The sequence below is a fragment of the Balaenoptera ricei genome, chromosome 6 (assembly GCF_028023285.1).
Source record: "Balaenoptera ricei isolate mBalRic1 chromosome 6, mBalRic1.hap2, whole genome shotgun sequence".
Lineage (NCBI taxonomy): Eukaryota > Metazoa > Chordata > Mammalia > Artiodactyla > Balaenopteridae > Balaenoptera > Balaenoptera ricei.
The window spans coordinates 21,194,731-21,338,909 of NC_082644.1; the positions used below are offsets into that span (position 1 = coordinate 21,194,731).

Sequence of the window (144,179 nt, forward strand, 5' to 3'; positions counted from 1 at the left end):
TGAATGGTTTTCTCTCTCTTTCTTGCTCCATTCTCCCAGCTACATTGTTCTCTCTTTCTTCTTATTTGCTGGCTGCATTCCCTCCTACTTCAGAGAGGCTGTCTCAGTGAGCCAAGAAATTATGACTCTGGAAGCTCCAGGGGCATATCCTTGCAGTACGCAATCCAACAGAAGGACAAACCCACCCTTATCCATGATTCCTATGTCAAATCTCAAGGAAGCAGTCTAGGTGGGCCCTAATTGAGTTACATGCCCACCATTTGTCCAGTCACTAGGCTTACAGGCATGGGGTACCCTGACTGGCTCTAGAAAAAGAAGAACAAACTAAGCCCAGAGTTAGGAGGAGGGAGGAAATAATAAAATTAAGAGCAGAAACAAACGAAATGGAGAATAGAAAAAAATGAACAATACTAAGGGCTAGTTTTTTTTTTAATCAGCTACTTTGACAAACCTTTAGCTACAAGAAGAAAAGAGAAAAAAGACATATAAATAAAATCAGAAATTACAACTGATGCCACAGAAATAAAAAAAGAATTATAAGAGACTACTATAAACAATTATATGCCAACAAATTGGATAACCTAGAAGAAGTGGATAAACTCCTAGAAACATACAACTTACCCAAATTGAATCATGAAGAAATAAAAAATCTGAACAGACCAATGAGTAAAAAGATTGAACCAGTAATAAAAAACCTCCCAGCAAAGAAAAGCCCAGGAAGAGATACCTTCACTGGTGAATTTTACCAAACTTTCAAAGAAGAATTAACGCCATTCCTTCTCAAACTCTTCCAAAAAATTGAAGAGGAAAAACACTTCCTAACTCATTTTACAAGGCCTTCATTACCCTGATACCAAAACTAGAAAAATGCACTACAAGCAAAGAAAACGACAGACCAGTATCCCTGATGACTCTAGATGCAAAAATCCTCAATAAAATACTGGCAGACTGAATTCAACAGCACATAAGAGGATCATACACCATGATCAAGTGAGATTTATCTCTGGGATACAAGGATGGTTCAACATAGGCAAATCAATAGATGTGATACACCACATTACCAAACTGAAGAATAAAAAAAAAAATCACATAATAATCTTAACAAATGCAGAAAAAGCATCTGACAAGATTTAACATCCTTTCATGATCAAAATAAACTACAAACAGAAGGAAGTGATCTCAACAAAGGCCATGTATGAAAAGCCCACAGCCAACATAATAATCAACAGTAAAAACAACAATGTTTTTCCCCTGCAAGTTAAATACCAGGAAGACACTCTCATTATTTCTATTCAACACAGTACTGGAAGTTCTAGTTAGAGAAACCCAGTCTATGCTCTTGAATATACTGCTATATTTGTGACAGCTGTCTCTAAACTAGACTGCTGTGACAATAGAGGATTAAGTCTCAGCTCCAGAAGGTAGCCTTAACACCAAAGGAGAGATGTCTTAGGATGTAAAAGTGTTGATCAATATGAGAAAGAACTTCATAAAAATTGGGTTCTCCAAAAACGGAACAGAGATTCTAGGACTGTTCTGATCCTACACGCAGACCCTGGGAACAAAATGGCTGGAGGCACCTATGCCTTTATGGATGCATCAAACAGGCTCCAGAACAGAGCCGAGTTTCCAAGGGGGTCCCACATGCACCGGTGTGGGCACACATGCTCATATGCAGAGTTCCTGCCACTGGAAGGAGCTCAGAGGGGATCCTTGCCTAAGTAGAAGCACAAATCCCCCTGTACACAAGCCTGCTCTTGGTGGGCTGGGCTGTCTGAATCCCCCAGGGAAGGGATGTCTCCAGCCAAGCCAAGGCTGGCTCTGGGAGAACCGTGTGGAGGCAGAGACGGGGCTGTCTTTCCTTCTCCTGACCTGGCACGCTGGCCATTTTCCCGGAAGCAGAACCAACATCCTGACAGAGTGTGAGTGAATTCAACTGCCTCTCCCCAAGGTCATTGATAGAATGTTCTCTGGAAACATGAGAACATGTGGTTTCTTTAAAGCAAGATAAAGGGAAACAATTTTAAATACAGAAGCACATGCTCAATGTGAAGGCTCAGCTGGCAGGAGGAAGCTGATACACTCCCTGTGGTATAACTGCCACTTTTTCTCAGAGGTGTTTTGGGGGTTTTTTGGCAAGTTTTTAGGTGTTTTGCTCCAGACTTTGTTTTCCAGTCATCTGCAACTAAACAAACCCTGATAAAACTATGCACCCACCGGAGACTGTTCTGAAGTAGAAATGCTGACAGCTATGACAAGAGGCTCATCGAACCTGGGGGGCCACCAGCCTCCAGGGTCTCACCCCACACTCACCTGGTGAAAAGAAGGGGTGTCTTGACAAAGCCAGCAGCCCTGCCCGAGGGTGCTCTCCTGGCTCTCCTGCCACAGCCCAGAAAATGTTCGCCTATGGTTCTCGACTTTGCCTTTTCTCTGACGGCCACCAAACTCCCCACCAGAACCTTGATTCTCAGGATGAGTTAAACCAAACAACCATTGATTCTATTTTTAATTATTACATTCATAAACTCTTTGTTGTTTCTGCTGAATTAGATTGCCACAGAAAGAATTTAATTTGTAATTTAGGAAGAACTTTCTAATTATGAGAGTTTTGAGTTTCCAAGAAAAATTACTAAGGGTTTCTTTCTGTCATTATGGACTTGGCATCTATCCAAAGATCTTTGGTTATTTAAAAGCACTTAAACAAAGTCAGGGGAATTTTTTATTTCTTTCTCTCATTGGTTTTTACATTATAGAATCAAAGAAAATCAGATCTCAAAGGAACCTTCAAAAGTAGAAGGTCCAGTCTTCTTGTTAAAAACGTAAGTGTGAATGTGATTTTGTCTTACTGTCGGTAGTGAAGTTTAAACAAGAAAGGGCACTGAATGCAGCTTGGAATCCTGAACTGGATCCTAAAACAGGAAAAGGACATTAGTAGAAAAGCTGATGAAGTCAGAATAAAGTCTGCAGTTTAGCTAACAGTATTGTGCCAATGGTAATTATTCAGTTTTGATGAATGTTCCGTGGTTATATAAGATGTTAACGTCAGGGAATTTGGCAGAAGGGTACCTGACTGCTCTCTATAGCATTTTTCCAATAGCATTTTTCTGTAAATCTAAAACTATTCCAAAATTTAAAGTTTTTTTTAAAAAAATGGAAGACAGATTTCCATTTATTAATATATTTCTGAGTCAAATTTGTTTTCTGTATTGAGTAATAATACATTTTTTAATCCTTTAACGTGTGTTTAAATCAGGATCTCTATTCAAGATCCCCAAAGGTTAAACAAATCAACACTGCCTTCTCATTGTCATTCATGAGATAAAATGAAAATTTTCCGAACAGTTAAAACCTTTATAAATATTAAAAAGAACTTAGAGTGAGCACCACACATGGATACAAAAAAAGTTTGACCCTGATACTCCTAGGAAAATCAGCATGCGCCATAATTTTTTGAACAGAATCGTTCTTTTAAAAAGTTTGCATAGTAGTAATACCTTCAATGAAAGAAAACAGAACTTTTTTTCCTTTTATATTTTTGTATTTTCTTCCTTTCATTACTATATATAAAAGAGCAAGAGTGGGAAAGCTTATGACAAATATTTCATATTTAATATAAGATTTAGTATAAGCCAAGACATAACCTCTGGCTTCTGGAGGGTGGCGGGTAGGTTGGGTGGTGTTGGGGGTGATCAGGTCCCTGCAAAAGTCACATAGAATGAGGCAGGAGTTGGAAATCTTGCCTCAGTGGGCTCTGAGGGTAATGAGACCCTTTTTTCTTTTTCCTGACTATGACCAGGGTAACCCAGCTCAGAATAGTTATTCAGTCCCAAGTGACTTGAATGTGCTTTTCAAAGTAGAACCTAACTTCCGGTTAAATAGTTTCTGTCTCTTAAACTTACTTAATGTGTTATCTCCAACGCTGCACTATGCCACCTGTCTCTGACTTTGGGCAAGGAATCCATGCACTGTACAGAAGGACCATAATACTCTCTAGATAAGCCTTGAATAATCTAGATTATTTATGTCAGAGGTCCGCACACCTGTTCCGGGAGCCAGATAGTAAAAATGTTAGGTTTTGTGGGCCATGTGGAATCGCTGGAGCACAGTCAATAGCGTTTAGTTTTTATGTGCGTTTTTAAATAGCCCTTTAAAAATATAAAAACCATCCTTGGTTTGGGGGGCATAGAAAAGAGGCCACTGGCCAAATTTGGCCAGTCGTTGTAGTTTGCCAATGCCTGATCGCTGCTGACAACTTCTTTAATTTTTACTTTTAATAAAATGTCTCAAAGGAAAAAAAGAATGAAAAGGCCTGTTAAAAACCTTTCCCTAAGATGACAAAATCTTCCTAGATTAACAGGGCCATTTCCCAGGTCATGGTTTGCTCAGACATCAGCTTCTGCAGGTTCCAGGCAGGAGGGCTGTGGATTTGTGGGGGGGAGTGTGCCAGTAGCCAGAGGCTCACACTACCTCTGGTCAAGGACTTCCTCCTGGGTGCAGGGCGCAGAGGATCCTGAGGGCTCTCCAGGATCTGAGGGTCTGGTCCCAGGAGCCCAGAGGACCAGCCAGCAGCCTCCAATCTCGGGTGTGGCTATGAGTCTTCCTGATACCTGCTCACCTGATGCCCACTCACCTGAGCTCAGTGGCCAGCTGCATTCCCCGCTTCCCCTCCCCTGCATTTCACGCCCACTCCCCTCCGCAGCCTGCTCAGACAGCACATCCAGGAAGCTCTAGTCCTGCTTCTCCACTGAGATGCCCCTGGACTACAAAGACACTGAGACCAGGTGGACAGCAGAGGATGGTCCAGTCCTGATGGAGCCATCATTGGCTTCTCATCTATCATGAGTTATTCTAATGCTCTGGTTGCTCAAGGTGTTTTCAGCCCTCAGTGCAGCCTCTGACAAGGAGGAAGGATGCAGAATGGGGGACCTATTTTGGATCACTGCAAGCCACACCTTCCATGTTACCGTGGTTGATGCCCTCCATGGCTGAGAGCTCCACGCAGGAGCTCCCTTCCCATCATGTGGCAGGAATGTAGGACACTGACAGGTCCCCTGCTTCCTGCCGCTTCAAGCTGTCCATCCTCTGAGTGTGACCACAGACACTGTTCCTTCTAAATCCTCAAGGGTGCCAGCCATGTTCTAACATTTACCTTCTCTAATACAGAAGGTTAGAGTAGGGAACGTGTCTATATATTGCCTTGCAAACTATAGTCCTCTTAACTGTAGGAGAAATAAATAGCAGAAGTCTTTAAGTACTTAGGTTCTATGTAGTTTGTGTGTCTGTATTTAACAGAAAGGTTACCCCAATGTATACTTCCTATTAAGGAGTCTCTTCATAATATCAAACATATACTGAAAGTGGAAAATCTAGTTACATCAGTTATTCAAAAAAAAAAAACTGTTGACAACAAACACAGCCTCTGAATTTGAACTAACATAAACACATTCTATAGCATAAATTATAGTTTAACAAATTTATATTAAATACAAATATGTCCAACAGCATTTGTGAAAAGGCAACGCAGTGTACAGTGATCCACACTTGTTTTTTAGTAGCTCACTCTGCTGCAGGTCACCAGAAATATCAGAAAAATTTAACATTCAATGTAGATCACTGTAGGAGAATTGTGGGATATCACTATACCAAACTCACTTTTCCACCTGATAACCATGAATTGGAGAAAAATTTCCCTTTGTTTTCCTCCTTTATCTCCTCAGAACTGAATCAGAGAGTCTGTGATCTAAGAATTCACATGCATATGCATTTTCTCAGTCTACTAATGATGAAACTAAACAGCCTATCATGTTGGGGGAGGGGCTTTTGCTATCAAAGAAGACTTTTCAAATCCTGAGAAAGAATTATAATGAAGCAAAATTACGGAGCTATAGCAATTAAAGCAGTAATGTCCTAGCATAATAGACAGATAAATGAAACAGAACAGAAAGGCCAGAAATAGACCCAAGTGTTTAGCAATTCAGTATTTGATAAAACATAATTATCAATCTGTGAAAAGATGGACTGTTGAATGAACTGACTAACCATTTGGGGAAAGAGTCTGAATATCTATTTCACTCCTTATGGCCAAATAAATGCCAAATGGATTATAAACATTTAAATGAAAAAAGGTGTGAGTATTTTTATATATTTGAAGATAACAAAGGCATTAAAGCTAGAAATGATAGGTAATTTTTTATATAAAAAATTGAAATATTATTTTTGGCATAAATACATAAACAAATGAAATAGAGGAAACTGAAAGACAAGAACAAATGGGAGGAAATATTTACAACATAACTGGTGAACATAGATAGAAATGAGGTTTCTAATCTACAAAATCTTTTTATAAATCAATACAGAAAAATTAGCATCGGGTGAAAATACTGGGAAATGTAATGAATAGGCATTTCACAAAAGAAGTAAATATTAATAATCAATGAACCTATAAAATGATATTCAATCTCTCTAGTTAAAATGATACAAATTGGAAATAAAAATGAGATATCTTTCACCTCTCACACTACATGACATAAAGGCATCAATGGAGCTTGGAATAAAATACAACAGGTAGCAAACTCGCAAACTGCTGGCTGGCTCAAGGGCTTTGCTTGCCCCAGTGACACCTGTGTAACATGAAGAATCAGCACCCTTCCTCCGGGCAGATGCTGGTCAAGCAGAGTAAGGGCTAGACTTCAGCCCCACCTGATCCTGTGCTGAGCACCACCTGTGCAAGGTGGAAGTATAAATCAGACTCACATCTTTCCAGAGTGCAATTCAGCAACAAGCATCACAAATAAAACTGCACGCTTTCAACAAAATTCAACACCAATTTATGATAAAAACCCTGCAGAAAGTAGGCATAGAGGGAACTTTCCTCAACATAATAAAGGCCATATATGACAAACCCACAGCCAACATCATCCTCAATGGTGAAAAACTGAAACCATTTCCACTAAGATCAGGAACAAGACAAGGTTGCCCACTCTCACCACTATTATTCAACATAGATTTGGAAGTTTTAGCCACAGCAATCAGAGAAGAAAAAGAAATAAAAGGAATCCAAATCGAAAAAGAAGAAGTAAAGCTGTCACTGTCTGCAGATGACATGATACTATACATAGAGAATCCTAAAGGTGCTACCACAAAACTACTAGAACTAATCAATGAATTTGGTAAAGTAGCAGGATAGAAAATTAATGCACAGAAATCTCTTGCATCCCTATACACTAATGATGAAAAATCTGAAAGTGAAATTAAGAAAACACTCCCATTTACCACTGCAACAAAAAGAATAAAATATCTAGGAATAAACCTACCTAAGGAGACAAAAGACCTGTATGCAGAAAATTATAAGACACTGATGAAAGAAATTAAAGATGATACAAATAGATGGAGAGATATACCATGTTCTTGGATTGGAAGAATCAACATTGTGAAAATGACCCTACTACGCAAAGCAATCTACAGATTCAATGCAATCCCTATCAAACTACCACTGGCATTTTTCACAGTACTAGAACAAAACACTTCACAATTTGTATGGAAACATGAAAGACCCCAAATAGCCAAAGCAATTTTGAGAATGAAAAATGGAGCTGGAGTAATCATGCTCCCTGACTTCCGACTATACTACAAAGCTACAGTAATCAAGACAGTATGGTACTGGCCCAAAAACAGAAATGTAGATCAATGGAACAGGATAGAAAGCCCAGAGATAAACCCACGCACATATGGTCACCTTATCTTTGATAAAGGAGGCAAGAATATACAGTGGAGAAAAGACAGCCTCTTCAATAAGTGGTGTTGGGAAAACTGGACAGGTACATGTAAAAGTATGAAATTAGAACACTCCCTAACACCATACACAAAAATAAACTCAAAATGGATTAAAGACCTAAATGTAAGGCCAGACACTATCAAACTCTTAGAGGAAAATAAAGACAGAACGCTCTATGACATAAATCACAGCAAGATCCTTTTTGACCCATCTCCTAGAGAAATGGAAATAAAAACAAAAATAAACAAATGGGACCTAATGAAACTTAAAAGTTTTTGCACAGCAAAGGAAAACATAAACAAGACGAAAAGACAACCCTCAGAATGGGAGAAAATATTTGCAAATGAGGCAACTGACAAAGGATTAATCTTCAAAATTTACAAGCAGCTCATGCAGCTCAATATCAAAAAAACAAACAACCCCATCCAAAAATGGGCAGAAGACCTAAATAGACATTTCTCCAAAGAAGATATACAGATTGCCAACAAACACATGAAAGAATGCTCAACATCATTAATCATTAGAGAAATGCACATCAAAACTACAATGAGATATCATTTCACACTGGTCAGAATGGCCATCATCAAAATATCTACAAATAATAAATGCTGGAGAGGGTGTGGAGGAAAGGGAACTCTCTTGCACTGTTGGTGGGAATGTAAATTGATACAGACACTATGGAGAACAGTATGGAGGTTCCTTAAAAAACTAAAAATAGAACTACCATACGACCCAGCAATCCCACTACTGGGAATATACCCTGGGAAAACCATAATTCAAAAAGAGTCATGTACCAAAATGTTCATTGCAGCTCTATTTACAATAGCCAGGACATGGAAGCAATCTAAGCGTCCATCAACAAATGAATGGATAAAGAAGATGTGGCACATATATACAATGGAATATTACTCAGCCATAAAAAGAAACGAAATTGAGTTATTTGTAGTGAGGTGGATGGACCTAGAGTCTGTCATACAGAGTGAAGTAAGTCAGAAGGAGAAAAACAAATACCGTATGCTAACACATATATATGGAATCTAAAAAAAATAAAAAAATAGAAAGAGAGAGAAATAGTCATGAAGAACTTAGGGGCAAGACGGGAATAAAGACGCAGACCTATTAGAGAATGGACTTGAGGATACGGGGAGGGGGAAGGGTAAGCTGTGACAAAGTGAGAGAGTGTCATGGACATATATATATACACTACCAATCGTAAAATAGATATGTAGTGGGAACAGGGAGATCGGCTCAGTGCTTTGTGACCACCTAGAGTGATGGCATAGGGAGGGTGGGAGGGAGGGAGACACAAGAGGGAAGAGATACGGGGACATAAGTATATGTATAACTGATTCACTTTGTTATAAAGCAGAAACTAACACACCATTGTAAAGCAATTATACTCCAATAAAGATGTTAAAAATATGTATTTCCATAACATGCTATCTAATCCTATAACTGAGTGATAAAACAACATATATAATCACACATTTATATGTCTCTGTATGCAGAGAAATGACTAAAACTACATCAAGAAAAGTTTGAGTAGTTGCCTCTGGGGTTGTGACTTGGGATGACTTTTATATTTTACCCCTTTTATTAGATATATATTTTCTCTGGAGAGCCAGAGTTCTTTCTTGAGTCATTTCTGTGTATAAATTCTGTCTTCATTTAACCCCACCTGTCTAGTAGCCCCCTGACATTCCTTGCCATCTATTTTGTCTTTGCCTCAAATCAAAGAGCCCCCATTTGGAGAGGAGGGAGACTTGAGGTCCACAGACTCAAAAGTCAAAGTATGTATTGACAGATAACTTCACTTCAGTCACTCCTTTCTTCAATTTCTATATGGCAACAAATTTCACAACAAACTGTGTTAATAATTATAAAAGATACATTAATTTGAAAATAATTATAAAAGATACATTAATTTGAAAGCTTTTCATTTTTAATTTCAAAAATAAAAACAATTTTTTTAAACAAAGAAAGACAAAAACAGTTCACCCATTTCTCCTATCCCCCACCTCCTCTGGCAACCACCAGTCTGTTCTCTGTACCTATGGGCTTCTATATATATATATATATATATATATATATTAGATTCCATGTTTAAGTGAGGTCACAGGGTATTTGTCTTTGTCTGACTTATTTCTCTTAGCATTATGCCCTCGAGGTCCATCCATGTTTTCACAAATGGCACAATTTCATTCTTTTTTATGGCTGAATAATATTCCACTGTGTCTATACACCACATTTTCTTTATCCATTCATCCACCAATGGACACTTAGGTTGTTTCTATATCTTAGCTATTATAAATAATGCTGCAATGAACATGGGGTTCATGGGGTTCATGTTCATGAACATGGGGTTTTCGAGTTCATGCTTTTATTTTCTTCAGACAAATACCAAGAAGTGGAATTCCTGGATGATATGGTAGCTCTATTTTCAATGTTTTGAGGAACCTCCCTACTGTTTCCCATAGTGGTTGCACCAATTTACATCCCCACTAACAGAACAAGGGATCCCTTTTCTCTACATTCTCACCAACATTTGTTATTTCTAGTCTTTTTGATGATAGCCATTCTAACAGGTGTGGGGTGGCATCTCATTGTGGTTTTGATTTGCATTTCCCTGATGATTAGTGATGTAGAACATCTTTTCATGTACCTGTTGGCCATTTGTATGAATGAAAAGAATGACAAGTTTTCATTCTTAATTGAGTTTCAAGGTGGCAACTGCAACCCCAGATCAAACCTGAAAATTCAAATCAGTCAAGTTTTTCAAACATTATTAAGGGAAGAGATATATGGGAAATGCAAGCAGGAAATGCCCATTCATGGAACTGCAACATATTTTGCATCAGAATATGTTTCTTTGTTTCTAGGCATATTTTTTCTAGGTACACTTGAAATAGATTATGATTCCCAGGGTACTAATATTTAATAGAATTTCATACCAATACGCTTAATGCTTTACATTAGAAGACTTTCTTAAAATAATATTTTCTCATCAAGTTATTTACTTTATATTTAACTTAATTTCTTCCACAAATTATTCACCATCTCCCTAAGACCACATATAGACTTAAAGAAACAAAATTCATTTGAGTACTACTGAACTAAAAGAAAAATACCAGTCATTTTTTACAAAGTGTCAGTTTTATAAGTTTAATATTCTACTGTCTGAGATAGGCATGTACAATCTCTAGCATGCATGCCAAGGAGGGCACAACAATTGTTTGTCTGGGTCAGGGATGAGTAGGTCCATAGGGACTAATGTTAGTTAATGGGAATAGAACATAAGGAAGTTCACATCTAAAAGTGTTGTTAAAAACAATAGACGTTCTGGAGGTGAGCAATTAAAAGGAAGATAGTAACTTAATAATACTAGTAGCAATAAGCAAAACAGACCAGCTGGAAGATTAACAGAACCAGAACAAGAGGTAGCTAAAAAGAACCTTCCTGGGTAGGAGCAAGCCTCAAAGCCTGGTAACATCTGTCCCTGCAAAGAGAACTGACTTTAATTGGATCAGACAGTTGAGCAATTTATACCCAGGGCATTGCTGAAAACAACAAAGAAATCAGCAGGCAATTAAAAGAGGTTAAAATCTTGGTGTGACACCAACAGCAAACCAGTCAGAAGCTCGTCAGGGAGCTCAGGGAAAGACAAAGTCAGAGAGACCCCATTAAGACCACAGTCACTCCCCATGGTCAGAGATATTGCCCCACACCCAAGGCTGTGCCCTCAGAGGAGTGACATCACAGGCTTCCCACAGCCAGGAAAATAGTCCAGCCAATACCAGACAAATGCACCAGCAAACAGGCAAACATCAACGAGCCCTGGTGGAGAGATCAGTCTCCAAACTTGCCATATATAACCTAAAGTGTTCAGTTTTCAGCCAAAAAAGAAAATGAGACATGCATAGAATCAGGGAATCATCACTTATACACAGGAATAGAAAGCAGGCAACAGAAACAGCCTTTGTAGGCCCAGACGGTGGGCCTAGTGGACAAAGACTTCAGAGGAGTTATTATAAGTATGATCAAAGAAGTAGAGGAACCATAAAAAAGAAAGAAAAAAAAGAAAGAAATTGAAGAAGACCTAAAAAAGTGGACCATGTTCACGGATAAGAATATTTAATGTTGTTAAGATGGAAATGCTCCCAAACTGATCTACAGAGTCGACACAATCCCTATCAAACTCCAGCTTCTGTTTTTGCATAAATTGACAAGTTGATCCTAAAATTCATATAAAAAATGCAAAGGAACCATAACAGCCAAAACAATCTTGAAAAAGAACAAAGCTCGAGAGGATTAACCAAGATGGCGGAGTAGAAGGACGTGCTCTCACTCCCTCTTGCGAGAGCACCAGAATCACAACTGGCTGCTGGACAATCATTGACAGGAAGACCCTGGACTTCACCAAGGAGGATACCCCACGTCCAAGGACAGAGGAGAAGCCACAGTGAGACGGTAGGAGGGGCGCAATCAGAGTAAAATCAAACCCCATAACTGCTGGGTGGGTGACTCACAGACTGGCGAACACTTATACCACAGAAGTCCACCCACTGGAGTAAAGGTTCTGAGCCCCACGTCAGGCTTCCCAACCTGGGGGTCAGGCAACGGGAGGAGGAATTCCTAGAGAATCAGACTTTGAAGCCTAGTGGGAATTGGATTGCAGGACTTTGACGGGACTGGGGGAAACAGAGACCACACTCTTGGAGGGCACACACAAAGTAATGTGTGCATCGGGAACCAGGGGAAGGAGCAGCGAGCCTGGGGGAGACTGAACCAGACCTACCTGCTGGTGTTGGGGGGTCTCCTGCAGAGGCGAGTGGTGGCTCTGTTTCACCGTGGGGATAAGGACACTGGCAGCAGAGGTTCTGGGAAGTTCTCCTTGGCGTGAGCCCTCCCAGAGTCTGCCATTAACCCCACCAAAGAGCACGGGTAGGCTCCAGTGTTGGGTTGCCTCAGGCAAAACAGCCAACAGGGAGGGAACCCAGCCCCACCCATCAACAGTCAAGTGGATTAAGGTTTTACTGAGCTCTGACCAGCCACAGCAACAGGGAGGGAACCCAGCCCCACCCATCAACAGTCAAGTGGATTAAGGTTTTACTGAGCTCTGACCGCCACAGCAACAGTCAGCTCTACCCACCACCAGAGCCTCCCATCAAGCCTCTTAGATAGCCTCAACCACCAGAGGGCAGACAACAGAAGCAAGAAAAACTATAATCCTGCAACCTGTGGACCAAAAACCACAGTTACAGAAAGATAGAGAAGATGAAAAGACAGAGGGCTATGTACCAGATGAAGGAACAAGAAAAAACCCCAGAAAAACAACTAAATGAAGTGGAGATAGGCAACCTTCCAGAAAAAGAATTCAGAATAATGATAGTGAAGATGATCCAGGACCTTGGAATAAGAATGGAGGCAAAGATTGAGAAGATGCAAGAAATGATTAACAAAGACCTAGAAGAATTAAAGAACAAACAAACAGAGATGACCAATACAATAACTGAAATGAAAACTACACTAGAAGGAATCAATAGCAGAATAACTGAGGCAGAAGAACGGATAAGTGACCTGGAAGACAGAATGATGGAATTCACTGCTGCGGAACAGACTAAAGAAAAAAGAATGAAAAGAAATGAAGACAGCCTAAGAGACCTCTGGGACAACATAAAACGCAACAACATTCGCATTATAGGGGTCCCAGAAGGAGAAGAGAGAGAGAAAGGACCAGAGAAAATATTTGAAGAGATTATAGTCGAAAACTTCCCTAACATGGGAAAGGAAATAGCCACCCAAGTCCAGGAAGCGCAGAGAGTCCCATACAGGATAAACCCAAGGAGAAACACGCCGAGACACATAGTAATCAAAGTGGCAAAAATTAAAGACAAAGAAAAATTATTGAAAGCAGCAAGGGAAAAACGACAAATAACATACAAGGGAACTCCCATAAGGTTAACAGCTGATTTCTCAGCAGAAACTCTGCAAGCCAGAAGGGAGTGGCATGATATACTTAAAGTGATGAAAGGGAAGAACCTACAACCAAGATTACTCTACCCGGCAAGGATCTCATTTAGATTTGATGGAGAAATCAAAAGCTTTACAGACAAGCAAAAGCTAAGAGAATTCAGCACCACCAAACCAGCTCTACAACAAATGCTAAAGGAACTTCTCTAAGTGGGAAACACAAGAGAAGAAAAGGACCTACAAAAACAAACCCAAAACAATTAAGAAAATGGTCATAGGAACATACATATCGATTATTACCTTAAACGTGAATGGATTAAATGCCCCAACCAAAAGACATAGACTGGCTGAATGGATACAAAAACAAGACCCATATATATGCTGTCTACAAGAGACCCACTTTAGACCTAGGGACACATACAGACTGAAAGTGAGGGGATGGAAAAAGATATTCCATGCAAATGGAAATCAAAAGAAAGCTGGAGTAGCTATACTCATATCAGATAAAATAGACTTTAAAATAAAGAATGTTACAAGAGACAAGGAAGGACACTACATAATGATCCAGGGATCAATCCAAGAAGAAGATATAACAATTATAAATATATATGCACCCAACATAGGAGCACCTCAATACATAAGGCAACTGCTAACAGCTATAAAAGAGGAAATCGACAGTAACACAATAATAGTGGGGGACTTTAACACCTCACTTACACCAATGGACAGATCATCCAAAATGAAAATAAATAAGGAAACAGAAGCTTTAAATGACACAATAGACCAGATAGATTTAATTGATATATATCGGACATTCCATCCAAAAACAGCAGATTACACGTTCTTCTCAAGTGCGCACGGAACATTCTCCAAGATAGATCACATCTTGGGTCACAAATCAAGCCTCAGTAAATTTAAGAAAATTGAAATCATATCAAGCATCTTTTCTGACCACAACGCTATGAGATTAGAAATGAATTACAGGGAAAAAAACGTAAAAAGGACAAACACATGGAGGCTAAACAATACGTTACTAAATAACCAAGAGATCACTGAAGAAATCAAAGAGGAAATCAAAAAATACCTAGAGACAAATGACAATGAAAACATGACGACCCAAAACCTATGGGATGCAGCAAAAGCAGTTCTAAGAGGGAAGTTTATAGCTATACAAGCCTACCTAAAGAAACAAGAAAAAGCTCAAGTAAACAATCTAACCTTACACCTAAAGAAACTAGAGAAAGAAGAACAAACAAAACCCAAAGTTAGCAGAAGGAAAGAAATCATAAAGATCAGAGCAGAAATAAATGAAATAGAAACAAAGAAAACAATAGCAAAGATCAATAAAACTAAAAGTTGGTTCTTTGAGAAGATAAACAAAATTGATAAGCCATTAGCCAGACTCATCAAGAAAAAGAGGGAGAGGACTCAAATCAATAAAATCAGAAATGAAAAAGGAGAAGTTACAACAGACACTGCAGAAATACAAAGCATCCTAAGAGACTACTACAAGCAACTTTATGCCAATAAAATGGACAACCTGGAAGAAATGGACAAATTCTTAGAAAGGTATAACCTTCCAAGACTGAACCAGGAAGAAATAGAAAATATGAACAGACCAATCACAAGTAATGAAATTGAAATTGTGATTAAAAATCTTCCAACAAACAAAAGTCCAGGACCAGATGGCTTCACAGGTGAATTCTATCAGACATTTAGAGAAGAGCTAACACCCATCCTTCTCAAACTCTTCCAAAAAATTGCAGAGGAAGGAACACTCCCAAACTCATTCTATGAGGCCACCATCACCCTGATACCAAAACCAGACAAAGACACTACAAAAAAAGAAAATTACAGACCAATATCACTGATGAATATAGATGCAAAAATCCTCAACAAAATACTAGCAAACAGAATCCAACAACACATTAAAAGGATCATACACCACGATCAAGTGGGATTTATCCCAGGGATGCAAGGATTCTTCAATATACGCAAATCAATCAATGTGATACACCATATTAACAAATTGAAGAATAAAAATCATATGATCATCTCAATAGATGCAGAAAAAGCTTTTGACAAAATTCAACACCAATTTCTGATAAAAACTCTCCAGAAAGTGGGCATAGAGGGAACCTACCTCAACATAATAAAGGCCATATATGACAAACCCACAGCAAACATCATTCTCAATGGTGAAAAACTGAAAGCATTTCCTCTAAGATCAGGAACGAGACAAGGATGTCCACTCTCACCACTATTATTCAACATAGTTTTGGAAGTCCTAGCCACGGCAATCAGAGAAGAAAAAGAAATAAAAGGAATACAAATTGGAAAAGAAGAAGTAAAACTGTCACTGTTTGCGGATGACATGATACTATACATAGAGAATCCTAAAACTGCCACCAGAAAACTGCTAGAGCTAATTAATGAATATGGTAAAGTTGCAGGATACAAAATTAATGCACAGAAATCTCTTGCATTCCTATACACTAATGATGAAAAATCTGAAAGAGAAATTATGGAAACACTCCCATTTACCATTGCAACAAAAAGAATAAAATACCTAGGAATAAACCTACCTAGGGAGACAAAAGACCTGTATGCAGAAAACTATAAGACACTGATGAAAGAAATTAAAGATGATACCAACAGATGGAGAGATATACCATGTTCTTGGATTGGAAGAATCAACATTGTGAAAATGAGTATACTACCCAAAGCAATCTACAGATTCAATGCAATCCCTATCAAATTACCAATGGCATTTTTTACGGAGCTAGAACAAATCATCTTAAAATTTGTATGGAGACACAAAAGACCCCGAATAGGCAAAGCAGTCTTGAGGCAAAAAAATGGAGCTGGAGGAATCAGACTCCCTGACTTCAGACTATACTACAAAGCTACAGTAATCAAGACAATATGGTACTGGCACAAAAACAGAAACATAGATCAATGGAACAAGATAGAAAGCCCAGAGATTAACCCACGCACCTATGGTCAACTAATCTATGACAAAGGAGGCAAAGATATACAATGGAGAAAAGACAGTCTCTTCAATAAGTGGTGCTGGGAAAACTGGACAGCTACATGTAAAAGAATGAAATTAGAATACTCCCTAACACCATACACAAAAATAAACTCAAAATGGATTAGAGACCTAAATATAAGACTGGACACTATAAAACTGTTAGAGGAAAACATAGGAAGAACACTCTTTGACATAAATCACAGCAAGATCTTTTTTGATCCACCTCCTAGAGTAATGGAAATAAAAACAAAAATAAACAAGTGGGACCTAATGAAACTTCAAAGCTTTTGCACAGCAAAGGAAACATAAACAAGACGAAAAGACAACCCTCAGAATGGGAGAAAATATTTGCAAATGAATCAACGGACAAAGGATTAATCTCCAAAATATATAAACAGCTCATTCAGCTCAATATCAAAGAAACAAACACCCCAATCCACAAATGGGCAGAAGACCTAAATAGACATTTCTCCAAAGAAGACATACAGACGGCCACGAAGCACATGAAAAGATGCTCAACATCACTAATTATTAGAGAAATGCAAATCAAAACTACAATGAGGTATCACCTCACTCCTGTTAGAATGGGCATCATCAGAAAATCTACAAACAACAAATGCTGGAGAGGGTGTGGTGAAAAGGGAACCCTCTTGCACTGTTGGTGGGAATGTAAATTGATACAGCCACTATGGAGAACAATATGGAGGTTCCTTAAAAAACTAAAAATAGAATTACCATATGACCCAGCAATCCCACTACTGGGCATATACCCAGAGAAAACCGTAATTCAAAAAGACACATGCACCCGAATGTTCATTGCAGCACTATTTACAATAGCCAGGTCATGGAAGCAACCTAAATGCCCATCAACAGACAAATGGATAAAGAAGATGTGGTACATATATACAATGGAATGTTACTCAGCCATAAAAAGGAACGAAATTGAGTCATTTGTTGAGACGTGGATGGATCTAGAGACTGTCATACAGAGTGAAGTAAGTCAGAAAGAGAAAAACAAATATCGTATATTAATGCATGTATGCGGAACCTAGAAAAATGGTACAGATGAGCCAGTTTGCAGGGCAGAAGTTGAGACACAGATGTAGAGAATGGACATATGGACACCAAGGGGGGAAAACTGCGGTGGGGTGGGGATGGTTGTGTGCTGAATTGGGCGATTGGGATTGACATGTATACACTGATGTGTATAAAACTGATGCCTAATAAGAACCTGCAGTATAAAAAAACAAACAAAACAACTAATACTAAACTTTCATTGGGTTATTTGTATGGAAATATGTTAATATAAATGTTTCAGACATTACATGAAATTTCTAAAAATCTTATATTTGTATTTGTATGGAAATATGTATGGAAATATGTTAATATAAATGTTTCAGACATTACATGAAATTTCTAAAAATCATATTTGTATTTGTATGGAAATATGTATGGAAATATGTTAATATAAATGTTTCAGACATTACATGAAATTTCTAAAAATCTTATATGTTCTGGTATAATGTTATAAGTAATAATCCTAGTTATTACTTTAAAATGTATATCTCAGAAATAACTAATTTTCTTGTCAACTGCATTATTATGAACTGTCATCAAATCTTTAACCGTGGTCATTTTTAAGTCTTTTGTCATTTACAGACAGTTCTGGGTGTACTCTGATGATTTTGCAAATATGTTCCTATAAAAGGGTTTCATCTTCAAGAAATACATGGAAAAGACTCTGACAAGTACAGGTTTCTGGTAATGGACTGTACTGCTGAACTGAATGAATAAGCATTTTCAGAACTCTAATGAAAAACTGATGAACTCATAAAAGTGCTAACAAAAGATCAAGATGAAAAAAAAAAATTAATTACATGGGACTGAGTGAACTGATGAGGATGAGTATAATTTTTGTGACTTTCTGTCTGAATTTAAAAAAAAAAAAAATTCCACAAGGACTCAGAGGCAAAGAATATACAAATCAATTTTCACTGCAAAGTAAAGGAGCTGTTACAGTGGAGGATTACTGGACTGAATGTCAATATTATGACGTAGTATGAGTGTGTTTTATGTTTCGTAATTGCAATCATTGTTGCTTTTGTTGTGGTCATCCATGTACAATGCTTGGTGTCAGTCGATTTATCTCTTGTAAAAATAAAATACAGTGTGTGTGTGTGAAAAAAAAAAAAAAAAAAAAAAAAGAACAAAGCTCGATGACTCAAACTTCCCAATTTCCAAGTTTACTACAAAACTACAGTAATTAAGATTCTGTAGTTCTGGTGTAAGGACAGATACATAGATCAATGAGATGGAATGGAGAGTCCAGAAATAAACCTTTATGTTGATCTTCAACAGGGTGTTGAGATAATTGTGGACAGAATAGTTGTTTCAACACCTACTGTTGGGAAAACTGGATATGTGCCTGAAAAAAAGCTGAAACTGGACCTTTGCCCCAAACTATATATAAAAATTAACTCAAAATGGATCTGAGACATAAAGGTATGAGTTACAACTATAAAAATATGAGTGAAAAACATAGGAGTAAATCTTCAAGATCTTGGGTTAGACAATGGCTTCTTATATATAATACAAAACTACAAGCAAAAAAAAGAAAAACTGGGAAAATTGAACTTCATCAAAATTAAAGACTTTTGTTTGGTATATGATACCATCAAAAAAAGGAAAAGACAACCCTCAAAGTGGGATAAAATATTTGCAAATCTTATATGAAATAAGGGACTTGTATCCAAAATACGTAAAGAACTCTTAGAACTCAATAATAAAAATGAGTCAACTGAAAAGTGGGCAAAGGATCTGAATAAACATTTCTCCAAAGAAGATATACAAATGGCTATAAAGCACATCAAAAGATTCTTAGCACTATGACATAAAGGAATGCAAATCAAAGTCACAGTAAGATACCACTTCACATGCACTAAGGTGGCTATAATCAAAATGACAATAACATGAGCTGATAAGGATGGAGAGAAATTGGAACCCTCCCACATTGCTGGTGGAAATCTAAAAATGGTAAAGCCACTTTGTTGGGTTTTTTTTAATTGAAGTATAATTGATTTACAATGTTGTATTGGTTTCTGGTGTATAGCAAAGTGATTCAGTTATACATATATATATTGATTTTCATATTCTGTTCCATTATGATTTAGTACAGGATATTGAATATAGTTCCCTGTGCTATACAGTAGGACCTTGTTGTTTATTTATTTTATATATAGTAGCTTGTATCTGCTAATCCCATACTCCTACTTTGTCCCTCCCCCACCCCCTTTCCCTTTTGGTAACCATAAGTTTGCTTTCTATGTCCGTGAGTCTGTTTCTGTTTCATAAGTAAGTTCACTTGTGTCATATTTTAGATTCCACCTATAAGTGATATCCTGTAGTATTTGTCTTTTTCTGTCTGACTTACTTTACTTAGTATGATAATCTCTAGGTCCATCCATGTTGCTGCAAATGACATTATTTCCTTCTTTTTTATGGCTGAGCAGTATCCCATTGTGTATATATACCACATCTTCTTTATCCATTCATCTGTTGATGTACATTTAGGTTGCCACCATGTCTTGACTATTGTGAATAGTGCTGCCATGAACATTGGGGTGCATGTATCTTTTCAAATTATAGTTTTCTCTAGGTATATGCTCAGGAGTGGAATTGCTGGATCATATGGCAACTCTATTTTTAGTTTTTAAGGAACCTCCATACTGTTTTCCATAGTGGGTGTACCAATTTACATTCCCACCAACAGTGTAGGAGGGTTCCCTTTTTTTCTGCCCCCTCTCTAGCATTTGTTATTTCTAGACTTTTTGATAATAGCCATTCTGACCAGTGTGAGGTGGTACCTCATTGTAGTATTGATTTGCATTTCTCTAATAATTAGTGATGCTGAACATCTTTTCATGTGCCTATTGGCCATCTTTATGTGGTAAAGCCACTTTGGGAAACAGTCTGGTAGTTCTTCAAAGTGTTAAACATAGAGTTACCATATAACCGAGCAATTCCACTCCTAGCTTTATATCCAAGAAAAAAATAAAACATATATCCACACGAAAACTTGTATACAGATGTTCATGGCAGGATTATTCATAAGAGCCAAAGAATATCTACTATCTAGAAAAAAATAAAGAACCATTCCTCCTCTTTCACCCACACCTCCCTTCTACCCCTCCCCAGTAAAAAAAGGAAGGGGGAGAAATAAAAATGTAAGTTACCAATAGTAACCAAACAAGAAAAGGAGAAGCGCTTAACTGGATGAGTTTAGAAAAGTGCTGGCTCATCTACAAAACAGAAGTTTGAGAGTATCACAATGAGGTCATGTCCCCACCTCCCAAAAACTACATCTTGTGAGTCTACAAAATCCTGACAATTCTCTCTCAAATCTTGAGAGAAGAAAAAGGTGTAATTACAATCTAAACCATCAATCAAATGTGAAGGTAGAAACTTTTGGGATAGGGAAGGTCTTTAAAATATCTACTTCCGCTTCCCTTATCTGGGATTCACATCCCAGTTAGTGGTCAGCTAGAATTCTAACCACATTGGAGGTCACCGCTACATGGCTTCTCTTATCAGTGGCAACATAGCCACCCCAGGTATTGATAATTAACATAGGGATGTTAAATATGGACTCTCATTGGGGGTATTAGGGCCATTAGAAATATATGATTGCCTAAAGTATTTTAAAGACACGCTTCACCTTGTGGAGTCATATGAACTGTAACGTATCTACTTGTTAATACTTTTTAAAAAAATAAATATCTGTGTACAGGAAAAAAAATACCTACTTCTGCTTCTCAGGAAACTCCTGAAGATTGTGTTCCACCAAAATGATGGAGTGAACTAAGGGAGAGAAAGCATGGAATACAAAAAACACGGACTCAAAGATTAAAAGAAATGTGAATGGAAGCACAGAGCAGAGCACAGAGCATAAGAAGTGAATCCTTGAGAAACAGTAACCACCAGTTGACCAAAATTGTGCCCAAATTTCCAGCCCAGATTCATATCACCTAGGTGGTCCCAAAACACATAAGCTGAGAATTTACCTTAAATTGTCCAAACACCAGTTGCACCCTAGGCTTCTGACAGAAGCAAAGGCAAATTCTCTCTGAAAGAAAGTACCTTCTCCCTAGTCCTCAATTAATCTCCACAAATAATTTTTCAAGGACAATGAGTGGCTCACATCCAACGTAACCAAATACACAAGGAAGCCAGGCACCATGAGCAAGAACCAATGGTAACACTCAGACAACATAAGTATACATTAAAGACTTCATAAGGTGAAATTAACACAGCAAAACCACATATAAAAATATATTTACTATTTTCAAAGAAATATAAAAATAAAGGACCTCCAGGTAACAGGAGACTTTAAAAAGTAAAGGTGTCAGGAGTCCCTGAGACCCTCTGGGTGCAGGGCTTTGTTAGGAAGGCTTCCAGGACTCGGCATATAATCACAGCTAAGATTTATTTCAATGAAAGATAAAAAGCAAAGTCAGCAAAAGGAAATGGCACATGGGGTGACGGAAGAAAAGTTGGGAGAAATGTGTTGACTTTTAGGAGTATTCTTTTTCTAGGCATTTGTGTGATGATTTTAACATTTAAAAAAATCATTAAAAGCATACTACTTAACTTTCAAGATGACTCAAAGGTGGGAAGGACTGCAGCAATGCTAAAGGGTGGCTTAGAGATGGATCCAAAACTTCATCTCTTCTCCCACTAGCATTCCCTAAGGAAACATTGTAATCTTAGTAAAAGCAAGACAGATCACCCTCCTGCCCATTTCCAACAATATTGCCAGGGGATCTGCAGCCTCTGTTTAGACAACAATGGATATTTCGTTGGTTATCTGCAGTAAAATTAAGTCCAGTGGTTAACAAATATAACCATAATAAAAATCTTTCACTTGGAATAAAAATTTAGTGGGAAAAATAAATGGAAGAGAATGTCCCAGTGGAAAATGCTGAGGGGCTCCAACCGAGTGTAAACGCTTCCTATCACCTTATTTTTCTCCATGGCAATTATAATCTAACACACTATATATTTTATTTTATGGATTGTATTTCGGTTCAGGTACAGCTTTTTAAAACAGGCACTGTTAGCCACTGTTACCAAGAATGTGAGGGGCTTGAAACTGTTTTATGGGAAAATTTCAAAGAGGGTTAACAGAAAAAAGGGGGGAGGGGAACAACTTAGGTGTTTTAAAACTATTTTAAAGACTACGGAGAAGGATGAAACTTTAATTAGGATGAAATAGAACCGTTCGTGGGTAAGAAGGAAGCAAGTTTAACTCACTGTCAAGAACCTTGCAATAATTAAAGCCCTCAGAAAACTGCCTTGTTGGACAGGCTGGTCTCACCCAAAGGTGCCCTATAAAATCTGATGTTCACCTAAGGCAGAAGCCACCTGGCGGGATGACAGGGGCCTTCTGATCACCAGTCAGCAGAAGCGTCTTGGGTTGGTGACTGGGAATACCCGCACAGTGAACAAGATTCTCTTCCCAAGCAATGGCACCGCAAATGAGCGTGCCCCTGAGTGCCTGTCGGTCCTTGGAAGGATCAGGCAGCACGCAGGCCAGGTGGCAAGAGGCTCCTGTTGTTGGCCGCGCGCCCTGTTTTGGTATGAAGCCCCCTTGTCCGGGCCGTCTGCGCCCGGGAATTGGCAAGGAGCGCCCACCCGGCTCCTCTTTCTTGTCCCCTCCGGCCTCCCGCCTCGCAGGCCAACCCCGCGGGCTGGGTTCCCGCGCGCTCCGGCCGCCGCTGCCCTGCCCTGGGCGCTGGGGGCGCATGCGGCACACTGGGCGCTCGCGGCGCACGGCGGCGGGGCGGTCCCGGGGCGGTGGAGCGCGGCGGCCGGGAGGAAGTGCGGGGCCTGTCCGGGAGCGTTAAGGAAGTTGCCCAAAATGAGGAAGCGTCGTGCACTGGGCGACTGAGGCGACTCCGGCGGCGGGAGCAGCGAGGAGGAGGGGGCTGCTCGGCGCTGCGCCCAGAGCTGCCGCCTGGATCGCGCCAGTCCGGTCCCCGGAGACCCGCACCCCGCCCTAGCCTCACCTGACCCAGGTAGGTGTGGCCGCGCGCTCTCTCCGCTGGGGCCGTCGGGACGCTCCTTTAGGCTTGGGAAGGCGGCGTGGAAGGGGAGAAGGCGCCGAGAGAGTGGAGGATGCAGCCCTTCCTCCTTGGCCGGCACAAGGTCTGTGCGCCTATGCAAACCCAGACGGGTACGCTCAGGGCCTTCCTGCTTTGAAAATCGGAGGGAACATTTGATAAAATTTTCGATTGAAAACTAGTCAGTTGTGCCAGCTTTTCTCCTAAAACTAGCTAGTGCCTCTTGGGCTCCAGCTTTTGTACGGGGAGCCGGGCCCGTGGGTGGGGGCCTGTGCCGAGACGGCAATACTTCAGGTGCTGCCGCGAGCGCAGGAAGTGCGGAAGCGGCTGGGTCCTGGGAGACTTAGCTGGAGTCCGCAGGCACAAGAAACTCCGTGTCGGGTCTCGGAAAGGACACATTTTCGTTTGGCCATTTACAGAATCCACTGGAAAATTCCACTGTATTTATCGAAGTGACTCAGTGTAGGGATGTTCATATGCCTGCAAAGGTTTTATTCATACTTTTACTACAGAAAGAAAGAGCAGTTGCATAAAAACATGAAACTTTCTGAACCACTACGAAAATGTAGTATGATTGCCTTTTTTGTTTTTCACATTTTAATGGTAAAATAACTTCATCAGCCAGTAAATGACTTGGAAGAGCAGGGAAGTTTTGTGTAGTAAAATGTGAATTTAAGTTAAAGATATTTTTGGCCGTATGGCTTCAAAACCTTAAACCCACCTAAATAACGATACAAAGGCGATTTTTTTTTTTTTTTTTTTTTTTTTTGGTTTGAATATCAAGAACTAGCAAGACAATCACTGGAGAAGTTAGAGTTTCAATCTTTTGGCTGTTCGAGGTGCAGTTGCTTGGGAAAGAGAATCTCATTCACGGTGCAGAGTCTCCCCAGTCATTAAGCCAAGACGTTCCCGACTGGTGATCAAAAGGCCCATGCCATCCTGCCAGGTGGCCTTTGGAAACAGGATTGCAGGTTATTTTAATGAGTTTGCCTGACTTGCCAAAGATTCCCTTTTAACCCAAGTAAAACTGTTGACTGGAGTTGTTCATTTTCTTAAACCCTGGAGGCATTTCAGTGTGTAATTAAAAGACTTGGAGATGTAGTTAAAAGACTTGGAGATACAAATTGTCACATCTGAATCTTCACGTTAAAAAAGAAAAATCATGGAATGATGGAGAATTCCTGAAAGAAATGGAATAGATTCTAGTATTTGTTTTGTTTTAGTAAGAACAAATTCATCGCTATTACACAGGTGGCATTTTACTTAAATGCAATTTAATTCACTGATGTGCATACCACGCCTCCCTCTCCCTGCAAAAAAAAAAAAAAAAAAGGCCAAACAGTACATGGATATGTTTGTCTTTGAGGTAAAAGGTTTAAATACTTGTAAAGTATTAGCTATTTTAAGTGAGAAATCTTGTCTACTAAAAATATTTTATCAAATTATTTTGTTCTGTCTACATCGAACTTTTGATCTGTTTAGGGAAATTTTGCAGTAAAATAGAAACATTTATATTCTTTGTATTTGGAGTGCTTCAATATGTAGGATTTTATAAATCATCTTAATAACCAGAATGTTTTTAATGTTTTAAGCCAAGGATAAAAGTGAGGTGTATATTTTAGCTCTTTACCTTTCCTGAGGGATGAAATTGTCAGAAAGATCGTTTTATCGCTAGAGTTGCATTTCAGAAATAACTTACCTTAGCCTTCTTTAGGTTCATATTTAGTATTCTAAGTGCAGGTCTGATTTCTCTGTTATTAAACCAAAGACTTCTTAGTAGGGCATCACTTAGCACATAGCATATCCGTAAATCATTATCCAAAACCCTTGTGCCAAGATATGTTTTGGAATTCAGGATTTTTGAGAATTTAGAATTCAAATTTAGAATCTGAATTTCAGCCTTGAGAAAGACATTTCTCAGAATTTAGAAAGGTCTGCATACATACTGATGCCATATGTTACACACCACTCCAACACAGCCTGGGCAGCGTCCTATAATCCCACACGTTAATATTTCTGCACAAACAGTGTGAAAAGTCTCACTAAGTGGAATAAAGAGAGGCTACAAATAGCTGTGTGTCAATGTCACTAAATGAGGTTCCCTATAAAACTCACCAAAAAACCTTGTTTTTCAGCAGTTTTTGGAGTTAGGGCTATGGGACTGATTCTGTATTAGATTCTGTCAAGCTACTGTTTGCTTCTGAAAGCAAATTACATTTCTACTGCCCAACAACTCACACTTTCCAGTAATTAGATGGGTAATTCCCGCCTTTCCAGGAAGCCTGAAATAGCAAGAGTTCCCTGAATTTTCAGTGATAACAATCAAAATACAGATCCTCCAAGTGAGAATAGGATGTTTCATCCTTACTGAGAGACTTTCCAACAGCAAAGTTTCTGACAGTCTGATTCTAGAGAAAGAAGGCAGTAGTTACTTAAAGAAGGGCTATTACCACCCTTCACAGCTACAGCATGGCCTTGGAAGAAATACTGTTTCCTGTTCACTTTGCAGCTCGTTCTATCTCTGTCTGTTATCTGTACCTAAGGAATGGCCGGGTACTTTGTACAATCTGAGCTAATTTTTGCTTTCTCAGCTTTTCACCAAATAGATTTTTTTTCCAACGATCCCCTAACTCACCACCACCCTGCCCCCCAACACTTTCTTCCACTTCTGGATTGATTTAGCTGCAAATGAGTGGAGAGAAAATTAGGAACTTAGGCCTTTGGGTAAGAATTTTTAAAAAATGTCTGCACACTGAACATTGATTTCCTTTTACAGCTATTGAAATCAAAAGGCAGAGTCTTAAAGAGAGATTGGAATTAAATTACCTGAGTTAATTATATCTTACCATCTTACTCTTCTACCTTGGAATTGAACAAGTTGGGTTTTCTTTTTCTTCCACTCAGAAAAAGAGAGTTTTTTTAAACTGAGGAATTGTAGGAAGATTAAAAAAACTAGGCTGATTGGATTTTAAAGGAAAAGTTTATTCATTCATTTTGACTTTATATTAGCAGGAACATTTTCTACTAGCTTATAATTTTGTCTGGCAAAACGTTAGCCTGCGTCGGTTTGAATTTTTTTTTGCCTTTAATAGTTATGTAAGTTTTGCCCTATGAATCCTGAAAGGTGGTTGCATTGGAATCTTAAGTATAGTCAAATTTAGCCACTGCCAAAAATACCAGTAGAAGGAAGAATATTTAGTTTCTATTACAGTAGGTTTAACAAATCAAAAATGACTCTCTCTTGATTCTTTTATTTCTGGGAAACTGTGTATTTGTTTTGGTGGCTGCCAGAGGCTGATGATGGGAAGAGGAAGGTGAGGATGATTTAGAATATTGTTAACACCTCAATTACTAAGGGGGATGTACTGAAAGCTTTTATGATGGGAAGAGGAAGGTGAGGATGATTTAGAATATTGTTAACACCTCAATTACTAAGGGGGATGTACTGAAAGCTTTTATGATGGACAGTATCTGGTAAGAGCATCCTCTGTCCTGGGGGTACCTGGCTCTGACCCTGGAGTCCTGGCTCCTGAAACTGGAGAAGGCAGTACCCCTCAGTGCTGTGCTGGAGCCCTGGAGGGGAGTACAGATGTGGGAGGACACTGCGCTTCCAGATTGGCATGCTAAGTGTCACATCTTTGATCTGAGCAGAGGCTGGGCAGGCAGCAGGATTGACAGGAGAGTGTAGGGCTGATGTCAGAGTCAGTGAGGCTCAGGCCTGGATACAGTCAATGCGGGGGAGTGTGGAAGGAAGGAAGAGGGCCAAGGGCCAAGTGTTAGGAAAAGTCACAATTTAAATATTGGTTTGTTTAGTTATACTCAGAATGGCTACAAAGAGCATTTGAATGTCCAACAATTAACCTCCTACGTTCCCACTCCATCTCTTTGTCTTAATTGCTAAATCTTCATGCTGTCTTGGTCAGTCCAACAAGTTATTAAATCTATCCGTTTCCGTTCAGTTGTCATGGAAATCTTTTGGTTCGACCAGAGTTAATCTTCCTTTTTATTTAATTTCAATTTATAACAATACCTTCCAATGCTCTAGTACTGCTCCCCAAAAGCAATCTTTTAATCTTTTTAGCTATTTCTTCTAGAATTTTCCTTCTTATTTCCTGATGTTATGTTCACTTGCTTTTTTTTTTTTTTTTTTTAATGTATCAGTTTTAGACAATGTCTCCTGACTTCCTACTCTGAGAAATAAGTGCATGGCAGTCCTAGACTCTTATTACCCAGAATAATCTTTCTATAATTTAGGATTAAGATGTTATTTGGTGTTTGTTTACCTTGTTGAGGTTATATTTACTGCTAGAGCACAGTATATAATATAGTTCCATTTTCTTTCATTTACTCCATGTTGTTTTTCCTGGTGTAAACTCTTGTTTCATTTTTGTGTTTTCTCAGTTGGTCCTGTGCCTGTTACAATTCTCTCCCCAACTCTCTGACACAAAGCTAAACACCCCCCCACTTGACTCAGTTTCCCACTGAGTCAAATATACCAAGCAACCTATCAGTTCCATTTCTCTCTTTTTCTGGAACCCTCTGCCTCCTTATGCCAGTCTGATGGTTTCTTTTCAGTCTTGCTACACACCTATTAATAACTGAAGCATATTTTGGGGAGTTGGTTAGCCAAATATATTTCCTGCAAGTTGCTGCCCTGTATACTTTTTGGAGTCTTAACATAACTCTTATCAACATTCATGTAGCTTTCAAATCCATTGTAAATCCATTGTCATAATTGTTGAAAACATTTTCCCCAAACTTTTGATTTCTATGGTTATTTGCTTATTTATATAACTTATTACTTTTTGTAGCTTTTGGAACTTTTATAATTTCTCCCGTCAGGACATATTCTGAATCATGCTTCGTGAAAGATTACTTTTAGCTCCAATTTAACGGTTAGCAGCTACGTTTTAAATCAGTCTCAGTGTCACCTCTGTATTTGCTCTGACCCTGATGGTTTATTATCTGATTGATGGGAATATGTATTTTCCTGGGACTGGGGAATCCACAGGGCTTTAATCAGATGGCCAGCCTCGATTCCCTGGATTCTGAAGTGGGTGCTGTGCAATTTTAAATGGTATTCCCGAGGAAGCTTTCCTTGTTCAAGTGAGTGAAATGAGAGACAGAATAAAGTTGAGTAAGCAGGGTAACTGGCATGGGCTTGTTCAGAGCCATTGTGCAGGTGTTGTGCATGGTCAGGACATATGTCACTGAACTCTTACACCCCTGTGGTCATAGGATGCATTGGTTCTTGGAGCACTGTGGGGATCAGGACTTCCGAAGTCCACTTTGGGAAACACTGGGTAACTTGCTGCCCCTTCACAAGGTCCTCAGGCTTTGCTTAGGTGGAGGCAGAATGCCTCTTAAATACTCAGAGTATTTTTTTTTAATTAATTAATTTATATTTTGGCTGTGTTGGGTCTTCGTTGCTGCGTGCGGGCTTTCTCTAGTTGCAGCGAGGGGGGGCTACCCTTTGTTGCGTGTGCGGGCTTCTCATTGCGGTGGCTTCTCTTGTTACGGAGCATGGGTTCCAGGTGCGTGGGCCTCGGTAGTTGTGGCACGTGGGCTCAGTAGTTGTGGCTCGCGGGCTTAGTTGCTCCGCGGCATGTGGGATCTTCCTGGACCAGGGCTCGAACGCGTGGTCCCTGCCTTGGCAGGTGGATTCTTAACCACTGTGCCACCAGGGAAGTCCCAAAATGCTAAGAGTATTTGAATCACTTGATTGCCCTAATGCTTCAAAGTCACAGTCACTGAATATTTTTATCAACAGTGGTTGAGAGTAGGGGGGTGAGGTCCCACTGGGTTCAAATCCCACTGTGTTTTCAAGCTACTGTTTTTAGTTTTTGTAGATGGAAGCATTACAGGGGATTTCACTGTGATGTACGGTGGAGATCACGCGTGCAGTGCCCATACCTGGCCTGTGGTTAGAACTGGCATAACTGTCACAGTCTCTCCCAGGTGGGTGGCTCTGGGAGTCTGCCCCTGTAGTCTTGGCTGGAGGCTAATAAGAGCAGTCCCAAATCGGTCACAGATGAGTAAGTACTGTCTCTGAAGTTAGTTTCTCTGACCTCCAAAATGGGAGAACTTTCTATCATTTTCTTTTTGAAAAGTGTTAAATTGCATAACTGATGTCTAAGTACATATCCATTGGTGAAGAATTCAGATATAACAGGCGACATTGAAACCCTCCTTAACCACCACCCTCAGCCCCAGCCCATCCCCACTGAGGGAGGGCAACTTGGTGCATATTCTTCTAATCTTTCATCCTGTGCATTCATGCATGTGTATATATGTGTGTATTTTTAGAAGATGTAGTGTTGGTGGTGCGTGTGTGTGCCTTCTTAATACCAATATCATCCTGCAACTTTCTTTTTTGAATCAACAGGGTTGGGGGAGCCCTTCCTATCAGTGATCATCGTGTTTTATTCCAGGGTGAAAAATATGATTGTTTATTAATAGACATTTAGGATTTTTTTCTAATTTTTGATACTGTAAACAAAGCTGCAGGGAATGCACTTTTTCTTTCATTCTTTCCCTCTGTTTTACCCTTTTCATTGCATTTCATGGAACTGACAGGTTAATCACTTTCTCAAGAAAGATCTTCAGCCCTGTCCATCCTGTTATTCAGGCCATCTATTGAGTCATTTATATTTTAGCAAGCAGGTGGGCAAGCAAACACAGAAGGTAGTTAATTGTTTATTTTTTAAGTGATACATTAGGCTCTTGCCTAATATTTGTTTTTATTACTGGTTCCAGCGTAGATGTTCTCTTCTTGCTCCATGACCTCTGTCTTCTTTGGCACCTACTCATCTGTTTGCCCATTGGGTGCCTTCCTTTGTGCAGTTAGCTTTTCTGATGTGCTTGGTACTTCTAGGATGTATGCTCGTCTTGTTTATGAGGTGCCCTAGGAGTTAGTCTTTTAATGCTGTGTGTGTTGCATGGCCCTCTTGTAACCTGTCCCCTATGAGATGTGAGGAAGGTGAGAGGTGAGCAGGGCAGGATGAGCCAGTAACCAGTGCGGGGGGGTGCAGGTGCTCTGTGTTCTTCATGGATGTGGCCATACCCTGCCTCTCCAAACGCACGTCTTTCCTACAGAGGGTCTCCTGTTGCTCTTAGGAGTGCCGGCAGCTGAGAAGTTGGAGAGGGCTTGGCTGCCTGCCTGCTTCTCTCTCTGCTTCTCCCTCACCCCATCCCACCCAGGCTTTGTCATTTCCAAGGCACCACACGCTTGGCTCTTCGCAGCCATCTCCAGCTGCCTACACTTAGGCTGTGGTTTTCCTCTTCAGTGTGAGCCCATCTTGCTTTGCTTCCTTCAACGATAGCAGTAGTTTCCAGCCCACTAGTAATATGCCTCCTTTGCTCCCCAGCGTGGTTATGGATTTATATTCTACATTATTGTTTTCAATGCTGTTTCTTTTCTTTCTCTGCATTTATAGCTGCTGCATTTACTTGAAGGGGAAGTCCACCACTTCCTTTTTTTCTTTCTTTTTTTTTTTTAGCAACACCAATCAGCTGATGGTCATAGCTGTGAAGGAAGTGGCAGGGAGGAGGAGGGAGAGGAGCTCTCTAGAGCAGGCATGAATGGCAGGCTTGGGGCTTCTTTGGTCTTCACTGTTGCCCTGGGAGCTGGGCCAGCCGTCCTGTAGCTTAGGCAGGAAGTATGTCCAAGGAGAGGGCTGCAGCGGTCGGGTCTGTACTGATTATTAGGAAATTGCTAGTCCCAAATCATAAGTTTCTTAGAACATGTTTAAGGACGCCAGAGATATTAGAGGGAGAAAGGATCTTGGAGAATGTCTAATTCAACCTGCTGGTAAGCAGTGAGGCCCAGAAAGGTAAAGTGACTTTCACTTATCCAGCCGCTAAGTGATCCTGCTGTGATTCAAAGCCGAAAACCCAGGTGTTTCTAATCCAGAACCAGAATTCCTATCCGCTACTCCAATGAGGAGCAAAAAGGGACCTGCCGTCATGCCTGGTGGTGAGAAGATTTCAAGTCCTATCAGTGGAGACAGGAGCCTGAGAAGGCAGCCGGAGGGCATAAGCCCAGTTTGACGTGTAGATTTCACTCTTTTACCAGGAGTTTTAGAAAACTTATTATTATCTTTATGGCTTTGTGTTGAGAAATTAAGCAAATTCAGTAGGAATTGGACCAAAAAATCCTGAATCAATGAGAGGTTAATATGAGAATGTCTGATGCTTTTTTTTTTTCCTCAACCAAGCTTATTTATTCACTATCCCACAGGTACACTGATTTTTTTTTAACATCTTTATTGGAGTATAATTGCTTTACAATGGTGTGTTAGTTTCTGCTTTATAACAAAGTGAATCAGTTATACGTATGTTCCCATATCTCTTCCCTCTTGCGTCTCCATCCCTCCCACCTTTTCTATCCCACCCCTCTAGGTGGTCACAAAGCACAGAGCTGATCTGTCTGATGCTTTTGCATACGTCTCCTTCCAACACAGATTGAGCTGACTTTCAAATTTACCACCCAAAGTGCACTAAAGTAATGTGAGAAGCTGGTTTAAAAGGACGCACCAAGCCTTTGTCTGCCCATCAGGCCTGCATCTCTGTGGCTGTCCCCACACAGGACAGAATTGCTACTCTCTGCACACATTACTGTCCCTAGAGTTGGGGAGGGGCATACATGGGGTCCTGAAGGTTGGAATGGAGAAGGAGATAAAGGAAAGTTTCAAAAGTAGTTCTATTCCATGGTGGAAACACTTGTGATGCAAGCGGGATTTCAGTGGTTCAGTGAAAGAAAGGCAGTGTGACAACTGCAAAGATAAGATGTCTTCTAGAATGAAGATAGAAAAGTCATGTATGATTTCCCCGAAGGAGCCAATATCTGCAAAGATGTGTGCATGATGTTCTTTCTAGATTATCCCTTCTAAGAAAACTCTGGGAACTGTCAGTATCCATTAATAGAGGAATGATGTATTCGTTTGCTAGGGTCGCTGGAACAAAGTACCACAGACATTTATCATGTCACAGTCCTGGAGCCTGGAAGTCTGAGATCAAGGTGGGCAAGGTTAGTTTCTCCTGAGGGCTCTCTCTTTGGCTTGTGGACATCATCTTCTTTCTGTATCTTCACATCTTCTTCCCTCTATTGCCTGTGTCTGTGTCCGAATTTACCCTTTTCATAAGGACATCAATCATAGGGGATTAAGGCCTACCCTAATGACCTCATTTTAACTTACTCACCCCTGTAAAGACCCTATTTCCAAGAAAAGTCCCATTCTGAGGTGCTGGGGGTCTGGACTTCAACATATGAATTTGGGAGGGGAAACAGTTCCTCCCACAGCAGGTGGTTAAGTGGAGCCTGGTCTCTCCTCCCAAGTGGCCTTGCTGTGCTGCCACTGAGAGCACGAGGGAGCTCTCCAGTATCATGATGGAGAGATTTCTAAGCCAGCTGAAGTGAGCTTCATGCACAGATAGTTATGGAACATGATATACGTGGACACCACACACAAAACTAAGCAAATTAAAATGCTCAAGAAACAATTGTCCTTCCTCCTTAGATTAGCATTTTTTTTAAGAAAAGAAACTTATGAGACCCAGAGGAAAAAAATGAAACATAAGAATGATGAGGAGAGACAAATTCTATAAGATCTTAAGGCAAAACCGCAATGGAAAGTGGGGCAACGGACCCAAATTCCACGTGGAAATTAGTGCAAAGCAAGGGTGGCCTTTCCCATCAGTCAGGAAAGGGAGCAGGGGTTATCAATTAATGGTCTTGGGAAAACCAGCTGATAATTTCGGAAAAATAAAGCTTTGCTCTGTATACCAAAATAAGTTCCGGATTTAACAAAGAATAAATATATAACAGTGAAATCATAAAAGTGCTAGAAGAAAACAGGTTTTAAAATAATTGTGGAGTGAAGGCCTTTATAAATATGGTAGGAAATATGGAGACATAATAGAAAACAGTTGATAAGTATGGTTTTCTAAAATTGTAAGCAAGTCCCTATACAAATGAAAAATATATATAAATAAGTGAGGGAAAAAACCTATAAGATATATTTATTTTCAAGGTCTGTGGTAGAGGACCAGTAGCCTTCATATGCAGTGAGTTCTTTCAAATCAATGAGAAAAATAAACACACTCCAATAGAAAGATCAGTCAAGGACGCAAACAGGCAACTCAAAATGTAAATGAACCGAAAGCACGCAAATATGCTTTGCCTCTGTGTAATCTTGCATTGATTTAAGGGTTTGCTGTGTGGTGAGGTGTGGGGAAAAGAGACACTCCCACAGGTCAGCACCAGCAGGGTGGTTGGGTAATGTCTTCCGAAATGTAAAACGCACATGTGTTTTGATTCAACAATTTCACTTTTAGGAACTTATTACACACATAAATTGACAAAAGTGGGAAAATATATGTGCATACAGTAATTCATTGCAACATTTTATTTTGTAATAGCAAAGAAAGAAGGAAGGAAGGAAAGGAGGGAGGGAGAGAGAGATGGGGGGGAGAGAGAGAGAGAAAGAAGAAAGAAAGAGAGAGAGAAAGAAAGAAAGAAGAAGAAAAGAAGGAAGAAAGAAAGAAAAGAAAAGAAAAGAAAGAAAGAAAGAACGAACGAAAGAAGGAAAGAAAGAAAAGGAAGGAAGGGAAATATGTATCATGCCTGGTTAAATAAACTATGGTATATCCATGCACTGGAATCATATGTGGCCTTTTTAAACATGTGGAATCTTGTAGACCAAAAAATAAAGATGTCCAAGTTATATTCAGTGAAACAGCAAAATGTAGTATATTGCTATATTTGTAAAAACACATACATGCACATAGCAATGTAGGCTCTATTGGAATGTTATTTACTACATATAGATGCAAGTCTGCCTATACCGATGTGTGTGTGTAAACATGCAGAGAGATCCAAAAGCAAAGGTACCAAACTGTCAGTAGCAGTTGTCTGCGGAGGGCAGTAAGGGAATTGGTTTTGAGAAAAAAAGTGAAATGTACATTTTTACTCTGCATACAGACGTTTGCAGTGATCGTGATAAAATGAGGTTTGCTTGGGGGTCTGGGGGCTAAGTAGGATGAGACCAGGAAAAGAACTAATTCAGAAACAAAGCACCAGTCATGGCTGTTGGGACCATTCTGTCTCCAAACAAGGCATTAGGCTTGGAGAGGTTGGGTCGTTTGCCTGGAGCTATACAGTCGAGGTTCTCAAGTGTGCCTGTGCACAGCCGTCACCCGAGCTTGTCTGGCCCACTGATGCCCGGGCTGCCTCCAAAGTTTCTGATGTGGTCTAATGTGTGACCTGCCTTTGGAAATTCATTATTAAGGCCTCCCCACCCCTCCCCCACCAAGTACAGCAGCCAAGGTTGAGAACCACTGGTTTAGAATGAGTTAATGGGATTGTATAGCACACAGGCACATCTTTCAAGCCTAACACAATTTCCACCAAATTTGAATGTATTGGTACACTCGGTATAGTGGCAGCTGTGTGTGCCTTTGACTGTAGAGACTTTGGGCATATTAGCTGGTGCATCCCCACTTTGTGTGTATGTGTGTGTGCGTGTGTGTGTGTGAGAGAGAGAGGAGAGAGGGAGAGAGATTGATTGAGAGAAGGAGAGTGATTGAGAGAGAGAGAACTCACATGTTTCTATGCTGCACACACTCCATTCCTTGGGAACTTGGATTCATAAAGTCTGGAGGCCTGTGGCAGTTACAGAGGCAGGCATTTGAGGGAGGATGTCAGAGTGTTCTCAGCACACTGCTGTGAGACTTGTGGGAGGTGAGCGCACGTTGAAACAATTCTCAGAGGAAGAACGTGCGCACTGGTCTGATAGAAAAACCACCGGTAACATTTTCTGCCCGAGATAATGTGAATGATTTCCATCTCTCAGATTAGTTCTTAGTGTGATTCCAAGTCCACTGTACTTATTTTCTGCCATCTGCCTGTTTCATGTGAGATGGTTCTTCTCTTGAGAAGGACGTGAATGAACAGTCTTGCTGTGGGTGGAGAGCCAGGGCCTGGGTTTCTTGGTGTCTGTGGCTTCTGGGCCTCGAAGCCTGCAGCAGATGGTGACAGAGGGGCCGCTCCCGCTATGGGCCATTTGGGGACAGTCTGTGGCGGGGCCTCCCGGTGCTGACCCTGTCCGTCCAAGCACACACGTGGGAGCACCGTGCAGCACTCACATGCGGAGCCCCTGGGGCTCACCAAGTGCACCCACATTTATATTTCGTAATAAAACTTCTAGGACCACGACTGTAACCCATAAATGTCCAGTTCTGAAAGCCCCTCTGGGGGGCAGTGTGGGTGGCGGAAGCAGACCAGGCACACACCTCTGATTCTGTTACTGACCAGGATCCTTGGCCTCCTTAAGCAAAAGAAATTGATCAGAGGCCAGACAAGAAATTCAGGCAAGGCTTTACTGGGGCCCCTGCAGCAGCAAGGGGGAGTGGGAACAAGTAACAGGTTCCCTTGCTTGCTCCCTGAGGTGGGGGGGGCGAGCTGGTTCCTTATATGGGGTGAGGGTAGGGGTAGGTCCGGGGCGTCGGGCCAGAGGGGTGGCTTAGGTGGTTTGCCCACCCCTTTGGCGGTGCTGAGTGCAGGGGCCATGCGCAGTACCCTGCTTTTGCTCCTGGTTCTTCAGAAGTGGCAGTTGGGGCTTTTTTGGTCGTTTTTGTATCTTCTTGTCCATAATTTGCCCCAACTGCTCATGCACACGGTTATTTTTAGTCTCTTATAGTTTCTTTGTATTTTGTTCCTGGAGGAGACGTTTGTCCAGGTGTGAACATTGCAGCAAAGGGTCCCAGGTCCCGGGTCCCAGCCTGTCTCAATTCATCATTCCTTGAAACTCCTTCAGCCCTGGCCACCACATCTCCAAAACGAGGCCAGAAAGACCTGCCCCTGGGTGGTTGTGGCACCCAGAGACCCACTGTGCAGAGTGCCCATCAGACTGGCTTGCAAAGAGGTGCCCTGCAGAGCAGTCGTATTTGGGTACAGGAAGTCAAGGAGCTACATAGCCTCTGGTTACCTGGGGATTGAAAAGGGGGTCTTCTGGGGACAAAATGATATTAGAAGACTTTATGGGAAGGTCACAGAAAGAGTGGCTCTGGCCCAAGTGTCATTTGACTCTGAAGCAAATGAGTGTCTATTCCCTGGCGGTACACCTGGGAACCCTCTTGGGTTTTAACAGGCAGCCCTTAGGGAGCGTGCTCTCCTGTCCCCAGTGATTGGACAAGGATACCTTGCTCAGGGGGTCCTGGCAGCGCTCTCACCTGAAGTGCTAAAACGCTGTGTAACATTATTTTGGCCCTTGTCATGTATTTTTACAGCATCAGTTTGGAGACCATGCTGTGGACATTTTTGTGAGCTCCGTGCTCCCAGCATGGGGCCCTCTGTGCATGTGTAGGTGCTCTTAAAGTCCCCTCCTTACATTTCAATATGTCACATAGGATTTGGATACAGTAAGCTAGATATTTGGAGTAAAATGTGTCTCTCGTTAATAGAAAGAAAACCTAGAGCCCCAAGCTTGGCCCAAGTAGGAGAAACATCTGGAAGGGAGAAGTGTCTGGACCATACAGCTTGTTCCTCGGGGTGAATTTATAATATTCGCTTTGTCGACCTGCAGTCCCATCACGTTGGTCCCAGGGAGGTGCTGCCTGCTGCTCTACCTCGGACACCTAGCCCAGGTGAGGACAGATGGCCTCTCCCCAGCTTCCCTGGCAAGGATCTAGAGCTGTGCTGTTCAGAACATTGCCACCAGCCACATGTGGCCATTTACATTTCAAATCCTTAAACTGAAATAAAATGTAAAAATCAGTTCTCAGTCACCATGGCCACATTTCAGGGGCCACTAGCCACATGTGGCTGGTGGCTGTGTGTGGGACAGAGTAGGACAAACATCTCCATCATTGCAGTACGGATTTTGGGACAGATTAACCACTCTGTGTTACACCTGAGCCCCACGCGATTCTTCCTGGGGAGTCAGGAGACACAAGCTTCTACCCCCTCCCACCTTTCCTAGCCCTTGGTACCACTGCGCGTGGACAAGGCATCATTACACTTTTCCATGTGTGGACCCCGGTTGTCTCCTGTTTCCTTAAGAGGCTCTGACCCTGGAAAGTGGTGGTGGCATCAGAATGCTCACATCCTTCAGATGAGACCCCAAGTCTTGTCCACAGGACCTGGCCTGGCCCTTTCATCCTCAACACAGCGACAGTCTCCTACTCACCACAACAGCTTCCGCCAACACAGATACACAGCACACACCTACATGTGTTTGCACATGCACATGCAAACAAACCATGGCAGTCTGGGTAAGTGAGAGGTTACTAATGAGTAACATAGGAAGGGAAATGGTTCCCAGTTGTTTTCTTGGAGCCGTCTAATGCGAACCCAGCCTTGGAGGATACTAGGTAATGTATGGTGGGGTTAAGCACCCTTTGGTTCAGTATAGTTCCTGAAAGAATAAACTAGTTTTTTGTTCAAGAGGATTTAGAGGTAATGGAAAAAACTTTAGTACTGACTAATTTCTCTGCAGTAAAAAAAAAGAAAAAAAATCCAATGTCATTTTCTCAAAATATTTGGAATCCAAGGTTCTGTCCACTTTAAAAGGAAGATTTGAAGAGGAAGTGTGCTCCTCGTCAAGACAAAATGAGGAAAATGCAGTGCTTACCACGTGACCGTGTTCTGTTCTTGCAAATGCAAGAAAACAAGACTCATTTCTGGAATGTGCACCATGTGCATTTGAGAACTCCGAGGGCAGTGGAAGGGGTGAGGTGGGCTGAGAGGCAGGTCATCCTGTGAGAGGCAGCACCCGAGGAGCCTGTGATGGGGAGGGGACAGGTGGAGGGGCCCACCGCAGGCAGGGCGACCCACTCCAGCTCGGTGCCTGCCCCGTCCACTAGGCTCCATCTCTGCCTCATTCTCATCTTGGGCGGCGGGGGAGAGATGTGCCATTTGCCTGTCTCTGGAATTCCTGTGCTGCTCAATTTCAGGAGAGATAAAATACCACAAGAGAAGCAGTTGGAAGGGTTTGCGAATTATAGAACTTCCTTTCATGATTCAGCCCGACATCAGGAAGTGGAGCAGCACGTATGCTATTCCCAAGCTGACTTCGCCCGTGGCCAATACGCATGCGTGATGGACAAGGCGAACACGGGCAAGATTCTTTTACCTGAATTACTGTGTTAGCAAAATAAGTACGTCTCAAAATCAGTGTGTGTGAGGAGGTTTTATTGAACTGAAAGTGGTTTCCTGAATGCTGCCTTTCCTGTTTCTCCTTTAGAATTCTATGTAAAACTTTGAATTTTTCACTCTGCCAATCTTCCTCCGTTCCGTAACCCGTGCCGCTGCTCACTTCAGTGGTCAGCTCTGTTTGGGTCAGTTTTGAACCTTCCATACAGAGGCAATAATTCTAGAGCAGTGATTCTCAGTCCTGGCTGCTCATGAGAATCACCCGGAGAACTTAAAAAAGAAAAAAAATTAGTGCTGTCGGGGCCCCAGCCCTGGAGGTTCTGAGTTAGTTTGGGCTAGGACCCTCTCACCAGTACTTAAAGTACCCTGGTGGTTGTCACCTGCAGCCAGGGTAGAGAATCACTGTTCTGGCCTAGAGCTTTGCTATTGAACTTGCTGTTGAAAGCGCTCTTCTGTGATTTTATGTGCATACCCAACACCTGGGGCAGCAGCCCAGGCCCTCAGACGCTGCTGTGGGCCCTGAGTCTGCACAGATAAGAAGCATCTGGAGTGATTTTGGAGCAGTCTTGGAGGTGTAATGGGCCTGCTTGGCCTTTGGACTCTTGGAAGAAGCATTAAAGCCTTCCTGCTGTTCACGGTCCTCTTAGCCCATGTCCTGAAATTGTGCTGCTTGTAGCCAGCCCTTAGCCCAGCTGGACCTTTCGTCTCTGGGCTGGACACTCTTGCCTCCTCTGGGGACCTCAACCCTCTCTATGCTGGCTGGGTGCATGGCCCAGGAGAAGTCTGAAGCCCAGTACTTTCCTTCCCTTTATAGGATCCTGGATAAGAGAATCCAGGAGAAAAGTCCTCTTTTATTTCTGGAAATTTACTTTAAACATCTCCTCCACTCCTTTGTTTACATTCTCTACTTTGGGAACGTCCATCTTGCATATCTTAGGTCTCCTTTGTCCTTCTAGCCCTTTTCTGTTGAATTCTTGCACTCTTTGTTCATCTCCATTTCATTTTTCTCAGGCTACTCCATCCTGCCCACCACCTTCTTCACAATGTTAGTGTCTGCTCTCTTTTTGCTGTTTGAAATAATAGCCATCGTTTCTTTCCTGCATTTTCCCCTGATCTCCAGCTTATTTCCCATGACTTTTCTTGCCTTCCCATCTCATCCCCCGCCTTTCATGTCTCCATGTAGAGCTACTGTTTTTAACAGTGACTCTTCTGTGAAGTCCTTTGATTCCATGGCTATATGTGTGGTTGTGATTTCATCTGCCCCTTGGGAAGATTTTCTAGCCAATGTTCTTTGTGTGCTATTTGTTTCTCTTGTTGCTTCTCTCCTTTTATTCTTTTAGTGTAATTGTACAGACCCAGGGTAGGTTCCTCATCTTAGAAATGAATCATGTCAGGGAGCGGCCCAGCATGTGTTCTAGCCTAACAGAATATCTTCCTCATTTTAAGTAATGCTGTGTGTGTGTGTGTGTGTGTGTGTGTGTGTGTATGTGTGTGTGTGTGAGAGAGAGAGAGAGGGGGGAGAGAAAGAAATAAAAAGAAAGAGAGAAAGAAAGAAAAGAAAGGAAGAAAGAGAAAGAAAGGAAGGAAGGAAGAAAAAGAAAGAAAGAAAAGAAAGGAAGAAAGAAAGGAAGGAAGGTAGAAAGAAAAAGAAAGAGAAGAAAGGAAAAGAAAGAAAGAAAGAAAAAGAAAAAGAAAGAAAGAAAGAAAGAAAGAAAAGAAAGGAAGAAAGAGAAAGAAAGAAAGGAAGGAAGAAAGAAAAGAAAGAAAGAGAAGAAAGAAAAAGAAAGAAAAAGAAAAGAAAGAAAGAAGGAAGGAAGGAAGGAAGAAAGAGAGAGAGAGAGAGAAAGAAAGAAAGAAAGAAAGAAAAGGAAGGAAGGAAGAATTGCTTAAACCTTTACTTCTTCCCATGGAGGCTGCTAGCCATTCAGAATCTCCTCTCCGCCCTTGGGAGGCGGCTGGCTTCCTCCTGCTCTATAGAAGTTGCACATCTGCAGGCTTTGAGGTCTGCAGCAGCGCCTCCGCTTCCTTGACCATCTTCCCTAAAAGTCTTCATGCTCCCAGGACAAGCCTCTGCTGCATTTTGCTGCTCCCCTTGGTTTGTTGCTACGGGTGAGAGCAGTCTACTACTTCCATGACATTTCTCTTTCTTGTTCTTTTTGGGGGGTGATTTTAGAGAGAAGGGGGTCGTGACATCTTTACTCTGTCAACATCCAGGCTATCTGATATTTTGATATTTATCATACAGGACAACTTTAGTGTGTTTGGCAGTTTTGTCAAACAACTAGGTTTCTACAGGAACAGTTAAGAACAAACAAATAAACGGAAAACTTCAGAATGACCACAAAAGTTCGTGTGGCACTCTTTGCTTCTGCCGGCCTCTCTGATCTACCTGGCCAACTGGGGCCATTTTATTGGCTGGTTTCTTGATCTGTTCATTACGTTGATTCATTGGCCACCTTCCACCAGCCAGGGATGGTGGTAGGTGTTAAGGCTATAGCAGTAGCCAATATCCTTCTCTGCACTCAAGTTGTTTACAGTCAAGTTGAAAGAAAGAGCAGGCCCAGCACCAGGCCTTAATCAGATGTAACCTCATTTATTCTTCACAATAACCATTTAAAAAATTCAGAAAATTGCAATAACACTCATAATTAAAAAACACTGCCAGTTTACCATTTTTGCCTTTATTTCTTCTAAAGAAAGAACATCCCAAATAAAGTAGAAGTTGAGCCCTTTTTGTGGAGAGTAACTTGCTCAAGGCTGGAGAGCTGGTGAGCAGCAGGCCCCTCTAGGTACAAAGTCTGTTTATTCTTTTATTTACTTTTCTGCATTGCCTTGTGTACAAGGCATTGATTGTGCCATGTTAGCTGTGTGGCTCATCTACAGCAAATATCAACACCTGCAATAGTAAACCAGACGGATTTTTCTTATGCAATGGACTGATTTTTAGTAAATATAAATACAGCCTACATTTTTGAGAGTGCCAGGAAACATCTTGTTAGAGAGCCAAGCAAATAAAGGGAAAGGTGGTTATCAGAAGCTGAGATGAATTGAGATGTGAATTTTCCAAATGTTAGTATCTCTTTACCCTTGTATTGATTTTTACAGTAACCCATACTTTTTCATCTAGTTTGTGACCATTGAGGCCCCTTGTGAATATTCTAGAAGTCACTCAAAATGGATAAAGAATGAATCTAAGACTTATATTTAGCATTCTGCAGGTTCCATATTTGCAAATTCACCTACTCACCAAAATTTATTTGTAACCGCCAAATCAATACCCATGGTGCTTCTGTAGTCCTTTGTGGACATGTGCAGAGCAGCAAAATACTTGAGTCATCCGACATGCGTGTTCCTAGCTGAGGCTGAATAAGGTGAAGCTCTGCCTTCTAGCCTCAGCTCATCCTATAAACAGTGTCTTTTTTGGGGTCAGTTGAGTGGTACATTTTTATTTTTGTGCTTTTTGTTGGTGATTTTGCTGTTTAAAATGGCACAGTGCTGAAGTGCTGTCTGGTGTCCTAAGCACAGGAAGGCTGTGTTGTATCTTATGGGTAAAATACATGTGTTAGATAAACTTCATTTAGGCATGAATTATGGAGCTTTTGCTGTGAATTCAATGTTAATGAATCAACAGTATATATTAAATAAGGTATCTTTAAACAGAAGCACACATAAAACAAGGTTATGTATTGATTGGTTGATGAAAATGTGACCTGAGACTCTTTGGAACCTAGCCGTGTATTTCCCTTAGGAGCAAGGGTTCAATATTTGCTAATTCAGTGTTCGTGGCAACGTTGTAAAACATAATTATCACAAATAATGAGAAATGACTGTATTTTATTTCTTTTTTTGTACAAATCAGGGAAATGATTTTTAAAACCCAGTTAGATGTGACTGTTTTTATGAGACATATCTTTGAAAGAAAAGAACTATTTTATAATCCAGTGAAAATCTCTTTTCCTTGCATTTTGTATTAGTTAATTAAATTAGCAGGTTCTTCTTGAGCTTCTACTGTGTGCCTGGCACTGTGCTGGTACCAGGAGGACATCGCTGAACAGGTCCAGAGGTCAGATCACAATCATTAGGATTAAAAGTCCTGACACTTCATCAACATGATTGTTGTTTAAATTTGGTAGCAACCCTAGTGAGTTCTCAAAACAAGAGTCTGATTCTCACACGAGTGTTTTCTTATGAAAGAATAGTTTTTCATAGCAGTATTTTTTAAGTAAATATCTTTCTCATAACCAGGGACTTATTTTATGGCAAGTTCCCTCCCAGCTGCACAGTTGGAGGCTCGTGGTGAAATACTGTCATACACACCCACCAGAAAGTCCTTGTGGCTCACAGTATTCAGACCCCTAGGTCCTCACAGGTCATATTGGCACAGGCTGACTCAGAAGGCTGTCAGGCAGAAACTGCTCTGCGCAGCAGGGCGATGGCAGGCATTTCCCTCCAGTGGGGTCTTTACTGCATCATACAGCTCAGGTGTAAAGAGACAGGTCCACACCCGGAGCATGCCCAGGAAGCCAGCTATGTCTTTGAACAACACTCAAGACAGCTTAAAGGTCCCACTGGAAACAGGCCAAAGCTTTGGTTTTTATTAGATATTTATAGTTCCTTCAGTCCAGATGCAATTTATAAAATAAAATGCTAATTAGCATGAGCAAAAGTGGTGTTGCCTAAATAGGTGGGCACCACATAGCCAATGGGAGAAGGGCATCCTCTGGTGGGGCAGAGCCTGTTCTTTAGGTGGGAAATGTTGAACCCAAGCAATTCTTGTGATAAAGGTCATATGTTCCTTGGAGGGTAAAATGTTGGTCATTTTAGCAGTTGGAGGTTTCTGTGAAAATACTTTCGATGATGTCATAATAGATAATTTTTTTTTGTTTAAGGCTCTATGTTTTCAAAGTTTCTTGCACCTTATTCTTGATCCTCTCTATCACTTTATGTGCTAGGAGTGTGTTTGTGTCTAGGGTGTTGTGGTCATCCCCACTTTTTCCAGTAAGATCCATAAAATACAGAGCATCTTTACTGATCATTGTTGCCCCGGGCTGCAGTTGATGTGCCTGAATATAATCCTGGGCCCTCGTGTAGTCAGAGTGGTGGCTGATGGGGACAGGCTTCAAATTTGTCTTTAAAGCCCATATTATGGAACGTAAGTTTTGTGCTCATTTTTTAATATTTTTGCATGAAAAAGAAACTTACATTTTTATCATGAATATTTTCTCATATGCAGACACATGGAGAAAAGAGTGTAGTGATCATGTGTATACTCATGATTTAGTTGTGGTAATATTTTTCCATATTTTTTTTCTGAAGTGCATTCCAAGTAAACTACAGATATTATAAAATTTCACCCCTAAACACTTTAATGTTCCTTTCTGAAAAAAGGCATGATATCCCCCCTAACACAATTAGCATTAGGTGACATTTGTAATTATGGCATCGCCCTAGCTGCAGAACCACAGAGACAGGTGAAGAGGAACGTGTGAACACAACATCCTGGGAGTGATTGGATAAGAAAATCTATGTAAGGAGGTCATTTCCAATAGTGAGGGTGTGCACTTAGTCATCACCCTGCCTGCCACTAGGACACTTATCCTCATGGCCAACCCAGGGCATATACCAGGTGCCAGGCTGCGTGAAGTGATTGGCAATGGAATCCCCACACTGCTCTTGGAGGTGGGTTTCACCAAGATTCTCGTCTTGCAAATGAGGGAAGCTGAGGCTCAGCTGCGTGGCTTAAAAGCAACAGATCCAGTGTTTGGACCCAGGGACTCTGTCTTAAGCTGGGACTCATGAGCCCGTCACAGACCACCTCTCCACCCCATGTATGCAAGGCTTTCTGTGACTCTACAAGAGGGTTCTGCCTAAAATAAGGCACAGAAAATGCTGCTTGACCTTGCTCTTGAGGTGAAAGAAAAAAGTGAACATTGCTGTCAAAACACAAGGCCCTTAATTTTGCAGAGTTATTGTAGTTTTCTTGGTGTAGACCTCAAATGTTGTTAAAGGTTGTGCAGACGGAAAAAGAAGGGAATTAAGACAATAAGGCCCACAACTTCTCTGTAATTTGGGACAAGATTATGGTTTATTAATTAGCCAGGTAGAAAATAACACTGGTCAAAATCTAAATGGGACATATCAAGGTTTTCTAAATATATTATATTTGGGGGAGTGTGAAAAACAAATATTTTTTTCCTTCTGCATTCCAGACCTGCATGAAAAAGCAGAGACCTAATCATTTGAGGCAGAAGTAGTTTAGGACTGTCTCAGAGCTCCTGGGGAGAAAATATGGAGAAGGTGTGCACTGTGTGTCAGAGGATGTTGAGCTCTCTAGTGACTTGGAGTGAAATAGTGTGGAGTGGTCTCAGGACCCCGGAGGACCTGTGGGCTGCCTTAGATTTGAGATGAGCAGTTGGGACGCCTGTCTGGATAAAACTGCAATCACATCTCACTCACTCACTCATTCATTATTCATTTGACAAATGTTTATGGACCAGATAATCACATCTGAGTCATTCTTTCATTCATTCATAAATTCATAGGTATGACGTGGTTATGGACCATCTATTATGGAGTAATCACATCTGGATCATTCATTCATTCTTTCATCTGACAAATGCTTAGGGACCATCTGTTATAGAGTAATCACATCTAATTACTCATTCATTTATTCATTCATCTGACAAATGTTTGTGGGCCATCTCTAATAGGATAAACACCAGGTAAGGGTGAAAGAAAAGAGACACCCTCTTCCAGTTTCAGCTTCAACAAATAAAGAACTTAAAATAGGTGTTCTCACTTTTATTCTTAGAATAAGAAAAAGCTGGACTAATTGTGATTCAGTGACTCTTCTTAGACTATCAGAGAACTGAAGTCTTAGGGCAGATTGTCACCTAGAAATCTGGAAGAGACAGGTGTATTTAGAAACACCAAAACCTGCTTACCTGGCGTGATGCTGCTGGAGCCCTAACCAGACAGGAACTCTTAAATGGTCACGTTGGTGAGGCCAAGTATGGACTAGTTGGAGAGAGAGAAACTCCAATATGTCACAGTCTCAGAAGCGTCTCCACTTTCTTGGGCTTTACCTCTAGAAACCTTGTTCTAAGGGTACCTGGGGTATATTCTACTGAGGTACGGTAAGACACAAAGACACAGAAATAGCTGTCATGAAGATAGAAGGTTTTGTACTCACAGATCCCTAGAAATAGCAGGCACAGCGTACCACGCAGGGTTACATGGGGAAGCACCAGGTTTGGTCAGGAGGCAGAGGGAGAGGGGAAAATGGGGACAAGAGCCTTTGTTGTGGTTTCTGTGGGAAAGAATAGGTGAGGCAGGGTAAGCAGGCTTGAGATTGGCTAGTTTGAATGATTTCAGTGGGCTATGGTGCATAGGGGCTGTCCCTAGTTGCCTGGTACCTGACCTTGGGATGATTGGGGCAGGGGAATAGTGGCTTGGCATGTAAATGAGGTTGGTGGGGGATTGGTTGTTTCAAATACAAAAGACACACTTGTAGGAGAGCCCAGATGAAAAAAACAAAAACAGAACTCTTACCTACAGAGGAATAAGGATAAGAATTATAGCAGACTTCTCATCAAAAACAATGCAAACAAGAATTGGAGTAGTAAAAGATATGAAGTGTTAAAAGGAAAAAAATAAAAGCAACAACCTAGGATCTTACATCCAGATAAATTTACCCTTCAAAAGTGAAGGAGAAATAAAGACTTTCTCAAACAAAAACAGAAAATTCACCACTAGCTGACTGGCCCTACAAAAAATACTAAAAGGAGTTCTTTAGTGGAAGGAAAGTGATATAGGTCTGAAATTTGGATCTATCTGAATAAAGGAAGAGCATTATAAAGAGGAGAAAAATAAAGGTAAAATAAGATATTTTGTTTTTCATAATCTTAATTGGTCGAAAAGGTAACTGTTTAAAGCAATAGAAGTAACTGCGTATTGGATGATTATAGCATATGGATACATGAAATGAATGACAGTATTGTCTTAAAGACAGGATGGAGGAATTGGGAATACTGTGTTACGAGGTACCTGTATATATGAAGCAGTATAGTATTATTTGAAAATGGAATTTAAATTTTAAAATGTATTGATATATTGTAAACTACAGGACAACCACTAAAAATTTTTAAAAGATATGCTGGGAAGATATAAAATGGAATCATATAAAATGCTTGATTGAAACCAGAGAAAGCAGAAACAGAGGAGAAAAAAGAACAAATGCAGTGAATTAAAAAAAAAAAAACAGATGCAAACATTGTAGATATTAATCCAACTAAGTCAGTAATCACTTTAAATGCAAAAGGTCTAAGCACACAAATTAAAGCACAGAGATTGTCAGAGTGGATCAAAAACCAAGACCCAACTGAATACTGTCTACAAGAAACCCACTTTAAATGTTAAAACCCATATAAAGTAAAAGTAAAGGGATGGAGGAAGATAGTACATGCTAACACTAATCAAAAGACTGCTGGAGTAGCTATATGAATTTTAGACAAAGCAGACTTCAGAAAATGGAAGATTATCAGGGATAAGGAGGTATGTTACATAATGATAAAGGGATCAGCTATCTAAGGAGACAGAACAATCTTAAACTTGTGTGCACATAACAAAAGAGCATCAAAATACAAAAGGCAAACACGGATAAAACCAAAAGGAGAATAGACAAATCCACTATTACAACTGGAGATTTCCATCACCCTCTGTCAGTAATTGATATATGAAGTAGATAGAGAATCAGTACGGATGTAGATGACCTGAGCAGCACTGTCAATCAACTTGATCTACTTGATACTTATAAGATATTCAGTCCAACAATGGAAAAATACAGGCATACCTCGTTTTATTGCACTTACCTTTATTGTGCTTCACAGGTTTTGTGTTTTTTACAAATTGAAAGTTTGTCACAACACTGTGTCAAAAAACTCTACCAGTGCCATTTTTCAACAGCATTTGCTCACTTCATGTCTCCGCATCACATTTTGGTAATTCTCACAATATTTCAAACGTTTTCATTATTGTATCAATATTTGTTATGGTGATCTATAAGTGCCTCTCCTTAAGTGTGGGCTGTGCAGAGTTTCTTCCTTCCAAGGAGGGTGGTATGGAAAGGGGATGGGGTGGGAGAGCAACATTAGAGTGGAGAAACCTGACAAACCCCCTTTGCCAAGGATCAAAGATTAACATCAGTGGTGATAAGTCATGTTGATAGCACGCACCCTGGTAAGATCTAAGGAGAAGGGAACTTTACCTCTGTGTTCTTCCTCCCCAAAACACATAACCCCCAGTCTAACCATGAGAAAAACATCAGACAAACTCCAATTGAAGCACATTCTACAAACTACGTGACCAGTACTCCTCAAAACTGTCAAGGTTATCAAAAACAAGGAAAGTCTGAGAACATGTCATGGCCAACAGTTGCCTAAGGAGGTATAACAACTAAATATAATATGGTATCTTGGCTGGGGTCCTGGAACAGAAAAAAAAGACATTAGGTAAAAACTAAGGAAATGCAAAGAAAGTAATAAAGTATGGGCTTTAATTAATAATAATTTGTCACTATTGGTTCATTAGTTGTGAGAAATTTACCATAATCATATAAGATGTTAATAATAGGGGAAGCTGGACGTTGGGTACATGAAAGATCTCTGTACTATCTTTGCAACTTTTCTGTAAATCTAAATACATTCTAAAATTAAAAGTTTATTTAAAAAGTAAGAGAGAGAGATCTCGGCCCTCTTCAGGTAGACAGGAATTCATCAGATAATCACGCACGTCTAAGTAAAGGTAAATTAAAATTTAGTCAAAACAGTGGTCAGTATTACAAAACAAAGGCACATGGTACCTTGAGGGGAGATGGATGGTCTGAGAGCATCCGAGGATGGTGTACAGAGAAAGCCCAGTGGGAGTGAGATCTGAGGGAAGCTGATGTGGATGCTGGGGGACAGGGGCATGTTTATCCTGAGATCAGAGAGTGGACAGTGGTGGATCTTCAGCAGAGAAGTGGTGTGATCAGGTTTTGTTTGAAGAGAGGACGTGTTTGGAAGACTGGAAGATAAGATGCATGGAATTGGTGATGCACTACTTTCAGGAATTCGGAGGAGAGCACTATCTGAGAGGACTTAGGTTTTTGTCTCTAGCCATTACATGGATGGAGTCCTTGAGCCAAAGTTCTTGCAAGTTCCTGGTGATGCTGATGTTGCAAAAGTTCTGAGCTTGCATTTGGATGTGCTGATAGAGGCGCCTTTTCACATCCGCCTGAGGGTCTCTAAAGGCAGTAGCTCAGAGAAGGGCTGGCTTCCGACATTGGTCTCCCACTATTACCTGTGTGTTTTTTGGAAAGTAACTGACCTTTTTGAGCCCAATGTCCAGGTCTGTGAATTGGGGGTGACAGTAGCCACTACCTTTAGGGATGTTATGCAGGTCAGCCAACGCCCTGTGAGGGAGCTGCTTCTGGTTGTCACCCTTGTCATCTTCGTCATCGTCCTTCTCACAGTCATCCTGGTTGGCATAAACCTCTTTGTGGCTTGGGTTTATCACCTGTAAAATGGTAATGCTTTTTGCATTGATCTGTCATTTTTGCTGGCTTCAGGTGCAGGTTGGCTACTTTTACTTTTCTGAACACATCCTTGGGAGTCTCCTGGCCTCACCCCTGTAAACCATCCACCGAGCTCCTTCCAGCTTCAAGTGTCTGGAGAGGGTGTCTCTCCATCTTGCTTTTCACAGATGTTTCCTCACCTTTTCAGAGTGAAGCCTGGCTAGGCTCTTCCCAGCTCTTTTTCCAAGCGTGGGGGATGACGCAGCCTGGAGTGAGAAATTCAAAATCATTCTTCCTGCAGAGTGTGTGGATGTTTAGGAGATGCTTGGAAAGCACCTCCTGACTCAGCTTCAAGGACTTTACCAGAGGTCCTCTGTGGAGTTGTGTCTCCTGCTGGTACCATGAGTGGCTGTCTGCCAGGAGTCCTGGGAGCAGAGTCGGAGAGGGCTTGCACGTGTACTCTCACCCTGCACTTTGGCCTTCCTGCCATAATGACCTGCTTACCTCTCCAGTCTCCAGCCATGAATCAGTATCCTGAGTTCTCTGAGAAGGCCTTTCCTAGGATTCCTCTCCTATTCCATCCAGCGTTCAGGTGGAATTTGGTACTTATAATGTCCTAGGGCTTTTTAAAATATAAAATAACCAAGATGATTTTGGTATACCCCACCTAGCACTTCAGGACAAAGTTCGCTTAGCAAGAACTCTTGGGAGAGTGCATTTCCTGGCTGGCTCAGCGTAACAGGATCAGCCATTGGTGCAATCTGTTCTGTTGGGTTCCATGTCCCTGGGGTGTTCTTTTGTACCCGCAAGTGAAGGAGGCTGGTTGCGTGGCGAACTGCACTTCTGCTTTCTGGTTGGTTTGCCGATTTGGGAGGAGAAGGCCCACTTCCCTAATTGCAGACACAGTGCGGACAGGAAGTACTCCAGCTGGTAAGGCTTGTCTTCTGCTTTCTCTCCATTTCTGCTGTTCTCCCTTTAAATACTTCTCTCCATCTTGGGCTTTTTCCCATCCCATACTCCATGCTGTCCTGGGCTTCTGATTGCAGATCTACGCTTGAATCCAGAAAAGGAAGGTGGGTCAGATGTGTTGGAATCAAGTAAATCCGGAAGGGTGACCTCAGAGTTCTACCCTCTGTGGCTGCCCACAGGAAGGATACCACACTCGTGCTTCAGCGAGTTCATGTCTGCGCTCATGTGTTGCGTGTACTCCTCCCTGTACAGCCAGCCTTCTCCCACTGAACACATGCCCAGAAGAGCCGGGGCTCAGGTCTTTGCCATCCTACTCCTTGCCTGCAGTTATTGTATGGTCAGACCATCTCTCTCTCCTTCGTAGAACCTTTTGCCACTTATTTAAGCACTGGGTATATATATGTCACAGGTTTATGAAATCTAAGAATACGATCATAAGCTTCTATAATATTTTGCCATCATGAGTCACTCACATTATTCTTTCACTGACTAGAAAAAAAGTGATGGCTATTTTTAATGTAAAAATTATCTACAGAAAGTAAAACTTTCTGTAGATGATGTAATCCTTTCATTTAAAGGATTTAAATGCATACTTTCATTTAAATCAGGTGGTATGGTTTGTCTAGCAGCCGCAGGGTCCCTGTAAATATTGTGTGAATGAGGTGGGGGGACAGGAAAGTAAAATAGTGCCCCGAAGCTAAAAAACTTCTCCAGGCACCACCACAGGGGACAGGAGAGGCCAAGTCACTGCGAGGTGACCACGGCCTTGCCAGGAGCTTTGTTCTCTGAGTAGGAAAGGGTCTTGGAAAGTCATCTGAATCAGGACCAGGGGAAACTCAGTAATTTTGCTACCTGTTCAGATTCCCTGAGTGGTTCGCCCATAGGAAGAGAATGCCAGTGAGGGCTCTCAGCCACTTTCAATGTGAGTTCTCTTGTCTATGACTTTGCGTGTTGTTTTTATCTTTCCCCAAAGCAGAGTGGGTGACAAGGTGGCTTTCAGGACACAGTGGCTGAGTGAAGTTCACAGAGGGGTGGGGGGATGTCCTGGGACCCACTCCGGGGCGACCTGGGCCTCAGCCCACTGACAGCAACCACACTTCTCCTCTTCTGCTCAGGAAAGCATGAGAGGGCATCACCCAGTGATAACTTGGATAGGGTCCCGTGCTCATTGATTCTTCACTGAGTCTAGCTCATTTTTAATCACCGCATCCTTGTGCATAAATCCGGCCTCATGACGAGCATGCCTGTGACTTGGTGCCCTGGTAGAGTAGTGCAGGGGTAACCTTCCCTCCCTGGTGGAGTTGGAGCTGAGTTTTGCTGCCCCGGGCTCAGCAGGCACAGTGTGGGGGACTTTAATTTTCTTCCCTGGTTCCCTTCGCTGCCGTGGCAGCCGGCAGCCCAGTTTTGGCCCATCTCCTGATTCCCTTCCTCCCTACATCCTGGAGGGAGACATACTCAACTCCCTTTTCTCTCTGCCAGCCCCACTTGGGGAGTGAAACATTGGATTACGGCAGAGGTTCTCAAACAGGAGAGTGCTTGAAAATCACCAGGAAGTCGTTTAAAATCCAGACTTGCCTTCTCTCCCTGCGGGCCTGAGCTGGGTCGGGACCCCCATTTCCAGGACTGAGCCTGAAGTGCACGGCATGGTGAGTTCCCGCCAAGAAGCTGCGTCTGCAGTGGCCCTGGCCAGTCACACTGGGAGGCGAGAAGAGGTGTAGACAGTAGAGACCCTGGATCCTCACAGCCCGGGGATGGAAGCAGGGCCCCTGGAACAGATCCCGCCACCCATGAGCCTCTTATGCCTACTCACTCTCTGGAGGCAGGAGGTCCCCTTTCTATTCCACAGGGCACCCAGCAAAATGATTTGCACCTAGTAGATGCCCAACAAACATCCTGAATGAATAAATGATTCATATTTTAAAGTTAAATTCACTATGGTGGGCTGGTGGCTTATCTGTAACCAAGTATGTTGAGAGTGAATGTTTATGTTAAGAGTTAATGTTTATGTAGGCATAGTATCAGTGAGCTGTGCTAATTAGGTCGAGGGAGCAATATTAGGTGGGCATAGTAAAGAGGTTCTTGAACGTCTCTTGTGGAGTCTGAAAATCCAGATGTTGTTGGTTGAGATACATCAGTCTTTCCTTGATGCGTTTTCAGGACCTTCAGGGTTTTTGAAGGCAAAGCAAAAAAACTCAGTTTTGAAGGTTTGGATAACGTTTTCAAGTTATTGGAACAGCCCCTATGTTTCTAAATATTAGTGAAACATCATGTTCTTGCCAGCCTTAGACTTACTTTCTGTTTCTGAAATGTGTGTGTCTGTATCTAAGAAACTGTGCCGTACCACAAATGCAAAACAGGGGCCACTCCGCAGAAGTCGCGAAGTATGTTTCTGCCTCGGAAGACCAGGTCTGCAGCAGCGTGACCGGCCCAGCAGGCCTCAGGGGGCCTGGGGACAGCCCTGCAGGAGGCCAGCTGGTGTCACTCAGGAAGCCGGGTGGACATGGGGCCAACTCAGGCTGGGTCCTTGGGTTCTGTTTCTCCTTGTTGTGGCTGCAGATGTGTTCATGAGTTTTCTTTTTTGCAGCAAAACCCTGCCGCAGAAGGCAGCGCCCAGGGCCCTTTGCAGACTGATGGAGGGCAGTTGTCTGCAGGTGCTGTTTGGGGTGGATCTGTACCATCTGCATCTCCCTTTGCCTGGTCATTTCTTGTAACTAATCAGCCAGTCCCTGACTGACCCAGGAAGAACCCTTCTCCCTCTGGGCCGGGCTCTTTCCTCTTTCTTATGAAAATCAGTCAAACCCACAGATGAAGTTTTTCCTTTTACCAAAGTCCTGGTACTTAATTTTCTCAGCTTCGAGCTGCAAAGGAAATTCCCAGGCAAATTTTATCAGGGCTGCTTTGCATTGAGGTGGCTGTGTGGCTTTGAGCGTGATAAGCCAAGATATCTTTTTGCATCTTCCTGATTTTGTTCCCCTATATGGTAGGGCAGTGGCAGAAATTGTCCCCAGATGTTGTTTCCCCAGGGTACCATTTACTTCTTACCACTGTCACCTCATTCCACATTATGTGGGGAAACTGTGGCCCAGGGATGAGAAATCAGCCACCTTTAATGTGCTAAGCGCTGTTGAAATGTTCTCCACAGGAAGTAGAAAGGGCTGAACCCTGTAGTCGAGATGGCAGCACCTGCAGGAGCCATGGTTTGATGGGTCTTAAGAAAAGCAGAAGCCTTGAAGCGCAGGTCTGGGCCAGTGATAACCAGGGCAGATAGGGTTTTAAAAAAGCACTTGAAAAAGAATAGACTCATGTGTATGTATAACTGAATCACTTTGCCACACACCTGAAACTAATGCAACATTGTTAATCAACTATACTCCAATATAAAATAAAAATTTATTAAAAAATATGGAGGAAAAAAAGAAAAAAATGTATATAAGTAAGCAGATGATCGTTTTGTAGCTGAAATTTTAGCATTCAAGTGTTGGGATTTTTATGGAATCTATGATTAAGGTATACATTATTATTCAATAAAAATATTCTACACTCTTAAAAAATTTTAAAAATAAAAATTAAAAAAATTAAGAAAAATTAAAAAAAAAAAAAGTACAGAGACATAGGCTACCTCTTCTGGTTCCACGCCAAGTTTAAAAGCACTGAAATGAACACAGATTTAGAGAATAAGAATAATACATTTAAGAACACGGTCTTATATTAAGGCATCATCGTGTATCTACCCACGAGGTGGGGGCTTTTCGGGGCAGGTGGGGGAGAGTGGAGGAAAGTCACTTATAGTTGATCCTCATTATTCACGGATTCCATATTTATGAATCCACCGTCTTGCTAAAATAGATTTGCAACACCCACATCAATACTCACCACACTTGTGTGGTTATTGGTGGACACGCACAGGGCAGTGAAAAACTTGAGTCGCCCAAGATGTACGTTGCCCGCTGAGGTTGAATGAGGAGACACTCTGCCCTCTTGTCTCAGCTCATACTGCAGACAAGGGTCCTTTCCGTGGTCTGTTTAGTGCCAAGTGTGTTGTATATTTCTGTGCTTTTCTTATTTAGAAGAGCCCCAAGCATAGTGCTGAAGTGCTGTCTGGTGTTCCTAAGGGCAAGAAGGTTGTGATATGCCTTATGGAGAAAACACGTGTTAGATAAGCTTCCTTCAGGTGTGAGTTATGGTTGGCCGTGAATGCAATGTTAATAAGTCAACAATATATATGAAATAAGTTTCTTTAAACAAGAACACACATGAAACAAGGTTATATATTGATCTGTTGACAAAAATGTCGTGGACCAGAGGCTTGCAAGAACCTAACCCAGTCTTTCCCCAGGAGCAGTAGTTCAGCATTTGAAAATTCATTTTTCACAGTGCCTTTGTAGAGCTTAACTACCGCCGCCAAAAATGAGAGCTGACTATGCTTTGTTTTATGCATTAGAAGAAAAGAGGATAGAGGCAAGGGTAGCAATATTGACATAATGGAGAGAGGAGGAAGAAGGGAAGGAAAGGATGCTGTGTAAGTGTGTGAGTTACAGTGTGCAGAGACAGTAAATTAATCTGAACTTTGGGATCTGCCTCTGATCCTGCTTCCCAAGCTTGGATACTGAGGACCTTGCAGGGCTTGGGGTCAGTGCCTCTGACAGTCTTCAGCGGGTAGAAGTAGGGAATGAAGGAAGGCAGACTGAGATGGCAGCTCCTAGGGACACTCGCTGGGCACATGTACTTCATTTCCCTCCCTCCTGACCTTAGGGGTTTATCTCCTCCTCCTCCTCCCTCCTCAGTACCAGAAAGTTGTATTCGGACTCTGCTAGAACCCAGCCTCTAATTACTTCCCTCACTCACTCCCCAGATTTGGGGGCCTTGTTTGTCAACAAATCATTCAGATATTTATGAAGCACCTTTGTTTCTCTCATGTGACCCTATTCCACGTGCTGTATTAGTTATGCATTGCTACATAACAGACTACCCTAAACTTAGTGGCTTGAAACAGCAATAATCATTTAGCATCCCTCACAGTGTCTGTGGGTCAGGAATTTGAGATGGGTTGGCCTGGCTCAGGGTCTCCTATGAGGCTGCAGTCACATGTGCTGCATCGTCTGAAGGCTCGTTGGGCCTAGAGGACCCTCTTCTGAGGTGACTCTCTCCTATGGGTGGCAAGTCCGTGCTGGCTGTTGTCTGCAGGCCTCAGTTCCCCAAAGAGCTGCTTGAGCATCCTCACGACTTGGCATCTGGCTTCTCCGAGGGTGAGAGACCCAGAGACCAGGGGAAAACCGTAAAGGCCTTTGCAGGCTAGGCTCAGGCATCCCACACTCTCATCGTGCAGCCAGCCCTCAGTCAGTGTGGGAGGGACCACGCGAAGGCCTGGAACCAAGAGATGAGGATCGATGGCGTCATCTAGGAGGCTGCCTGCCATGTATACAGTCTATAATAATTCTCTACTGAGCTTTGCAGGGTGGAGGCCCATTCTTAGGGTAGCCTCTGTTCTAGGCAGTAGGGAACAAGACAGTAAACATACTGATCCTTACAGAGTATCTATTCCAACGGCTTTCAGGATGCAGACAAGGAAAAAATAGGATGTTATAAAGCTGAGGTGGGTGGGCATGCAGAGCCCAGCCCCCCTTCATCACGTTGACTTCACTCTGGTTGTCCTCTGCTGGGGACGAAGTTTCCTTCCACCTGAGTTGTGGGTTCCAGACAGCTTTTTCAGCTACTAGCCTAGATGTGAGCAGCTGTACCTATCTTCCACTCAGGCTGCCCCCAGAAACGTGACTTTTTTAAAAAAAATAGCTCAAATCTTACCTGAAACATTTTGTTTATGATGGCAAGCCTGGGCTATTCCTCTTAATCTATGAAACTGCTGTCTGATAAGCTAGAACTGAGTGATATTTTCCAAGCTAAATGCATTTTAAAGGGCAAAGGTCATGCAAGCAGCCTTGGTTCTGGGACCGGGGAAATGGGCTGTGAGAGTCTAGTTGGCAGGGGAGATTGTACCACGTCAGGAAGTGCAAAAGGATACAGTACTGCTTAAATCAAACAAGGAAGACATGAGAGTGCTAGTTGGATTCAAGGGACTCATCGTCGGTCACAGGAATTCATTTCTGCAGGCTCTGGGGGGGCTGCTGGTGGGGCTCCTGGGTAGGGTGGGGCGGTGGGCAGCCAGAATCAAAGCCCAGGGATGATGTAGGCTGTATTCTAGATGTAACTCCTCGGAGTGCACTGAATGGAGGATGAAGGCTTACCTGACTAGGCAGGATTTTAAAGTAAGAGAACATTGTGGTTCCATTCAAGCCTCCATCTTGCCTTTGTGAAGGTGTCTACTGGGGATGCGTGCACACACACACACACACACACACACACTCTCCTTTCAAGTGTGGGCTGCCCATACCTCCCCTTCACCATTCCACCACGAACCACTCCTTCTCTCTTTTATTCGGAACCCCCCACTCATGAGGTACCAGTTGTCATGGGCACCCCCCCACACTCTCCATCATGACTGCAGTGAGTTACGGCGACTTTGGTGCCACCGTCATCGCTCTCACAGGTGCAGAACGGTGATGCTAACGTGCCGGGGTCACACAAGCTGGGATGGGACACCAGCCTGTCCGGCTCCCAGGCTCTGCTCTGCACCCCTGGCTCTCCTCCAGGGTCGGCGCACATTTACCTCCACGGGGCTCTGATCCTTTCCACCCCTCCCTGTCCTGTGCTCAGAGTGATTGTGGTAATAAATTAGATAGAGGGATATTCATTTATCTAATTTATTGGTGAAGTTGCTAAAGCAATGGAAGGAACACATCAGATTTGTGGGCAGGCCAAACCGCTAACACAGTGGCTTCCAGTCAAGGGACATTTGGGGACACACTGCTCCCAGGAAACATTTGGCAATGTCTGGAGATGGTTGCCATGATTGGGGAATGGGGGGAAGCTGCTGGCATTAGTGGCTGGAGGCCAGGATTGCTGCTACCCAGCCTATAGTGGACAAGACAGCTCCCAGAGCAGAGAATGATCCAGCCCAGATGTCAAGAGTGCCGAGGTTGAGAAGCCCGGTGCTGATGTAATGAAAGGTGACAGATGGAAATGGGTGAGACCAACAAAATGAGTGTGAGAGGGGGTAAATGCAGCGGTCTTAGTGTGTAAATCAAGGGTGGGGGACGTGCTTTGACCGCATGTGAAAAGGGCAGCTTTTCATTTGCCAGAAACACAATGTGGGTACTGGGAGCTGAGGCCACCCATGGCCGCATTTGTGGGCTACCGACAGCAGCCCAAGGGGGGCCTGTGCACTTGTGTGTTTAGATCTCGGCGGTGGTGGCATTGAAGCCAACTACAACTTTAAGAGGGTCTTGGGCAAATTGGAATTGTGTGGGTCTCGAAGGAGGTTGGACGCATGTTCTCCAAAGTTCTCTGACTCTGCAACCATGCTCTCCACCTGGGCAAAGCAGCAGCTGCACAGTGACAGTTTATATTAGTAAAGCAATGGCACTATTCACTGTAGAAACTCTTAAAAGGAGAGATCAGCACGTTTCCATTTAATAGGTATTTTGTGAGCCCCTGAGAAGCCCCTAAGTGTTGGGGATGCAGGTCGATACTTCCTGACCTTGGACCTTACATTGTACAAGGGCAGGCTTGTGGTGAATGTGATGCAGGAAATAAACCTTTTCAGGAGATAAAGATGAACCGGGGCATGAAGCCACCTTAGACTCGGCCATCAGCATGCGCCCCTCTGAGGAGGTGACATGAGCTGAGACCACAGGCCTGAGAAGGAGGAAACCAGCCACGGGGGAAAATACAGCGGCTGGGACAGGAAGAAGGGTGGTGTGGCTGGACGTGGTGAGCACGGGTGAGATGGGCAAGTGGGCAAGGTGAGGAGGGGGCTCGGGCCAAACCAAGTAGGGCTTGAAGGCCGGAGGAAGAGGGTGTGGGATGTGTCTGGGAGAGGGAGATGGCTTGCAAGCGTCACTCTACCTGCTGTGTGGGGAATGGTCCACGAGGAGGGCTGGGCGGAAGGGAGAACTAACGGGTAAGACTTCCATCCACGTGAGTGAGAGGTGATGGACCTTCTACCCAGGGAATGTCAGGGGAAAAAGAGAGAAGCCGTGGCTTTGGGATATGTTTTAGAGGAAAACTGATAAGAGATCCCTGGAGACCAGCTGGTCCAACCTCCTTTGAGATTCCCCAGCCCGTGATGGAGCCCATTGGTCTCTGAATGGAGCTCACTGCTTCTCAAAGAGACATGTTCCAGGGTGGCCTGGACACATCTGAAAGAAAACATGTTCTTTTCTGAGCTAGTGGATTAGACGTGCACGATGAGTGAAAAGGAGGGATCCTGAAAGCCTCTAGGGTCTCGTCCTGAGCAACTGGTTAGAGTTGATGTCATTTCCTCAATTAGGAGGGGCTCAGAGAGGACCAAGCATGAGCAATTGAAAATCCCATTTTAGGCACCTGAAGGTTGAGTTGCCCTTTAGATGTTCAGGTGGAAACGTCAGGTAAGCAGCGTTTAGGTCAGGAGCTCAGCCTGGAAAGATGGATGTGGGATCCACGGGCACGTCGTTGGCAGTGGGGCCATGTGCCGGGAGAAGATGCAGCTGAAGACCCAACACTGGGTTGCAGAGTAGGTGAAGGAAGGAGCCGTGGACCGGAGAGGGGTTGGCCAAGAAGAGGGACTGACCCACTGAAGTGGGAGTGCTGGGTGGCATCCAGCAGGAGGTCAAGCAAGATAGGGCCAGAGGAGTGACCTTGAGTGTGGCCATTTAGAGGTTGGTGGCATTGGCAAGAGCAGATTCATGGAGTGCAGAGTAAAGGCCAGGCAGAGGACAGTAGACAGAAGAGGATGGGGCAATGCAGAGGCTTTGACAGAAAATACAAAAGAGGCCAGTAAAACCAGCCAGGGTCCTTCCTCCATACCCACTGTCCTCTCAGACTTTCTGTCTCTTTTCTCACTCTCTAGGTATATGTTATTACATACTTGGGTACATATAACCTTTTAAAAACAAAACTAGATTGCTCTGGACACATTATTTTGAAAGCTGCTTTCACTTAATCATACTGTTACCAAGTCCAAGATCTACGTACGACACGCCAATACATTGAGAGATGAGGTATTGGGGCAAGGAATAGAAACTTTATTCAGACCGAGAAGATGGTGGACTACTGTCCCAAAGAACCATCTTACTGGGGTTTGGATGCTAGTTTCTTTTCTAGAGCAAAGAGGGGGAGGTGAGGAGGTAAAGTAAAAAAGGTAACACTAAGTTGTTGCAAATATTTCCTGGTTCTGGCCAGACTCTGCAGTCAATGTGTTAATTTCTTCTTTTCCTGCGGCCATTCACAGGTGGGCCTTGTCAGGATATTTCCTGTGAGCTAAACAAAGGTATTTTAGCCTAACACTCAGGCATGGGAGGCAGGGTTCCCAGAGACGGGCCATTATGTGTTCTCTAAGCTATGGGCAACATCCCTTTAGTGATTAACTTGTAGCAAAAGCAATAGAATACAAAGGTTAAAGTAAGAGAAACACATCCAATACGGAGTCAGATTTGTTCTTCCCTATTACAATACCTATTAATCAACAAATATTTTTGACCACCTGCTGTGTGCCGAGACAGGGCAGTGAATAAAGGCATCCTCTTCTCACCTCTCAGAGCTGGCACTCTGGTGCGGGGACCGAGACAAGAATCCAATTCAACAGCAAGTTACAGTGTGTTAAAGGGTTGTTACCCACGGAGGTGTGCTCTGGAGAAAAACTAAGCCAGGAAGGGAGATAGGCTGCCCAGGCATCACAAAACATTATTTCATGTTATAAAACATTTTTCTAGTGTGAAATCCACCTTGAACCTGTGTCATAAAAAGACCCCAAAAAGCAAATGATGCTGTAGTGTTATTTTTCTTTTAAATTGAAGTATAGTCGATTTACAGTATTGTATTAGTTTCAGGTATACAGCAAAGTGATTCAGTTGTACATATATATTCTTTTTCATATTCTTTTCCATTATGGTTTATTACAGGACGTCAAATATAGTCCCCTGTGCTACACAATAGACCCTTGTTGTTTATCCATTCTAGATGTAATAGCTTACATCTGCTAATCCCAAACTCCCAATCCAACCCTCCCCAATGCTGTAGTGTTTTGAGGCACTCACCTGGCAATAGCATGAAGCCTCACCTTACTCAAGAGCTACCTGTGCACCAGCCGAGGTGCTGGGGGCGTCTGGGGAGGAGGTGGGGGGCCTGGTCCATGGGGACCAACGGCCTCTTTGGTTTCTCAGTTTTGAGCTTTAGAATAAAGCTGATTTATCACAATAAAGTGATTTCACTCACACATGGCGAAAAATAACTGGGAATGTTGAAATAACCAAAAATATATGTAGCTAGTTCTAGGCACTGTTGAGGAGAGTATTATCCCTGTGTGTGTTAAACAGAGTTTGAGCTACAGACTTTCCCTGGGGTCCAAAGAAAAGGAAGATTTAAGCAGTGCCTGTGAGCAAGTGTGGACGGAGAGGGGGCCAAGTCAACGGGCGTGTGGAGGGGAGTACACAGCACATCGGGGAAGCTGCTGTCTGTACTTATTTACCATAGTGAGTGAGAGCTACTGTCTGAGGAGCAGGGCTGAGAGCGGCAGTGTGGTGACGCAGCTTCTGTGGACAGCGGCTGCAATGAACGTGACGGTCTCCTGTCCCCGTGGCCTGTGTTGTGGAGAAGGCCCCGGGTGGGCACTGGTGGGACCCAGTCCTGAGAAGGCATAAGCAGGGCATCGCAAATGTTGTTCATCCCCCAAGTTAAATAGCCCAAGAATGTGCCCTAAGCTGTCCTTGCAATAAACCATCTCTACTGTCAAAACTACCACCAACGGCCACGGCCCAGTGCATTTTCTCAGGCCCTCGCCCAGTATCACCTCCAGCACAGGAAATCACACCATTATAAAAGGGCTGCTTGGCCAGGCACTGCTGACACTGAGGGCAGCCAGGGCTTTCCCCTCCCAGGGAAGCCAGAGAGGTACCACCTGCTTAGGGGTGAGTCTGACATGCGCCATCAGAGCCATTCAGGAGCATCCCGCATGGGCCTGGAAGATGGGCCTGGCAGGCTACCTTTCCGCCTGTCTTCTATCTTGTCATGTTGGTTCGCTTCAACGTGGGATTCACAGCAGAGGGCCAGTACCGATGTAAATCTTAGTGGCAAACTGATGAATTTTAAAAATGATAGTTGTTAAGGTTTATGTAAATTAAAAAATATTTGTAAACACAATATTGTTTTTTTTTTAAATGGCACCTCCTTATTACTTTAAATTTTTATTTATTTATTTATTTATTTATTTATTTATTTATTTATGGCTGTGTTGGGTCTTCGTTTCTGTGCGAGGGCTTTCTCTAGTTGTGGCAAGCGGGGGCCACTCTTCATCACGGTGCGCGGGCCTCTCATTATCGCAGCCTCTCTTGTTGCGGAACACAGGCTCCAGACGCGCAGGCTCAGTAATTGTGGCTCACGGGCCTAGTTGCTCCGCGGCATGTGGGATCTTCCCAGACCAGGGCTCGAACCCGTGTCCCCCTCATTGGCAGGCAGATTCTCAACCACTGCGCCACCAGGGAAGCCCTACAATATTGTTTTTGAAGACTTACTGTCTTAGTTGAGGCCAGTGGTGGGTGGCAGCTCTGTGAGAAGTCCCAAGCACTAGGGACAGCTGAGATCGAGGGTGCATCTGGGGCAGGTGTGCAAGATGGTGTGTCCCTCAAGGAGAGGGAGTGCGTGAGCAAGGAGATAGGAGGGAACAGCCGTGGCCTGTGGACCAAGCCTGCTAGGAATGAGGCTGATAGGCAGAGAGGGATGGGGCAAGCTGCAGGGAACTGTGGGCCTACGGGGCAGATGAAGCAGGAATAGGAGGGGAGGGGATGGCAGGGCGGCAGGACATCAGTGCAGCTGGGAGGGATGCATTAGAAAGGGCGGTGGTAAGAGATACAGAGGGAACGGAACACACACCACAGCCATTTGGAAAACCAGCCTGAGAGAAAGCAAGTACTCTTGAAGGACTCTGGGTTCCTGGCTGGGGGAGGGCCTGGGCTGGGGAAGGCAGGCGGGTGGTACATGGAGATCGCAGCCTCAGATACGGTCAGCGGCCCAGCGTCAGCATCACCCAGATCGTTGGCACTGCAGCTCGGCTGGCCCCTGCGCTTAATAGAGTTCAGGTGATGTGTTGGCACGTGGAGGTTGGAAAAGTGCTGGGCTGCAGAGGACAGGAGTTGGAAGTGCAGGTGGGCTCACAGTGCATGACAGGTAGGTGAGGCCCTGGAAGACCCCCTGCAGGAACAGAGCGGAGCATGAGGAAGGAGGCCGGAGCCCTCACTCTTTGGGGGATGGGGAGGCAGGGGCTGAAACTGTAACACAAATGGCATAGACGGATTAGCCTGAGAAGAAGAAAGAAGCAGAAGGGAACTACTGCTCCCCAAAGACACATCTACTCACTGTCTTTCCAGGGATGTGCTCCCCAAAGACACATCTACTCACCGTCTTTCCAGGGATGTCTTTTGGTTAATAGCAGATGTCTTTGCTTTAAGAGCAAGTGTGGATGGTACTTTTAAGAGAAAACAAAACCTTGCTGGAAGATGAATGTTTAGAAACTTTGACAAAGAAAAATTAATGATTGATAGTCAAATATTAAGAGAAGCAAATGAGAAAATTATTTGTACAATCAAATTATAATAAAACCCATGTCTTTTGGGGGGCTCACTCGGGAATACTGATTTGGCAATATTGCCTGGAGAAAATTCTGTTACCTCTACCAGGCAGGCACTATGTTCTACTGTCTTTTGTAAGGTAAGTCCTGTTGAGAAGAGGCTGTTTCACATAATCGTGTGTGTGTGTATCTGTGTCTGTGTGTGTGGTGTGTGGGTCTGTGTGTGTTTGTGTGTCTGTGTGTATGTCTGTGTGTGTAACATGAAGGGGTATGTGCTTTGCTCTCTAGATGCACAGATGCAGTCATCTAGATACTTTTCCATTGATGACAAGCCCCTTTTGGTTAAAATATACACTATTTTGGATGCTTTTTGGACTGGCAATATAGATCCTTCTCATCTACAACCACAAATGATCAAACAGTCTTCCTGTCAAATTGCATTCACTGCCTTCACACTTCTCCTCTGAAGTGTGTGTCTGTTTAGTGCGAGAAGTATCTGTTTTTGGTGACAGGTGTCCTCATCAAATGTGGAACCTGCACTATTTCTTCAAAACTGTCCCGGCGGATGGTACAAGGCGGGTGCCAGGAAGTGGTCTGGAGGAAGGTGGGAAGGAGACAGTGTGTGTCCGAGGCCTGGGGCTCTGGGAGGATGGCACTTTCATGCCTCACTTGCCCATCCTACCTCCTGGCCAGAGGTTTGACATATATAAACGTGGCCAGCGCTCAGCTCTCTGGTGTCCAGCGTATAGCGTGTGACACAGTAGACCCTCAGTGTTCAGGTAGAAGGAGTCCAGTGACATCTTCACTGCACATAACTCTGACCAGCGTGAGTGTTCTTGACAACTGTCTGCATCTCCAGAGAACGAGGGGCTTGTCTGGGTTCTGCCCCTGTGCCCCACTGACTGTCAGAGAGCTCCTGAGCCCTGTTTTGCAAGGGGACTTCTCTTTTTAGTTTGTCTCTTAGAATTCTCTGTACACACACACATACACACACACACACACAAAGAAGATTAATTTGACTGCATTGGTCCATTGCTCTGTTTCTTGGCTCAATATTGAGAGGGTGTGTTTGGAAATGTAATGGTTACATGGGCAGAAAGGACGAGGGCACAGTTAGTTCAGGCTCTAGACCCGAGTCCCAGAGGGAAGAGCTTCCGCCTGGCGGGAGGACTTGCCTCGTTATCTGGAGGGTCGGTGCTCTAACAGTGTCGTGCCGCTCAGGTCCTGACCACTGCCCCGTCTTTGTTTTGCCAGGTGGACACCTGAGGGGAAGGCGCAGGGATGGGTGACAGCGCTAACCACCTGCCCTTCTTCTTCGGCAACATCACCCGGGAGGAGGCAGAAGGCTACCTGGTCCAGGGGGGCATGAGCGACGGGCTCTACCTGTTGCGCCAGAGCCGCAACTACCTGGGCGGCTTCGCCCTGTCGGTGGCACACGACCGGAAGGCACATCACTACACCATCGAGCGGGAGCTAAACGGGACCTATGCCATCTCGGGCGGCAGGGCCCACGGCAGCCCCGCCGAGCTTTGCCACTACCACTCCCAGGAGCTGGATGGCCTCATCTGCCTCCTCAAGAAGCCCTTCAACCGGCCGCCCGGGGTGCAGCCCAAAACCGGCCCCTTTGAGGACCTGAAGGAGAACCTCATCCGGGAGTATGTGAAACAGACATGGAACCTACAGGTGGGTGGCAGCCGGTCCCCTGGCGGCGGCGGGGCACGGTCTCGTGTGCTCGCGGGCCCTGGAATTCCACACAGGCACCCAGTTGCATGAAAGCCATGCAGTGGTGCCTCAGATAAGCAACCTATCCCCTAGTCATCAGCGTGGGCCCCCAAATGCCTCACTCCAAGAAGACAGCCTTTCCTCTTTTGTGGTCACACTTGAGAGAGTGGGCCCCTACTGTGCCAGCCATGTGGGTTTCTCCACTGCAGGAAACCACTGTTACCCAATTCGTGCTGGGCCCTTTCAGAGAGGCATCACAGGCATATACTGGTTTTTAATTACCCAAGAGGGTCATACTGAACACACTGATTGGCACTTGATTTCACCCCTTCATAATATCTCTTGCAGAACTTTCCGTGTCGACAGACACACGGCTGCATCAGCCTGTTACTGGCTGCCTGATGGTCCCTCCCGTGCACCATGATTTATTTTACTAGTACCTACTGATGGACACCTTCATTGTTTATAAATAATGCTGCTAGTAACATTCTCCTAACGCTTTACACAGCATCAGCGGGATAACCCTGAACAGGTTGGATTTGCCACAGTGAAGGATTTGGACATATTGACAGGTTGTCATCCAGAAAGATCCCAGAGGTTGTGACAACTTACATTCCTGCCACCCTCTCAACAGCACTTGATATCAGGAGCCACCAGGCTGGCTGATGGTCTGCTGCTCAGACCCACGTGTTCAACCATTTCCTTGTGTTTCCTGGATGTATGTTTTCTGTATATCCATATGGATGTATGACAGTACAGGCTTTCTGAGGATTCTATACACCGACTTCTTTACTCCTTTAATATGTTCTGCACTGAATTCAGTCTTGCAGACAGATACTATGTATTCAGTATTTTTCATTAATATTCATTACATAAGTCTTAGACCATCTTTTTACTCTTTTTTTAAAGCAGATAAATCAGATTTATTGAGGTATAATTTACACACCGTGAAATTCATCCTTTTTAGGTCTATGGTTCTATGATTTTTTGACAATCACATGGCATCATGTAGCCCCCCCACCCCAGTCAAGACATGCAACAGTTCCATCACCCATCAAGCATCCTCATCTTCACCCCCAACCCCAGCCCCTGGCAACTCCTCATCTGATTTCTGTCGCTATAGTTCTGCCTTGTCCAGAATACATATAAATGGACTCACACAGCACGTAGCCTTTCCAGACCAGCTTCTTACACTCCGCATAATGCATTCGTGAGTCAGCTGTGTGTCAGGGGTCCATTCTTTATTATGGCCGAGTAGTATTCCACACCCTTTTGCTTTTGCCCTCTGCTCACTTTGAATCGGATGCCTCTCTGGTACGTAACGATGACTGCTTTTGTATTTCATTCCATCTGTGAAGCATGACAAAATTTTCAAATTCACCTTCCCTTCTGCCTTCCCTCCCCACTTCCATCTCCTCGCGTGGGTTGGTTATGTTTTTATTTTCACTTCTGATTCTTCTTATAACTTGGAATAATCTGCTCAGGTTGTTTATTTACTACTGTGAAAGATATCTATTTCTCTCCCACTAAGAACAGTTGAAGAAGCGAATTCACCCAGCTGTCAGCCTTTTTCTCATTTTTGTTTTCCATGTTGTCAAGGTTTATCTCCTCTTTCAGTGATCACATCTCTTGCAGTTACAGGCGGCAACGTGTGTAAGTGCGCAGAGTGAAGCCTTGTAGAGGCAGACAGGAAAAAGCATGTCTTACGTCTTCCTGATTGTTATTACGTGATCAGGGTCTAACACAGAACAATCAGTTCTAGGAGGCGACTGATTGGAAGAGGTCAAGAAGACCATTCTCTAGACCTCATGGATTATACCAGATGGTTTCTAAAGCCCAATGTGGCTTTTAAAATGCCCACCTCTGTATTCTAAAATCTATTTTGTTAGTTATATACTTGAAGGCACTTAAATAATATATAGGATCTATTGGCTTTGTTTATTGAATGAACCTACAAACACATAAATAAATGTGATTGCATTTTACCATGTCAGGACTTAGGATAGATTGGAAATGCTTTCTGCGTCTTTCTCGTCACTTTGACTTGGTATGGCTTCACTCTCTTCTCCTCGTGGCAGGGTCAAGCTCTCGAGCAGGCCATTATCAGCCAGAAACCTCAGCTGGAGAAGCTGATCGCCACCACAGCCCATGAAAAAATGCCCTGGTTCCACGGAAAAATCTCTCGGGATGAATCTGAGCAGATTGTCCTGATAGGATCAAAGACAAATGGAAAGTTTTTGTAAGTATTGTGTCTTTTCCCTTCACCCAGTAGCTCCCGGCCTGCTTGGACAGTTAGGGGTAGCTCAGCCTCCCCATCCGTGGAGTCCTGGTGACCCTGGGGAAGGGATCATGTGCTATCATCAAAACACGTGTGTTGGTTGGCTGCACAGACATCTCACATTGAAGCCACCTCATGGAATTCAGCATTTGTTTTGCCCAGTATGGCCCCAAAGTGAACACTTTTCTTGGGCACTGAGGGACATCATTGAAGAATATCTATTCGGCCACATACTCTGCTTTTAATGCCAAACATGGAATGCATAACACAATCTGTGGCTTTCCATGCAAGCTAAAGATACTGCAGTGTGTTTGCTCACATTTGCCCCAAGATCTCAGACTTTTCTTCTCTTTTTACTTGGGGAGAAGTACCAATAGGATGGATAGTAAAGAAAATTTGTTGGGAGTCGCTCATATGAAAGGTTAGTGCAGGAGCTTGATCACAAGCAGGTGTGCGCACTCTGGCCTCATAATCTCAGAAATGAGGTGTGTGTCTCAAGGCCTGCTCACTCTTACCCTCAGTGGTCAGCGCAGCTCAATCCTGGAGGCGCTGGAGGTGCAGGCTGCCTCGGGGCACGGTCGGTGGTCCAGAGAGGGCAAGGAGCTGCTCAGACAGGTGTCGACCTCATTCCCCCGAGGTGCTGTGGCTGGTGGGATGCAGGGGGGGCTGCCGACCGAGGCATGCTCACCTGTGTTTGTCACTGCTCAGTGACCCCTGCCCCGGACATGCTGACTGGGTGCCCCAGTCTGGCCTCGGACACTTACACAGCAGTGTAGCCCCACGACCAAGGATGTGCAGTCACACCCAGCTGGCACCGTAAACTTTTCCTAGAATTGAAGTGTTTTCTCTGAGTATCCACCTACTTAAAGAATTTTCCTCAGACTTTACCGTAATCCCTATTATTTAAGAAATGATCTTAAACACAATACTCTTTTATTAAAAAAAAAATGATCCTAAAAACAAGTCCAGAGCAGCCCAGGCTGGCACACAGCGTGACTGGGGTGATGGCTTAGTGGATACAGTAATGGCCACTGGCAGAAATCATGGGACAGAGGGATATTTTTTCCGCTCAGTGTGGCACCTACCAGCTCATTTTCCCCTGAGGTTTGAACTTTTACCACCTTCTTAGGAATAATTCCAACACACCTGTCATGGGACTGCATCTTGACAGGCATCTTGGTACGTTAAGTCAGCCCCAAGTTGGGTTATCCAAACAGCAAGGCCTCTGCCTTCTCACCGGTTCAGAAGCCTGCGCTCAGGGAGACCGCCTGCTCCCCCCTTAGACAAGGGGATGTTGCAGGGAGCACCCGCCCTTGGACAGCCCCACAGTTGTGGGGTCCTTCCGACTGGCTCTTCTCCGGCCTCATCCAGGTTTCCCTAAAGAATGTGTCTCCGGCCTACTTTCCCATCATTTAAACCGACTCGTCCATCTGTCGACCAGCATTTATTGGTGTCCACAGTTGCGTGAGGCACTGGACACCAGCTCCGTCCTGGGCATTGGAGACGGAGGCGTCTGCCTCGTGGAGCCCACATCTCACTGGCAGAAGTAGACACCGAGTGATTGAACAAGAGCTGCACAGCGCATCGGAGCATTTAAGGAAGGGGCTAGAGCATGCTGTGGTTGGGGGTTCTGTTTTATGCTAGATGTGGCAAGGAAGGGCCTGACTGTGAAGGAGACATTTGAGCAGAGACCTGAAAGCAGCTGGGAGCCATTCTGATGAGGGAACAGCATGTGTGGGTGCCCAGAGGCCAGGAGTGTGCTAGGAGGGCCAGGCCACCACGAGGCCACTGTGGCTGGTGCAGAGTGAGAGGGGGAGAAACGGAGGATGGGGGCCAGGTTACTGAGGGCTCTCGGGCATCGGGAGGACTTTGCTTTGGGAAAGCCAGTCTGTCCAGCTTCGGGAAGGTGTTAGGGCGGATCCAACTGAAGTTCAATGGGACCCGTCTGGCTGCACCTAGAAAAGAGCCAGTGCAGAGGTACAGAAGTGAGCATGCTCACCGGCCCCACTGTGCATGTTTCCTCTCTTCTTGAACTATGGTATGAAATCCATTTGCGGTAGCAGAACCCCTGAGCCAGAAGGGACCTCACTGCTAATGGGCTAAATCCCTTGATTTTCAGACAGGGACTTAGGCACAGAGGAGCTTGCCCAAGGCTGTCAGGCAAGTAGGAGATGAGAGCTGGAATGCGGCGTCCCTGGCATGTCTGGGCTGAGAGGAAGCGGCAGCAAAAGCCACGTCCAGGGCGTCCACTGTCTCTGGCTCCACCGCTCTCCCCATGCAAGGTGTGGTGCCAGGGCACGTCACTCAGAACGCCCGCTCCCCCCTCTTGTCTCCTGTCCACACAGCTCGGCTGGGACTGTTCAGGAGTGGCTTTGTGAAGAGTGGCTGTCAGGGACTTTGTACTGTCCTTGGAGAATAAAGGCTCTTCACAGAGGAGATGGGCAGTGTGGTCTGTAGACCCTCCCTTGCAGTCATCTGTGGCATTTCTAGAGGTGGCTTTTCATCACCTGCTATGATGGGCTGAATGTTTGTGTCCCCACAGATTCGTATGTTGAAGCCCCAGCCCCCAGTGTAACAGATTTGGAGGTGGGGCCTTTGAGCGGTGATTAGGTTTAGACGAAGCCATGAAGATGGGACCCCATGATGGGATTATCTATGAAAAGGAGGAGGCTGGACTCTGCCTGCACCAGAGAGGCAAGGCCATGTATGTGAGCGTACAGCCAGATGGGTGCCCTCTACAAGCCAGGAAACAGGCTTTCACCAGCATCGTGATCCGAGACTTCCAGCCTCCAGAACTGAGAGAAAGAAACGTCTGTTGTTTAAGCCCCTCGGGCTGTGGTATCCTTACTAAGGCACCTGCCTGTGTCTGGGGTCTGGCTGGCCGGATGGGAACACCAGACAGGGACCCTCAGCCCAGGTCCTGTGGGTCGGGGCCGGAGCTCTGCCTCGTTCATGACATCAGGGACACAGGCAGAGTGGACAGGCCGTGTTGGGGATGAGTGCCCTCAGCTCTCTGAGGCCTCATATGACAGCACAGTTTGCCATTTTGAGAAATTAGTCACAGCTCAGGCATGACTACAAAATGGATTTGTTAAGAAAGAGAAACAAAGCTTACTTTCCGAAAATGTTGTATCCTCTTCCCCAAAGGAAGGATCCAGAATTGGTGGGGTCCAAAGCATATATAATTTGGAGACCCTCTTTAAGAAAGAACACAAAATTAGGTACAAAATACAGTATATTTTAGAGTGAGAAAAAAATCACAATGATTTACAATTTTAAAAAAACTAATAAATACCTTAAACATACAAAATTTAGAAAAAGTAATATATATTTTTTTTACTTAAGTGCCTGACACATGTCTGTAGCACCTTTTATTTTCTACATCTTTTGACTGCATAGTGTTTGCCTCTTCATTTGACAATAATTTGGTAGTATTTTCTTCATTTTGAAAAAAGAAAACTCAGTCCTTCCTCTAGGTTCACAATTCATTCTGAGTAATGCATGTCCATTTTTAGGATCATTGTCAACTCTGGGAAAGGAAGTTGGAGTGGAAGAAAGAGTGGTCTTCTCTGGCTGTGATTAAATATCTTTTACAAATCATACAAAACTCTAAGGCCATGTGGTCACACTGCTGGGCCCTGCTTGGGCCGAACGAGGCCGTGGGGACAGGCTGTGGTCAATGGTTCTCTGACTGTCCAGTTCAGAAATATCTCACCATGTGGTTCGTGCAGGACAGCTCAGAGCTCACATTCACAAGTGCTGCTCCAAGAGCACATCACATCTGCTGAAATGTAATGTGCTGGTCCCTTCATGTCATCATGTAAGGGATCTCAGAACGAAAACGCTCTTAAATTTCCATGTTCTGCAAACGAAAAACAATGGAATTGTCACTTGCTTTGTGTTTAGTACCCAGGTAAACATTTTATTGTTTTTGGCTAAAAGTCCTTGAAAATCTTACAGAGTCAAGAGTGAGTTCTAGGTGACCTTTAAAATACACAGATGGCAACTCTCCAAATGGCTGACTTAACATGGCACAGAAAAGATAGTATCTCAGATTTGTCAAAGGAGTCATCAAACCAGTAAGTCGCCAATGCCATTTTCACTGTAGTTCTTATTTTCTGACTTTAGAAGTATGCAGTTAAAAATTTAAAAATCTGCAAAAATAGCCTTTCATTCCACAAAACAGTGCATTCCACCAGATGTGTGCCAGGCATTGTGATAGGACTGTGACAAACAAGATAGACTTTAGTCCCTGCCTGCACCGTGCTGGCAGCCTAGGGGAAGATGTTAAATTCAGAAAGACATACTGCAAAGTGTGTGACGTGTGACTACATGTCCCGCTCCATCCATCACGGTCGTCCCATCTGATGACACTGTTGGTATCTTTATTTCTGTTCACTTGTTTGTTGTCCATCAGTACCACTTGTTCTGAATGCCCAAGTGCAGGGACCGGCCTCCATCTTCACGGGTGGAGCCCCAGTGCTCAGAACAGGTCTCAGTGGTAGGGGAAAGGGACATTTCAGCTGTGTTCTGAGCAGTGAGGAGAAGAGAATCAGTAGAGAAAGAAAAGAAAGTGGTCCTGGGCAGGAGGAAGTGTCAGTGCAGAGTCTTAGAGGTCAACACTGCCACCTGAGCGTGGCCTGGCCCAGGAGCGGGGCAGGAGTGACAAGCTGTGTGAAGGAAAGGCAGTCCAACCAGACAGGAAGTCCCTCCTGACCCTAAGGGGTGGACCGGGGAATGGATTATCCACTCAGAGGGAGTGAAAGGGGACCGATAACATGATGGGAGGGGGTACAGCAGGGGTCAACAGGGCTGTCTCAGGCCAGATGGTCATCCTATTTACACACCAACTGTAATATTTGCCAGATAATCCTTAAACTGGCCGATAAGGTTTAGCTGTGGTTGAGGTGGTAGTAAGGCAGTTCCGGACTCCATCAGGAGGGAAGAAGGGCCACAGCAGGATGGGTGCTGGGGCAGCTGTGCCCAGAGCCGCTGGGTGAGAATGGTGGAAGGCAAGAGGTGCTGACTGCAGGTCTTATTTTGGAAATGCTTGGTGAACGCCAGGTCAGTGTTGCCATGGGACTAAGAGGTGGAGGGGATTGAAGGAGATCCCAAGAGAGCAGATGGGGACGAGGTGCTGCCAGGTCGAGTCTCCTGGGCCAAACCAGTGGTGCAGTCAGGTCTGGGAGACTTGTGAGGTCCTGAGGAAGACCCTGACCTCTGAGATGGCCCCCTGGATTGTGGAGAGGGGAATGAGGGTTCTGCAGGGGGAGAGATGGCAGAGAGTCAGGTCTTAGACCAGGACAGTAGTTTGCAGAAGTCAAGAGCGAGTGTTGCCCATGCCATAGCTGAGTAGTGTGGGCAGGAAAGGAAGATGAGAACAAAGGCCGAGAGGAAGCCCAGGAGAGTTGGAGTCCGAGGGTCTGAGAGGCACACGTGCTGGGGGGTGTACGAGCTGTGGCCTGTGGGCTTCGCGGGTCCTGAGGCCGTAGAGCCTTACATCCCCTGCAGTTGGGGGTGGGCCTCAGCACCCTGCGCTGTCCTGTGGTTGTTGTACATGATGGGTGGGACTCCTTGACCCGTGCTTTTCTCATGACAGCTCTTTAATATGTTACAGTCATCCCAGGTAGCCTGGGGCCCTGTATGCAGAGAAACAAGACAGTGCAGAGGCCTCTGAGCAGTTACCAAGTAGTGGTGCCGTTTATCCTTCATATGCCCTCCACAGTCAACCACCTTTCCAGCCCTGCAGAACAACTGAGTCCCCTGTGTGATGTGCTCTTATGTGCTCTGCATCTGAAATCCAGGCACCCCAGACCTTCCCCTGTCCCTTTCAAGGAGAAATAAACACTTTAATCTTTGAGTCATCCCTTCTTCATTAGCCGTTTTCTAGATGGAGTATGACATTCTCATTGCTTTCTCCCTTCCTCCCTTCCCTTCCCTTCCCTTCCCCACCATATCCTTCTCCATTATAGCCCGATGCCCCTCATACCCTCTCCTCCTTTACACACATGTACGCATCCACACACACACACACACACACACACACACACACACACACATTCACTTATTCATGTCTCTAACGTTCGGGGCCCTGTAGGAAGCCTTCCAGGAGAACCTACAGGTAAAACAATGGGCAACATGCACAGATGGTCCAGTGAGGGCGTACACCATTCTGTACACAACTGGGTACTAGAAGATTTGGTGACAGTGGCTTTCTAAGGAAAAGGGTTGTGTCCACCCAGAATCAGGAATGTGCTAAACCATGTGGTCCTTGTCCAGGTTGGACCTGGCTTGGGGACACTGGGTGACATACCGGCCACCCTTGAATATTAGAACAATACCTTTCACCAATGCCCTCCCCCTCCCTCTCCCCCTTCCCCGGAAATAGCTATTAGTAATCTTTCTCAGTGCAAGTACAACTCAGTGTAAGGTAACCAGGATAAAATGTATTCAGAATATGCTACAGTTTTTCAGAGACATTGAGCTAGCTTGTAAGAATATACACTTGTATTCCCCATGAGCAAGGAACAAATGTAAACTAGGAGAAAGGATGAAGAATGAAAACAGTACCTTCAGTGGGGTTCCACAGGATGGATACAAAGTCCAGAGCAGATGATGTAAGCAGTGATTCTCAACCTTCTGTTTGTGTGCAAACCACCTGGATGCTGGTTAAAGCACAGATTGCTGGGTCAAACCACACACCCCCACCCCCCAGTTTTTAACTCGCTAGGCCTGAGATATAGCTCAGGAATTTGGATTTCTAACAAGTTCTCAAGTGATGCAGGTCTGAGGACCACATTTGAACCTGCTCGAGATGCTGGATGCCTACCTAGGCTACGTTAAGAATAGTGATCATTTGAGATTTTCCAAGTTCATTGGAGGGTCTGTAACTATATGTGCAGTAGGGAATGTTCCTGTATTATTTGACTGGTTGAGATAGAGTTAACCTTGAAACTGCTTCTATTTGTAGAAACTTAAGTTCAGGCAAGTGCAGCCACTTAATAGCTCTGTGATTTAGATAGCTTAATTCATCTCTCTGACCTCAGCTTACTGAATGATAAAAAGGGGAAACTACTGTGTTACCTGAGTTGTTACAGAGATGAACAGGTAATATGTTTAAAGCTAAGCCAGTGGTTGTCCTGTATCTGTGCTTCCTACAACCATGGATTCTTTCATCAGTTCTGGAAAATACTCATCTATTTTTTTCAAGTATTATCATCCTTCTTTCTTATCATTTCTGCCTTCAGAGGCTCCTATTAAACGTATTTTAGACCGTCTTAATTCATTCTCTGTTCTTTCTTAGTTTCTATTGCCTTTTCTCTGTGCACTGAACTAGGTAATGTTCTTGGATTTGTCTTCCAATTCATTAATTTTCACCTCATCTGTATCTAATCTACTTTAAACTCATCCACTGTTTTTTTTTTTTTTTCCATCAGTTATATTTTTTAAAAATTTCTAGAAATTCCATTTGTTTTTGTTGTTTCTCAAATAGTCCTATACATTTTTGAGAGTATCTTATTGCTTGCTAGTTTTTGTGATTCCATCTTTTGTTTCTTTGAATATTTCATGTATAGTTAGCTTATATTCTGTATCTGATGATTCCAATACAGAAAGTCCTTAGGTGTATAAATCTCTGTCTCTCCTGCTCTTTTTCCCTCCCTGACCTCTTTCTTATAACTCCTGTTTCCTTATGTTTTGGGTGATCTTTTTGAGCTCATATTTGATTGATATTCATCTGTGGGACTCCTGAGTGTTCTATGCTGGGAACACTGTTCTCTGGAGTTGAAGAGGTTTTCTTCTTCACCGTCCTTGCTTTAATGGGGGAATCTCAGGTTCAGGTACCCACCTTGCTGCTGGCCTGGGATGTTCTCCCCCCTGTCCACTGCAGTACTGATATTGGTATTTGTCCTTAGGCAAATCTCACTTTTTTTTTTTTTTTTTTGCTCTTATTTGCCACTCACTTTTCCCTGCTTAAGTTATAACTCACTTTTTGTTATATATTTAAATTTCAAAAGTGATCTCTGGGTTTAGAGAAAACCGTACTCTTATTCATTGATGAGTGAGACTGTGTGACCCTCATGTGCCACAATAAAAGCTGAGTTCTGTGAGCGCTCTTAGGTGCTGCCATCGTGGATCAAAGTGTGCCATTTTATTCGACACATGTGGTTCTGCAGCCGCAGGTCAGCATAAAGTGTCATGGCCTGTCTGAAGTGAAAAGTTTAAAGGGCGTTGTGGACTAACGTCAGAATCACTTCATTGGTCTGATCAAGGTCCCCATGAAGCTGGAGGAGAAGCAGCATGACCTAGTTTCACCTCATAAACCAGAGCAGAGGGAGAGAGAGGGGAATTGATAAAACTTTTTAAAAGGCAGACGTGTGAAAGAAGAGCTTGGCATGGCCCCATATTTAGACCTGTGTTCCATACTGATCCTGCTTTCATTGCATGTGTGGAATGCTCACGTGCCTAAATTTTGCTGTAGTGCAAGGCAAAAGCACCCGGAAGTTGCATTTCCTTTTGTCTTCCGTGGATCATTAGGGCTGGTACCTCTCCTGAGTCTGGGGGTGCTCTCAGCGTTATACTGGCAAGCATACTCCCGGGTATGCCACTCCCATATCCTCTCCTTCCTTACTCCTCAGCTGCTGTCTTGAGAAGCCACTGTTGGGCCCCATGCTGCAGTATCTGACCACCCAATACAGCGTCAGCCCTGGAAGTGAGCCCCTCCCTGTCTCTTTGTACAGCCCATCCTGGCCATAGGCACACAGCTTATCCCAGGCACCCCGCTTCCCCTCCAGCCAGCCACGCTCTTCTCTGCCCATGGGAAAAAAAAAATGCACAGGACAGTGAGAATGCCTGGTGGGCTAGGATGTACCCCAGCTGTTCTGTTCTGTCTGCAGCAGACGCAATGCACTGTCCCCAGACCTTGCTGGGTGGAGGTCACCTTGAGGGTCCCACCACCTCCCGGTCCTCACTTCCCTGTCAGTGTCTGGGCATCATTACCACATGTTTTCTCTGATCCAGGAGGTCGTAGGGGGGTGGAAAAGGGCTTCAGCACCCCCAGGCTGTGCCTGGCAGAACGAACAATCTCCCCACCTCAGCTTTGCCAAGTGCTTGGTGTCTGTGAGTTGCAAGCCCTGCTCATCGCAGAGCCTGAGACCATCCACCCGCAGAGGCAAGGTGGCTCTCCTGCCCTCTCACCAAGGACCTCAAGACGGTCTTAAGGCCAGTTAGGACAACTTCGCAGTTCAAAAGCGCTGAAGTCCCACACCCTGTTGTAGCAAAACACAAATCTGTCGTGAGCCTGCTTTTTCCAAGAGACTCACTGGGAAAAAATACAGTATTCTAGGGCTTCTGGGAATATGCCTGAAGATAGTTGACCTGGAGGGTGGAGGCCAGCGACCCCAAGAGAAGGTGCAAGACTAGTCTTTGCTCTTTCCCCTTTGGGCGTCCACGTGACAAACCTGGCGGGTGTCCCAGGGCAGAGGGGGGCTTTCTGAGGAACAGGAGGGGGCCAGGAGGAGGAGCTACTTCAGCTTCCAAACCAGTATTTTCCGATTGTTAGATTAAAAATAGCCCAGCCCAGGATCCGCCTGCAGCCAGCAGACACCTCACAGTTACTGGCCGTTAGTGTCACCAAGCCTCTGGTCTTTGCCACCTACAGATGTTGGGCCTGTGGGTTTCCCTTCTCTGCCCTCGTTTCCTGCCAGCTGCCTCGGGGGCTGCTCAGGCTGCATGTCCACAGCCTGTCCCTGTGCCTCCCAGTCCTTAGATTGTAATCACCGGGTAGCTGTCGCCGCTGGCATCCCGGGAGCTGAAACAGGTTGCCTGGCTGGAGCTCTGGGAGAGAAACTCCTCTGGGACCTGTTCTTGGGGGGAGCCTCAAGGAAGCGTGTGCCTTTGCAGAAATCACTGCCCAAAAGCAAGAGATGCTCTATTTCTGCCTTGCACCAGCTCTCTTTTAATGCTGTTTTTCTTATGAAATACTAAGCACACAGAAGAGTGCGTCACTCTGTAAGTGCAGCTTAATGGATAATTCTAAAGCAAACACCACTGGAGTCAAGAACTAAAACACAAGCAGCATCGCAGAAGGCCCCTCACTCACACCCACCCGTTACAGGACGCCACTTCCTGCACCCTTGTGTCCAGCATGCCCTGGTTGTTTTCTTTCTCGTCACCACCTAGGACCTAGGCGTACATCAAAACTGTTCGCATTTGCCTGTTTGGGAACTTCATGCATGTGGAATCACAGTATACGTTTTATACTTGTGAGAGTCACCTGTGCTTTGTATCACTGCCATTTGTTTGCTTTAGTCTATGACATTCTGTGGTATGAATACCCCACAACCTACTCACTCTGCACTTAGTGAACACTTAGGCTGCTTACGGTTTTTGATAATCGCAGATAAAGCTGTTATAAGCATCCCCACATACTTTATAGGTGCAGAATGCACACATTTTGTATATCTTGGAGTGTTTTGCTGACTCAGAGGGGATAAATAGGTTCAATTTCAGTAGAGAATTCCAAACTGTTTTCCAAAATGATTGAACTGATTCATGCTCCCACAGGCGGTATACGAGGGTGCCTATTGCCCTCATTCTCAGAAATATTTAGCATTTTTGGTCTTTTTAATTTTTGCCAGTCTGAAGGGCGTGTAATGGTATTTCCATTGTGGTCTTAATTTGCATTTCCCAATTTCTGATGAGGTGATTGAACCATCTCCCCAGGCATTCTGTGATCCTCCATCTCAGTTTTAACAACAAAAGGTCAATCAGGGCATAAGGCAAGGTGGAATGGTTGGGCATTGGACATGGATCTGGAAAACTGGAGTTCAGATCCAGTTAATTGATTCCAGGACCCTGAGGTCCAAGATGCAAAGGACTTTAAATCAAAGAGAGTGGTATTTTGGAATGGCCTATGGGCATCATTATCCCAAGGTCACCTTTTATATGCATATATGTAAATAGGTATTGCTTCATATTAAGAATTTGTATAGTTCTTTGTACCTCCAAACTATCCTATTTGTTTGCCACGGATGCTTATAAAATAAACAAAGCAGGTGTGAATAGTCCCACATTATAAAATAGCTTCCCTACAAGATAGACTCAGTTATCCCTCATATAAAAATATGCTTTTCCTTTTCTGTGTGGTGGTTTTTCGGTTTGACAGCAACCAACTGGCCTTAATGGGCCGTGTAACCGTGAAAGGAAGCTTACGCTTTGGGGTGCCGGTGACCTGCTGGGGTTGGGAGGAAGGGATGTTTTCACAGAGTAGAAAGTTTCAGAAGCGGCCCCTACCGAGGCCGAGGCGGGTCTGGGCATTTCCCGCCACCCACACCAGCTGCCCTGAGCACTGGGGCATGGAGGGAACCCGTTCATCACGCACAGCCAAGCACAACTTAAACTTATTTTTAAAACAAGGTTCCAACGCCACACGACACAGCTCATATCTCAAGTCCTGGGCTAGCTCTTTGAGGTGAACCTACAAGGCCAAGGGTGACCACGTCAGCTTCCAAAGTGCATCTTGTGGATGTGGCCTCGTACAACCAAAAGGAGGCATCAGAAATCTCCCCTCAACATGGAAATCCGACGGCAGCTTGGCATATGTGAACTCTTCCCAAAATGCAGCGCATTGGGCACGTTGCTTAACATTTGGGGGCCTCAGTTTCCTCGTTTTAGAAAATGCCAAGACCGGAGAGGCTTTCTGGGACCTCTGGGACCTCGGTGACTCACCCTCTCGCAGATCTTGTGATCCCAAGGGCTTGAGTTGCTGAGAGGGGAAGATGGGCTGAGGATGGTGATGACTGAGGAATTCAGCTGGGGAGGGGCTTCACCTCCATTCCGTGCCTTTGCAGCCCCACCAGGCCTGCGCCCTCCCCAAGTTCCACAGGCCCTCCCTGTGGGCGGCAGGCCCCCCTACATCACAGCGGGTGTCTCTCTGCTCGGTATCAGACTCACAAGTCTCATTTCCTGGATAAGGGAAGGGGGTGGTGCCCAGGAGCACCCACCGGGACCAGGAGACAGAGCCTGGGCGCCCAACACAGCCAACGCAGCCCTGGCTCTGCTTGCTTCTCCCCACCCCACACTGGAGGGCATTTTCTTCTCCTGGCAACGTCATCTGACCGCATCACATGGAACATTTTAAATCCCGGTCCTGGTCCCGCCCTCTCCTCCCTGCAAAGGGGAGAGCGAGCTTGAGGGAGTGAAGAGGGCTTTCAGCCCCCTCCATCTGGGGTCCAGAAGGTTCCTAGTTAAAATGCCCACCAAACACCCCCCCTCCACGCCCACCCTTGGCTAGACAGGGGAGCTGCACTGCCTGGAATCTGATCCAAATGCAGAGCAGACCTCACTGAAGAGAGGAGCTGAGTGAAGAGGGCCTACAGACTCCCCAGCTGCGGAATGCTGCGGGTCCCACTTACTGGTACCAGGCAAACAGAGGACTTGCCCCCAGAGCCCAGGCCTCTCCTGATGCCCACACAACGCTCCCCAGCCTGCTGGGCTTGGCTGTGGCCTGTCTCCGACCATAGCATTTCCTTGTCTGGAGCTTGCGGTGTCACTGAGCTGTGGGCTGGGCCTCCCTGGGTACAAAGTCCTTGACCCCTTGTCCCCGAGGTTGGGACGCTGTTGCAGGCTGCCTCCTCCCTTCCAGGCGGTAGGAGTGATGGTGATGCGCTGTCTCCTCTCTTCCAGGATCAGGTCCAGGGACAATGGGTCTTACGCCCTGTGCCTGCTGCACGAGGGGAAGGTGCTGCACTACCGCATCGATAAGGACAAAACGGGGAAGCTCTCCATCCCTGGCGGGAAGAATTTCGACACACTCTGGCAGGTATACATCATCCTCAGAAAAGAGAGGAGGAACCGGCCCCTGGACCTTGTTAGAATATGCCACCTGGCTCCTTGCCAAGACCTGCCCAATCAGTCTGCTCTTCAGCCTTCAAGTTCCTGGATGACTGGTCTAGGGTCATCATGTCAGGTGACAGAGGCTCCCATAGCTTATCCAGGACCCCTCAGCTCTTGGCACTAGGAAGTGGTACCCACTCAGGACTGTGCTTAGTTTAACAGGAGACCCTGCCTTGGGGCACTAGAGGCATTTTCTTTCTAAGACGTTCTGCCTGGAACCCAGAACAGCCTTTCAGACAAATACACATAGTAGAAAGGTGTGGATGGCTGGGAAGGGAGGCCTAGAAGTGGCTAATCAGACTGTTCTTTGAGTTGTGAGAGGCCAAATTTAATATAAAATGTCAGGTGCCGTTCTCACTGCAAAACGAATCTTGCTGCAAAATTAGGGCAACCTAGCAGTCAGCGTTTCCTGTGCTTCAGGCCGCCACTTGTATAGGATTGTTCAGCCCTGGTCTAAAAAGGGGTTCTTCTTGACCCACCTGATAGTAAAACCGAAAACAGAGCATAATTTGGGAGTTTCTTAGGCACTAATGAGCCCTAATCCGGTGTTCATCCCTGCTTTCCATTGGGCACGAACGACTTGGCTTCATCCTAAATCACAGCTCCACGAGGAAATGGCAAAGCATCCTATAAACTGTAGCGGGTCCAGAGACAGAGAAAACCAAGGGACTCTGCCATCCCAAGAGCGACAGCTACGTTGAGCTTTTGTAGGTGCGGGTCGTCATCGGGGATGGGTTCAAATGTCCACACCAGGCCCCTCCAGGAACCTCATGTGTGGTTACAGCAGGAAAGGACCCGACTCAAAATCTTGCCTTTTTAAAAACTGATCAGCGATCCCCATTACCTTTAAAGCACTTAGAGTAACCACCACACGTGGTTTATTTTGGTTCCTAATGCTGTAGTTGGGGACAAAATCTTCTTTGAATGCTGGGTATTTTAATATTTATTCATATTAGTCATAATGCTGACATTGTCTTTTGGTTTGTAGATCATTAGCATGTAGCTTATTATCAACCACAGACTTTGCTTTGTTTTAATGGTTATCGCTTTGAAAGAGTATTTAACCTATTAGGTACTAATGCCCGATGCAAATCAGAGAGATGAGTAGGGAATGTTACCTTCTGGTATTAATTTCCCATCAGAGCCTCTCACTTCCTACAAGAATTGTTGATGGTGTGCATTTAAAGGTACTGGAGTCCATCTGTCAGCCCAATGCTTGAGGGTCCTTGGCTCCATCACTGGTACACAGCTATTGCACTTCTCCTGAATGACCATTTTCCCTGTGTGAGCCCACTCACAGTTTCCAAGTCTGCATGCTGACTATAATGTTAAACATCTTTAATTGTCGGAAAGTTCCTCCCCAAGACTCTTTCCCATATTTACTGATTCCTCCAGCATCTCACAGTATTCAGCCTTAATTAAATCTTTCCCCTTGTATATATGTTTAAGAAAGAGCATAAAAATGCCAGCAGTACCTTCCATTTTTAAAAGTGTGATTTCATTGGTTTTCCTTGACACCAACGTAAGATACCTCTGTGCCCTTCCCCCACCCAGGAGTCTGGTGTTATTTTTCTGAGAGTTGGTAACTGCTACACTACTCTAGTATTCCTTTCTTTAGAGCTAGAGTCAACACATCCGTGGACCAGATCTGCCCCTGGTCTGCTTTTGTGTAGTACTTGAAGACAATGGTTTTTATACGTTAAAGGGTGGTTTTTAAAAAAAATAAATAAAGGACTGTGTGACAGAGATGCCATGTGGAGTGAAAAAGCCTAAAATATCACTATCTGGCCCTTTACAGAAAAAGTGTGCAGACCCCTGCCCAAGAGGGAAATCCTTACATGTATGCCCACCTCCCAGACACCCTTGTGGCGTAGATTATCTGAAAACATAAGCTTGTAAGGAGATATTTGAATGACGTTGGAGAGATGTGTGATAGTTCAGCTGTTGTAGGGACCTCAATACTATTAGCCTTAGAACACACTATTGCATTTAACAGAATAGAGAGAGCTTTGATATCCATTTCAGTAGCGTGTTAGGGCTGGTCAGATTGAAACATTTATTAAGAAGGTGGATCTCATGTTGTGTTCTTTCAACAATAAAATAAAATTTAAAAAAAAGAATGCTCCCTGGAAGGATAAAATATATTCATTCAACAAACATTCACCCAAATAGGTAAGTTTTGAGAGGAAAGAAATTCAGAAGCAACGAGTCCTTAACTGGAAAAGGTACCAATAAACAGATAAGGAAGAAATATCAGATAGGAAGATTTTAGCTTGTCTGAAGAGGAAATGTCTGTATGAGAAAAGTAAATGTGAAAACTAAGACTGTCTTCCTATTGCATAATTTTGATTGGATATAAATAAATCTATTTGCCATTCATTTATTTTTTAGTGTAGCAATCAGGCATCATGATTCATAGTTTTCTGGGAGCCATTAGCCAAGGCTGTCCATATCCCATCAACATAAGGCCATTTGCCAAAGTGTCAGCTTTCCCCATGTCCCAGCTATCACATCACCTGTGCTGTGATGTCTTCTCTCTGAAACTTTTGGGCTGAATTGTTTGGTACCTCCAAAGCCTTTGCCCACAGCACTATTACACCATTAATCACTTTACATTGTTCATTTATATCTCTCTCCACCAAGAAAGTACCTCAACAGTAGGAAATGTGTCTCATTCACCATAGTTTACCTTTTGTCCTATCTCAGGACCTAGCACACAGCAGAATGTTTGTTTAATGACTGAATACATGAATGAACGTTAGCATGCAGAATTCATTGTTATAATATCACACAGATATGGGAGAATATAAACAAATAAATGCAACTTGCTACCCCCAAAAAAAAAAAAAAAAAAAAGAAGAAGAAGAAGAAGAAAGAGGGTGAGCCAAGAGCAGAGTCCAAAAGGGAAGGTGGCATGTGAACTTCTGTCCAGAAGTCTGAGGGTGGCAGGAGAGAGGCATGGGGAGGGATCAGGAAGACCACCAAGGAAGCACCTTCTGTTGTTAAGGGCTGTCCTTGAATCACTTTTAAAGTCCAAAAGGGGAGTCAGCTGCTCCAGGTCAGGATTTCTCCATTGCCTGCCTCCATTATTTATTATACTTTCTTACTTTCTTCTTTTTCAGCTCGTCGAGCATTATTCTTATAAGTCAGATGGTTTGTTAAGAGTTCTTACGGTTCCATGTCAAAAATTTGATGGTCAAATGGGTGAGTAGCCAAGACATTGGAGTCTCACCCTTTCAGATGTTGATAATAATCAGCCTCATTTTAGATTCGGTCTGTTGCAAATTCAAACAAGATGGGATGAGGCTTTGTTTTTACTGATTGATTAAAATGATGTCAGATTGCTCCAGTTTTATAGATATCGTTCATCAAACAATAGCTGATAACTTTAACTTTAAAAAACAAATTCATTTTAATTGCTTATGTGAGAAAGGTGAAAGAGGGTATCAAGAAATGTATGCAGAAAATGTATCTACTCCTCAAGCAGTAATATTTTACAGTCACATTGATTGATCTGCAGTGGGGGAGGGGATAAATAGTTGGTTTTCACTAACATAGCAGTAATTGTCCATGTTCTTTCTAACCAGGAAATATTAATTTCCGTCCACAACTTCCAAGTTCCCATCCTGTGGTAAGTGTTACTTAACCATGCTGTTAAAAGTGAAACAGTTGTATATTAGCATGATGAAAAGCATGTTTAGATAACAGGAGTCATGGTAATTGTTTTCATCACACTTGATAAACTGGGATTGCTGGTGTCAGCTAGAATCAGCCTATTTTCAGATCCAAGCTAGCCAAATTAACTTCTTAGGTAGGTTAAAATCCCTCCATTTTCTAAAAAGTATACAAAATGACCATGCAACCCAATGTTAAATCAGAAATACACCTCCTGGCAGATTTGGGAAATGTAGCATATTGTTCAGGCTCAGTCCTGATCCATCCACGTGGAGGCGTGTGCACGATCCGTGTGACCATGTGCATGCTGGTGTAGCGAGCCAGGTGTGTAAGACATCTCACTGAGGTTGACTGCCCGACTCTTTTGGTTAAATCGACCAAGACATTGTTATTAGAAAAATCACCCTTTCCAGGAGAGCTGCTTTGGCCATAGCTTGGTGGAGGAAGGCTTGGGATGGGGATGCTCTGTGCCATCACATGAGAGAAGCCCCTAGAGAAAGATGGAGTCAGGGGCTTGGCCAGAACCCACCTCTCCCTCCATGTCAATAGGAGGTGAGAATGTGGTTTGTCCATACTTCTCCACGTGGGTTTGCCCAACACATGCCTGATACTCCCAAAAAGAGAGAATTCCAGCTCTCTCCTCCCTCCAGACTGTTATGAGTTGACACACGGATATATACTCCAAGCAGGAATGATGTCCTGCTACTTTAAGGGGGACCTCACTGTGGGCATTTGATGCCCTTTAATGCCATCTGTGAGGAATGAAAATTCCCCCATCGTGAGCTGTGCACCCTACACCTCACTTTCTGCCTGTTAACCCTTAAAATCTGCAAAAGGCGCAATGCCCACTCTGCCCTCGGAGGGGGCTGTTGACTTGCTCAGAAGCTGCAGCTACGCTGAACCAGGCAGGCTCTCCGGGTACAGCCCCTGTCCCCAGACTGGGGGAAATGGAACTTGCTAAAATACCGATGAACTTTGGGATCAGCCTCTAAAATATAGCACTTTAATGGAGTCATCATTTTATTTTACCCTTTATATAGCTCATGGGCCTGGCGAGTCAACTTTAAGGTTGTACCCGTCATGAGACAGGTCCATTTTCCTCTAAGAGGCATGAGAGCTTAGGGCTGAGTACTCTTAAAAGAATATCAAGCCCTCTATTTAACCTTGCATCACCTAATGGCTTCAAGGAGTTGGACATTTTGGAAAAACTTTTTATTGACTAGTGAAAAACATAGGGAAAAAATGCATGTTCCCTAAGGGCCCAACTCAGTGAATTTCCACAGACATCATGGAACCAGCACCCACAAGAAGTAACAAAATTGGGCATGCAAAATTAGTTTCTTTAGGATGATTTGTCTTGAGTTTGTGACTTAATAATTCTGTATGAAAAGTCGGCTATTTAACGTAAAAGCTCAAATTTTATAGCCTTCTATGGAAAATATTGCCAAAGTATTTTTCCAGATCCTTCTCCTCAAGTGGTTGGCTTTTCCTGAAGCCTTTCTAATGATCATATGTTGCCCCTAGTGCATCTCATCAACAGAATCTGGAGGGGGTTAGTGTAATTATAGAACAGGTTAAAATAGCATGTCATGTAAGGTAGCCTGTATTTGTTTTCTGAATCATTTATTGTTCCTCTTTGCCGTTATGGTTTCTAGACTTGGTCAGCGGGTGGAATAATCTCAAGAATCAAATCATACTCCTTCCCAAAGCCTGGCCACAGAAAGGTGCTAAAACGTCCCCTGCTTGCTGTCCCTGACTAAGTGGTAGGACAGACCCGCACTCAGCACCCACGCTCTGCCCTGTGGCTGCCCCCTCCGTGTGCCCTGCTGCCGACCCTCCTGCTACTCTGGTCTCACGTCCCTGCCATATGTAGCCCTCTTGGGCAGCCCACGCCCTGCTTTCTGTGTGGTCCGAGTCCCTTTCCTGCAAAGTCCATCACCGTGAGCATGCTCTCTCCGCTATAATGTGCTCTTGGAAGTCATTTCAGTCCATGTAATAGGTGGGAGGGAATTCTCATATGGGAAAGTCTCTTCAAAGCAAGCCAGAATCACATGCTGCAGCGTTATGGTAATTGACTAGATACATTACATGTTGGTGGAAGGAACAGCCAAGGTTGTGTGGATCCTGCCCAGGGACTACACAAGGCCATTGGTTTTATAAATATCAAGTGCCACAGTAACTTCATTGTGGCTGTAGAGTTCCAACACAGAACTTTAAATATAACATGTATAAAGACAAGGCGGAATTTGAGGATTAGAAACGCCGTTTTTATTTATGAGACAGTAAAGTTGACGTATAATGCATTTTCATAGTTTGCTATATGATTGAATTATGAAGGAAATAAAAAGAAGTTCTTTTTTAAAGATTTTTATTTATAATGAATCACCTCCCTCAAAAAATATATTTATAACTTGTATATGGATTGCTTTTTTTTTTTTACTTTTTAGTTTTATCATTGGGGTTAAAATTGATTATTTTATTAATAACTCTTTCCATTTTCATATCGGTTGGTATTTTTCCAAACATCTCAGCATATAATTGAGTGTCAGTTCATGAAGCAGATTGCCTGAAGTACTTATTAGAAACAACGGAAATAAAAAGCATAAAAGCCCTGAGATTTTCTTTCCAAGTGGCAGTCATATTCTAGATGTTCTCAATCTTGTTGACCACAGAACAGAGAAGTGAGTTTGGTGTGGTGTTTGAGGGGAAAAGCTATGTGATAAACCTGAATAGAATAACTGTCCGTTTTGATATCATGCTCCCAGTCAGTGTGGATCAGCTCGTGGGAAACATCAGCCATGAGGGGGCATCCCTTTTGCGGGGGGGTGACAGTAAGGGCCACCCATGCCAGGGTGACATGTTAGGAGTTGGGGACCAGGTTGTCAAGGCAATACACACTCTATGTTGGTGTTCCTTTTGCCCCATGACTTGGTGTTTGTTTTAGGCCACCAGGGCCAGTAGGTGATTGAGGCTTTGACCTTGAAGAGGTCAGCATTCCCCATGATCAAAGGCGAAACTCGTGGAGAGTTTCCACGGTGGCCACCTTTTGGGCCACCTGGCCCTCGACCCCTGTTGGCCTTCACCCCTTCTCCTTGGACAGGGCTCACCTGGTTGCCAGGATGGCATCTCACAGGACCATTGTCTGGGGGAAATAGGTCAGATGGTACCCCATCAACTGAGGTGATTCAAAATGTGTTCTGGTTCAGGGTGCTTTCCAACCATGAGTCATCTTTTCAGGAGTCCTGATCAAATGCTGCATTGACGAAGCTTCATAGCACAACTCAGGGAGGGACACTGAGTTGCCCATGCATGGTCCCCCATCAGCAGGCCCAGAACCTTTCGCTCGCCTGGCTTGCTTGGCCCCTCCACGCACCAGGTCTAACTGGCAGCCATGGAGGAGCCCCCATGGGCGTGGGTCACGCCCCTGGCTCCCACCGCTTGTTTTTTCATTGTTCTCTTTATGATGGCCCGCAGCTGGTGTGCCAACACATAGCCCTTCACCATGCGCAGTCCCAGAAGTGAGCAGTTTCACTGCAGACAGAGTAGACACAGCAATCCACATTTACCTTAATTCTGTGGTTTCCAATGGCATCATTCAGATTTCAACCAGGGAAGCATGACCAGTCAGAGATTTATGCGTGAAAGACACACAGCACACTCACACACATGCACACACATAGGTACATACATAACACATACATATTTATACATACACACATCTATATACATGTACAGACACACAGATATACAGACTTATCACTAGCACTTGCCTTATGCAACTGTAGGGGCAAGTTCAATGTCCATAGAGCAGATCATCAGGAAGGGAGGATGAGCAGGGTGGAACCACTCAGGGAAGAGCCAAAGCTATCATTCACAGCCAGCCAAGGGTCAGTCACCCCTCTCCCCTTGGTGCCCTTTCTCTCTTAGGAAAGCCTCAATCTCTCCTAAGGACTCTTGACCGATTAAGCCAGGCCCATCCAGGGTAATCTCCTTAAATTAAATCAGAAAATTAAGGATTTTAATTACCTCTGCAAAATCCCTCCACAGCAGTACCAAGATCACAGTTTGATTCGTTAACACAGGAATATCATTCAGGCTAGCCAGGTTGACACATCAAAATGCCATCACCCCAGGAAACAGTAACCCAGCACTGTGAGGAGACAAGCCCCACTCCCACCCCTGTCCTTGTCCCAAGCAGGCTGAAGCCAGCTCAGGTCACCCACAGTGACTAAAGAAATATCCAGAAAATAAGTTTTAGTAGATCTTTAAATTAAAGAAGAACATGTCTAAGGAAAGTTGAAGAAAATATCAGTAAGACTGCCTAAAAATAAAATATGTGTGGATAAGAACCATAACATCATCAAAAGAAACATAATAAACTTGGAATAAGTATTAGTAATGATGATACGTATATAAGGTTAATATCTTTAATATGTAAGGAGTTTCTTTAAATCAATAAAAGTTTTAACTATCTAACAGATTAATGGGCAGTAGTTTATAGTAAAGCAAACATAAATAGCTCTTAAACGCAGGAAAAGCTGTTCCATTTCATATAAGAGAAATGCAAGTTAAAACTGTGGGGCTCCCTTATGTCCGCCTGTGAAACTGATCCAAATAAACAAGCTTGGTGACACCACGCAACAAGGGTGTGGTGAGTAAGCACAGCTGTAATTTATTGGAGAAGTGTGAAATGGTACAATCTCTAAGAAAGGCAATTTCACAACATCCACCAAAATTGAGAGTACATGTAACCTCTTAATTGCAATTTTATTTCTAGGTATTTATCATACAGATATTCTTGCATTTATTTGTAATCATGTATATATGAAAATGTTTATTCTAACGTTGTATCATTGACAAAATCTGGAAATAATTTAAAAGTCAATCAATGAGAAATAAATGAAATCAGCTACAGTAAAATTCATACTATGATGGGTAGCTGAGATCTAGAATTGTTTCCAAAATACAATGTTAATTGAAGACAACAAAGTCATGCACATATATATGTGCTGATATAGTGTAGAATGTTCCAGAAGAATACAGAAAATACTGATAACACTAGTTGCCTTGGGAGTAGGAAATGGGGTGTCAAGCAGACCCACTTTTCTTTGTAAACCCTGTTGTGCCTTTTAAAATTTGCCCCTCCTAAATTATTTAATCAATTTTAAAGGATAATTAAATATTAGAAACTAATCTGATTAATACTGTGGAAATACTTTTCTGGCTAAAAGAGGGCTGTTGTCTATTCATTTTTAAAGCATGCTGTTGCTGGGTTTTTTTTTTTAATTTATTATTTATTTATTTATTTTGATTTTTTGGCTGCCTCGGGTCTTAGTTGCGGCACGAGAGCTCTTTATTGAGGCATGCAGGATCTTTCGTTGTGGTGCGCAGGCTCTCGTTGTGGTGCATGAGCTTCTCTCTAGTTGTGGCATAGGGGTTTTCTCTTCTCTAGTTGTGGCGCACAAGCTCCAGAGCGCGTGGGCTCTGTAGCTTGTGGCACGCGGGCTCTGTAGTTGAGGCGTGTGAGCTCAGTAGTTGTGGTGCACGGGCTTAGTTGTCCCAAGGCATGTGGGATCTTAGTTCCCTGACCAGGATTGAACCTGCGTCCCCTGCACTGTAAGGTGGATTCTTTACCACTGGACCACCAGGGAAGTCCCTATGTAAATTTATAGCAACTTTGAAGTATGCATTGAATTTTCATAAATATCAAAAATATCAATAGTTAATTGATAAAGGAAGGATTGTGTGATTTAAGCAATGGATTAAAAATATTTTAATTGCTCACCAGAAATATTTTAGGAGAACTAATACTTATGTTTTCACAAATAGAAGGGGAATTTTCCATTATTTAAGCAGTCATGAGAAAAGACTTGTGGGAATTTTGGCAAATATCCCATTTGTTAAGCTAAGTTGTAACTAATTTTCTTGAATTTGTTAATTTGATCAGTATAAATAGTTGTTTTTAATAATTCAGGCACAAAATGGACATGTTAGAACTTGAATTAACTCTAGCATGTAGGTAGTTAATGACAAGTGTTTTTTGATTTGCAGAATATTATTAATCAGATAATTTGAAATTCCATAATAAAAACTGTAGGGCAGGTGTATTTTTCTTCTCTTTAGAGATTAGTACGTTTTAACACTTAAAAATATAAATGGATTTAACTGAAGAATAAAAGTATAATTCACCCTCTCCTTACCCCCTGCCATCACTTACTCTAAGGACTTGTAGTCCTTACAGGAATAAAATTTCTCCTGTTATTAGCCTTGGAATATTTTTCTTTGCTACTTTTAAGTGCATAAACCTATCCTTCTATTAAGGATGATTGGCAGAGTTGGAACAGCAGCAGCCTTAAAGACTGTGCTTCTGTTTCACAGTTCAAAGGCACAGTCTCTAAGATGAGACATAGCATTCACATTTATCTTAGTTGTGGAAAAGTGTTCCAGAATTTCAAGTTAAAACCCATTTTACATGTTTTATTCCAACACATACATTGCTGGTTAGAATATTTTAAGACATTTTCATACATGATTCACTAGTGTTCAGCTGGGAGAGAGAAAGAAGAAGTTCTTAAGTCATACCCATTTACTTGGTAATGTGGGAGCAGTGGACCAGACCCCTGAGAAAATATTTCCACATGATTATAAAGGGCAAGATCTTTGCTTCTAAGGTGAGGGAAGATTAATTATGCAGGTGAAGTGTTTATTTTCATGGATCTGAAGCAAACCTAAGATTATCTCATACCCTGGCCAAGAAGAGTCTGCCTTCACCTGTGGAACCTTAGTCCCCATTGGGACCACGGTCATTCCACCAGAGACCAGAACCATGTCTGGTTTGGGCAGCCAATATTTCTGAAGCCTACTGGCTCTTTTTGTCACTTCAATTGTGACAAATATGTTGTCATCTTTATTACTGCTGTTGCCTGATTTGAAAATGTCTTTTAAGAAGTCTAAAAATTAAAGTCTATAAATGGCCATCAGAGCACCTAGCAATACTCCCCAATCAGGAAACTCTGAATTAGCCTACCAGCTCCATAACAGCAATATGTTTTTCTCTCTTTTGTTCACTTCTGAATGTGCACTTCTTAGAAACCGGCACGGAAAGAATATTTGTCAAATATATATTCTACTTGCAGTTAAGCCTGGCCAGTCAGAGATCACAGATCATAATTTATAACCTAAACAAATATTCTTTTTATTGTTGTGGAATGTCTGTTTTTACCTGAATTTACAAAACTTAAAGAAAAATCAGAAATTGCTCTTCGGAAGGTGGAAAGCTAAGGTAGCTAGTGCCATCTAGTGGTGTCCTGCAGCTTTGACTTCTGTTTAGAATACCAGCAAAAATGGGGAAAAAAGCAACAGTCAACATTTCATTTATACCTTGTTCTCTGTGTAGAAAAGGGGATGCTATTGATTAGGGAAGAATAAGTTATCAAATACAAAGAAGAAAGAATAATGACAAATGATAGACTGGACCAGCAAACTGGACCAGCAATATGTTTTTCATTAAATTAAAATTTCTTTAATTACTAAGTATTAACAATACTTTGATAATTTATCATTTTGCCTTAGAGCTCATTCTTTACAAAGTCCTCAAATTCTTCTTTTCAACTGAGCATTTGATTCCAGAGGGCTTTTGTCATTATTTTACTAATGGCATATTCACCAAGTGCTCTGGGAAAGGTGAAACTTGTATTTTGTATCTTCATCTTCATATAAAGTCAATACTACCCTTTTAACAGACACAGCAGAAAACCTCCCATTTCTTCCAAAGAACAGTCTCTCGTGTGTAGTTCCATCCTCTTTCCCAGTCAGGGCAGGGAGGGCCGAGGGGTCCGCACAGGGAGCTAGTGTGGTTATTGAGGGAAACTCAAGACTCAGGCTGCAAAGGCTCATAGTCAAGTGGTGGTCCGTGTGGGCAGCGTTGAAATGAAGTCCTGAACCACCTCAGCTTAAAAGATGGGACCCAACCTTTCAAAGAAGACCCCCAACCCGTTTCCTTATCCATAGCCAAGACAGATGAGGGGTAAGCACCACACAGCTAATCAGAGTATACATTACTCTGTCCAGGGCTTTAGGCAAACTGTGTCCGTCCCTACTGATTCTTACTGCTCGTGCCCTAGTATCCTTTTCAGTACTTTTTACACCCCTACCCTCTGTTTTTAAATTCTCCCCCACAGGATTCATATGGCAGGTAATTGCATTTTGAGTTCATTGTAACAGCCTTTATGAAGTCCTCCTGCTCTGGAGAACATTCCAACAGGGTGGAGAGGCTGCAGCCCCAGGATACATCTCTAAGTGAACAAAGGGTGGGAGGTCTTCCAGTCAAGAGAAGGGGTGCTGGTGCCCTCTCTTTGTCCATGATGGTTGGTCCTGGTGTCTTGAAGTTTTGTCTCTTTGGATTCAGAACCTCCCTACCTCGAGGGAAAATCAGAGAAATTGAAATGATAGTCAATGTGAACCTAAAAGAGACCTTTTTTTAAAATTTGAAAACTATTTCCATCTTGGAGTTTGATTGCCAGAGGGAACTGAGCAGAGCAGGAGGATGGCAAGCCTTGGGAATTACCTAGTTTCTCCTAGGACAGTTCTGTTGAGACAGGATAATTATTTTATAAATGAGAAGTGAGCTCACAGCATGTCCGATAATCTCGTGATCATATGTAAATTTTTAAAAGCGGTATATTGTCATTTGGAGTTATCCACACCTACTCTCTGTTAATATAAGAACTTGAGAGAGAATTCATTTTTAAATCACATTAGTTTACACTTCACATCTCCCAGTTTGAAGGGTATCTCCATTCATTCATTCATTCATCATGTGTTTGTTGAACCCATTTTTGTTTAGCATCAGTGGTGGGTTGAGTGAACCAAATTTAGTAGAAAAGCTCTAAATGCAGTGAATAAATGACTATGCCCCCTGTAACTTATATTCTGTTTTCATTCTTGACATATCATAGCTACTTCTATTAAACAGTTTGATAAGAATGCTGAGATAGTCGTCAGAAAATGGATCCAATGACATCCCATTGACACATAAGAGCGGATGTCTTGTAGGCTGTCAGAAGGGCCTTTGCCCAGTGAGCAGTGGCTCTGTAGAGCTCGATAGGCAGCAGGAAGAAGGTTTGGAGACAAGTGGACAAGTGACAACCGTGATGCATTGTGACTTTGTTGCTGTACTTTTGGTTCCCGGGCTTGGGATATCAGGAAGGCAGCAGAAGATTCAGTGTGTGCCGGGAGATAAGTGACTGTGTAAAATTAAGCTTACTGTCTCTGTTTCTTTAAATTTCTCCAAAATCTGGCAGTATCTCATTCCTTCGTGGCCAGTGTTTGGGCACTGCTAAGGTAAATAGATATGTAAAATTTCCACTCACTCATGCCAAGAAAATAGTTTGAATCGTGGTTTTCCCATGGACCAAATTTAGTAGCAATACCCTTGTTTTAAGTTGGGGTGAAGGTGGATCAGACAGACTTTGAGATAGAGACTTTCGGAAGGGAAAGGATATAGGAATATAACAGTGGATTTTTTCCCCCATTATTTCATGCTGCAAACTGTTGCAAGTTGAATAAATAATAGGGAAGGTTGCCATTAATAATGGCCAGCAAGGCTTTGTTTCCATATGCTTCAGTTACCTGCTCTGGGTACAAGGAAGAATTACTTTCCTTCTGGCTAGCAAAAAGAGGCTTCCCCATCTCACAGGGTCCATGATGATGATGATGATTACGACAGTGATGACGATCAACAGCAGGGGCAGTGGACCCTGGGCTGCTGGCAGCCGCTTCCTCTTGGGACCTCTAGCTTACTGACCAGCGCTACCCTCTGGCATCTACCCAAAAGTTGCTACATCTCCATGGATGATAAAGATATAAGAGGATACTAGGAAGGCATAGATATTTGGAGTTGGGGAGTGGGTGGGAGCAGCTGGTGGATACCTAATGTTTCTTTTTAAATAACTTCCCTACAATATAAAATTAAAGAGAAAGAAGTAATGGAGGAAAACAAATCCAAAGGGATAATGAGAATCTTCAGCATCTTTTAACAAGTGGAAGTAGGATTTGAAAGGGCATGTAAGTGGGAAGGAATACCACCCAAAGAGTTATGATTAATTCTCTCACAACGGGACCCCTGCGGGCCCCTTTCTTTGTGGGAGCAAGAGCTTTATTTAACCCTCACAGCATCCCATCCGTTGCCCGAAGAATGAGATAAGCCACATCGTTGTTGTTTTCCTGTCTCTTTTCCTAGTTCCTTCCTTTGTCTTCCCTGCTTAAGTTAAAATGTGATTATTTGGAAATAAAAATAATTATGCAGATCAACTCAACAGTGTTATCCCTGAAGAAAAGTGAACTGTTATCATTTGTGTGCCTCAGGGCTCCTCATCCCAAAGGCCAGAAAGTTCGGTGACGTTCAACCCTTATGAGCCAGACCGAGGGCCCTGGGCCAACGAAAGAGGTGAGAGATGCACCTTTAGTCCCGGGGTGTTCACAGCACAGAGCTGTCTCCCACAGTCCCTTGCCGATTGCAGGGTGGGCTCACCCCACTGTCAGCAGCTGTAACATAGCACTGCTTAGCAGCAAGTGGTCCTGTCATCTGGTGGCAGGGGACAGATGCCACGTGTCTATGAGCAGTGCTGTCTGTTGGATGAAATGGTCTGTACAGCCTCCCTCACAGTAAATTGGCCACGTTGAAAATATCCTTCAATCCTGCTGCTTCAGGATTTCTCACCTCTTGCAACAATAGCTGATACTACTCAAAGTTTCCATTTCTAAGATCCTGTTCTTGGAAAAATGTCTGTGTTCAGGAATACGATTCAGCAGGAGGTGCAGAAATAAATGGGTGACTGGTAAAAACTGAAGGAATGTCTGAGTTGCTGGAATTCAACACATGTTCAGGGAATTGTAGTGATTCTGTGAGGCCAGGAGAGGATAGGATTCAGGGAGGCACCACCTCAAACTCAATAGGCCTCTACTAGACTGATCAGAAATGGGGCCTCTGGGTGACCTTCTTAGGTTTTCTAGGTGGCCCCAGGTTTTTTTTAATTGGTAAACTTGGTCTGTTTAATGCTACAAAAAAAAGCACCCCCAAACTTAGTAGCTTAAGTCAACAACAATCATTTAATTATCTCATGCAGATCATGAATCTGGACAAGGCTGAGTTGGTCCATGGTGGCTCAGGGCCTCTTGCAGGGAGATTGGGGGTGGAGCTGGGCCAGCAGGGGTGAAGGCCGTGGTGAGACTGGGGCCGGGGCTCTGGCAGCCGGCCAACATCTCCCTGTCTCCACAGAGCCTCGGAGGCTCTCAGTCTGGTCTCTCCGCCTGGGCTGGCTGGAACATTCTCACAGCATAGAAGGGGTCGGAGCAGTTGGACAATTGCATAGCGTCTGAAGCTTCAAGGGGCAGATTTCCAGCAACCCAGGCAGAGGTGCATGGCCTTTTAGGACCTTGCCTGAGTATATCACAGACATCACTTCTGATATACTCTATTGGTTGACATGATTACAAAAGCCACTGAGGTGAGGTGACATAGATTCCACCTCTCAATGAAGGAGGGTCACAATTTTCAGACATAGTTTAAAGCCACCACGGCCCATTAGGAGGGCCCCATCTGTCTTTGCCTCTGGCAGGAAGACCCTTTCTCGATGTTCATTAGTGCAAGAACAGGGGTCGAGTACAACAGGGATGAAGGGCTTTTTCCTACCCCGCTACCAGCTGCCTTGAGCGCCTTGAGCACTCACAGACACCATAACTGCCCAAGGTAACCAAGGTCTTAAAAGGCAAGCTGTGAGCCCAGGAGGGAGGGGTGGGGGGGAAGATGGCAGTTTCATGGGGGATCCAGCCCCAAGGTTGTGCATTTCTTGACTGCGTTGCAGAAGCCCAGAGAGAAGCCTTGCCCATGGACACCGAGGTCTATGAAAGCCCCTATGCAGACCCCGAGGAGATCAGGCCCAAAGAGGTCTACCTAGACCGGAAGCTGCTGACCCTGGAGGACAAGGAACTGGGCTCTGGGAACTTTGGGACGGTGAAGAAGGGCTACTACCAGATGAAGAAGTAAGTCAATGCTGCACCCCGTCACAACACACTCATTCTCATGTGAGCTTACATTCTAGAAACTACCACATATACATGTATTGTGTTTATTTACTCTCAAATGCAAAACTTAACCTGGCATGGCTAAATCCTTTGTTATCAACAGTGTAGTTTTTGTTCATTTCTGGTACAATTGAAGTGAAAGCATCCATTATATATATTAACTGTGCATGTAATAATTATATACATATTAGTTTAGATGTATTATGTGTTCCTTCCAGAGAATTAGAAAATAGAAACAAGCAAAATATAAGAAAATAAAAACATCCTATTTTACCACTCAAACACCACTACTGTTAACAAACGTGTCTACATTTTTTTGGATCTTTATATGTACACATGTGCACATATGTACTAATTAATTAAAATGCAGTCGTTCAATGATAACCCAGTGTTTTCACTTATTTTCTTTGATTTTTAAAAATTGTGTCTCATTTCCCTTAACCAGAAAATTCTTGATTACAAATATCCTTAGCATAATTATTTGCTTTATCCTGTAATTTCAAATAATAGTATATATTACCTAACAGTTAGAATTGCTAAATTACTAAAAATCTCTTTGTACTTCATTTGGTCTTTAGAAGGCATCCAACATGGAATGTTCAGTAAAAGTACTGGTTCCTAAGTACTTTGAAAAATACTGGTTTCTAAAGTCCTTTGAAACAAATCTTCTCTGAAAATCTGTTTGATAGGAATATAATTGGGTTTGGTTGTTTGATGCTATTTTAAATTTAAGGAATTTGTGTAATTTTTTTCTTGACCCTTGAATCATGTAAATGATTCAAGGGTCAAAAATATAGACAAAAGTATGCACAGAAACTTATGCTTTTAATCCTGCCCCTTCCACCGTATGTGTGTGTGGATACATGTATATATATGTATGTGTGTGTGTATATGTATATATATATATATGTATGTGTATATGTGTATATATATATATATATATATGTGTGTGACTGCTATGCTTATTTTTAAATATATGTGTATACATATATATATCACAGTTATTTTGTAAAATGAATATAAATTATCCTGTATTAAGGTATAGATTTTCTCAACTAGTTTGTGATACTCAAATTCCTTGCTTAATTAAATATATAAATTAACATAGACATAACTATAGATACATAATTTCGGCTAGAGATTTGGGGAGAGGAGAGGCCATATAGGTGAATTTGGGGCAAAATTATGTCTTTACAATACTGAGTCTTCCAATCGATAACAGTGACCCATCCTTCCATTTACTTGGGTCTTTTATTTCTCTGAGCAGAGTTGTTTAGCTTTTTTGTGTAGAGGTCTTGTACAACTTCTTTGTTGGATTCATTCATAGGTATTTAGTATTTTTGATGTTAATATATGTGGTATAATTTTAAAATTTTTACTTGTTATTCCTTGGCATTGCTTGAATGCAGGAATATGACTGGTTTAGTCTGTTGGCCTGATGCCCAGCAACTTTGCTTAAAGTCCCCTATTATTTCTCACTTATTATTTCCAGTAGTTTATCTATGTATTCTTTGACCCAGAAATATATCATCTATAAATAACAACAGTTTTATTTCATCCTGTCCAACCCTTATATTTTTATATTTCTTCCTTGCCTTATTGTACTAACTAGGAACTGTGGTTCAGTGTTGAATAAAAGTGGCAGTAACCTCATTCCTCCTTCCTAATTTCAGGGGAAAAACTTTCCACATTTCACCATTAGGTTTATAGCTAGTGTTTATCAGATTATGAAAGTTTCCTTCTATTTCTACTTTTCTGAGGGATTTGTTTTTAATCCTAAATGTGTATTACATTTTTTGTGTACTTTTTCTCCTCTGCTGCTAGGACCACAGGCTTTTTCTCCTTTATTGTGTTCATGTGGTGAATTATACTGATTGACTTTCAGATGTTCCACCCACCTTGCATTCCTGGAATAAACCCATCTTGTTCATGAATTATATATTCATCATATCTTTTTCATAAATCACTGAATTTAATTTATTAATATTTCCCTTTGAATTTTTATATCTACGTTCATGAGGGATATCAGTAAATTATTTTCTTGTAATTTCCTTTTTTTTTTTTAAGAGGTAAATGTCATCCTCATAAAATGAGTTGAGAAGTTCCCTTCCTCTTTTTGTTTCTGGAAGAGTTTGTGAGTGTTCTCTCTTCCTTAAACATTGGGAAGAATCAAGAGGTTTTTGCTTGTTAATTTTGACCCCTACCTCACACCATACATGAAACCAGTTCCAGGTGGATGGCAGACTGAAATGTGAAAGGTAAAACAATAAACTGTCTAGAGATAGCATAGGATAATATTTCCTTTGTCTCAGGAAGAGGATGCAGGGGGCTCCTAGGGTGCTGGCGATGCTGTGTATCTCTATCTGTGTAGGAGCTATAGCGTGTGTCCAATGTGTAAATACTCTTCTGAGTTCTCACTGAAGCTGTATGTTCTTTTCTGAATGTATGTCAGACTTAGTCTGTTACTCTGTTATTTTACCTATTTTGGGGGATAGTTCTGTTTTTATTCTCCCATTTCAGAGTTCAACAAAAGAGGTATATTTCTTGTATTTGTGGGAACTGTATCATGGAGAGATGCAGTTTCTCAAATCATATGTAGTTAAGTTCCATTCATTTAGTTAAGCCCCACTATATCAGAATATTTTCAAGAGTTGAAACATGACCCAGGTGATGTTTTTATTAGAAAATGGAAAGTAATTAGTTTTTTGCAAACTTGTTGAAGTGTGCTTAAAATTAGCAAAGCTCAGTTTTTAAAAGTGTTTCATAAATTATGACCTTTAACAGTATATGTTTTTTAATTCTGCAGCTAGAAATTCATTGTAACATATATTAAAGGCATGTTGTATTTACATACATTACACATAATCTGAGATGATAAATCTCGAGATGTTACTGGAATTCATGTATGTCATAGTTTGTAAAGTTTGTTAGAAAGTTATTTAAATATTCTACAATGTGTTGGCTTTCCACTTGGTTGGGGCATACTTCAGCACTCTCCCATTATTTTTAACCAATTGGGTGTTACTCTCCTTGTCTATAAAATGAGAGGACATGATTGGAAAATTATTCATGTATAACATGACTTCTTAAGACGCATTTCCATTCTGTGGCAGATATTTCTATAATATCATTTCTAGCATAGGAATTATGCTTCATGAAAAATAGTTACCTACATGTGAGCCACTTTGAAAAGTTTCTTATGTGTTGTGATTTCTTTTGCAGAGTTGTGAAAACAGTGGCTGTGAAAATCCTGAAAAACGAGGCCAATGACCCCGCTCTTAAAGATGAGTTATTAGCAGAAGCAAACGTCATGCAGCAACTCGACAACCCTTACATTGTGCGCATGATTGGGATATGTGAAGCCGAGTCCTGGATGCTGGTTATGGAGATGGCGGAACTTGGTCCACTCAACAAATATTTACAGCAGAACAGGTATCCTTAGGTACCCCAGAAGTTCATACTGTGAGGGGCAGGGCCCACCTGCCCAATGCACATCATAGCCTGATTTCTACAGGAAGCTTTGTCTCCTCCCACACCTTCCCAGTGTTGGTCCACACTCAGGGAGACAAGAGAGCTGTAGTCTTTGGATCAAGTGCTCTTTAGTTCTTAATGTGTAAAGCAGAACTCTAATCCAACAATTTGGTCTCCTTTGTTCACTCTGTACTGTCCTGGTGATAGAATCAGCCTTAGACTATCTTGGCAAGCAGTCTCCCCTCACCAAGCAGAACAAACATGCTCTCTTAAAAGAAATATTTAAATAAACATTTTATAAAAGAAAACAGTGATATTTTACATGTCTGGCTGACCTCTACATTCCCTTGAGTAATTACTTCTGAAAACATCCGTTGCTATTAATTGATTACAACCATCTGTGGAGTAATCATGCTGTGCTCATCTCCAGCCATGGTTGAGATGGAGGAACTCACGTGGAATAAGTCATAATAATAGCCACTGATTACTTTATCCCATTTGCTACATTATGTTTATACTTAACTGAGACTCAGGGTTGGTTTTGCTAGCTGTCCAATATTGGAAGGGGGATTCCAACTGAAGCCTGGCTCTTGGTGAGCCAGGTCTGACCACCCCATTATACTGCTTTTCATGCAATTCAAAGCATACCTTGAAAATTCTACCAGCTGAACACCAATCACCACCATTTGTGACTCCTGCTTAAGAAGGATAGGAAGTGAGTGGGTTCATATTCTGTGTGCATGGTTGGTTGTTCTAAAATGGACTCTTGTTCACTATCACTAATAACACATTTGTGACCTTCAGGCACGTCAAGGATAAGAACATCATAGAGCTGGTTCATCAGGTGTCTATGGGAATGAAATATTTGGAAGAGTGCAATTTTGTGCACAGAGATCTGGCTGCAAGGAATGTATTGCTGGTTACTCAACATTATGCCAAGATCAGTGATTTTGGACTTTCCAAAGCACTTCATGCTGATGAAAGCTACTACAAGGTAGGAACAACTTAGCCAGTATTCAGAGCATCAGGTAGTAAAAATCTGAAATGCAAATGTATGTTTTCTTAATTTATTATGGTAGGGTTTCAAGAAGCAATTTCCCTATTTAAAAATAGCTATGTAAGAAATTTTCTTCTTAAGCTTTGATCCTATTGTTTAAAAAAATGGAAATACTCTAATATGTCACAACTTGGGATTTACTCAGAATAGTATCTTCCAAACTATGTTCCTTGGAACAATAGGGACTCAAGGTATTAATGATGATTCATTTGGAAAAAAACAAGAATAGAATTCCTTTGTTAAATTGTTTTGGAAAATATGCGTTGAACAAGTTGACTCTTGCAGGACTTTTCAAAGCTCCTCTCTGAACCCTCAAATGAACTAATAGCAACTAAAAGAAGGGAAAAAAATAAGAAAGTCCCATCCTCATATGAATTCAATCACAGTCTGTATGTAGAGTCTGTGTTGATCAATTAGAAGGTGTAATAGGATTGAGACCAGGTCGTGGAAGAGGGTACCAAGAACAGATTCCCACCTCTTCAGGTCCCTGGGAATGTCCAGCCATCTCAGAAATAGACAGCATACCCTGAAGATCTAACTAGTGAATGGCAGGATGGGATCTGTGGGATTGCCCTGTGTGCCACACCCTAGAGTGGCTGGAGAAATACGCCTAAGTGTCCACACCTACCCACCCACCCTTTCTCTGAGAGCCAGGTGTGGGTATGACAGGTAGCAGCAGATAGCAGCTCTTGGTCAGGTAAGGGTCAGCATGAAGGTACGAGCAACAGTAGCAGAGCTCCCATCACAGCTCCTCACTCCATTCTTCATAGAGAAGCTGGCCCCAAAGCAAAGCTACTTCAGAAATGAGCCATCATGAGAAAAGTATCAAGTGAGCCCTTTGCGAGGACTGCTGGGAGATGGAGCAAAGGGAACCATAGCCTAGAATAACAACCACACATGCACACCAGAAAAAAAATAGATTTTATGTTGGAGACACTTTGTAACATGCACTTCATCAAGATAATTAGAGAGAAGAAAATATAGACTAAAACAAGGACTCAAAGAGGAGACGAAGACGTTGAGATAACAAATAATCCCAAAACTTAGTGCATTAAAACAATGCCAGGCATTTATTTACACACAGTTCTACACTGTAGGCAGAGCTTGGTGGAAATGGTGCATCTCTGCTCCACACAGTGTCTCAGGAGGTGGTTCCAAGGGGGCAGAGGATTTATTTCCACTCTGCTCACTCACACAGCTAATGACTGATTTGACATGGGCTGTGGTCTGGGACCTCCACTGGACTGTACCCATTAAACAATAACTTAACTACATGTGGCCTCTCCATGTGCCCCTGAGCTTCCTCACAGCATGGCAGCTGGGTCCTAAGAGCAAGTTACTCAAGAGGCAGGAAGTGGAGGCCACCAGGCTCCTAAGTTCAGGGCCCAGGAACTGGCTCAGAGTCATGTCCACTTATTCTATTGGTCAGAGCAGCCACAGACCACCCATATTCAAGGGAGTGGGGAGGAATGTCAAAGAACACAAGGGCCAATTTTTTCAACTGCCACAGATATTAAACAGCATACCATTGAAAGAAAACCAGTGAATCTCTGAAAATCAATAAAGAAGGGGAAGAAAATATAGAAGACAGTATAGAAGTAAAAGGCAAAGGATCAGGAACAAGACGATGGAGTAGGAGACCCCAGCTTCTGTCCCCCAACAAAGATCAACAGTTAGACAGCTATCCATGAATGAAACAGCTCTGAGAGAATGCTGGAGTCCACTTAAGAAGCTTTAGCAACACAGTGGAACGAAAAACCTGAGAATAACTACATAAAAAGGGAAGGAACAATAGCTTAATTTTGCCTGCATCATCCCATCCCTCAGGTCAGCACTGCTCAGTGGAGGCAAGAACCCAGCTAGAAAGAGTTCTCTTCACCAGGAAAGGGAAAGCGGGGTGAGCAACGAGCTTCCCCAGCCTTTTGGAGTACACGAAGGACCCGCTTCAGTTTCACCCAACGCAGAGACCAGCAAAGCTGAGCTGTCTAGAGACAGCTAGGAACAAAGAAGAAGGGAGAAGGGTGAGAGCTACCACTATCAGCTACACAGCAGGAGTGAGCATGATTCCTAGTGACCCACTCTGCAAAGGAACCCCAGCAGCCTTCACTACTGAGGACTTCAACTGGCCTTGCAGATGCTGCAGATCCCCCCAGCTTTCATCACACAGGATCTCATCATGGACTCCCCACAGATTTCACCGCTGAGGGTTCTTGCCCTACAGGTTTTCTAATTCACAGACACCAGCCACCTGAGTCCCTCCCTACTCCCCCCACCTCACCCACTGGGGAGCAGGATCCATACCAGCAGCCCGCTGCAGCTGCTGTGGCTGCTTGCGTGCAAAGTGGCAGCCTGGACCCCAATGGCTGATTCCCACCAGCATGTGTGCACTTGTGGCTCTCTCCTGCAGCTGTGTACCTGCACACTGCCAGCTCAAATCCCATTACTGGCCGCCACTGCTGTGCATGTACCTGGGATGAGCCTGTGCAGCTGCAGGAGTGCACTCTGACAGCCAAGGCCCCTATGGCATCTTGTGGGCTTGGATATGGCCCTGCCTCCTGTCACTGGCCTGCACCACTGGGCTCACCTGCAGCTGCGCACTTGCACACTGTCAGCCCAACTCCCATCACCTTTAGTGCCATGCATGTACCCACAGCAAGTCTCTGCAGCCACAAAAGGGCATGCCAGTAGCCCAGGGTCACTGCAGCTGCTAGTGCACCCACAGGTGGCCTCAACCTGTGCTGCTAGGCCCAGCCCTTGCCACTATGTGTTTTGCAGCCAGCCCCAGTCACTACAGAGGCAGCTGCAGCCAGCCCCCACAGCTGAGTCTATGCACACCACTGGCCCTGGCCACTGCCAACACCTGCCTGGTCCCTAGCTGCTGGGCCTGGAGGTACCACTGAGGACCCCAACAGCCCTTGCAGCCACTGCAGATCCCCTGTAACTATTGCCAAGGAGCACACAGTTGTTGTTTTGTGAACCACAGAGATGTAAGCAAGTGAGACATCAAGCCCTACCACTAGACCTGGAGCCATCACATACCCTTGCACGTGATATCCTGTACCCTAGACCAGCAGTCCCCAACCTTTTTGGCACCAGGGACCAGTTTCGTGGAAGACAGTTTTTCCACACACCGGGGGTGGGGATGGCTTGGGGATGATTCAAGCGCATTACATGTATTGTGCACTTTATTTCTATTATTACTACGTTGTAATATATAATGAAATAATTATACAACTCACCATAATGCAGAATCAGTGGGAGCCTGGAGCTTGTTTTCACTTGCCACTCACTGATAGGGTTTTTATATGAGTCTGCAAGCAATTGATTTATTAAGGTCTCTGTGCAGGCAAACCTCTCTGCTAACGATAATCTGTATTTGCAGCCACTCCCCAGCACTAGCATCACCACCTCAGCTGCACCTCAGATCATCAGGCATTAGATTCTCATACGGAGCACGCAACCTAGATCCCTTGCATGCGCCGTTCATGGTAGGGCTCGTGCTCCTATGAGAATCTAATGCCACTGCTGATCTGACAGGAGGTGGAGCTCAGGTGGTAATGTGAGCAATGGGGAGCGGCTGTAAATACAGATGAAGCTTTGCTCGCTTGCCTGCTGCTCACCTCCTGCTGTACAGCCCAGTACTGGTCCTTGGCCCAGGGGTTGGGGACTCATGCCCTAGACCCAGGGTCAAAGTATGCTCCAGCATGCTCCCACCCACAGGTGAAAGTCTTTCCTTACTGAAGTCAGCCCATACAGTCTGGAAGAGGTGGCTGCATCTTCAAATGTACAGATGCCTACACAAGGCTGCAAGGATCATGAAGAATCAGGGAAATGTGACACAACCAAAAGAACATGGTAAACTTCCAATAACTGATCCCAAAAAAATGGTGATACACAGATTGTCTAACAAATAATTCAAAATAATTCTTATTCTCAGAGAGCTACAAAAGAACACAGATAAACAATTTAATAAAAATCAGAAAAACAGTACAAAAACAAAGTAAGTTCAACAAAGACATAGAGAACATAAAAAAGAAGCAAACAGAACTTTTGGAGTTGTACAATACAAAGACTGAACTGAAGAATTCAATGAGAGTTTCAACCACAAACTGGACCAAGCAGAAGAAAGAATCAGTGAAGTCAAAGACAGATCATTTGCAATTAGCTAGCCAGAGGAGCAAAAAGGAAAAGAGAATAAAAAGAAGTGAGGAAAGCCTACGGGACTTATGGGACACCATTAAGAGAAACAAGTTATATATTTCTAAAGTCCAAGAAGAAGAGAGGGTGAAAGGGGCAGAGAACTTATTTTTAAAAATAATGGCTGAGACTTCCCAAATCTGAGGAGAGATTTGGACATCAAAGTTCATGAAGCTCATAGGTCCCCAAATAAATTCAATTCAAATAGATCTTCTCCAAGACACAGAATAATAAAATTGTCAAAAATCAGACAAAGAGAGAATCTTAAAAGCAGCAAGAGGAAAAAAAGCTTGTCCCTTACACAGGAGCTCCCCATAAGGCTACCACCAGATTTCTCAGCAGAAACCTACAGGCCAGGAGAGAGTGGAACGATACATTCAAAGTTCTGAAAGAAAAACATTGCCAACCAAGAATACTTTATGTCCCAAAACTGTCCTTCAGAAAGGAAGGTGAGATAAAGACTTTCCCAGGCAAACAAAAGCTGAGAGAGTTTATCACCACTAGATCTTCCTTACAAGGAATTCTGAGTTCTTCAAGCTGAAATAAAAGGGAGCTAATTAGTAACATGGAAGCATATGAAAATATAAAACGTACTGATAAAGGTAAGTATATAATCAAATTCAGCATACCCCATTACTATAATATGGTGTTGTGTTAATCACTTAATGCTGATATAAAGATTAAAGGACAGAAGTATTAAAAACAGCTATAGCTACAATAATTTGTTAATGGATACACAATATAAAAAGACATAAATTGTGATATCAAAAACATAATGTGTCGGGAGGAGTACAAGGGTAGAGTTTCTGCATACAATCGAAGTTAAGCTGTTATCACCTTAAAATAGACTTATATTTATAAGATGTTTTATGTTAAGCCTCAGGGTAACCACAAGGCAAAAACTTGCCATAGATACATACAAGATAGAGAAAAGGGAAGCAAAGTATACCACTATGGAAAATCATCAAATCAAAAAGGAAGACAGTAAGAGAGGAAGAAAGGAGCAAAAGAACTATAAAACATCCAGAAAGCCATAATATGGTATTAGTAAGTCTTTACTTATGAATAATTACTTTAATTGTAAATGGATGAAATTTTCCAATCAAAAAGCATAGAGTGGCTGAATGGACAAAAAAAAAAAAAAAAGTCAACTGTATGCTTCCTACAAGAGACTCATTTCAACTTTAAGGACACAGAAAAACTCAAAGTGAAGGGATAGAAAAATATATTCCATGCAAATGTAAACCAGAAAGTAGCAGGTATACCTATGTTTATGTCAGACAAAACAGACTTTAATCCAGAAACTGGAGCAAGAGACAAAGGAGGTCAGTCATCTTAAAATGGTAAAGAGGTCAATTCATTAAGAAGATAAAATAATTGTAAATATACATGCACCCAACATTGGAGAACCTGAATATATTAATCAAATATTAACATATCTGAAGGGAGAAATAGATAACAATATAATAATAGTAGCAGTCTTCAGTACCCCACTTTTAACAATGGATAAGTCATAGAGACAGAAAATCAATAAGGAAACATTGGACTTGACCTGTGCTTTAGACCAAATGGACCTAACAGAATTTACAAGAGAATTCTATTAAACGTATCAAGAAGAATTAACGCCAATCCTTCTCAAACTATTCCCAAAAATGGAAGAGGAGGAAATACTCTCAAATTCATTTTTCAAGGCCAACATTATCCTGATACAAAAGCCAGATACAAGGAAAGAAAACTATAGGCCAATATCCCTGATGAACATAGATGCAAAAATTCTCAACAAAATACTAGCAAACTAAATTTTAACAACATGTTAAAAAGATCATACACCATGGTCAAGTAGGATTTTTTCTTGAATTCGAGGATAGTTCAATATACACAAATCAATAAATGTGATACCCCACATTAATAGAGTGAAAGATAAAAATCATATGGTCATCTTATTAGGTGCAGAAAAATCATTTGACATAATTCACATCATTTCATAATAAACAGTCTCAAAAAAGTCAGTATAGAAGGAACATACCTCAACACAATAAAGGCCATGTATGGCAAGCCTACAGCTAACATCAGACTCAGTGGAGAAAGGTTGAAAGTTTTTCATCTAAGATAAGGAATAAGACAAGGGTGCCCACTTACACCACTGATTAAACAGTACTGGAAGTCCTAACCAGAGCAATTAGGCAAAAAAAAAAAAAAAAAAAAAAAGAAAGGAAAGAAGAGAAATAAAAGGCTTATAAACCAAAATTACCTCATCTCTATTTGCAGATGACATGATCTTATACAGTTGACCCTTGAACAACACAGATTTGAACTGTGCAGGTCCACTTACACATGGATTTCTTTCACTAGTATGTACTACAGTACTACACAATCCACTATTGGTTGAATCCATGGATGCAGAACCATGGATACAGAGGGCCAACTGTAAGGTTATATATGGATTTTTGACTGTGTGAAGTGTCGGCACCCCCAACCCCTACATTGTTCAAGGGTCAGCTGTATATAGAAAACCCTAAAGACTCCATCAAAAAACTGTGAAAACTAATCAACAAATTCAGTAAAATAGTAAGATACAAAATCAACACGCAAAAAGCAGTTGCATTTCTATACACTAACAGTGAACTATCCGAAAAAGAAATAAAGGAAAAAAATCTCATTTACAATTGCATCAAAACAATAGAATACTTAGGGATAAATTTAACCAAGAAAGTGAAAGATCTACATACCAAAAATAAGACATTGATGAAAAAAGTTGAAGAAATGGAAAGATAACCTGCGTTCATGGATCAGAAGAGTTAATATTGTTAAAATGACTACACTACCCAAAGCCATCTATAGATTCAATACAAATCCCTATTAGAATTCCAGTGGCATTTTTCACAAAAATAGAAAAAATAATCCTAAAATTCATATGGAACCCAAAAAAACCCTGAATAGCCAAAGCAATCTTGAGAAAGAACGAAGCCGAAGGCATTATGCTTCCTGATTTCAAACTATGCTACAAAACTGCAGTAATCAAAACAGTGTGGTACTGACATAAAAACAGACACATAGATCAATGGAACAGAATCAAGAACCTAGAAATAAACCCATGCATATATAGTCAACTAATATTTGACAAAAGAGTCAAGAATGTTCAATGGGGAAAAAATAGTCTCTTCAATAAATAGTGTTGAAAAAACTGGATATTCACATGCAAAAGAATGAAATTGGACCTCTATATTATAACATTCACAAAAATTAACTCAAAATGGATTAAGGATGTGACTGTAAGACTTGAAACCATAAAACTCCTAGAAGAAAACATATGGAAGAAGCTCCTCAGTGTTGGTCTTGGCAATGATTTTTTGGATATGACACCAAATGCACAAGCAACGAAAGCAGAAATCAACAAATGGGACTACATCAAACTAAAAAGTTTCTGTACAACAAAAGAAACATCAACAGGATGAAAGGTCAACCTACAGAATGGGAGAAAATATTTACAAACCATCTATCTGATAATTGGTAATTATCCAAAATATATAAGTAACTCATACAACTCAATAATAAAGCCCCTCAAATAATCAGATTTTTAAATGGGCAAAGGACCTGAATAGAAATATTCTATTTTTTTCTATATCTCTATGACAAAAGAAGACATTCAAATGGCCAACAAATACATGTAAGGGTATTTGACATCACTAAGCATCAGAGAAATGCAAATCAGAACCACAATGAGATGTCTCTTCATACCTGTTAAAATGGTGATCACCAAAAAGATAAGAGATAACGAGTGTTGTTGAGGATATGGAGAAAGGGAAATCCTTGTACAGTGTTGGTGGGAATGTAAATTGGTGCAGCCACTATGGAAAGCAGTATGGAGTTTCCTCAAAAATTAAGAATAGAACTACCATATCATCTGGCAATCCCACTTCTGTATATATATCCAAAGGTAATGAAATCACTGTCTAGTAAAGATATCTTTACCCCCATGTTCACTGCAGCATTATTTACAATAGCCAAGACATGGAAACAACCTAATATCCATCAATAGATGAATGGATAAAGAAAATATGATACGTGTATGTGTGTGTGTGTGCATGTGTGTGTGTGTATGTGTGTGTTGGCTTAAAACTGTAGACAAATATATGGGATATATTCAGACATAAAAAAGAAGGAAATCTTGCCATTTGCAATAACATAGATGGACCTTGAGGGCATTATGCTAAATGAAATAAGTCAGAGAAAGACAAATACTGTATGATCTCATTTATATGTGGAATTTTAAAAAGCCAAACTCATAGAAACAGAGAGTAGATTTTGGTTGCCAGGGTTTGGGAGGTGGGGGAAATGAGAAGCTGTTGGTCAAAGGGTACAAAGTTCTAGTTATAAGAGGAATAAATTCTGGGAATCTAATCTGCAGCTCAGTGCCTAGAGTTAACAGTACTACATTGTATAGTACTTGGAAGTTACTGAGAAAGTAGATCTTAAGTGTTCTCACCATTAAAACAGCGACAACAAAAATTAGCAATTTTGTCAGGTGAAGGATGTGTTAACTAACCTTATGTTGTAAACATTTTGCAATATATATGTGTCTCAATCATCATACTGTACAAAAAAAAGAAGCCATGTTAGAAGCAGCTAAAAGAGACTGAACACAAATGAAAAGATGGGAACATGGAGAATTTCTTTAAGAAAACAAAGTGAAATGGAAAACATTAAAGAGTTAAGCAAGATTAAAGAGAAATGATAGTGATGAAAGCAAATTAGCTCAGTGCTCGGAGAACTGCATGACAGCATGAATTTGTGCAGCAGGACTAAATGCAAATGCCCTTTAATCCAGCAACTCCTTACAAGTACTCTACACACTGGGCAGATACACACTGTCAGTAATGTTCATTCTAGCATGATGTGTAATAGCAAAAATCAGGAAACGACTTAATGACCTCTCAGTAGGAGGCTGGTTAAATCAGTTGTAGAAGATTTATGCAAAGCATACAATGAACTCTCCTAAAAGTGACTTTCTTTGCATGTGCTGACATAGACATATATCTATGACACATGGTTAAGTAGAAAAATTAAAAAGTAAAGTGCAAAAAGTATATACCTATAGTTTGATTACCCCTCAAGAAAGCATGTATTACCAGTTTATACTTGTATGTAGATTTTTCTGGAAAGATTCAAGAAAAACGATCAAACGTGCTGTCTCTCTTGGTGAGGATTTGGAGTTTGTGGTCGAGAGAGATTCCCTTTTCATCATATTTAGGATTTGTCAAAGGTTTATCTTGTGATCAGTTTAAAATTCAGAATAAACTGGAAATAACACACGACTAGATTGTTCACAACTTTTGAAATCAAAATCTAAAAATAATACATAACATGAATGAGACAGACGTATAAGCAGTGTGTCATTTAGAGAAGTGCCCTAGCACCTGTGGTCTCAGATTGATATCCCCGAGTTGTCTCCTCTGGCCACCGTAGGGCAACTCACCTCCCTCCCTCCACTTGAAGAGATGTCACACAGGTTAGAGTGACTTCCATGGGAGGTATCAAGACTTCACTACACCACGCTGAACCCTAAGCCCCAAAGAAAGAGTTTTGCTAGGCAAGATTTTGATCTCTTTACTAGCACTTGCTTTTTTAAATTAGAAAGTATACAACTTTGTTTTAAATGACACTAGCAAACCGTCTCCCCCAAAACAGTGTTGGTTTAAAGCTGTAGACAAATGTACAGTAATAGTTAAATATATTATGAACAGCCGAGTATTTCTTGGAGCAAAACCATGAAGTAATATTCAGGCCTGACTCTTGCATTGCCACGCCAAGCTCCAAGAAGCTGTGAGTAGACAAAGGAAGAGGTAAGAGAAAGAGACTAAAAAATACAAAAACTTCAGTCTGAACCTTAAAAATATGTATTTAAATTTTAAAAATTTAAGATGTTAAGATTTAACATATTTTTAAGATTCAGACCAGATATATACACACAGGCATTTTGTGAGTCACGATTTTATTTCTTTTTTTTTAATTATGGTACATGCACATAACATAAATTTTACCATCATAACTGTCTTTAAGGTTACAGTTTAGTCATGTTCAGTACATTCACTTTGCTCACAACCAATCTCTAGAATTCTTTTCATCTTCCCAAACCGAAACTCTGTACCCATTAAACAGCTACTCTCCATCCCACCCTCTCTCCAGAGCCCCAGGCAACCATTATTCTACTTTCTGTGTCTATGAATGGGACTGCTCCAGGGGCATCAGATGAGTGGAATCATACAATATTTGTCCTTTAGTGACTTGACTGGCCTACTTCACTGAGCGTAATAAAAGGTAACCACGTGGTGCATCCACGTCGTGGTGTGTATCAGAGTTCCCTTCCTTTTTAAGGCTGGATGATACTCCACTGTATCAATATACCCCATTTTGTTTATCCATTCGTCGATGGACATTTGGGTTGCTTCCACCTTTGTGAATAGTGCTGCTATGAACAAACATGGTGTCCATCATTTTATTCTTAATGAAACATCTCCATGTGCTTGGTTTTCAGGCCCAGACCCACGGGAAGTGGCCCGTGAAGTGGTACGCTCCGGAATGCATCAACTACTACAAGTTCTCCAGCAAGAGTGACGTCTGGAGCTTTGGAGTATTAATGTGGGAAGCATTTTCCTACGGGCAGAAGCCATATCGGGTGAGCTACTTCTGTTTCATTTCCTAATTAACAGACCATCAGAACAGATAAGCCCCAGATTATCTTTAAAGGACCCTGAAAAGCATCAAATCTGGACACCCTTTCTGAGTCTTTATCTCTTGAGAGTGTGGGGTTAATATGATCTCACTTTATTCTAAACTGAAAGAAATATTTGAAGCTATCTGGACAGTATGTAGGGGTTTTTTTATTGTGTATTATGCATATAAATATGCATAAAATATGTCAATGAAAATTCAATTAACTATCAAGTTAAGAAGGATAAAAGGGAATTTTATTTGAGCCAAACTGAGGATTATAACCCAGAAAGCAGATTCTCGGGAAGCTCTGAGAACTGTTCCACCCTTAGAAGTCGAAGGCACAGTCATATACATTTTTGAGATCATACATCAAAATGACATACTGATATTTTACATAAAGGTCATTAGGGGTACATAGTCCAGGTAAACATGTACAAAGGGAGCGGCAAGTCACCATGCCCTACAGAGCTAGGAAAGAACACTATTTTTTAAAGAAGTTACAGTGCTAGTGTCAGAAGAAAGGAAAAAAGGTGATCTTTATGGCCAAGCAGGCACTCCCATCTTTGAGGAGCTCTGGTTAATGTGTAATGCAGATGCACACCGCACATTAGGGAGGGAGGGAGAATGTCCACACAAACACAGAATTTTATGTGTAGTTTTTTCTTGTCCTGTCTTAAAATATAAATTTTATTTCATCAAATATATACCCAAATCACGATTTATTAGATTTGAAATAGAAATAATGGCTATTCCCATTAACAAATTTGCAGCTGTTACCTTTTTTTAGATGTTTTTCATCAATATACATATATATATATATATATATATATATATATATATATATATATACTGAAAAGTGCACAAATCCTAGGACACAGCTTGATGGATTTTCACAATTGGGACACACCCATGAAGCCAGCCCCCAAATGAAGAAACAGAACAGAAGCCCCCCTTTCCCCCTGCACACACAAAACTTACCCCAAGGGTAACCCATCTGACTTCTAGCATCATAGATTAGGTGCTCCTGGTACTTCCCTGGTGGTCCAGTGGTTAAGACTCCATGCTCCCAATGCAGGGGGCCCAGGTTCAGTCCCTGGTCAGAGAACTAGATCCCGCATGCCGCAACTAGAAAGATCCCACGTGCCACAACTAAAGATCTTGCATGCGACAATGAAGATCCCGTGTGCTGCAACTAAAACCCAGAGCAGCCAAATAAATAAATAAATATTAAAAAAAATAAATTAGGTGCTCCTACTTTTTGTACTTTATATAGTTGAAATCACACAGCATGTACTCTTTTGTTTCTTTTGGGGGGTAGGATGTATTTCTTTTGTTTTGCTACATGCTATGTTTAAAAAGCTCAAGAATATTTTGCATGTTTTAGGGAATGAAAGGCAGTGAAGTTTCTGCTATGCTGGAGAAAGGAGAGAGGATGGGGTGCCCTCCAGGGTGTCCGAGAGAGATGTACGAGCTGATGACCCTGTGCTGGACCTATGAGTGAGTACCCAGCCCTTCCTGCCATTTAGCCCCACACTCTGGAGGCAGATAGAATTGCCGAGCACTAAAAAGGAGCATGAATTCTGTCTTTTCATGAATCAGGGATGGGCTCCTTTCTAAACAAACAATGGGGAGAGAGGTCTTGCTTCCTGAACCACGCACTTATATTCTTTAGTCTAAAGAGTACAGACAATTACTCTAATTCGGGATATCAAAATTTAAACGTAGATAATATTAGCCAAAGGGTGGAGGGGTGGTCAAAGTAAAAAAATATTCTTAAGGGTCTGGTCTGGTGATACGTGCTATTTTGGCACGAGCGGATGGCAGAGGCACTTAGCAGGGAGATGTCATACTTCCTAATTCCTGATCACCTTTCAGAGTGAGGCATGACCACGGATGGTGGCCAGCTCACAGATGGATTGGCCAAGGTAGCACTTCCCGAGAAGCAACTCAGAACTTGGAACAGTGGCCCTAGAGTCTGCACTGAGAGGCCTCACGTGGCCTGCCTGGTAGAGCACATGTGACGTTGTAGGCAGGTGATGTCCAGGGCAGCTCAGCTTGCAAGGGGAACACACTGCACCTAAGAATCAGGGACGTGGCCTTTGACCTTGCCTGGGTTTGGCAGCCTGGACGTGCATCATGGGGAAACCCCCAAGCCATGGTCTCTGTCCCTCTGACACTGAAGTGTGCATATGGCACCCTTGCAGCTTGGCAATGATGCAGGTCTGTAATCCGGGGGAGCTCATATATCTGCCAATAGATTTGATACTTCGAGGGTCAGGTTTGTTCTCAGATAGCTGATATTGCAAGAGTATCTTCAGGATGATGGATATTTCAGGTGCTTTCAGATGCCACCTGGGATTCTGCAACGCCTCGGGAAGCATCTTCCACAACTGTAGCTGGGAGTGGAAGTGAAGAATCTCATTATTATCTAGAAGTGACCCAGGGTCAGCAAGGGAGAGGGCAGTTATTTCCCTGCCACTTTCCTCATGGAGGTTACAATTCTGGGCTAGGCAAACAGGAAACAAATTAACCCCGAGATAAACGCATGATTATGTATTGTGATGGGTGCTATAGAGCAAACTACAGGGAGCTTTGAATGAGAGTGGAGAATTTCAGGGGGGAGGTCATACTTCCATTGGAAAGTCCATATTGGCCTCTTTTAGGGAGGGTCATTCCAACCGAGAACTGCAGGTTGAGGAGCTTGAGTGCTGGAAACGCCCCCACTGGGCACGAGGGTCAGAGCGGAAAAAGCACCCCAGACCCAGGTAGTCGGAAGTGAGCAGGACGCCGGCACACACACAGGACACTTGGCCACCCTCCTCTGCAGAAGCTCGGTGTTGTCCTGGAGGCAGCGTCACCCATGGTATAAAGGAGAGATTCCCTGGGAAACCTGACCACGTGTCTTCGCTGAGGGCCAGTCTGTACTCCTGTTTCCCTACACTAGTTTGTTTGCTTGGTGCTAGGCTGCTGGGTGGATGAAACCCTCACAGCAAGACTCAAAAGGACTCTTTGTGCATTCGGATCCCCATGGTCGGAGTAGAACACCCTGTTTGGCAAAGATGTTGAAGTTGTGTTCTTTGGCTTGAAGTTTAGTAGCAGGAGGGAGGCTTTCCTTCTGTGTGGACACAGGTTTCCACACATGGTCCCACATCCCAGGCTTGGCCATCACGTCCCCTCCTGCAGCACAATTTGGTGGCCAGAGACACATCTTCCCACAGTGAGCGTGATCTATAGACATGACCACAGATGGCTGATATTTTTATGCAGTTTTAATGCCTGCTCTTGAAAGCTGTAGGTGCAACCATTTGTTTGATGCCATTTGACAAAACCACCTAGTTTGGTTCTGTAGAAGCCACTCTGCCCTTATAACAGTAAATGATTCTTGGTTCCCATGTGTGGCCGCTGGCTGTTCTCTCATAACTAGACTGAACCATATGAAATCGCAGTTGTTGTAGGTCAAAACGGTTGAATGTGGACAGTTTGTGCAGTTTAACCTCAAGTTCTATGTCACTTTTTGGGCAGTTTTACCCACTTGCAATATAACCAAAAATCTTACAAAATAAAATTAACTTCTGAGCAAGGATAGACTCTCCGAATTTTAAGAAATACTTGCTTCCAACTGATTCTGTTCAGTATGCCCATGTTAGAGAAAGCAGAGATGTCTATAGAAGTTTGTTTAGAGGTTGCAAGCTGTGAAACAAACTTTTACCCATGGTTTATATACATCATCGCCTCACCTGCCAACAGTGACAGAAGTAAGGCCTTGCCACATTAAGGTTTACAATAACAGCATCTTTTCAGAAAATCCAGAGCCATCTGTTTGGGGTGTGGGGAGGGGAAGTTTAACTTGTGTCCACATTTTTTTTTAAAAAAAGGTTGAGTCAGATGTTAAATATATATCTGCAGTACACTGACCAACTAAGTATTTTCAGACACGTTCTGTTTTGCTAGGTCATAAGGACACAGTCTCTGAACCTGCGGTTAAAAGATCCTGACCTTGAGAACAAAACTTTCCCATCTTTAAGGTGGACAGGAGTCACCTGGAGACCTTGTTGAGTGCAGACTGGGCTCGTTAGGTCTGGGGCGGGCCTAACACTGTATTCCCCAGAGGCTTCTGGTCAACCACACTTAGAGCAGGGATGCAGTGTGACCGCAGGCTCATGAGGAAGCGGGGCGCGGCCACTCCACTAGCGCTTGGCCTGCAAAGGCCCCTGCTGTGACCAGCACTTTTTCACAAGCATTGATAACAAACAATAATGCCTCTCTTCCCTTTGCAGCGTGGAGAACAGGCCCGGATTTGTAGCAGTGGAACTGCGGCTGCGCAATTACTACTACGATGTGGTTAACTAACGGCTCCCACGCCCGTCTGTGGCTGCCTTTGGCCAAATGAGAAGTTGAAGGAAGACTATTCCAGTGCTTTGATTTTGAGTCTCCATCTTCCTCCGCCCAGGAGAGCCAGCTCAGGTGGAACGTTCCAGTGACTGTCGTTCCCCAAAGCCTGTCCTGGAACACGCCCTCCACAAAGCAACCCATCCCAGTTAGGAGCGGTGGGAAGACAGACGGACACCAGGACCAAGGGTCCCTTGGATTCGTGTGTGTTTCTTGTCTGAGTGGCAGGTTATTTGCAGGATTTGTTTCCAAATTTCTTTCTGTCTTTTCAGTTCTCGGGCTCCTGGGCTGCATTTGAATACCCAGCGTCACCATGGGGTGCTGAATCCTCTTTCCCATTTCGGCTGCATTTTCAGTGGCCAGAGGGTGCCCTTGGCTTGTGATGCCTGCTGTGGAGGGAAGGAAGGGAGAGGAGAAGAGGTTTGACTGCCTCCAGAACATGGCTCCTACAGGTCCCAAGATTGAGCCCTGCCACTGAAAAACATTCCCTGATAAAAGTGCTTTGAGGCTTAAAAAAATCAGGCTGGACCACTGCAGTTTCTAAGCCTGTAGCCCAGTTAAGGGAAAATAAAAATTCTGGATACTGCTTTTGTTCTATGTGTTCTGAGGCAGAAGACTCACATCTATATGAAAAATGGAGCCTGTTGGAATGAATTGGCTTGGCTTACTTTCCCCGCAAAAGCCTCTCTGAAGACTGTACTTGACTGGAGACTAATAAATAAAGTTCTTCGTGGAGACCCAGTAGGGAAGAGGATGTCTGTCATCTCAGGTCTGATCTAGGACAGACAGCAGGGTACAGCGGGCTGTCGTCTGCTTGGTGTGGTCGAAGCTTGCTCTCCCCTAGAGAGGGCCTGCAGCCAGAATTCCCTGACTTTCTGTATTCGTAGTGAGGGACAACCTGGTGGCCAAGGCCATCTAAAGAGGAGTTTCTAAGGCAAGTATTAATTCACAATAAAGCCACAGATCCTGACCCTCTCCACAAGTAAGCCTCATTGAGTGCAACTTTGGGTTGAAGATACAAGACCCAAGAAATTTTTTCTAGTCCCTGGGTCTTAGTTAATCCTTGGCTAATGTTTGATCTCATGCGGATCATCAGCCCATTGATATCAGATTTGCTGTAGCCGTCCTTCTTAAGTCAGTCGAGACACATAAACTCAGACCATCTTGTCTTCAGCGGTACCTAAGACATTTTAAAGTGTACATCCAGCCTATGGCCAGAGAGGAGGCCCCACTCATGACAGGGGAGCCGGGCATGGAGAAAGGCAGCAGTCGGCACCCCAGCTTAGCCAGCAAAAGACATGAGTCCACTGGTAGAACTTGTGTTAAGAAACTTTCAGAAGCCACCCATGCTTTTTTGCCACATGGTGGTTTAATCATAGTGTTAAAGAAAGGATCCCTGTGCGCTGAGCAGATACTCAAAACAATGGCAATGCACATTTAGAGTCCCTGAGATTATAAAGATGAGTGACACAATCTGTGGTCAGGTTGTTTGTAGAATCATCACAGAAAGGGCTGGATAAAGCAGTAATGGCATCTGAGAAAGAGACCATCCATACACACTGCTGAACTCCCAGGGTCCTTCTTCTACCCACAACGTGTGTCTGTAGCAAGGCCACACACTGACAGGAATAGAGGGCATGCGTGTCATAAACATGTAGAGCTCTTGCCTTCTTTCCAGTGGGATTTTCCACACTGTCTAGCAGCTCAACACCCTTCCCAGGAGTCTGGGGATGAAGAACATCTAGAATGTGAGTGGGCAAGAGATGCCCTGCCCAGGAGGCAGCCAGCACTCCCCTCCACTCTGTCCTCCGCTTCTCCCGCTAGTGGAAAGAGGCCTGTGTGTGGAATTTTCACTGTGGCCGCTCGCCCAAGTCTTGTCTAGTGAAAATTGTATCCTGCGTTAGGGATAACTGTTCTTTTCCCCGGGGTCACAGAGGAAGGCACATAGGGAAAGGCACCTTTGTGGAAGGATTTATGAAGTAAATGAGCAAAATTTGGAATCTTAGGGCTTACTGCAAGGCTGGGCTTTCACATGCATGCTGCCCTTCTGATGGGTCTAACCACGTCTTTACCTGGGTCTGGGCTCACTCCATGTGCCTTCACCTTTTGGTCCATCTTTAGCAGGAACAAAAGGACAGCACATCAGACACTCGGCCCTGGCCAGCACCAATTGTCTGCTGATGCCACAAACACTTTGTCACCTCAGTTGGACCAAAGGTTTTTGTAACAGAAACATAGTTCATTCTGTGGTTAGAATAATTACAAGTGTTTTTCGTTTGAGCATGTCCTTCCCCTGCACTTGCTGGTACCAGCCTTGCCTTTGTCCGTTGCATGGTGACTTCACATCTACTCCAGCCCAATGACTGCAACTCCACCTGGGTTTTCACATGTAGGGGTGACCGCTGGTTTATCAGGCCCCCAGACTCCCAAAGAGCACACTCGACCTATTAATCCGGGCATCATATTCTCCATTCATTTCAGAAGAGCAATCTTTTGTCACTGGACTTTTTTCAACTGTGATTTTTAATAAAACTTTTAAATGAGCTTTGTGATGATTTTCATGGATGTGATTAAAGTATGATAGGTTATACTGTCAAATACACTGTGTCAAACAGCATTGTTAAATGTGCAGCATGTATTTTAAAAAATGGTAAGTCCCCAGCCACATCCTAAAAAGATGGATGTATGCAGGCTGGTCGGAGCAGATCTGGAAGCTTCTGCCATGCACAGAAGGAAAAGGCCTGTCAAGGAGGGCCCTGGCCCGCCATGATCCTCTGTTCACAGGCAGGGGATCTGCCCAGCGAGAGCCTCACAGCTCACATCGTACACTAATGGGAGGAGGGCTAACAAGACAGAAATCCCAAAAGAGGCCAGAGCAACACTGTGACTTGTGAACTTTCCCTTTCTCTGTACAGATAGCTTAAGGAGCATTGGGGGTGTCAAGGAAAGATATCCAGAGCCCCCATCCCCTGTTTTAAAGGAGGTTACACACATGCATGGACATCACACACATACACATACATACACACACACCATGCACATACACACACTGCAATAAGCACACATGCACACTGAACCTTATTCCAAATGACCACTTCAGTGCCACTGTGGGGCAGACATCCTGCCTCAGAATACATGCTAGTGGATCTAGTCATCTCTCTTCTACCTGCTCTGGGCCTGGGTCAAGTACCAGAGTCTCTCCTGGCCATCAGCCTCCCTCCCAGCCCCACTAGAGGTCCTCCGGCTTCTGGCGGGCAGAGGTTTGGAGGAGACCTGGGTTGGCTGGCCTCACACTCCATTGGTGGGCCCTGAGACCAGGAGGGCCCCAGAATGGGGATGACTGCCAAAAAGCCCTTTGTCTGGTTTCCCCAGAAGCAGGGCACAACAGGTGGTCTCCAGCACTGACCTTGGGCGAGTCATACAAACTCAACCTCCCGATGTGCATAACTGCAGCTGAGGGTTACCCAGTGACCTACGATGACACATGTAAGTGCCGGCCACAGAGGCCAGGAGCCATATTCTAAAAATGCCAGCGGGCACCACAGCCTGTGCCCCCAAGAGCAATGGGCGACCTGGTCGATGGGGATTCTGCAGGCCAGCAGGTGGCACTGTGTGACAGCTCAGGAAGTGATTTCTTCAACCCCAGGGAGGGCGCAGAACCCAGGTAATCACATGTTTGTGATCCTTGGAAGCAGTGATGTGAGATGGCTTTGTCACCAAAGTGAGCTCGGGCAGAGAGAGATTTTAAGACCTGCCCTTGTCTATCCAAGGGGAGGAGGGGACTTCAGAACCAGTCAATAAACGCTTTCTCTTGTTAGTAAAAGCACCCATTAGACCTTGTCTGTCCCAAGCTGCAGTTAAGGTGAGAGCTGCTGGGGCCCGAAGGAAAGGGGGGTGGCAGAGAACAGCTGACTTCCTGTAAGCTTGGGTGACTTCTTGTCCCCTCAAGAGTTCCATTTCATTGAAATTGGCCCATTCTGGTGTTGTTGACTGGAGGAAGAGAATGTGTTTTTCCCATCCCAGCCACACAGGCCAAACCGAGGAGTCTGAAAACTAACCCCCCATATGGGGGGTGGTCCTATGAATGACATTGCTATAAAGAAACATATCCATTGACCACCTGATACATGGAAGTGACAACTCATTGTGTGACCCTGAACTGCCCACCAATTTGTAGAACACCTAAGGCCAGGAGCATCAGTGGCTCCCAGCTTCTGAAACATAAAGCTGATTTTCAGAAAAATGAAAATAATTTGAAAGAGCCAGAAAGAGATTCTAATTTGGGACAGACGATGCTGGCATTTCCCACTTTATGCAGCAGTTGCTTCCTTCTGGACACTGACTTGTGGCCTCAGGGTGAAATTTGTCCCTGCTTCAGGGAAAGCGAGTCCTCCTGAATCATGGCCTTTCTCAGGTACTGGGAGCCCAGCAGAGGCAAAGCACAATCAGGCCCCCCGGCCCTACACCTTTTCCTTCTCCCTGCCGTCCATCCAAAGAAAAACCGGAGAAACAGCTCACAGGTGTCTTCCCGCAAATGTGAGTCTGGAAGACAGAGCTGTGCTGTGCACCCAGCAGCTCCCTGATCAAATAACACGGCTGAGTGCATTCCCACGTAAGGACTCTGGTGCCCCATTAGCCCAAAGTTCAAGGAATAAAGTGCAACAAAGACCTTTTCACACATTTTTTTCTAGCTCATCATTTTCCCGGCTTCTTTGACCACAGAAGCACTATTGTGCTCAATGCCTACTAGCAAGACCAAGCTGGTGTTCCTCACACACTTTAGGAAATGCCAGACTTACCACGCAGGAGGGAGGGGTCTCTACAGTGGGATACTGTGCACTTGTGGGAACGTAATTCTGTCCCTGAAATCAGCCAAGGAAACAGTTACCCTGTTCTTATTAGCTGAAAAACCAGCCCTGTCCTGTTCTCAAATGTGGGTTATTTATACATCATGTTCCCTCTCTCTCTTTCTTTCTCTCTCTCTCTCTCTCTCACACACACACACACACACACACACACACACACACACACACAAACACACACACACACAACACTGGGACACATATAATCAATCTTTCCTTCCAAGAAAAAGAAATAAAATGATAGCATTTTGATACAGAAGGAGGGCCCAGGGCACATAACTTGATGTTTCACTACATAGAGCTCTTTTTAAGACCACTTATTTATTATTTTGTAGTTTTACAAAACTAACCTACATTAAGAAAGTACACATTTCCAGAGCCACCACCACCAAATCCAGCAAGAATCCACCTGGACGCCCAGCATGTCCTGAGATGATTCAACCCATCCTGTGCCGGTTTAAACTCATGATCTCACCAGCTGGGCACTGCCAGTCACTGCCCCCTTATGGGGCATTAGCTGACCAAGTGGTGCTCTCAGCCCACATGTTACTCAGCTGAGGACATTTCCAGGAGCTATTTTCTCAGTGAGGCGTTATTTTACCCAAGTCTTGATTCATGAGACTTTATGCCTTTGCAGTCTTTGAGGTCTTCAAATGACTCAGTTTTCCATGACGACCATTCAACTGTGGAACAGTGAGTGGAAATTGTATGTTGTTCACAAACAACTCTTTCTCATTCATAAAAGTAAAGAGCCAGTGTCTAGTACTGTTTATTCTCCATGGTGTGTATGAAATGACACCATGAATTTCTATAAACCACCAAGGATGTCAAAGCTCTTTGGAAGACAGCACTGTTAATACCCATGGCTTGTGAATAGCTGCTCTGAGTCCCTCCTCCCCTGACATGGGGGAAGAGGTGACGCCTCAGCTTCACAGGCAATGAACAGGAAAGGAAAGGTAGGAAAGATCATTGATCAAGAAAACCATTTGGAAAAAAAAAAAGAAAACCATTTGGGGGACCTTCAAGATGGCGGAGGAGTAACGTGGAAATCACCTTCCTCCCACAAATATATCAAAAATACATCTACATGTGGAACAACTCCTACAGAACACCTACTGAATGCTGGCAGAAGACCTCAGACATCCCAAAAGGCAAGAAAATACCCGCGTACCTGGCCATGTGGCTGACAGGGTATTCGTGGCCCAGCCTGGTATCAGGCTTAAGCTTCTGCAGTCGGAGAGCCGAGTTCAGGACACTGGACACCAGAGACCTCCCAGCCCCATGTAATATCAATTGGCAACAGCTCTCCCAGAGATCTTGATCCCAATGCTAAGGCCCAGCTCCACCCAATGGCCAGCAAGCTCCAGTGTTGAATGCCCCATGCCAAACAACTAGCAAGACAGGAACACAACCCCACACATTAGCAGAGAGGCTGCCTAAAATCATACTAAGTTCACAGACACCGCAAAACACACCACCGGATGCAGCCCTACCCACCAGAAAGACAAGATTGAGCCCCACTCACCAGAACACAAGCACCAGTCCCCTCCACCAGGAAGCCTACACAAACCATGAACCAACCTTAACCACTGCGGGCAGACATCAAAAACAATGGGAACTACAAACCTGCAGCCTGAGAAAATAAGACCCTAAACACAGTAAGTTAAGCAAAATGGGAAGACAGGGAAATATGCAGCAGATGAAGGAGCAAGGTAAAAACCCACTAGACCAAAGAAATGAAGAGGAAATAGGCAGTCTACCTGAAAAAGAATTCAGAGTAATGATAGTAAAGATGATCCAAAATCTTGGAAATAGAATGGAGAAAATACAAGAAACATTTAACAAGGACCTAGAAGAACTAAAGAGCAAACAAACAATGATGAACAACACAATAAATGAAATTAAAAATTATCTAGAAGGAATCAACAGTAGAATAAGTGAGGAAGAAGGATGGATAAGATACCTGGAAGATAAAATAGTGGAAATAACTGCCAGGGAGCAGAATAAAGAAAAAAGAATGAAAAGAATTGAAGACAGTCTCAGAGACCTCTAGGAGAACATTAAACACACCAACATTCAAACTATAGGGGTCCCAGAAAAAGAAGAGAAAAAGAAAAGGTCTGAGAAAATATTGAAGAGATTATAGTTGAAAACTTCCCTAACATGGGAAAGGAAATAGTCACTCAAGTCCTGGAAGCACAGAGAGTCCCATACAGGATAAATCCAAGGAGAAACACACAAAGACACATATTAATCAAACTATCAAAAATTAAATACAAAGAAAAAATATTAACAGCAGCAAGGGAAAAGCAACAAATAACATACAAGAGAATCCGCATAAAGTTAACAGTTGATCTTTCGGCAGAAACTCTGCAAGCCAGAAAGGAGTGGCAGGACATATTTAAAGCGATGAAAATGAAAAACCTACAACCAAAATTACTTTACCCAGCAAGGATCTCATTCAGATTTGATGGAGAAATTAAAACCTTTACAGACAAGCAAAACTTAAGAGAATTCAGCACCATCAAACCGGCTTTACAACAAATGCTAAAGGAACTTCTCTAGGCAAGAAACACAAGAAAAGGAAAAGATCTAAAAAACCCAAAACAATTAAGAAAAGGGTAATAGGAACATACACATTGGTAATTACCTTAAATGTAAATGGATTAAATGTTCCAACCAAAAGACATAGACTGGCTGAATGGATACAAAAACAAGACCTGTATATATGCTGTCTACAAGAGACCCACTTCAGACCTAGGGACACATACAAACTGAAAGTGAGGGGATGGAAAAAGATATTCCATGCAAATGGAAATAAAAAGAAAGCTGGAGTAGCAGTTCTCATATCAGACAAAATAGACGTTAAAATAAACACTATTAAAGAGATAAAGAAGGACACTACATAATGATCAAGGGATCAATCCAAGAAGATATAACAACTGTAATATTTATGCACCCAACATAGGAGCACTCGATACATAAGGCAAATGCTAACAGACATAAAAGGAGAAATCAACAGTAACACAATCATAGTAGGAGACTTTAACACCCCACTTTCACAAATGGACAGATCAACCAAAATGAAAATAAATAAGGAAACACAAGCTTTAAATGACACATTAGACAAGATGGACTTAATTGAAATTGATATTTATAGGGCATTCCATCCAAAACCAACAGAATACACTTTCTTCTCAAGTGCTCATGGAACATTCTCCAGGTTAGATCATATCTTGGGTCACAAATCAAGCCTTGGTAAATTTAAGAAAATTGCAATCGTATCAAGTATCTTTTCTGACCACAATGCTATGAGACTAGATATCAATAACAGGAAAAAAACTGTAAAAAATACAAACACATGGAGTCTAAACAATACGCTACTAAATAACTAAGAAATCACTGAAAAAGCAAAGAGGAAATAAAAAATTACCTGGAAACAAATGTCAATGAAAACACGATGAGCGAAAACCTATGGGATACAACAAAAGCAGTTCTAAGAGTAAAGGTTACAGCAATACAATCCTACCTCAAGAAAGAAGAAAAATCTCAAATAAACAACCTAACCTTACACCTAAAGCAATTTGAGAAAGAAGAACAAAAAAACCCAAACTTAGCAGAAGGAAAGAAATCATAAAGATCAGATCAGAAATAAATGAAAAAGAAATGAAGGAAACGATCTCAAAGATCAATGAAATGAAAAGCTGGTTCTTTGAGAAGATAAACAAAATTAATAAACCACTGCCAGACTCATCAAGAAAAAAAGGGAGAAGACTCAAGTAAATAGAATTAGAAATGAAAAAGGAGAAGTAACAACTGACACTGCAGAAATACAAAGAATCATGAGGGATTATTACAAGCAACTATATGCCAATAAAATGAACAACCTGGAAGAAATGGACAAATTCTTAGAAAAGCACAACCTTCTGAGACTGAACTAGGAAGAAATAGAAAATATGAACAGACCAATCACAAGCACTGAAATTGAAAATGTAATTAAAATTTTCCAACAAACAAAAGCCCAGGACCAGATGGTTTCATAGGCGAATTCTATCAAACATTCAGAGAAGAGCTAACACCAATCCTTCTCAAACTCCTCCAAAATAGAGCAGAAGGAGGAACACTCCCAAACTCATTCTACAAGGCCACCATCACCGTGATATCAAAACCAGACAAAGATGTCACAAAAAAAGAAAACTACAGGTCAATATCACTGATGAATATAGATGCAAAAATCCTCAACAAAATACTAGCAAACAGAATCCAACAACACATTAAAAGGATCATACACCATGAACAAGTGGGGTTTATCCCAGGAATGCTAGGATTCCTCAATATATGCAAATCAATCAATGTGATGTACCATATTAACAAACTGAAGAATAAAAACCATATGAACATCTCAATAGATGCAGAAAAACCTTTCGACAAAATTCAACACCCATTTATGATAAAAACCCTGCAGAAAGTAGGCATAGAGGGAACTCACCTAAACATAATAAAGGCCATATATGACAAACTCACAGCCAACATGATTCTCAGTGGTGAAAAACTGAAACCATTTTCTCTAAAATCAGGAACAAGACAAGGATGCCCACTCTCACCACTATTATTCAACATAATTTTGGAAGTTTTAGCCACAGCAATCAGAGAAGAAAAAGAAATAAACGGAATCCAAATCTGAAAAGAAGAAATAAAGCTGTCACTGTTACAGATGACATGATACTATACATAGAGAATCCTAAAGATGCTCACCAGAAAACTACTAGAGCTGATCAATGAATTCGGTAAAGTAGCAGGATACAAAATTAATGCACAGAAATCTCTTGCATCCCTATACACTAATGATGAAAAATCTGAAAGAGAAATTAAGGAAACACTCCCATTTACCATTGCAGCAAAAAGAAAATACCTAGGAATAAACCTACCTAAGGAGACAAAAGACCTGTATGTAGAAAACTATGACACTGATGAAAGAAATTAAAGATGATACAAACAGATGGAGAGATATACCATGTTCTTGGATTGGAAGAATCAACATTGTGAAAATGACTATACTACCCAAAGCAATCTACAGATTCAATGCAATCCCAATCAAACTACCACTGGCATTTTTCACAGAACTAGAACAAAAAATTTCACAATTTGTATGGAAACACAAAAGACCCCGAATACCCAAAGCAATCTTGAGAAAGAAAAACGGAGCAGGAGAAATCAGGTTCCCTGTCTTTGGACTATACTACAAAGCTACAGTAATTAAGACAATATAATACTGGCACAAAAAACATAAATATAGATCAATGGAACAGGACAGAAAGCCCAGAGATAAACCCACACACCTATGGTCACCTTATCTTTGATAAGAGAGGCAAGAATATACAATGGATAAAAGACAGCCTCTTCAATAAGTGGTGCTGGGAAAACTGGACAGCTACATGTAAAAGAATGAAATTAGAACACTCCCTAACATAATAACAAAAATAAACTCAAAATGGATTAAAGACCTAAATGTAAGGCCAGACACTATAAAACTCTTAGAGGAAAACAAAGGAAGAACACTCTATGACATAAATCACAGCAAAATCCTTTTTGACCCACCTCCTAGAGAAATGGAAATAGAAACAAAAATAAGCAAATGGGACCTAATGAAAACTAAGAGCTTTGCACAGCAAAGGAAACCATAAACAAGACAAAAGACAACCCTCAGAATGGGAGAAAATATTTGCAAACGAAGCAACTGACAAAGGATTAATCTCCAAAATATACAAGCAGCTCATGGAGCTCAATATCAAAAAAACAAACAACCCAATCCAAAAATGGGCAGAAGATCTAAATAGACATTTCTCCAAAGAAGATATACAGATTGCCAACACACACATGAAAGGATTCTCAACATCACTAATCATTAGAGAAATGCAAATCAAAACTACAATGAGGTATCACCTCACACTGGTCAGAATGGCCATCATCAACAAATCTACAAACAATAAATGCTGGAGAGGGTGTGGAGAAAAGGGAACCCTCTTGCACTGTTGGTGGGAATGTAAATTGATACAGCCACTATGGAAAACAATATGGAGGTTCCTTAAAAAACTAAAAGTAGAACTACCATATGAGCCAGCACTCCCACTGCTGGGAATATACCCTGAGAAAACCATAATTCAAAAAGAGTCATGAACCACAATATTCACTGCAGCTCTATTTACAATAGCCAGGACATGGAAGCAACCTAAGTGTCCATCGACAGATGAATGGTTAAAGAAGATGTGGTATATATATACCATGGAATATTACTCAGCCATAAAAGGAAACAAAATTGAGTTATTTGTAGAGAGGTGGATGCACCTAGAGTCTGTCATACAGAGTGAAGTAAGTCAGAAAGAGAAAAACAGATACCGTATCCTAACTCATATATATGGAATCTAAAAAAAAAACAGTGGTGCTGATGAACCTAGGGGCAGTACAGGAATAAAGACGAAGGCATAGAGAATGGAATTGAGGACTAGGGGAAGGGCAAGTGTAAGCTGGGACAAAGTGAGAAAGTAGCATTGACATATATACACTACCAAATGTAAAATAGATAGCTAGTGGGAAGCAGCTGCATCGTACGGGGAGATCAGCTCGGTGCTTTGTGACCACCTAGAGGGGTGGGTTAGCGAGGGTGGGAGGGAGATGCAAGAAGGAAGGGATATGGGGATATATATATATGTATAGCTGATTCACTTTGTTATACAGCAGAAACTAACACACCATTGTAAAGCAATTATACTCCAATAAAGATGTTAAAAAAAAAAAAAAGAAAACCATTTTGTTGAATTCGAGTCCTTCTCAGGTGGGTTGTTCCAGAACGAAAGGGATTTTCACAGAAGTTAGCGAGTCATCTGTATCTGCTGTGCAGGAAACGAGTTTTCGATGCACCTGGAGATGCTTGGAGAACGTCCAAAGAAGTGTCTCCTCTCATACTGAAGGCACCTGGGAGAGCAGGACCTCTGGACACTGGATGTGTTCCCAGTGATGCCAGGGAGCTTTCTGCCTGCCAGGGTGCCCAGGTGAGCAACTTTACACTGCAGCGTGCTGCCACCCCCAGCACCTGTCAGAATTGAGGCGCACGAGCTGCCTGATAAGCCCCCAGCCTGCCTCATCCCTCCCCACCTCTTCTTACTTCTGTCAGCATTCAACCCTGAAGAAGAAAGAAAAGAGGATGCTTGATGAAGCCAATCCCACTTACCAGCACTTTGTACCTCACGCGATTATGAACATGGCGGGAAAACCAGACAGAAAAAAAGTGACCTAAACACACAGCGGGTATCAGGACACTAGGACCGAGCAGACTCTCCTTGACTCAGAGATGAGTTCTGTCCTGAGATGGACAGAACTGAGTGCAGGAGATCTCTCCAAAGAAAAGGGCTGCCCAGGTAAAGCGTAGCATGGAACAGAGAGCCACGTCAATCGACTTTACTCTGCAATCAAAACTTTCAGACATTTGTTCATTCTGGGACACTCTTCTCTTAAAGTCAGTACGACATCCTTCCCTGAATGTTCTGCGATGAGAACTCGCTGGCTAAAGTGCCAGAGAGTTCGTTCTATTCCGAATTCCTACTTCTGTATGTTATCATTTGGAAACACAGGGTCCACAGTTGGCTCATGGGACCTGTATTCTTTTGTAATGTTTCCCCAGGGATTCTTTGTGTGTATGTGTGCGTGTGTGTGACTCTGTCAAACAGGTGTCTGTGTCTATTCTTTTTTTCAGAACTCCCTGTACTTTTAATACTCTTCTCAACATGAAAATAACTTTCTCTTATTAACCAGCTTGAACTGCTTTTCCCACTTCAGTTCTCAGTGTGTAGAACCGGTTTCCCCCGCTTACCAGCACGGACCTTGGGCCTGACGCACTGTTACTGACGTCTTCGAAAGAGCCAAGTATTTCAGTGCACGAGGAAAGGTCTGCTTTCCCTGCACTGCACAGAGATTGACCCCCTGCTCTGTGGTGAGATGGGGGCTGGGAAGTCCCAAGTCAGGCGAGAATCGGGTCCACCGAGAGCAGAGGGCATCCTTTCCGGACCCGCAGGTACTTCTTCAGTGGAACTTGGACTTTTGCTGCAACTCTCTGTCCTCCTGCCCCTGAGGAACCAGCCTAACCAGCAGAGCGACAGTGCGCGGTACTTGGAAGCCAGCCATGGCCCAGGTTTTCCCAAAGACAACTCCCTGCATGGCCAACAGGGTGGGGACACTCCCTGGACCTCGGGTGAAGCCTCAGGCCACTGGTGATTCTTGGCGTCTTCATCAGGAGAGAAAACAAAGTTAGATTACTTATCCACATCACTTGAGCGTGGAATTAGAGTCTGTGGGGGTCATAGTCTTCCTCTCTCCCCATTCTCAACTTTTGCAGAGCACCCAGTGAGCACTCATGGGTCAGAGAAATGAGTGTCTCTACGATGCCCTGCAGCAGCCCATGGGCTGCACCTCTGACCACTGAGCAGACCAGCACGCAAAGGGCTTTATAGTAAAAATCTCAAACAACGTGGGAATGCCCAGAGCGTTGCTCAGGCACACAGACGGTTTAGCCTGCTTTGGTAGACTAGGTATGTGCAGTGTCATTTTTGAGCCCTCTGTAATAGAAGTTGCATTTGCATAATACAGCTGGCAAAGCCTTTTCAGATATATTTTCTATTTTAAGTCTAAAAACAACCAACTTTTGAAAGTGAAGTGCTTCTGGGTCGCCGCCAGCTGCCACCTCCTGGTGCAATGAGGACACTGAGGCTCAGAGAGGTTAAGTGACTCGGCCAAGGTCAAACAGCTAGTAAGGACTCAAACCCCGTCTAGGAGCCATGCGCACCTTGTTCCCCTCCCTCTTCCTCTGTGTGACTGAGACACTGTGATTTAGTCTGGATCGACCCCGTGTGGAGGAGACAGGGCTGCAGCGGCAGGAACTGCAGCATCAGGCCTGGCACTCTGACGATGAGGAAGAGGGAGATGAAGATGAGGATGAGGATGGTGAAGAGGACTCAGAGGATGATGAGGACGTGCAGGGCCTGGATGAGACGAATGACTACAATGAGTCACCCGATGATGGAGAGGTCAGGGAGGTGGACATGGAAGGCACCTCGCAGTATCAGGACCACTGGATGATCTAGGGAGATTCCAGCCCCGCCCAGTCTATCCTGGACCCCCTGCGGAGCCAGCTGATCACCCAAACCCCCACCCCTACCCCAGTGCCTGGAAGCTCACCCTCGGGCACCTCCTAAGCTGCTGCCAGCACCTGGTATCCTTGGCCCCTCCCAGCCCATCGGTCTGCCCTTGCATCCCCAGGGCCTGAGTCCGCCCCACCTTTCTGGCCAGTACCTCACTCCTTGGTTGCCAGACCTAGCTTCTTTCTAACTCTCTTTAATAAAGGACTGATATAAAAATTAAAAATAAAAAAATAACCAACTTTTGAGATTGCTGTGATTATTAGCTCCTTATTTTACAAATGAAAAGTCCCTGACTCAGAAAAGAGCACCCGGAAAGTGGCCAACCCAGATGCCTTTGTCTAATACCACTGGTTCCCAGGACTCAGTGCACAGCAGAATCAGCTGGAGCCTTTAAAAGGCTCATGTCCAGGCTGCGTTCCCAGAGCATGGCTGCGTTCATCTGAAATGGAGCCCAGGGAGGTCAAGGCACTGACAGTATTTAAAAGTACAGTCCATTCCTGTTGTGTGGCCCATCACTGGTGCTCCTTTTAATCAGGGCTCTGACTTAGGGGACTTGGAATCATTTGGGGTCCTGGGACAGGAAGTTAAGGTCAGAGCCTCACCTGAGTTCCAGCAGGTTGGGTTTCTCCAGTGAAGCCAAACAGCGTGGACCGATGTTTCCTACGATGGGTCACTGAACACCTGCCAGGACAGTCCTCTAAGACGCCCCTGCAATCTCAAAGTGGCCCAGTGAAGAGTGAAGGTCTAAAATTCTCTTGGCTGGTAGAACTCCGACTTTGTGGTTTTCCCTGTTAAGCTTCATCACTTTTCTGTGATGTGGGTTCCAACTTTTCATGGTAGAACAGGGAACAGCCTGTTGGTGTTGGTCAGCAAATTGGGGAACAGCCTGGGAACTGAGCTGCCTCCTTCGCTCCCTTTCTGCTGGCAGAGTCTGACAAATAGGGGGATGGGGTTTGGGGGACCTGAGAAGGCGTCAGGAGCTGTTGTCAGCTCAGGGTGACGCAGAGGAACCTGTGAGGCTCAGGCCTCGCTCAGGAGAAGAATCTGGGAGATCTCAGCCTCGAATGCACGAGCCCCAGCACCGGGGTCCCCGGATGATTTGCAGGATACCCAGCAATGAGCAAAATCCACGGTAATTTCAGCTTGAAGCCATTCCCTTACAATCATCCCGGTGGAGGTCCACATCCCTGAAGCCCTGGAACAGGGGAACCGAATATCCTTTATGTCTATCCCGGAGGCCAGGGCGGATTCAGGCTGAAGTTCACACACACAGGGTTGTGGAGCTGACTTTAAGAAAGAGATTTCATCAGAACCACCAGAATCGGCTCTGGTCCAGGTGTGCTAAGATGGGTCCAAAGTGCTGGGAGATATAAAATGTGCAATTCTGCCTACTGAGTGTAGGATGGCTACAGGTTTGATCCAAGAAAATAGGAATTCTGGTAAATTCCATTAATTCCCATCAAAAAGAAAAAACAAAAGGATGATGCAATCATATGAATGATTGTATAAGTCTCGCTGTGCAGGGCGTGTGGCTGCCAGGGGGATTCGCCTCACAGTAAGGACCTCCCCTCCTCCCACCATGAGGAGGCTTTCTCAGACACGCTTCCAGCCCTGCACGTGGTCACCATGTTCCTCCGGCAAGTCCCCCCCCAGTCCAGTGCTAGCAAACAGGACAGTATCCTATCACCTGTGACCTTCCCGTCTCAAACCACGTGCTCAGTAGAATAGGTGGTGGCCTTGGCTGCGTGGAAGGCTGACGGTGACCTAAGTACACGTGGAAGATGCAGGGAACCAAGCTACTCTGCTGCAGGGGCCCCAGGCTCTCTGCATCCCTAACTTGGCTTTTCTTTCCCAGAATTTTAACAGTGCCCATGGCTATTCCAGTGCTACCCAGGAACATGGAGGGGAAAGAGACAGCTGTCTTGAGAGATTGCAGATCAAATTTCTTACTTGGGGAAATTTTATTTAAAAAACATAACTACCTTGCTAGGTCCTCCCCAAGGATCTTGGAAGGAGCCCGTGCAAACCCCAGGCCCTGAGGATTATACAAATTATAGATAGCTGCATGGTGAATCCATCTCTGCCAACAGGCAATGCGATAGAGAGAAGTTGGGTGTTGGGAGAGAGAGAACAAGAGAGTGAGATAGCAAGAGAGAGAATGGAGGAGGGAGGGAGGGGAGAAAGTGGGTGTAGGTGGTGTGAGAGGAGGTGGACGAGTAGTGCCAACAAAGAGGAGAGAAGTCACCTGCTAGGGCCACACTCTACTGTGGGTTCTGCCTGGATCCTTACTACCCCCTCTACACCCCCAAGCTGGGCCCCCTGGAGCTCAGCCCCATCAGGACATCATCAGGCTCTGAGAAGGGCCCCTCCTGGTCCCCACATTCTCCATCCTCCTTTTCGTCAGGTCACACCACCTGTGGATGAAACTAAGGCCAGGTTCATAGAGAGAATGGTAATGTCCCTGGCTCCCAGCATCTGTGAACACCCCGGCTTATTGCTGAGCGTCTCAGGGTCTCACGTGTGGCCCCAACAGACTTTGCAATCCCTGGCCAGGGATGCTGAGGGGCGTTCAGGACAGCCTGCCTTGGAGTCCATGCAGAGACCAAGGCTCAGTGGGGCTGCTCCCGGCCCATGTCTCACGGAACCAGAACCAAATTGTGTTCTTCAGACTGCCTGCCATACCTGTCTGCACACCTGTGTGTATCTCTGCAGCTGGGTGTGGTCATCAGGCCCTGCCCCCAAGACCACATTTTACATGCTCTTTCCTGTGACCAACCTTTCCCTTAGGCCAGCAGAACCGATTCCTCCCCCTGTCAACATCCTTGTGTGCAGCAGTGTCCCAGGGCTGCTGTAACAAAGCTCCACACACAGGGTGGCTTAAACAACAGACATTTATCGCTTCACAATCCTGGGGGCTGGAAGTTCAAGATCAAGGTGTGGGCAGGGCTGGTTTCTCCTGAAGCCTCTCTCCTTGGCTTGCAGATAGCTGTTTTCTCCATGTCCTCACGTGGTTGTCCTTCTGTGAGTGTCTGTCTTTGAGTCCATATTTCCCCTTCATTAGGATTTTAGAATTTGGGGCACATGACACAGCCCCTAACACTATGCAGATGGACTCTATGTCATTCTGTTCACTGGCTCATCTCAAGAGACTGGAAATGGCTGGGTCCCCACTGGGGTCCAACCAGAGCCTCACTCCCAGCTCGGAGAGATTCTAGCTGACCAACTCAATGGTTCCTTCAGAGCTGGACCCTCAGGCCGTGCTGTGAGTTGGTGAGGATGCTTTCTGAAGATGGCAGGGGCAGCTGAAGTCAGCTTGCCACCTTCTGAGGGACTCGCTACGTTTCCCTTGACGGTGGGCAGCTCCAACCCATCAGGAGGGGACTGCTGCACCAGCCTCACCCTGAGACACTCTGGAAAAAGTGTGGTTGAGTTGTGTCCCCAACATGATGTTGAAGTCCTAGCCTAGTACCTGCTAGTGTGAACTGACTCAGAGACAGGGTCTTTGCACATGATTTAGGTAAGATGAGGTCACGACAGTGGGCCCTAATCCAGAATGACTTTGTCCTTATAAAAAGGGGAAATTTGGACAGAGAGACATGTACAGAGGGAGACCACCATATGAACCTGAAGACAGTCATTTACAGGCCCAGGAGAGAGGCCTGGACCAGATCCTTCCCTCACAATCTCAGAAGGAACCAGCCCTGCCAATCATTTGATCTTGGACTTCCAGCCTCCAGGACTGTGAGGCAATACATTTCTGTTGTTTAAGCTGCCCAGTCTGTGGTGCTTTGTTATGCAGCTGCAGGAAATGAATACAAGTGTCAGCAGGGAAACCCGGGCTCCCGTGGCCCTGCCTCCTCTGCCAGGTGCCCCTTCTCTCAGTGGCAGCAGAGGCTAGTGCCAGGGAGACCCAGGAGAGGGCCGAGTGGCTCCCAGTTGCTTTCTCACTTCATCCTGTGCTCACGGATTTTGCAGATCTGGTTGAAAAGCAGATTCTGACTCAGTGGGTCTACGGTGGGGCCTGTATTCCTTTCAACTCCTGGGTGAGGCTGATGTGGCCCCATCTGAGTAACAAGGAGTCTGGCTTCTGGTACTCGATTTGCTGCCCTTCAGACTTGCCTGCAGAGGAATGTGATGCTGGTTTCCTTGGGTCTGGGCTGTGGCCTGGGTGTTGGCAATGTTGAAAGGCCCCTGGGTGAGTCTGATGTGCAGCCTTTGGGAGGAAGACACTCCCTGGGTGTTCAGGGGGGCAGGGGGAGTGGAAGCATCTCCAGAGCCTGAATCTCATCCAGTCTGGGACCCCTTTGTAAGAATAGACAAATGTGAATACACTGGGAAGGTCCAGAAGGGAGAACATGGTCTCATGCACTGCGGTCAAAATGCCTCCCTTTTACTAGAACATCTAGTCATGTGAACAAGTCACTGAAGTGCATCCCCCATCCTGGGAAGAAGAGGATGAGGGTCCCATCCTGAGCATCTTCAGCTGTACCATGACCCGCCTCTGGTCATACGTTAGGGCCACTGGGATGAGCTCCCAAGACTGAGCCAGAAGCTGTCCCAGAGGGAAACCCAGGGCCTGAAGGAGTATCTCGGGTTCCCAGGGACCTGACTTCATCCAGTGGGGAGATTAAGCGCCTCGCAGCTTCATGGCATAGGCAGGCCTCCTGAGGGAGGCTGCGGGTGGGTCTCCAACCAGATGGGTTGTCCAGGTCCGTGCAGGTCTGGTGGTTTTGGCCCACCTGGGACAGCTCTGCTGGGTCATGTGAGCCCTGGAGCCCCCATGGAAAAGCTGCTGTGTCCCTTCCTTTGTCCACTGCTGATGGATGGACCCTGCACCCTCGTTGATAAATGCTTGCCCCAACGCTCCCTCAGAGTCAGCTTCCCAGAGGACCACCTGCCTTCAGGCTCTTTCCAAAGAACCCAGTGCCCTTGTTACTCCACTCCTGTGTTGTGGTGAATGTGGACTGCTGGGGGCCAGAGGACATGTGTACTTTATTTTTTAATTTATTTTTTAAAATAAATTTATTTATTTTTGGCTGTGTTGGGTCTTCGTTGCTGCACACGGGCTTTCTCCAGTTGCGGCGAGCCGGGACCACTCTTCGTTGCAGTGTGCAGGCTTCTCATTGCGGTGGCTTCTCTTGTTGCAGAGCACAGGCTCTAGGCGTGTGGGCTTCAGTAGTTGTGGCAGGTGGGCTCAGTAGTTGTGGTTCACAGGCTCTAGAGCGCAGGCTCAGTAGTTGTGGCGCACAGGCTTAGTTGCTCCACGGCATGTGGGATCTTCCTGGACCAGGGCTCGAACCTATGTTTCCCGCATTAGCAGGTGGATTCTTAACCACTATGCCACCAGGGAAGTCCTGACATGTGCACTTTATTTTATTTTATTTTTTTAACATCTTTATTGGAGTATAATTGCTTTACAATGGTGTGTTAGTTTCTGCTTTACAACAAAGTGAATCAGTTATACATATACATATGTCCCCATATCTCTTCCCTCTTGCATCTCCCTCCCTCCCACCCTCCCTATCCCACCCCTCTAGGTGGTCACAAAGCACTGAGCTGATCTCCCTGTGCTGTGCGGCTGCTTCCCACTAGCTAGCTATTTTACGTTTGGTAGTGTATATATGTCCATGCCACTCTCTCACTTTGTCCCAGCTTACTTCCCCCTCCCCGTATCCTCAAGTCCATTCTCTAGTAGGTCTGTGTCTTTATGCCCGTCTTGCCCCTAGGTTCCTCATGATCATTTTTTTTTTTTTTTAGATTCCATATATATGTGTTAGCATACGGTATTTGTTTTTCTCTTTCTGACATACTTCACTCTGTATGACAGTCTCTAGGTCCATCCACCTCACTACAAACAACTCAGTTTCGTTTCTTTTTATGGCTGAGTAATGTTCCATTGTACATATGTGCCACATCTTCTTTATCCATTCATCTGTTGATGGACACTTAGGTTGCTTCCATGTCCTGGCTATTGTAAATAGAGCTGCAATGAACATTTTGGTGCATGACTCTTTTTGAATTATAGTTTTCTCAGGGTATATGTCCAGTAGTGGGATTGCTGGGTCGTATGGTAGTTCTATTTTTAGTTTTTTAAGGAACGCCCGTACTGTTCTCCATAGTGGCTGTATCAATTTACATTCCCACCAACGGTGCAAGAGGGTTCCCCTTTCTCCACACCCTCTCCAGCATTTATTGTTTGTAGATTTTTTGATGATGCCCATTCTGACCAGTGTGAGATGATATCTCATTGTAGTTTTGATTTGCATTTCTCTAATGGTTAATGACGTTGAACATTCTTTCATGTGTCTGTTGGCAATCTGTAGACATGTGCACTTTAGACACTGGCAGCTGTGGCCAGACTGTCCCCTGGACTCCACTGCTTGTCAGTGAGGACACCTGGCTCATCCCCTCCTGATCCCTCCAGCACTTGGCGGCTTCCCAAAGCCTGAGGCAGGAGAAGAAAGGACTCTGTCCCCAGAGAGTCCGCAAGCCTGCAGGGGTCGGGGTGAGGGTCACGGGCAGGAGGGGAGTACCATGCTCACTGGGTCCTGCTCACCTCGTGTCCCCTGCTCACCTGAGTGTAGGCTGAGGACACAGTGCTGTGTAAACGGGGGCAGCTGTGGGCAGGCGGCCCGGTCAGGACTGGCTGTTCCTGCCCTGAGGCTCTCTTCCTCTCTGTCCCCTCAGCTTCCCCACCTGCACAGACCAGGCTTTGGCCACATCACTCCAGCAAGAGCACAGGGCCCTGGGAGTCACTGGGGCGTCCCGGGAAAAACCAGGTGCGATCACCGTGTGCCTGTGTGTCTGCTCCTCTGTTTCCCACGGTGGCCTGTAGGCTCAGAAATGCTGACCTCAGAGGAGCACTCTCATTCGGAGAATCTGTGATTCAGCCAACACCAGATGTGACTGCATTTGTGTAAAGAAGGCCCTCACTGACCCATGAGTCCAACAGCCTGCCAGGGCACCGCGGCCCCCATCCTCTGAGACAGCCCCTGGCCCCTGCTTCCAGGTCAGCCAGAGAACTGGGGGCCGGCTGAGGCACCTGACTTTGATCTCTGAATGGCTGTGTTTAACAACCTACAGACCCCACGCCTTCATGGCCATGGGTTCTTTCTCTGGACCCAGCAGTCACCCTGACTCTGGCCAGCCGGGACAGTGGGCACAGCAGTGGAGGGTAGGCAGACGTCAGAAGTCACCTGGACAAAAGGGGGCTCTGCTAGAATCTGCTAGAGTCCAGTATTCCTTTCCCTGCTCCCCGGGTTCAGCCCCGCAGGCTTTTCACAGACCGGACCAGGCACAGGTGTGACATCATCCACAGGGAGACACTGAGCCTCTGGGAGTGCTGGAGGAGGCCAGGCTCACCTGGAGAAAGCGCCCAGGCATTGGTGGTTGATGTCTAACAGCCGCTGTGTTCACCTGTCGGTGTCGGGCACAGGCCGTCCAGTGGGGAGCAGGCAGGTAAAGGCACTGGAAGAGATTTCCCGAGGTTCCCGCCCACATGGACAAGACAACAATGAGAGGATGGACAGCCACGGGTGGCTCCCTGGCTGTCATCAGGGCCTCTCCGTGTGGATTTGTCCAGCCAGATCTGGGGGGGATTGTGTGCGGTCCAACCACTGTGTTCTGGCTTTGCCTTCTGACCCTAGGAGGCCTTGGTCATCCCAAGGTCATCAGTTTTAACCCTACCCTGCAGGGCCCCAGGGTGGAGTCCCCTCTGCTCTCCAGACCCCTCCCAAGGAAACAGCTCAAGGGCTTTGGAGGTCAAAGACAAATGTCACCCTGCCACCCATTGTCATCCTTCCTCAGAGGGACAGAGAAACTCTGGGAGGGCTGAGAGACAGGTTTATATGTGGGGATTTTCAAAATCTGGGACTCAGCCAGGGGTGTGTGTGTGTGTGTGTGTGTGTGTGAGAGAGAGAGAGAGATAAAAAACTAGAGAAGAGAGAAGATGAAAAGGCCAGCAGAAGGTTTTCTATAGCCCAAAGAAGGCCCAGAGCCAATACCTGGGGAAACGCCCCAGGTAGTATTTTGTTCTAGTAAAAGTAAATTCCAGCGTTCTAGGGAAGGACCAATGAGGAAGCAGGAGCCTGGAACTTGGAATGATTTTCCCCATAACCTGCTTGTGGCCTGTGGAGGTGGACCAGACTCCAGTTCCCAGTGCCCCTCCCAGGGAGCCCTGGAGAAAACCACCTTCTCCCTGGCACTGCTTTAACTGTTAAACCGGTAATGATCATCATACCTGCATCTGGGGTTTCCTGGGGAGGAGCTGATGAGACACTGGGGGCAGGCGGGGAAGCAGGTGTGGGACCCTGGTTTCTGCCACCCAGAGCTCACAACCCCTGGGGCCCACAGGCCTGCCAGCCTGTTTCTCAAGCTGTCTGACAAGGTCCACAGACACCAGCTCCGGGTCGCTCCAGGTGTGGGATGGCAGCTCTGTGCAGTTCATGTTCGGGGGGCGCCAACCTGGCACATGTGTGGGCCCCTGTGAAGCCACCAAGTGACAACTTGGTCAGCTCGTGCTGGGCCCCTAGGCACCCTGTTATAGTGACCTAATAAACTAGGGGGACCAGGGCAGAATTACGATCCCTAAGTAAGCCTTATTCCTGAAACCCTGACGGGGTGGGGGGGGCCCTGTCCTACGGAATCTAACAGCCCCTGACCTGCTAGGGTTGAGTCCACCTGTGCCAGGGCCATGCCCAGGGTAATTTCTAAGAGTCAGCAGTGTCCTCTCCAAGTAAAAACCTGGCCCTCTGCTGGAGGAGCTGCCTCCAAGGGGGATTCATTTCATTGGGTTGAACCTCTTTTAAGAGATGGGAGGGGAGGAAAAGAAGGGAAAGACGGGAGGGATGACCATCCCATCGAGTCAACATAGGCGGTGTGGCCTGACCTTGGCAGGAAGGCAGCAGGCTCGCTGGGCCCCTTCCACGGGCATGGCTGACACAGGGGAGCCCTCTGCTGCGGGACGGGCACCGTATGTGGCTGCTCCCCAAGCGTCCACTAGGTGGCAGCATGACACCTGGGCGAGAGCTCGCCAGTCTTGGAGACAGTGATTTAGGTTCCACCTATTTTCACAAAAGCCTGAAATTTGCCAAGCGGATGCAGTATTGGAAATCACATTTCGGCAGGTAAGAAGATGTAGTAAGTGATTTATTTTCGAAGTAAGTGGTTGGCATCTGGCTACTCAATTCAGGGAAGCAATTTCTAATCTTTGCCTTTACGTATTGAGGGCTGAAAGGGAATTGGAAAGGTTTCTTATGTCCTCTTGTTAAAGATCTGCCTGCTGCATGTTCATTCCTGCTGGCCTGAACTCAAGGTGGGCTCATTTTGAGGTGGGATGCCGAAAGTTTGAGCTGGAAGGGCCCCTCATCCAGGCTTGTTCATCTGCAATCTAGAGGCCTTGGGAACTGAAGGACATACCACGTATTCCTGGAGAAGGCCACCTAGACATCAGAAAGACTCGGGTTCCTCAATTCAGGATCGAATAGTCCAAGCCTTTGATTAAAAGAAATCTAAAAACAATAGGTTTACTACGCAGTCAACATGGTTTGGATGTAGGTTCTAAGGGGGTAACACAAAGGATCCCAGGTCTAATCCACCCTGTTTTACAGGGGGAGCAACTAAGCCCCAAAAATGGGTGTGTATTGAGCCCATGGACCTCATAACTGCTTGTTTGGCGCCCTCTCCACTCTGCCTGGGTCACAGAGCCTCAGTGAGTGGAGGAAGTCACATTGTAGGACTGAGTTGTCTTTTCTTGATTCCCAGACATGGAGAGAAGCCAAGGATGAACCACCTCCTTGACACACCCCCAAAATATTTGAGAAATGTCAAGAGTGACAGGTGATTCTTCTAGGTTGGAGAAAAGAGATGTATTTCTACATATTCTCTTACCTCCTTTTAGTTAACTGACAACTGGCCTATGGATAACACTACACAGAGGGCAGGGATTTAGACCCCAGATAAATGTGTTTTGTCCTCCAATTTCCCCTACACTGGGGCACATCACCGTGAAAAACTTCAAGCGACCCGCTTGGGAGCTGAGCCCCAACCCTCTCACCACAGCCCCTCCAGGGAAAGTTCCAGTCCGTGCATGGGGAGATTCAGCTTGGGAAGTAAGCTTTTATATTCCAACCAGGGCGTCATGCCTTATCACATGTTTCTGCAGCATGAGAGGGTGAGGTTAGACTTAGAATTCATGCACAGGCTGAGGAATGTGCTGGAGAAGGAAGGGCAGGCTTTGATGGCAGTGGGTGGAGACTCCTCAAACTTTGCCTCCCGGGCATCTACAGAGCTGGGCCCTGCACAAGGAGTCCAAGTGGTCCTCAGCGCCCAGGAGCAACTCTGGAACCAAGTTCCAAAGCTGGACCTGTAAAGAGCAAGGGCAGCCGCCACATGATCCTTACTTGCCCAGGCTTCCCAGGATGGAGGGCCAAGCACCCCTCCATCCACGTGGACGCCAAGGCTGGGGGGTGCCTTGTGCCTGGGGCCCCCTGCTATAACCCAGGGCCAAGCTCGGGCCTGGCACCCTTGGATTGTCCAGAGTGATTCTCCAGACCTCAGGCCCAGCACAGAACCTGCTGCTATGGCATAGATGCTGCCTGACCTACATCACCCACTCCCACAGGAGTAGGACGGCCTTCGTGGGTTTGTCAATATACACTTGTTTCTGTTTTTAAATGTCTGGACTTGGAGATTTTATTGTGCGCCTTCTCTTTCCCACCACAGAGAGAACGATTAAATAAGACCCATTCCCTCATCCCTCACTCATCCCCTTAACCCTTAGCTTGGCCCTTTATCCTCTAAGGCAAGTCCCTAACCACACAGACAGAAGCACCATCAGGGGAAGTCATTTTCTGCAACCATCTTCAGCACGTGGATAGTTCAAAGGCACTTTAAAAGTCAAAATTGATGGCTGCCACTGCCCCCCACATGTGGTTTCCCCCTTTCACGTGGTTAGTGACCCTTCTGGAAGTTCAGCTGTGTTAGAAAGACAAGATTTCCCCTTCTTGAGGTCACTTTGCATTTCATTCTGAAGGCGGGCTGAGCGGACTCACCCTACACTTTGCATTTCCCTGCAAGTGGGCTTCAAATTCCACCAAGAGCTGTGAGCACCTGGTTGAGGGGCTCACTCCTGCCCGGGGCCAGTCCTTTTCAGCCAACAGCAGCTTTCCAGCTCCACACGCTGTTGACCTAGCAGAGTGGATCAACTCTGCTGTGCATTAAAATCAGGACCCTCTCGTCCCGTCTCCCAGCTGCAAGCTGTCACCTCCCCATAACCCTTACGGCCTGTACCATCTGTTCTCATGAGGATTTACAGGCTGTGTTCTGCTCAGCAGAACAGTCCGTGGTTGAATTCTTATGGAAACCTCTGTCGACTGGTTTCCTATCAGAGATCCAGAAAGCACATTTAAAATGAACAGAATGCCTGCATCACAGGAACCTGTTCATGTAACCCCATATGTCTTCGGGGTCCTTGGCCCGGCACCACCCTTCACGTCTGCCCAGCGAGGGCGCCTGTCTGCCCGCCCTGGCCTCACTCTCTGGTCTGAGCTCTTCCAGCCGGAGAAGTCGGCCCACGCCTCTTTCCCCATAAATCTTCCCTTCCTTCCACTGCCGAGCGCCCACTCCCTCACATTCCCTCAGCTCTCACGGTCCCTGTAACACGATGTACCATCCAACTGGAGGTGTGTGTTTTATGGACGTTTGGCTGTAAGTCCTGTGCAGCAGGAGTTGCATTCCGTTCCTTCCTGAGCCTGGACCAGAGCAGCAGGGACGGTGCTGAGTGTGCACCTAGCGGGTCAGCCAACACCCTTGGCTGGCTGGACTTTATCCCAGCGCTTTGTTGCTCCGCATCCCTCTTCCTGGACGGCTTGGCTGGGTTTGCTCATTAGTGCCTCTACCAGGGGATGAAGAGGATGAGATGAAAGGCAGAACCCCGACTGACCGTGTCGTTCACCAGCTCGTAACATTGCACAGGAGTTTGCTTGGCCAAAGTGAATAGTTGGTATATTTCTGTATTTGAAGAGCCAAAGGAGAAATTTCCACTGCTGTGTGTGTCTGTGTGTCTGTGCGTCTGTGCGTGTGTCTGTGTATCTACCTATGTGTATAAGTCTATGTGTATGTCTGTATATGTGCGTGTCTGTGTGTATATATAAGTATGTGTCTGGGTGTGTCCATGTGTGTCTGTGCATATTTGTGCATGTGTGCCTATGTATGTATCTGTGTAATGTATATTAATGTATGTGTGTTGTGTGTGTCTATAGGTATCTGTGTGTGTCCGTATGTCTGTGGATGTGTCTCTGTGTGTCTGTCTGTAGATGTGGGTGTGTGTGTGTGTGTGTGTGCTGTCTACCAGCGCATGAACACAGGGCGTGAACTCAGAGTTAGTCCTGGCCATCCTCTGACACGGAAAATGGCCTCCACCACCCACTCCATCTTCCTGGGCTTTCTGCTGGCCCCAGATGCCCAGGTGCTGGAGCAGTGGAATGCTTTGTTCCAATGTGTCCTCGAGCTGCAGCCCACCGCCCACAGCCCCGCGGGGACAGCCCAGCTGAGCTGCATCTCTGCACATCCCGGGAAACTGGACTGGATCCAGAGCCAGCCCTGCTGCTTCTGTGAGGAGACAGCCCTAGGAGTTTCGCAACCAGCCTGCTTACTGCCCCAGGACTCTGGCTTCTCCACCTCCTTTGCTTTCTAGACCAGATGAAGACAAGATGTAGGCTGGGCCACCTGGCTGTTCAGAGTGGGGGGCCCTGGGAAGGGGACCCCTCGGTGCCCACATCCCAAGTGGTCAGCAAAGGAATCCTTACCCAGCTCGGCCATCACTTGTCCTGGTCACTGTCATTTCTCGTAAATGAACTCTTCTTTCTCTCTTTGGAAACCTCAAAAATTCCCCTTTACCTTTGAAATTCCAAAATAAACATGTTTAAAACGTATTCTGCTGTGAATTTGTCAGGCCTTTTAAACGGGGCCAGTTACCTCATTCCCAGGACCTCATGCAAAATGTAAATGGGGGACCCTTGTTCAAAACATAGGAAAACAGCGTACTTAAAGGTACCAAAGTATAAAGCTTTCCTTTCCTTCACAGTCTTTCTTGACTTGCCATGGTGTTTTTATTTAATGTTGTTCCAAATAAAGAAAAGTTGAGATTTTAAATTGTTAGTGTACATTTTAGCATTCATCTTTATATTGTGCAATGCCAGTTTTAAATGCAAATAAAAGAGCGTTTTAAGTCACATGAAGAACCATTGAAATTACGTAGCTTATTTTGTACCTCATACATGCAGGTGTATTTCATTCTTACCGGAACAATGGAAACACTGCACAAAACTACCTCAAGTATTTTTAGTTCATTTATTGACACTTCGGCTCGGTGAGGAGAAAGGAAGGACCGAATAAGAAGGTTCTTCCCTTTCCTGCTGTGTCATCATCACTTTAGAGTAAGTGTTCGGCTGATACAGGGTTGTAAGCAGGTGAGAGAAGCTAGGCCAGGGTGCCTTGGTTGCTCTTGTTGCTGAGAAGGCCACTGCCTTCCATTTGCATTTGAAGCAAATTCTGGTTCAAGTGAAGAGTGTGGCTCCTGAGAGCTGCCAGCGCCCCACTCCCTCGGCTATAAAGGTACACACTTACCTGTACATGATTTGAGTTTTGCTGAATAAACTCCACACATCCTGGATGCATAGGAACTCTATTTATGGGGTGCTGTGAACTCAAATCAGGCAGCAAAAAACCGGCAGACGTTGGTTCTGCATGATGTCTCCTCTGCTCACAGGCACGCTTCATTATCCCACCAGACCTCACCTACAAAACACAAGTTCAAAGCTTAAATTATTAACGATTTCAAGTTGGTGACAGCAGGGCATTAAATCAAGTGGAGGGCCTTCTGAGCAGAGGGCCCTGTGTGACTGCACACAGCAGTGAGGTTAGTCCTGCTGAGAACTGAAAAAAATCTGATAAATGTTCTTCTATTTGTTAATTGATTATTTTCCTCCCTGGATTCTCTCTGTTCTCCTGGAACTCTAGGAAAATAAGTAATGAGACTTCTGGTTCTCCCATTTGTGTGTCCACATTTCTCTCTTATTCTGATTTCTTTGTCCTCATGAACAGTCTGCAAGAAATGCCTGGTCTTTCAGTTCACTAATTCATTCCTCAATCATGTCTATTTTGTTACTGAGCCTATTGATATTGTAATTAGCAATCATTTTGTTGATTTTCCAATTTCCCTAGTTCTTTTTCATAACAAACGCTTCGTGTTTTATAGATAGTTTACATTCTCTAATTTCCTTGACTATATTCATTATAATTACCTTTCAGACTTTGCTGTATGGCCTTTTTCCATTTGTTGAATTGGATTGCCACTTTTTCATAGTGTTCATTTTTCTCTGATTGACAGCTCTCGACTATCTGCTGATCTTTCTGTTTGGGA

The 144,179-nt window shown here is 43.8% G+C and overlaps 1 protein-coding gene and 1 pseudogene across 5 annotated transcripts; both read left to right on the plus strand.

The window, feature by feature from the left end:
* Positions 1-23,631: 23,631 nt before the first annotated feature.
* On the plus strand, positions 23,632-116,290 carry SYK (spleen associated tyrosine kinase). Of its 5 annotated transcripts, none has more exons than XM_059927000.1 (14): positions 23,632-23,851; positions 64,478-64,906; positions 67,024-67,184; positions 79,908-80,043; positions 83,240-83,321; positions 83,705-83,748; positions 85,448-85,516; positions 94,158-94,239; positions 95,657-95,834; positions 99,099-99,308; positions 100,152-100,341; positions 111,137-111,277; positions 112,700-112,812; positions 115,593-116,290. In XM_059927000.1, the coding sequence occupies exons 2-14, from the start codon at positions 64,505-64,507 to the stop codon at positions 115,663-115,665; spliced, it is 1,881 nt and encodes a 626-aa protein (XP_059782983.1). In that variant the 5' UTR covers positions 23,632-23,851; positions 64,478-64,504; the 3' UTR covers positions 115,666-116,290. The 5 variants fall into 5 exon arrangements, with proteins under 5 accessions (XP_059782983.1, XP_059782987.1, XP_059782984.1 ...); XM_059927001.1 differs by lacking the exon at positions 23,632-23,851 and adding an exon at positions 23,903-23,981; XM_059927002.1 differs by lacking the exon at positions 23,632-23,851 and adding an exon at positions 23,940-24,009.
* Positions 116,291-129,376: 13,086 nt separating this feature from the next.
* On the plus strand, positions 129,377-129,700 carry LOC132367677 (anaphase-promoting complex subunit 15-like; annotated as a pseudogene).
* Positions 129,701-144,179: the final 14,479 nt, after the last annotated feature.

What these genes read in the sequence shown, in the direction of transcription:
- SYK (XM_059927000.1), top strand. Translation starts at nt 64,505, where the DNA reads ATGGGTGACAGCGCTAACCACCTGCCCTTCTTCTTCGGCAACATCACC. An exon ending in TTCCAAGTTCCCATCCTGTG is followed by an intron (nt 83,749 to 85,447) that starts GTAAGTGTTACT and finishes TATGGTTTCTAG; the next exon opens with ACTTGGTCAGCGGGTGGAAT. An exon ending in GCCCTGGGCCAACGAAAGAG is followed by an intron (nt 94,240 to 95,656) that starts GTGAGAGATGCA and finishes ACTGCGTTGCAG; the next exon opens with AAGCCCAGAGAGAAGCCTTG.